Raw genomic sequence first — 121,896 nt, forward strand, 5'->3', positions numbered from 1 at the left:
CTCTGTCGAGGTCCTTTGCAATTCCGTCTCCACAAGGATGTAGGAAGTTGCCTTGCACCGAGTCAAGCTGATGGCTCCATCTTGTTCGGTCCTGTGCCCACACGGACTGGCAGCAGGGTTTTAGACAGAGCCAGTGTGGTGTAGTGGTTGAGAGTGGTGGACTCGTAATCTGGTGAACTGGGTTTGCTTCCCCGTTCCTCCACATGCAGCTGCTGGGTGACCTTGGGCCAGTCACACCTCTCTGAAGTCTCTCAGTCTCACTCACCTCACAGAGTGTTTGTTGTGGGGGAGGAAGGGAAAGTAGATTGTTAGCTGCTTTGAGATTCCTTAAAGGTAAAGGTAAATGGACCCCTGACCATTAGGTCCAGTCGTGGCCGACTCTGGGGTTGCGGTGCTCATCTCGCTTTACTGGCCGAGGGAGCCGGCATACAGCTTCCGGGTCATGTGGCCAGCATGACTAAGCTGCTTCTGGCAAACCAGAGCAGCGCACGGAAACGCCGTTTACCTTCCCGCCAGAGTGGTACCTATTTATCTACTTGCACTTTGACGTGCTTTCGAACTGCTAGGTTGGCAAGAGCAGGGACTGAGCAACGGGAGCTCACCTCATCACAAGGATTTTAACCGTCGACCTTCTGATCGGCAAGTCCTAGGCTCTGTGGTTTAACCCACAGCGCCACCTGCGTCCCTTGAGATTCCTTAGGGTAGTGATAAAGCGGACAGGGGCGTCTTACCCATAGAGGCTAGTGGCACGGGGCACCAGGGCGCCAGACAAGCAAGAGGCATCAGAAATGTTTCTAAGGACATTTTCCAGCCAGGCAAAAGTCCTTGAGGAGGGTGCAGCGCAGGGCCAGTGAGGAGCATGGGTTGAGGAGAGTCCTGAGGAGCAGACAGAGAGACTGGGAGCTCAGTAATGTTGACACAGCCTGGCAGCAGCTCCCTAAGTTTTCAGGTAGGAGTTTTCCCCAGCTATACCCGGAGATGCCAGTGATTGAAACTGGGACCTTCCGTAGGCAAGGCAAATACTCTACCACTGAGCTATTGTTCTTCCCCTCCGATCTCATGGCCCTGATTCACTGGGATTGTGACACAGAGGAGGGGCTGGCCGGCTGGCTTTGGAGGAACATAAGCACCTAACGTGCTGGACTGAGCCTGATCTCTGACACTGATCTGGAGTCCCTTGAGTCTCAAACACAGAGGCAAGACCCCTTGGGCCTGGAGGATGGGCCTTGTGTATCCCAGGGGCCTCACATGCCCCAGTGCCTGCTCACCAACACAGGGAACACACAAGGTGGGAGCTGACTGAGAGTGCTAGGCTCTAGGCCTTGGGTAGTAAACCCTTTGCAACCCAAGAGATACATTCTGTTCTAATAAAAATTATTATTAGAAGGAGATGAAGGAGATGAAGGAGATGGAGGAGAAGAAGAAGAAGGAGAAGAAGAAGACGAAGAAGAAGAAGAAGATACATTCGGTTCTGAGCAACCTTCTGAGGACCAAGTTGCCTGTGTTGGGTGGGACCAGAGGCTAAGGAAGGCCAAGCAACAAATGAAAATATTACCTTTGTTCATCAGGCTAGTTTCTGCACACCCTTGACACACACCTGTCTGTATCCTCCTTCCAGACAAGCAAGAGGCATTAGCTGAGCTCAAGGACACGTCCCAGCAAGGCAGAAACACTTGCAGTTCATAACAGGGCCACTGAAGGGTGTGGCCTTTGGGAGAGTGGGTGTGGCCTAAGAAACATTCTGAGGGCCAGGCAGAGAGGCATGGAGGGCCTGATTTGGTCTTCCAAACTGAGGTTCCCCGCTCCTCCTCTAGACCAAGGTTGAGTAGAAGATACATCAGGTCTACTGCCAGATCTCTGGATGATTTGCAAGTTGACTGGGTTACTGGTTCCTAGTTGTCTTAAGAACATCAATGACTAAAATGTTTTATTCTCCTAAATTAGGTTGCTGAAAAAGAACACTGGCAGGGGGTTGATAAATTTTTGGGAGTGGACTTGCAAAGGGGTAAAAGAGTATTGGGAAATAATTCATAATGAATTGGAAAAAAATGTTTTAAAGTACCTTTCCAAAAAAACCAGAGTCCTTTTTGTTGGGGATAATTCAGATGGAAATTTGCAGGTGTCAAAAAGTTTATTTATGTATGCCAGTACTGCTGCCCCTGTTTTGTTAGCCCAAAAATGGAAAATGAGCGACTAAAGAATGGCAACTTAAGATGACAGAATATGTGCAGACTTAATATATAGAATAAGAGAATAAGAAGAACATACATTTAGAGAAGACTGGAAAACGTTTATTGAATGCAAGGGGGGAAATTGTGTACACTTGAAAACATCGGCAGCATTAAGATAAATTCAACAGTGTAAATTAATTTTGATGGATGTAATAATGGAATACTGAATGGTTTAGTTTGTGTAAAATATGCAGGGATTTATGATATGCAAAATGAACCATGGAAAGAGAAGAACGGAAGTCATTGATATTTTAAGAATGTTTAAATGAGTATTTAAAATTCTAAAACAGAAAATTTAATAAAAATTATATTTATATATATAAAAATTTTGGGAGTGAATTTTTGTGTGGAAAGATTTGCAAGCTTAATAACAACAACATTTTTTATGCTCCACTCACTCTGGGTGGTTTCCAGCAAAATATTTAAAACATTATTAAACATTAAAAGCTTCCCTATGCAGGGTTGCCGTCAGGTGTCTTCAAAAAGTCATATAGTTTGACATCTGATGGGAGTCCTGGTACTAATCAAATATTTCCGGACTGTCACCTTGCCCTTAATTCTTACAACCTATGTCCACATAGCTTAGTTGTTGTATTTTAATCTTGTTTTTAAGTTGTATTCATTCAACTTGTTTTTATTATTGCTTGTTAGCCACCCTGAGCCTGGCCTTGGCTGGGGAGGGCGGCGTATAAATAAAAATTATTATTATTATTATTAGCCACTATTTTGCTCTGGTTGGTGGCCTTCAAGATTCCAGTAAAAAACAAAGAATATCCCACAAGCCTGATGGCTGCCCGTTTCTGTTCTGGGCCAGTGGCCTGCCCCTTTAAGGCTTTACGCTCTTTGGGAAGGGGGCAGGATCCTGGAAGGAATGGTCTGCTCCAAGAGTGAATGGCGCTCCAGACCTTTATTGGAGTAAGTTGTCTGTTTGGAACTATCCAAGGTCCTGGAACTCTAGCCTACCTGATACCTGATCATCTAACAGGGAACTAGTGTGTCTACTCTGAAGGAAGTCTTGTTATAGTCAAAGGGACTTGCTGCAAGGTGTCCATCATGGCTTGTCATCCTGTGGTCAAGTCAGACCAACAAGCACCCATGATTCCGAGCAGCACAGCAGACGTCCTTCTACTGAGCCAAGCCATTGGTTCATTGAGCTCAATATTGTCTACACCGACTGGCAGAAGTTCTCCAGGGTTTGGGGCAGGGAATATTCCCAGCACTACTACCTGGAGATGCTGGGGATTGAATCTGGGACCTTCTGACTGGAAAACGGATGCTCTCGCACTGAGCGATGACTCTTCCCAGCGTGGTGTAGTGGTTAAGAGTGGTGGACTCGTAATCTGGTGAACTGGGTTCGCTTCCCCGCTCCTCCACATGCAGCTGCTGGGTGACCTTGGGCTAGTCACACTTCTCTGATGTCTCTCAGCTTCATTCACCTACCGAGTGTTTGTTGTGGGGGAGGAAGGGAAAGGAGATTGTTAGCGACTTTGAGACTCCCTAAGGGGAGTGAAAGGCAGGATATCAAGTCCAAATTCTTCTTCTTCTTCCCCTGCTGCACTACTTATGATAGGTCTTTCCTGCAGCCACCAACCTTTGAAACCTGGCAAGGCTTCGGAAACACGACCAAAACCCATCAGAAATGCTCTTCTCAGAAACCACACAGTTTGACGTTGCTTTGATGCATCCTTACCTACGATTCCGTCGAAGCTGCAACAGAAATACTAGACTACAAGTGGGATTTGCAACAAAACATTGCATCATAAAGCAATAAAACATTTCAGCCACTAATAATAATAATAATAATAATAATAATAATAATAATAAATTTATACCTCGCCCATCTGGTGGGGTTTCCCCAGCCACTCTGGGCGGCTTCCAACAGAATATTAAAATCACGATAGAACATCAAACATTAAAAACTTCCCTAAACAGGGCTGTCTTCAGATGTCTTCTAGAAGTCAGGTAATTGTTTATTTCCTTGATATCTGATGGGAGGGCATTCTACAGGGCGGGTGCCACCACCAAGAAGGCCCTCTGCCTGGTTCCCTGTAACCTCACTTCTCGCAGTGAGGGAACCACCAGAAGGCCCTCGGAGCTGGACCTCAGTGTCCGGGCTGAACGATGGAGGTGGAGACACTCACTCCTTCAGGTATACCGGACTGAGGTCATTCAGGGCTTTAAAGGTCAGCACCAACACTTTGAATTGTTCTCAGAAACGTACTGGGAGCCAATGTAGGTCTTTCAGGACCAGTCTATTCCTGCCCCTCACTGGTTTTCCCCCAACAGGCAGCATTTAAGAACCTAGGAAGCTGCCTTATACCATGCCAGGTCCATCTAATTCAGTACTGGCAGCAGCTCTCCAGAATTTCAGACCACACCTGAAGATTGAACCTGGGACCTTCTGTGTGCAAAAGCAAGTACTTTTCCCCTGAGCTACAGCCCTTGCCAAAGATAAGAAGAACACAAGGAGCTACCTAATACTCAACCAGACCATTGGTGCACCCAGTTCAGCATTGTTTACACTGACCAGCAAAAGCTTGCCAGCGTTTAAATATAATAATAATAACAACAACAACAACAACAACAACAACAATAACAATAATTTATTATTTATATCCCGCCCATCTGGCTGGGTTTCCCCAGCCACTCTGGTCGGCTTCCAACAAAACACTAAAATACAATAACCTATTAAACATTACAAGCTTCCCTAAACAGGGCTGCCTTTAGATGTCTTCTAAAAGTTTGGTAGTTATTTTTCTCTTTGACATCTGGTGGGAGGGCGTTCCACAGGGCAGGCGCCACTAGCGAGAAGGCCCTCTGCCTGGTTCCCTGTAACTTGGCTTCTCGCAGTGAGGGAACCGCCAGAAGGCCCTCAGTGCTGGACCTCAGTGTCTGGGCAGAACGATGGAGGTGGAGACGCTCCTTCAGGTATACTGGGCTAAGGCTGTTTAGGGATTTAAAGGTCAGCACAACACTTTGAATTGTGCTCGGAAATGTACTGGGAGCCAGTGTAGGTCTTTCAAGACCGGTGTTATATGGTCTCGGCGGCTGCTCCCAGTCACCAGTCTAGCCACCGCATTCTGGATTAGTTGTAGTTTCTGGGTCACCTTCAAAGGTAGCCCCACGTAGAGCGCATTGCAGTAGTCCAAGCAAGAGATAACCAGAGCATGCACCACTCTGGCGAGGCAGTCTGCGAGCAGGTAGGGTCTCAGCCTGCGTACCAGCTGGAGCTGATAAACAGCTGCCCTGTTTATAGGATGCAGGAAACTGCCTTACACCTTCCAAGTCTGACCACTAATCTATCTCACTTAGTACAGTCTACACTGACCAAGGAGTCATTCCCAAGCCTTACCTGGAGATGCTAGGGGTGGAACCTGGGACCTTTTGCATGCAAAGCAGATGCTCTAACACAGAACTATGGTCCTTCCCCATATCATCTGTTCCACGTCCACTGAGCATGCTCAGTCCTCGCTGGGTGGTTTTGGCCCCTCCCCCTGTTTCCCCCTACTTCTGCCAACCTTGGGGTTCTCCTGAGCCTGCCCATCCTCCATCTTGTGTGCTGTTTTGCCTGTGTTAAGTATTCACACCTGGAAAAGGAGTTGGCTGTTACGATATCGGGTCCTTCCAAGGCACTGAAACGTTCTTTGCGTCGTTCTAGAATGGGGATGAAGTTCAATACCAAAAAAAAAAAGATCATGGCCACTGATCCCATCACCTCCTGGCAAATAGAAGGGGAAGAAATGGAGGCAGGGAGAGACTTTACTTTCATGGGCTCCATGATCACTGCAGATGGTGACAGCAGTCACGGAATTAAAAGACGGCTGCTTCTTGGGAGAAAGGCGATGACAAACCTAGACAGCATCTTAAAAAGCAGAGACATCACTTTGCCAACAAAGGTCCGTATAGTTAAAGCTATGGTTTTCCCGGTAGTGATGTATGGAAGTGAGAGCTGGACCATAAAGAAGGCTGATCACCGGAGAATTGATGCTTTTGAATTATGGTGCTGGAGGAGACTCTTGAGAATCCCATGGGATGCAAGAAGATCAAACCTATCCATTCTTAAGGAAATCAGCCCTGAGTGCTCACTGGAAGGACAGATCGTCAAGCTGAGGCTCCAGTACTTTGGCCACCTCATGAGAAGAGAAGACTCCCTGGAAAAGACCCTGATGTTGGGAAAGATGGTGGCACAAGGAGAAGGGGACGACAGAGGACGAGATGGTTGGATAGTGTTCTCGAAGCTACAAACATGAGTCTGACGAAACTGCGGGAGGCAGTGGAAGACAGGAGTGCCTGGTGTGCTCTGGTCCAAGGGGTCACAAAGAGTCGGACACGACTAAACGGCTAAACGACAACAACAACAAGAAGCATGGGGCTGTGTGAAAGTTTTATTGGGGCATCATCAACAGTTGCATAACCAGTGAAACCCAGCGGCATTGCTGGACAAGAAGCTGCTGTCCGTTAAATTACCTGTCCCCTCCAACCCCCCCCCCCATAATGAAATTTTGCAAGATTACAGTAATTGAGCGGACTTCTCAGGAGCACTGAGTTCAAGGCGCAGTTATGTGCATTTGTGCTCAAAGCAGTGAGAGTATTTAGTGAAAATGCTAAGAGAGCAACTTTCACAAATAATTCCATTGTCCTCATTCTCAGTTGGCTTTCTTTGCCCTCAGATGATGTTGTCATGTAGTCAGACCATCATGTTCTCAACAAAATACCTGATTTCCTGATATCACCCCAAGAAAGAAAAAGTAACTCTTAACTTTTTTTAAAAAAAAAAATGGTGCTGGAGTAGGGTAAGTGAGTTAAAAATGAACTTTTTCAATGGACTTGAAGCAAGTGGCTGTTAAGGGGTCTGTGACAGCACCCCCGTTCTCCAGAGTATTGTTGTTTTAGCCTGTAGATTTGAACTCTTGAACATTTTACACAACTTGAGAAAAAATGAAAACTGATGGTTCCCTTGGAATTTAGTTGTGAGATCATGGTTCTGTGCCTTGCAAGCATTTCCATGGTGAAATATACTCGGAGTCGAGTGTGGATTTCATGCTCTTTATTCAGCTCATAGTAGTGAGGAATGAAGGTTCCCCCAAAATATCTGCTTTATATACAATATTTACACAATGGGCTGCACGTGATTGGCTAATTCCGGGATTCTCCTGTAGGCCAATCAGGTTACGGATTCACTTCCACTTGGAGCTGGATTGGGTGGCTCCTGCGGACCAATCATACTGCTGCATTGTTCTAGGACCAATCAGACTGCTACATTCTGAATCCTATTGTTCTAGGACCAATCAGACTGCTACATTCTGAATCCTATTGTTCTAGGACCAATCAGACGGCTGCATTTTGGATCCTATTCAACTCAATACATAACACACGGGGAACCTTCAGCCCTCCATATATGCTGAACTACAACCCCCATCATCTCTGACCATTGGCCATGCTTGCCGGGGCTGATGGGAGTGGTAGTTCGGCAACCTCTGGAGGGCTGTAGGTTCTCCACACCTGCGATAGCTAAAGGCCTTCATTGAAATACTTAATTAAAATATATATTGAAAGAATAAGATTGCATCTGTCAGTGCTCTTAAGTTGAGCAACTCATTTAAAGGACAGAGCATAGAAAAACAATTAATTGGGATTGCACGCGGCGTTCCACCCCATCTAAAACGAAACAAAAGCAACCTTTTATACTGATACCGCTCTTGAAATTGTAGCTCTGTGAGGTCAACAGGGCTCTCCTAACAACTTTTAGCATCTTTAACAAGTTACCATTCCCAGGATTCTTTGAGAGAAATCCCGACTGTTCAAAGTGGTACAATACTGCTTTTAATGTAGGGTCTGTATCTCTCAGCCTAATGTACCTCATAGGGTTGTTGTAAGGATAAAGAGGGATGAAATCTCCTTCGCTTTCTAGATAAAAGTAATCCTTCTTGCAGTTCTTCTCTCAAACCTTCCCCTTCCTGTCAGAAATCTAGCAAGCCACTAGGAACCAGTGCATGGGCCCAGCCAGTCTCTGGTACAGGCTCTGTGTGAGATCTTAGGGAGAAATTCTGAGGTTTGATGGCTCATAACACCTAATTGGCTCTCTAAATACCCATGCGCATTGGCTACATTCAAATGAAGGAAAACTACTGCATATCAGCCTAAGCAAGTTGTGCTTCCTTTTCCTGGTTACAGTGGTACCTCGGGTTAAGAACTTAATTCGTTCCAGAGGTCCGTTCTTAACCTGAAACTGTTCTTAATCTGAGGTACCACTTTAGCTAATGGGGCCTCCCTCTGCTGCCGCGCCGCCGGAGGACGATTTCTGTTCTCATCCTGAAGCAAAGTTCTTAACCCGAGGTACTATTTCTGGGTTAGCGGAGTCTTTAACCTGAAGCGTCTGTAACCTGAAGCGTATGTAACCCGAGGTACCACTGTATTTCCGAGGTTTGGTGGCTCATAAAACCACTTTTTTTTGAGTAATACCATAAAATTAGTTATCAATTGAAAGATAATTTGATGAAGAATGTAATGCAACAAAGTTCAATTATCAGTATTCTATCAAAGTTATAGCCAAATACAGTGGTACCTCGGGTTACATACGCTTCAGGTTACAGACTCTGCTAACACAGAAATAGTACCTCGGGTTAAGAACTTTGCTTCAGGATGAGAACAGAAATCGTCCTCCGGCGGCGCGGCAGCAGAGGGAGGCCCCATTAGGTAAAGTGGTACCTCAGGTTAAGAACAGTTTCAGGTTAAGAACGGACCTCCAGAACGAATTAAGTTCTTAACCCGAAGTACCACTGTACACTTTTTCCAAAAGGTTTCCACAGTTTTGGCCACTAGTGTAGATGCTAAGACCATGCAGACACGGGACTCAGTGTACAGTTTATCACACCCTGTATATGACAGCCTGGTAACTGAACTGACAGTCTCCAGGTTTATAATAGCTAAACTCCTTGGTTTCCTTCACGTAAACATTTCACTGTAATGGAACATTATACTTGAGGCCTCGCTTCTGTGGATGCACACTTATAGGTATTGCATCAAGGCAGAGCAATAGATAAATAGGTATCTGGATTTAATAAACACCGACATTCTGGGCTAATAGGCTAGACAGGAGCAGGAGAAGAAAGACTAAAATGAAATGCAAAAACAAAAGAAAACAAAACCCGGCAAGAGTTTACAGATTGTAGGAATGCAACTGGAAACACTCAGCCGCATCAAAAGGAAGGAGGGGAAAGGCAAAAGATGTAGATGGTGGGGGTTCTCTCATTCTATACTAATAATGTTTCCCAGTCTCTCTGCTATGAGAGTAAACATGCTGATGATCTCATATGCTAGTGATGTCAATTCGGGGAGCTAGGAAGATGGAAGGGGTGCCAGTTCAGAGTCTGTTTTCCAATCCATGAAAGAGAGGAGACGACTTAATCTGCTCTTCAAGGCAAGACCTGGTGCGCCAGAAGAAGGAGTGTGTGTGTGTGTGTGTGTGTGTGTGTGCGTGCGCGCGCGCACGTGCCTGCCTTCTAGATCTATTGGCTGGTTTTCATTTGTCTCTTATATAATAAAAACGTAAGGACGGTCATCACGCAGCTCTCATTGGAGAATTTTTGGTGTCGCGTCACAATCCTGGACTTGCATGAAGTCAGGGTGGAGTCGGGGAGCAAAAGCAAAGGCATGGCATGGGAGCAAGACGGGAGAGAACTAAAAAGGGGTAAGTTCACCCTTGTGCAAATTAATTGAAACAAACAATGTAGTTTATTGTACAAAAGTCACATAGACATGTACAAAACTCACACATACGTACATTAGTAGCGGATATGACCTCCGCTATTTTTAAGCAGCTTTTGAACATGGTTTGGCATGGAGTTTACTAGTTTCGAAGAGTCACTGTTGATTTTTGGATCCCTGTACCACACTTGAATCAGCACCTAAATGAGCTTCTCCATAGTCGTACAGTCTACAGCACAGAGGAAACTTTTGCATATAGCCCACAAATTCTCAATGGGATTTACGTCCGGGGAATTCCCTGGCCAATCAAGTACCTGTATTTGCTGCTCTGTTGTGAATTTCTTCACCACTTTCGATGTGTGACAGGGGGCTAGGTCCTGCTGCAATATCCCAGTACCATCAAGATACCTCTTTTCCAGCTCTGGAATAACTCTATTTCGTAGAACCTCAATATATTGTGGCGAGCGCATCATTCCTTCTATTGGCTGCAGGCTTCCGACACCATAACGATCAACTGACTTTTCGTGTTTGTTTTGAGTACAGGATTACGAGTAAGATAGAAAACTTGCTTTGTTTCAGTTAATTTGCACAAGGGTGTAGTAATTACTCAGAACTCTGAGTAAAACAAGCATGGAGGAAACTGAGAGGAAAATGGTGGCCTGGAATATTTGGAAGGACTATGAATATTTGAGGGCTCCACATCTTTCATCTCTCTCACACAAGGTAGCTGAGGAATAGAAAAGGGAGAAGTTTGAGTACAGCAAGAAGGGTGGGACACTGGAAGGGGGAAAGATGACTGGGAGAAGTTTGTGTAAAGAGAGGTGGATGGACAGAGAGCAAAATGGCAGTTTTAAACAACTGACCCCATCCGTTGGCTAGTGAAGGAGCAGCTGCTCCTGTTTTAGTTCTCTTCTCTCCTTTTCCCTCCTGTGCTATGTCTATTGAATTGTGAGCCTGTAGACAGTGACCCTCTTACCCTTTAATGTATGTACAGTCATACTTCATGTTACGTTTGCCTCAGGTTGCGCATTTTCAGGTTGCGTCCTGCGGCGACCCGGAAGTACCGGAAAGGGTTGCTTCCGGGTTTTGCTGCTGGCACATAAGCAGATGTGCAAAATGACGTCGCGCGCATGCACAGACGCAGGTTGCGTTCTTTTCAGGTTGCAAACAGGCCTCCGGAACGGATCCTGTTCGCAACCAGAGGTACCACTGTACAGTGCTAACGAAACAGATAGTGATGACGATGATAACGACACCGGAAGTGCAATGGAACAACCATTGACAGCTTTGTCGTCCATGAATTTATTCAGCATCCTTCTAAAACCATCAAATGAGTGACCATCACTTACCTATTGTGGCAGCAAATTCCACAGATCGCATCATGTACACTTGAAAACTTCCCATCTTCGTCACCAGTTTCTCAACTCCCAGATCTGGTGGTTCTAGGTCGACTGTTGTTTTTGATTGCCCTTCAGGTATTTGAAGGCGGATATCTTGTCCCCAACCACCACCACCAGCCTTCGATTTCTTCAGCCTTTCCTGCTAGGGACAGGGCCGGCCCACCCATGAGGCAAGCTGAGGGGACCGCCTCGGGTGGCAAGATCCACAGGGGCAGCAGATCAGGCCTGCAAGGAACGCATCGCCCACTGCTGCCGCCATGGTGGCAGCAATGGCTGTGACACATTTTGTGGAGGTTGGATCTGCTGTGTCTTCATCAGCCATGCCCCCTGATGCGGCTTCTACAGTGGCCTCCTGGCCAATAGGAGGCGCTGTTGGTCCCCTCCCAACCTTGTTCCTGATGTAGATCTTTATTCCCCCTTTGTTCTTGATGTAGATCTTAACTCACCCCTTCTCCCTTAGCTGCGGGTGTGTGTGTGCGCGCATCATTTTTGGTTCACCACAGTTGACAAAACATCTTGGGCCAGCCCCGAAGAGGAACCTATCATACAACTTAAGAAGAAAGCAAGTTAGTAAGAACTCAGTGCAGCTATTTTGGGGTTGCATTGTGTGTTTCCTAATGTGAATGGGAATGGTAAGCAAGGTTTTGTGGACAGAAGGCAGAGCGTCAGACTGCACAGGGACCCTCAGAACACGGTGTGCTCAAATTCCCCTGATATAGCAACTGTCATTCTGTCAAGCCCATTTACAAATAACAGGAGGTTTACTTACTTTCAAAATAAGGTTCCCCTCCCACCATATTCCCCTTCCTCTGATGGTTCGACCTTTAATATTCTCCTTCTCCTGCCCCAATACGCCAGCTTCAGCTGACATGGATAGGCAACAAAATATTTTTTTTAAAGGAATAATGATCTTTATGATCAGCCTCAAAGTCAAACATTATTGGAGGTGGCAACATTTTAAAACAGGAGTCTCTAAATGTCTGGTGGGTGGGTTTGTTTGTTTTTTTACAAAAATAGTAACATGAAAATATATCTAGCAGGTGACACAATTACCATGGAACAGGATAAAGAGAGAATTTTATATATATATGCATGCATGCCCACACACACACACTCACACAGTTAGTGAGACAGCATAATGCCGTGATTTGAAGTTCTCTTTTAAAGGCAAACCTACCTAATTCGCACTTCCTGAAAAAATATGCAAACTGAATCACAGTCCCCCTTCAAAATTTGCACCTTTCCAAATTTTTCAGCGAAATTCTGCAGCCAAGTACTGTGTACACACCAAAAGATGTGTCTATTAGGGTAAAATGTGCATAAGAATGCATATTAGTGGAACCAATACTTAAGAAATTGTTACATTAGAGGAAATCGCTTTGCAAAAATGTGCCTGTTAGGCAAAATTGCAGGCCACAAGTGTGTTTATTGGGAGAAGCTTGCAGTACAATGCTGCGAGCTGTTTAAAAGTGTGTTTTAAAATATTGCAACTTGCTGCAGCGATGCGGAGAGCCAAATTTAAGAGAAACAGAGAGGGCCGAAATGGACTGATCCATCCATCCTGAAACAATGTGGCCGAACATGGCTACCAGATTCCACATTTATTGAGTCTGAAGGCTTATAAGTGTTTTCAAGTTGTTCAGTCCACGCATGGTTTAGCCATTTTGAAGCCATAGCCGGCCCAGAGATGAAGGCTTTTCTATAGTCTGTCCATTCCCTTTTTGGTGAATTGAATGCAGTCAAAGGTCACCCTGGCCAGAGGCACTTTGATTGCCATGGCAACCATGACTTAATCAAACAATCCTGAGATTCCAGGTTTGTGGGAAACAGGCAGAGATCTGAAGAGACTGGAATTAATCAATCAAAGGGGGCAGGGAAGAAAATCCTAAGATATATGACTTATCCTTCCAAATCTATTACTCTGTCCTTAAACACACAAGAATTATGCTTGGAACAAAGCCCCATTCAGAAGGAATACCTCTGATTTTTGTTGTCTTGTTCCTTGCATTGAATTTCCTAACATACCTCTGTTCCACAGCAATCAGATGCCCTGCCACAGACCAGGCGGGGTCTCGGAGGGGGAGGGAAAAGGGGGAAACGGCAATTTAGGGGCAAAGGGGTCTGTTTACCATAAAGCAGGCCTCGGAGGTACCACTTAGAATTAAAGGAAACCTATGCACTTTGAAAATCATTCCCTTTTGTGAATGAATGACTGGTCACTGAGCTCTCTTGACAGGCAATGGCTGAACTTGTTAGGGCAACTCTTTTTAAAATAATAATAATAATAATAATTCAGAAGGGTAGCAGGGTTAGTCTCTTGCAGCAAAAGAACAAGCAAATACACTTGCGGCACTTTCAGTATTGTAGCATCAGCTTTCGTGGGATTCAGGGACCATAAGAAATGTGTGAGGGTTGCAGCCAATGCTAGTTCTACTCAAGAGTAAACCCACGGAAGTTAATGGACAGGACTAGCTTAGGTCCATTGATTTAAATGGGTCTGTTCAGGGGAGGACTTACCTGGATACAATCCTTGATCTTTAAGGTGTCAAAAGACTCTTTAAACTTTTATATATTTATTTTAACTGGACTTTTAAAAAAAAGAGGTTTCGTTTTCTGGACAGGCTTCTTTAACCTATTTTTCCAATCCTGGGCACAGCCTGGTGCCTCAGCAAATCTTGCAACCAAAGTACTGGGCCTGAGCTGGAAGAAACTTTTAAAAAGCAGAGCTTTAGAGCACAAATTTGGGTTAGGTGAATGTTTTGTACACAGCCCATGTCGTGGATTTTCAGATTATTTTATATTTCACAGATGAGAACAGAATGACACCCCCCCACACACAAACATAACAACCTCATTTTTATCCTGAAGACCAGCCTGCACCAGCAAACCAAACTGTGTCTACTCAGAAGAAAATTCCACTGAATTCAATGGGACTTCCTCCCAGGTAAATAGGTATTGGCAGTGCTGGATTACCCAATAGGCAGACTAAGCATGTGCCAAGACACCAGCAAAACAGGGGCACAAAAATGAGAAATTTTGTTGGAAAGAATTTGACATTTCAAAAACAGCTTCAAAAAGTAGTAATTGCAGGGGGGGGTAATCAGAATTTGTTAGACTCATTAATATTCCACTACACCTCACCCCCCCCCGCCCAATTTTTCTGTTCTCTTTTTCTTACTTAAAGGTAAAGGGACCCCTGACCATTAGGTCCAGTCATGGCTGACTCTGGGGTTGCAGCGCTCATCTCGCTTTATTGGCTGAGGGAGCCGGCGTACAGCTTCCGGGTCATGTGGCCAGCAGGACTAAGCCGCTTCTGGTGAACCAGAGCAGCGCACGGAAATGCTCTTTGCCTTCCCGCCGGAGCAGTACCTATTTATCTACTTGCACTTTGACGTGCTTTCGAACTGCTAGGTTGGCAGGAGCAGGGACCGAGCAACGGGAGCTCACCCCGTCACGGGGATTCAAACCGCTGACCTTCTGATCGGCAAGTCCTAGGCTCTGTGGTTTAACCCACAGTGCCACCCGCGTCACCTAAACCAGTAGGGTGTCCTACTAACATAGATGAGACAATCAGATCCTGCCATGTGTTGCAAAAAATAATAATGTTTTATTTTTAAATTTTGTTTCCGTATTGTTTTTATTTTGAATTACATATGAGGAGCATCGCAATCTTTATTGTGGTCTTAATCCTGCACTGGGCATTAGGATCACATCCCGAGGCTGCAGCTCTGGACACATTTACCTGAGAGTAAGTCCCACCCAACAGACGGAGATGAACCTGCTTTCCTCATTTGTTCTGGACTGTCTGATCCCTTATGTTCCACCTCAATCACTGAAATCCTCTGATGGGGCACTTCTGGTTGTTCCCCAAACCTCTGAGGTTCAGTGGGCCTTTACTAGGATCCAAGCTTTTAGCGTATCAGGACTTGTGGAACTCCTTGCCACTAGATGTCCAGCACGAATAATTCCTGCCTTCTTTTAGACATCTCCTTAACACAATCTTATTCAAGACATGCCTTCACAACTGGAGTTTCTCTTTACCAGCCAGTATTTATTGCTGTTTCCACTGTTGTTTTTATCCATGTTTTTATTGCTGCATTTTTTTTTAATTATATATAACTCAGTTTGGTATTTTTATGAAAGCATAAAATATAAATAAAGTAGCATACCCTCTAACAATTCTCCAATGAAAATAGGGACATCCTATTCCATCACAATCAAAATGTTATTATTTATACCCCAACACTCTGACTGGGTGACTTTCAACCTATATAAAAACATAATACAGTGGAACCTTGGTTCTCAAACGGCTTAGTTGACGAACAAATCGGCTCTCGAATGCTGAAAACCCGGAAGTAAGTGTTCCAGTTTTCAAACATTTTTTGGAAACCGAACATCCAATGCGGCTTCCGCGGCTTCCGATTGAGTGCAGGAAGCTCCTGCAGCCAATTGGAAGCTGCACCTTGGTTTTCGAACGTTTCGGAAGTCAAACGGACTTCCAGAATGGATTGTGTTCGAGAACCAAGGTATCACTGTAAAACATTAAACATTAAAAAAAAAAATCCCTACACAGAGCTGCCTTCTGATGTCTTCTAAAGGTTGTATCATTACTTGTCTCCTTGGCTCAGGGATTGCATAACTCCATACCTTCCAACATTTCTCTGATGAAAATAGGGACATTCTAAGGAAAAGCGGGACATTCCAGGATCATATCAGAAAGCAGGACAATGCTGGAAATGTAAAAGAAGTTTCTTTTTATCACATGTGGTGGTCTTGTACTAAGGTCAAAACTTACTGGGAAATGATTTGTAAAAAAAACCCCAGAAGCTTTTCTTTTGGGAATTACAGTGGTACCTCGGGTTAAGTACTTAATTCGTTCCGGAGGTCCGTACTTAACCTGAAACTGTTCTTAACCTGAAGCACCACTTTAGCGAATGGGGCCTCCCGCTGCCGCCCCTCCGCTGCTGCGTGATTTCTGTTCTCATCCTAAAGCAAAGTTCTTAACCTGAGGTACTATTTCTGGGTTAGCGGAGTCTGTAACCTGAAGCATATGTAGCCTGAAGCGTATGTAACCCGAGGTACCACTGTATAGGGACAGAACTACCTAAACTGTATAGAAATGTATTTATGTATGCTACTACAGCAGCAATAATGCTCCTTGCCCAAAAGTGGAAAGAAGCAGAAGTCCCAGCAAAGGAATAATAGGTACAAAAACCTATGGAATATGCAGAAATGATAAAACTTACCAGAAGAATAAGAAATCAAGACAACAAATTTTTTATTAAAAAAAGGAAATAGTTTATTGAATATTTACAGATACATGGCAAACAGATAAAGACATTAGCAGGATTATTGCAATAACCTGCAGTTTCATAAGAGTATATATTTAAAGTAGATAATTAAATGAGCAAATTAAATGTGGATATGCAGAAGATATTAAAAAATAAATGTAAGGAACCGCAGAAAGAGGGGGAATGAAGTCAAGCTTTGAAATGTTAGATTGATTGTAAAATTAATGAGATGTATAAACTTGAAAAGTATAAATAAAAATTTGGGGGGGAAAGGGAAAAAAGAGAAACCGGGACGGCTTCTGTAAATCCGGGACTGTTCCTGGAAAACAAGAGACACTTGGAAGGTCTGAAGTAGAAGCGTTCATGTTTGTGTTAAGCACTGTTCTGTGGTGTAAATGCAGGTTTCCTAGGGCACATACAGCATTCAGGCACACCTATCACGCGGGTGGCACTGTGGGTTAAACCACAGAGCCAAGACTTGCCGATCAGAAGGTCGGCGGTTCGAATCCCCGCAATAGGGTGAACTCCCGTTGCTCGGTCCCTGCTCCCGCCAACCTAGCAGTTCGAAAGCACCTCAAAGTGCAAGTAGGTAAATAGATACCACTCCAGCGAGAAGGTAAACGGTGTTTCTGTGTGCTGCTCTGGTTCGCCAGAAGCGGCTTAGACATGCTGGCCACATGACCCGGAAGCTGTACGCCGGCTCCCTCAGCCAATAAAGCGAGATGAGCGCTGCAACCCCAGAGTCGGTCATGACTGGACCTAATGGTCAGGGTTCCCTTTACCTTTTTATCACATCCATAAATGCCATATACCCCCAAACCTTGGAACTCCCTGCCTATTGACACTAGGCAGATGCCTGCTAAAAACATGATTGTTTATGCAACCCATGGCAGACATGTAGAACGACAACATGTGTTTTAATCTCGTTTTTAGCTTAGCGTTGATTTTAATTATTTTTCTTAATGGTTCCAATAGTTAACTGCTTTTCTTTTTAATGGGCAAATGTATTGTTTCCTTCTCGATTTCCTTCTTTGTTTTTATTTCATGAGATTTATATACCCCTTGATTGTTTTCTTCTTGATTTTCTTTCTCTATTTACAGTCAATGGGTATATAAATCTTGTGAAATAAATGGAAATGGAAACTCTCCCTCTCCATGGGGCTCTGCTAATCCGCTTCACCAGTAGGAAGGTGCCAAATGTATGCCTTGTATTTCGCAGCAACCCAGAAGAGGCTGTCAGGTCTGTCCCAAGGACTCCTGATTGTTCTCAGATACCTTAAACATTAGCAAATAAAGCCAGGGCCTCAATTCGCCTCTGGGCTTTCCCTATCATTTCAATGCTTTGAATTTTTAGTTTCAGCATGCAGGAATCATGGTGCTCAGTTGTTAAATCTAATTTGAGGAGTGTGCGCTCTCTCTCTCTCTCTCTCTCTCTCTCTCTCTCGCTCTCTCTCTCTCTCTTTTGCAGGGAGGGGGATGGAAGAGGAGGAGCTAAAACAGCTTTGATTGTTAGAAGAAACGTTTAAATTAGCCACAAGTAGGGATGGGAGAAAAAATTAATTCAGTTCACATTGAAAAGCAAACGTGCATCTTCGCACTTTCCTAAATAAATGACTGAAACACAGCCATCCTTCCAAATTCTCAAGGAATTCTGCAAGGTGATTCTCCCAGACTCTCCAAGTGTCCCTATTTTCCAGGGACAGTCCCGGATTCACAGAAGCTGCCCCGGTTTCTGATTTGATCCCGGAATGTCCCACTATTCCTTAGGATGTCTTCCTTTTTCATCAGAGAAATGGTTTTCCCAGTAGTGATGTATGGAAGTGAGAGCTGGACCACAAAGAAGGCTGATCACCAGAGAATTGATGCTTTTGAATGATGGTGCTGGAGGAGACTCTTGAGAGTCCCATGGACTGCAGGAAGATCAAACCTATCCATTCTGAAGGAAATCAGCCCTGAGTGCTCACTGGAAGGACAGATCCTGAAGTTGAGGCTCCAATACTTTGGCCACCTCATGAGAAGAGAAGACTCCCTGGAAAAAACCTCTGGTGTTGGTTAAGATTGAGGGCACAAGGAGAAGGGGACGGCAGAGGAAGAGATGGTTGGACAGTGTTATAGAAGCAACCAACATGAATTTGATGAAACTGCGGGAGGCAGTGGAAGACAGGAGTGCCTGGCGTGCTCTGGTCCATGGGGTCACGAAGAGTTGGACACGACTAATCTACTAAACAGCAACACATGTTCCCCTGCCAAGTAATGTGAGCAAAAATGCATATACAAGGGTAAAGTATGCATATATTGGTAAAAAAAGAATTATTACTAAGTAAATTTGTATACCACTCACCATCTGTAGATCTCAGGGTGGTTCACAACATAAACAATAAAAACACAAAATACATAATGAAAACAATAACGAAACAATAACACACACACCCCACTCGGCCCTATCCACTCCCACAATACAGTACATTTAAAAGGGCATTGGATGTCAATCAGTCAAAGGCCGGGTGGAAAAGAAACGTTTTTACCTGGTGCCTAAAAGTGTATATTGAAGACACCAAGCAAACATCCCTGGGGAGAGCATTCCTCAAACAGGGAGCCACTGCAGAGAAGGCCCCGTTCTCATGTTGCCTCCCCCTCCAAACTTCTCGTGGAGGAGGCACACGAAGAAGGGCCTCAGAGAATGATTGCGAGGTCTAAGTAGGTTCATATGGTGCAGCCTTTCTCAACCTGTGGGCCCCCAGATGTTGTTGAACTACAACTCCCATCACCCCTAGCTAGCAAGGCCAGAGCTCAGGGATGATGGGAGTTGTAGTCCAACAACATCTGGGGACCCACAGGTTGAGAACCACTGAATGTGGCCCTTGAGATATTGTGATCCTGAGCCATTTAAGGCTTTATAGCTGTACAGTGGTACCTCTAGTTGCGAACTGAATTCGTTCCAGAGGTCCGTTCTTAACCTGAAACTGTCCTTAACCTGAGGAACCACTTTAGCTCATGGGGCCTCCCGCTGCCGCCACACCACCGGCACATGATTTCTGTTCTCATCCTGAGGTAAAGTTCTTAACCCAAGGTTCTACTTCTGGGTTACCGGAGTTTGTAACCCGAAGTGTTTGTAGCCCAAGGTGTTTGTAACCCAAGACACCACTGTACAATGGTACCTTGGTTCTCGAACTTAATCAGTTCCGGGAGTCTGTTTGACTCCCAAAACCATTCGAAAACCAAGGCGCTGCTTCCGATTGGCTGCAGGAGCTTCCTGCACTCAATCGGAAGCCACGTCAGATGTACAACTTCTGAAAAACGTTCGCAAACTGGAAACTTACTTCCAGTTTTTTCAGGAACACTACACACCGATTTTTTCAGGAGCCAAGCCATTTGAGTACCAAGGTACCACTGTAGTTTGCCAAGGCTGCTGAGCTTTGCCAGCCAATCCTAGGGAACTCTGATTTGCATAGCCCACTTCTTGGAGTGGATAAGAGGTACAATCGAGCCAGGGGTATCCTCCTTATCCAGCTTATCACAGGACATGCTTTTCCATGGCAATGATAGCCGGCTGGCTTGCTTCTCTGGGTTGCTACTTGTTGCTAGGGGGCTTAAAGAGAGCAGACTGGTCTCGTTTAATCATTTGGCCCCTGTATTTCAAGATACGCAGGCAAAGGATCACAGAGGAATCCCGCTTGACTCTGAACTGCGGTAATTATAACATAATGTGGAGTCATTAGAATTATTGCTGAAATCCCTTTAAGAACCTCTTGAAGCAGACAAATTTTATGATTATAACAAGGAAGAGCCGTAAGAGCGGGATTAGCTGGAGTATCAATATTTATATTTTGCTAATTGAACGGAGACTTCCTTTCGGTAGGGGCTAACGTGGAGCACATTCTTTCGCCGCCACCACCCACTCAAACCCACGAAAGCTAAAACAGCAAGACAAGCCACTCCGTTATTAGGTAAAGGGACCCCTGACCATTAGGTCCAGTCGTGACCGACTCTGGGGTTGCAGCGCTCATCTTGCTTTATTGGCCAAGAGAGCCAGCGTACAGCTTCCGGGTCATGTGGCCAGCATGACTAAACCGCTTCTGGCAAACCAGAGCAGCGCACGGAAACGCCGTTTACCTTCCCGCCAGAGTGGTACCTATTTATCTACTGGCACTGGTGTGCTTTCGAACTGCTAGGTTGGCAGGAGCTGGGACTGAGCAACGGGAGCTCACCCCATCACGGGGATTCGAACCGCCAACCTTCTGATCGGCAAGTCCTAGGCTCTGTGGTTTAACCCACAGCACCACCCGCGTCCCTACTCTGTTATTACTTGTGCATAAAACCACACTGCAGATTTCCGATGCAGCTATTGGTCAGAGAACTAACAAAGATCATAGGAGACCCCTGGCTTCTATCAGCGGCTGGTACCCATTTTAACTGGTGGGGTAGAAGGCAGGGAGACCCAACAGTAGGTGGAGCCAGAGCCAATGACAAGCAGAAGCTGAGCCAATGACAGGTGGAGTCATTGAATTCTAATTTAGCCCTATGCTCATCCATGCAGAGTTCTAGAATGGCAACACAGAGACCAAAGAGGAGGTAGCTGACAGCCAGCACCACCCGCTGGGCTGTTTGTAAGTAGGAAGTGAGGTGGGTGGGGGGCTGGCTGAGGGCAGACTGGGGTCGGTGGGGCAGTGCCCGTTTGCCCCAATGGAACAGCTTCTTGGCACCCCCCCATCACGGCCATTCTTGGGGTGCTTCTGGACATTGGGCAATTGATCAGCACCTAATTGTTAGTTGCAAGCAGAATAGTAACTCAACCATTCCAGGCTTCTGGAATCGAGCAATGTTCTACCAGCTAGGAAGCCAATCCTGTTTTTCCAGCCCAATTTTTGAGTGGGTGGTGGATCCTGATCATTGGGACCACACTGGGCCGATTTCCAGGAGCTCTCTGGCTCTCTAATGCTGGAGACAAGACTTCCCAAGTGTTTTGCCAATTAACGCTGAAGGTTCTTTCAAGGATCTTTGGTAGTCAGTGTATGAGGGAAAAAGATATTTTTATTTGGACAGAATAGGGAAACCTCCTCAAACAGCAATAAAAAACCCCTCGAACAGTAAACCGTCTTAAACAACAATTTTAAAAATCCTCTTACACTGAGAAATAGCCCCTAAAGAACAATTCCAAAGAAATAATTCCCCCACCAGACCTTCACCTACATACAGCACCGGATCAAGCCGTTAGGGAGTCTCGGCAGTGTTTGGTCCATCACCTTCCTCAACTATGTTGCCCTGAGCCATTTGTACCTGCCTCAGCCATGCAGGGCTGGACGTCTTCATGGCTGCCACCTGTGGCAATTCGGGCTCCTAATCTGGGGAATCCAGCCGCAGCTGGGCCACCCGCAAGGGCAGGAGTGCTCCTGCAAGGACTCACAGGAAGGGTTGGTTGCGCAAGGCCAAACCTACACCTCGATTTTTTCTTGTGCGTTTTCCACTACACCAAGACAAGACTATTCCTGGAGGCAAGACCCAAAGCATACTTCTTTAGACCTACTTCAGGTTTTTCTTAGTTAAGCTGAAGGATCTGCTGAGTCACAGGATGGTCTATGGGCATATTTTTTTACTTGCGGCTGTTGCAAGGTTGAGATATTGTTTATGACTGTGTTTTTCTGTTGCTTTGCCATCTCTCTCTCTCTCATACACACACACACACACACACACACTCTTACTTTTTTGAAAATAGAAATTAATTCAAGATGCAAAGGGTGAGTATTACCATAACAGGCTTAAGACTGCTCAATTACTATACATACAGATAATTTTAATAATGTTCTTCAAAATTTCTTTACAGGGTGTCAAGGGAAAGAAACAGATCAAAACGTCCTTAATCTAGAATACTTTGGGGGGTGGCAGCAGGCACCATCCTTCAACCTTTTGTTGTTGTTTAGTCGTTTAGTTGTGTCCGACTCTTCATGACCCCATGGACCAGAGTACGCCAGGCACTCCTGTCTTCCACTGCCTCCCGCAGTTTCGTCAAATTCATGTTGGTCGCTTCTATAACACTGTCCAACCATCTCGTCCTCTGTCTTCCCCTTCTCCTTGTGCCCTCCATCTTTCCCAGCATCAGGGTCTTTTCCAGGGAGTCTTCTCTTCTCATGAGGTGGCCAAAGTATTGGAGTCTCAGCTTCAGGATCTGTCCTTCCAGTGAGCACTCAGAGCTGATTTCCTTAAGAATGGATAGGCTTGATCTTCTTGCAGTCCATGAGACTCTCAATAGTCTCTTCCAGCACCATAATTCAAAAGCATCAATTCTTTGGCGATCAGCCTTTTTTGTGGTCCAGCTCTCGCTTCCATACATTACTACCGGGAAAACCATGGCTTTAACTATATGGACCTTTGTCGGCAAGGTGATGTCTCTCCTTTTTAAGATGCTGTCTAGGTTTGTCATTACTTTTCTCCCAAAAAGCAGCTGTCTTTTAATTTCATGACTGCTGTCACCATCTGCAGTGATCATGGAACCCAAGAAAGTAAAATCTCTCACTGCCTCCATTCCTTCCCCTTCTATTTGCCAGGAGTTGATGGGACCAGTGGCTATGGTCTTAGTTTTTTTGATGTTGAGCTTCAGACCATATTTTGCGCTCTCCTCTTTCACCTTCGTTAAAAGGTTCTTTAATTCCTCCTCACTTTCTGCCATCAAGGTTGTGTCATCTGCATATCTGAGGTTGTTGATATTTCTTCCGGCAATCTTAATTCCACTTTGGGATTCATCCAGCCCAGCCTTTCGCATGATGAATTCTACATATAAGTTAAATAGGCAGGGAGACAATATACAGCCTTGTCGTACTCCTTTCCCAATTCTGAACCAATCAGTTGTTCCATATCCAGTTCTGACTGTAGCTCCTTGTCCCACATAGAGATTTCTCAGAAGACAGATGAGGTGATCAGGCACTCCCATTTCTTTAAGAACTTGCCATAGTTTGCTGTGGTCGACACAGTCAAATGGAAAGACACAGTCAAAGGAAGGAAATAGATAAAAACGTCCTTAATCTAGAATACTTTTGGGGGCAGCAGGCAGGCACCATCCTTCAACCTTTACACTTGTGTAATCAATAAACACTTTCCATATTTTCCTCGGATGAGTCCTTTATCATTTGCCCCCTGGTTACTCTTAGTTTTGGTGTTAATTTATCTAAAATACCTTCTTGCCAAACTTTGGTATATTTTCTATGGTCCATTGCAGGGTTGGGAAATATTTTTGGCCCAGCAGGCCAGTTCATGCCCATCACCCAATGTCACGACGATATCATATGATTGACAGTTGGGTTGTCCCACCCACCTGCCAAAGTCCATTATGTAGTGTTCTGTAAGTTCCCCATGCAGCCATGCAGCCAATCCAAATGCTTCTCTATCTGCCCCACATCACATATTACGCAGGTGTGGGGCAGGTGGCTGTGGTTTGGGGGAAATGGTTTCATGGGCCCATTTGTGACTGGTGCCAGGGCAAATGTTACCCACACACCAGAGGTTTTTCACCCCTGGTCTATTGTATACAGTGATACCTCGGGTTACATACGCTTCAGGTTATATATGCTTCAGGTTACAGACTCTGTTAACCCAGAAATATTACCTCAGGTTAAGAACTTTGCTTCAGGATAAGAACAGAAATCGTGCGGCAGTGGTGCGGCGGCAGCGGGAGGCCCCATTAGCTAAAGTGGTGCTTCAGGTTAAGAACAGTTTCAGGTTAAGAACGGACCTCCGGAACGAATTAAGTACTTAACCCGAGGTACCACTGTACTTTAAAGCGTCCTGTGATTATTCATTGGCAAGTGCTATAAAAATGGATTACATAAATGTAATGTACATAAAATTAAAAGTGGGGAAACTGGGATTTCACCACCAGACCAGCAGGGAAAGATATCAGTTAGGTGATGAATGTTCACAAACAGAACTATTTTGGAAGGAAGGCTTGGGGAAGCGGTAAGATGCATCCAGCAAGTATTTATCAAAAGCCTCTGAAGACACTGAGAAAGCAAAGGGGAGTTCAAAAGCAAGAAAACATTCAGTCTTCACCCGACTGACAAGGCTGTAATGTTTCAAGAATTCCAGGCATCCATGTGGCTGTTCCATTAAACACCCCTGATTAGTGAGCGGTGCTGATAAACCTCAGGGGCCAGAGGTCAACACTGTGGAACTGAAGGTACCCCAGGTATCCGAGAATGCCTTCAGGATTTGGATTCCACGGGCACAGTTAACCCTTCCTCCACTCGGAAGAAGAAAGAAAGAAAGAAAGAAAGAGAGAGAGAAGGAGGATGTTGGATCTTGCTAATGTTTGCCTTAAAAACTATAGCTAAGACCAATTCATTTCACTGAGTACGTAAGAGCTAAGCAGACCTTGATTTGGGTACTAAAAATATGTATATCCTGCCTTTCAATTTGTAAAATTTTCAATGCAACTTACAACATTTTTAAAATTAAATTTAAAATTAAATTAAATTTTTATCCCACTCTTCCTCCCCAGCACCAAGGTGCTAGACAATACAATTCAAAATAAAACAAAAACATATTTAAAACGATCTAAAAATATTAAGAAGGGGGGGCACAAGCAAAACAGACACATATGCTCGCAGGTAATAATTTCAAGGTTGCGAGAACAGCCTCTTTCAGTCATCAAATAAATGCCTGGGTAAACAAAGGAATGTTTTTAAGTTCCTCCTAAAAGTTAAGAATGAGGGAGACTGACTTACCTCACTGGGGATGGCATTCCACAAATGAGGAGGTGCCACAAAAAGGCCCTGTCATGAGTTAAAAGCAAATTAGTAGGAATAGGAATAAAAATTCAGAGATAGGTTAGGAACAGATTATTCGTTGTTTGTTTGGTTTTGGAAAAACGAATAAAGTGCTTAATCAAAGAGTTCTCTAAGTGGTATACAAATAAAATGGTAGATTAAATATAGTTTACAATATATACTGTACATACAAATAACAACAACAACAACAATAATAATAATTTGTTTATTTGTACGCTGCCCATCTGACAGTGTTGCCCCATTGATGGCTTCCAACATATATAAAAACACAATTAAACATTAAAAAGCATTAAGAAGTACAGTCGTACCTTGGAAGTTGAACGGAATCCGTTCCGGAAGTCCGTTCAACTTCTAAAACATTCGGAAACCAAAGCGTGGTTTCTGATTGGCTGCAGGAAGCTCCTGCAACCAATCAGAAGCCTCAGAAGCCCCGTCGGACGTTCGACTTCCAAAAATAGTTCGCAAACCAGAACAGTCACTTCTGGGTTTGCAGTGTTCCGGAGCCAAAATGTTCAAGAACTAAGCTGTTTGAAAACCAAGGTATGACCATATCATCAAAATGAGCAGAACTTTTAAAAACTAATGGAAGTAGCCTTAATGTATCTTTGAGTGAGCTTCTAGGTACAGTGGTACCTCGGGTTACATATGCTTCAGGTTACATACGCTTCTGGTTACACACTCCTCTAACCCAGAAATAGTGCTTCAGGTTAAGAACTTTGCTTCAGGATAAGAACAGAAATTGTGCTCCGGCAGCGCGGCGGCAGCAGGAGGCCCCATTAGCTAAAGTGGTGCTTCAGGTTAAGAACAGTTTCAGGTTAAGAACGGACCTCTGGAACGAATTAAGTTCTTAACCCGAGGTACCACTGTATGTTGGTAAATTCATTCCAAAGAAATCAATAGAAACAATGTTGATTGGGTAGGTCAAATGCCCGACAGGTAAAGGAATATCTGATCAATATGAAAGAATCTCATTAAGGAGGAAGTTCAAGACCAGCTTGACATAAGAAGACCCCATGCTAGATCAGTTTAGTGACCCATCTAGTCCAGCACCCTGTTCTCACAGTGGCCCACTAGAAATCCATGTGAAACCTGCAAGCAGGACCTGAACGCAACAGTGGTTTTGCCATCCGCAGTTCCCAGCAATTGGTATTCAGAGACATGTTGCTTCTGATAGCAGAGGTAGAACATAGCCATCGTGCCTGGTAGCCACTGGTAGCCTTGAGACCTCCATGAATTTCCCCAGTCTCCTTATGAATCCTGTTATGTACTGAGTTGAATAGGATCCAAAATGCAGCAGTCTGATTGGTCCTAGAACAATAGGATTCAGAATGCAGCAGCCTGATTGGTCCTAGAACAATAGGATCCAGAATGCAGCAGTCTGATTGGTCCACAGGAGCCACCCAATCCAGCTCCAGGTGGAAGTGAATCCGCAACCTGATTGGCCTACAGAAGAATCCCGGAATTAGCTAATCACGTGGGGCCCATTGTGTAAATAATGTATAAAAGGCAGACATTCTGGGGGAACTTCCATTCCTCCTCACCACTATGAGCTGAATAAAGAGAATGAAATCCACTCTCGACTCCGAGGATATTTCAAATACAAAAAGTGAAACACGCCCAAAGGCTCATCCAGTCACCTGGAGTTCAAAAGACCACTCTTCTTCCCAGGCTGAGAAGGAAAATGGTGAAAACAGGTTATTTATTGGGACAGAGTGACTTTAGCAGCTGTTGTTAAAGTGGCAAGACAACGAAGAACGGGGCAGAGGGATGGAGAAATTTCTGAAACAAAAATGGGCTCTCAGCTTCACCCAAGGCATGATGGCGAACAACAACAACAAAGGCCAGTGGGAAGGGGCAGGAGACATAACTTCCTACAAGGAGAGAAAGAAACATCACGGACAGAATAATTGCCACACACAGGAAGAACAAGAATATGGTTTGAGTGCCTCACTTGTAGAGTTATAAATCATTTAATGAGTCAAGACGAATAGAAGTTATTAATACTGCAGTTGTTGTATAAGGGATCATTATTTTGAATGGAATGTAGTTGAAATTACAGTGGTACCTCGGGTTAAGAACTTAATTCGTTCTGGAGGTCCGTTCTTAACCTGAAACTGTTCTTAACCTGAGGTACCACTTTAGCTAATGGGGCCTCCTGCTGTCGCCACACGATTTCTGTTCTCATCCTGAAGCAAAGTTCTTAACCTGAGGTACTATTTCCAGGTTAACGGAGTCTGTAACCTGAAGCGTCTGTAACCCGAAGTACCACTGTAATATGATTTTGGAATGCAGAAATAAAGAAAATCATCAAACCATCAAATTTAGCACGTTGAGGGGGGCCACCAAAATTATATAACTCATATAATAATTATAATTATATTTGAATGATTGGTATTAGTACTTGTATTATATTTTGGTATTGTCATAATGAGGCTATTATTGGATTGTAACTGAAAATTTATTTTAATTTTTTTTTTAAATACCAAAAGTGGATCACGCCCAAAGGCTCATCTAGTCCAGCATTCTATTCTCACAGTGCTCAGCCTGTTGCCTAAGAGAAACCCAAAAGCAGGACAAGAGCACAAGAGCCCCAGGCTGTGGGGTCCATGCTCCCCTCCTTCTCAGCCAGATGTAACTTCAGCCCTCAGCAGGACACAGAGGTGAGCTTCCCCAGTTGATCTCAATAAGGCGTAACTCTTTCTTCCATCAAAATCAATTGAGGCACGAACCTTTGTCATGGCTTAAAGGCCGTGAATAGCTCATTTCCCATATCCTAGGGCCGGACTATCAGCTGCATTAGCTATGCACATGTTCCCCCAGTGTGGGGTGTATGGAGTGGAGTTGCGCAAATGGCCAGCGGAGGCCTCCCCAATTTTGGCTTTTACCACTTCCCCGTTGCTCCAGTCCTAGCACTATCCAGCTAAGTTCTCCTCAAATTGGATCTGCTGAAATTAATGGACCCAAGTTAGACATATATGTCAACATCAACAGGTCAGCACTAGCACTGAATGCAACCCCTGATCTGGACTGGGGGCCACACACATGCAATTTGAGAGTGGGGCTCCTATTTATTGGATTATTTTTTCCCCCTATGCAAATTCCTAGACCCACCAGGATCTAGTATCAGGGACCAAAAGGCTAGAGACCCCTATCCCCTGCCCCCATCCTAGGGTCCCAATCCAGACGGATGCCCCTGTGCTGTAAATCTGCATTTTTTAAAATGTGCAGCTAAAAAGCAGAGCAACTGCAATTAATCCAGAAACTGCAATTAATCCAGAATGCGGCAGCTAGACCGGTGACTGGGAGTGGCCTCCGGGACCACATAACACTGGTTCTGAGAGATCTGCATTGGCTCCCAGCACGTTTCCGAGCACAATTCAAAGTGTTGGTGCTGATCTTTAAAGCCCTAAACGGCCTCGGTCCAGTATATCTGAAGGAGCGTCTCCACCCCCATCGTTCAGCCCGGACACTGAGGTCCAGCGCCGAGGGCCTTCTGGCACTTCCCTCATTGCGAGAAGTGAGGTTACAGGGAACCAGACAGAGGGCCTTCTCGGTATTGGCGCCCGCCCTGTGGAACGCCCTCCCTTCAGATGTGAAGGAAATAAGCAGCTATCTTCTCTTTAAAAGACATCTGAAGGCAGCCCTGTTTAGGGAAGTTTTTAATATTTAATGCTGTATTGTTTTTAACACTTGATTGGAAGCCGCCCAGAGTGGCTGGGAAACCTCAGCCAGATGGGCAGGGTATAAATAAATTATTATTATTATTATTATTATTATTAACCAAGTTAACAGAACACACACAGCAGCAAAGTTAACAGAACAAACATTGCCACTGTGTTAACAGAACAAACATCGCCACAAACATAACACATCATTTGGCTCTTAGTTTTTATCACTTCTGTGCTCGCTTCGGCAGCACATATACTAGTTTTTATCACTTCTGAGGAGACACTGCTAGGAGCTTTCCCTACACAAGTCTCACGGAGATGAATGGAAGCTACCCAAAAGTGCTACCAATTATGCCCTAGGTTTTGCATTTTCTCCGTGTCTCTCCTTCCCCTGAACTTCCTTCCAGATGTGTTCCTCCTGGACTGACCCAGCTGTCAATAGCTGTTAATTTTACTGCCGCCTTTCCAAATGTGCTTGGAAACAAAACAGGAAAAAAGTAAATTGGAGTGGGGAGGAAAGCTATTAATGATGACAAGGAACGATACGTTTGTACTCCTGCAGCTCCCATCCGTCAAAGTTTCAATAGGCGTTACAAATATAAGCCCTCCCGATCTCCCTTTGCTGGAGAGCCGTGCAGGATCCCACAAGAGGGAAGGGGGAAGAGAGATTCCTGGGGCTCTTCTCTTTGCAGGAGAGACAGCCAAATGCTTGGCACAGACTTCTACACAAACCACGCCATTCGTTGTTGTTTTAAATGTCTGTAGCCCTCGTGGTCGGGACGTGGGTGGCACTGTGGGTTAAACCACAGAGCCTAGGACTTGCCGCTCAGAAGGTAGGCGGTTTGAATCCCCATGACGGGGTGAGCTCCCGTTGCTCGGTCCCTGCTCCTGCCAACCTAGCAGTTCAAAAGCACATCAAAGTGCAAGTAGATAAATAGGTACCGCTCTGGCGGGAAGGTAAACAGCGTTTCCGTGCGCTGCTCTGGTTCGCCAGAAGCAGCTTAGTCATGCTGGCCACATGACCCGGAAGCTGTACGCCGGCTCCCTCAGCCAATAAAGCGAGATGAGCGCCGAAACTCCAGAGTCGGCCACGACTGGACCTAATGGTCAGGGGTCCCTTTACCTTTCCTAGCCCTCGTAGTAGTGTACAGCAGCAGCCTTTCACAAACCTGGGTCTCAGTTGTTGTTGGACTACAGTTCCCATCAGCCCTGACCATTGGACCACACTGCCTGGCAGTAATGTAGCGGGAAATTCAGGTTTGCAAGTTCCCTTGTCACAGCCTCTTCCCCAACAGCCACGGCCACTTCTAAGATTATATAATGATCTTATAATTATAGAACAATAATAATTAGGCATGCATTGCAACAATCAGTGCAGATCGCCGTGTGTAGCTTTTCAGATAGATCTTCTGTTTTTCACGCATGTGCATGGGCAAATGATTTTGAGTGCTCCAAGATCTCCTTTTAGAATGACTTGAGTTGCGTTTCCCTTGAACTGCCATTGTACGTAACAGAACTTGCACCCCATTCTCTTGAAACGGAAGCCCCTTGTGTTTTCAGTTATTCCTAGACGCTTAGCTTTGGAGTATACAGAAGAACTCCTCCTTGATGTACCATAGTTTTCTGTGTATAAGATGTTGTTTTTTTATTATAAAAGAATGTGGGGGTCATCTTATACACAGATAGTGTAGAGGGGGGACGCGAGCAGGAGATTATCAGTGGCGATTGGGCGTGTGATTGGTGGCTGTGGCAAGGGCTGCTGTCGATTGGCTTCCACTGCGGTTCTTGGGTGGGTGATTGGCAGCATTTTGCAGCGAGCGGGCAGACGGTTGGTGGTTTTAGCGACGTGTGCGATTGGCAGCGTCGGTCAAGCAGCTGAGTGATTTTCAGCAACGCCCACCCCAAAAAAGCTCAACAACTCTGGGCAATCTCCCCCCATCTTCTTAATTTGGACTCCCCCAAAATAGGGGGTCGTCTTATACACGGGGGCGTGTTATACATGGAAAAATACAGTACTTCCCATACCCTTTCTCCAGAGGAGACAGTCCTCAGTGGCTGACTCGCCTTGTTTTCGCTCTGGCTCCAATCAGCTCATGTGGTCGGGCAAATAATTTGGAGTGCTCCAATATCCAATTTGAAACTCCATTCAGGAGCAGTGCTCTCACGCTCTTCAAGGGAAACAAAACCTGGACACTTTTCTTGTGTTGTGGTGGCCTTTTATTTCATACACAAGCACCAGTGGTATGGCAGATCAATTATCATCAACACTGCCAATAATTTCACAATCATAGATACACATTGTACTTCTCATTTGACTGGTGCCGACTTCCCTCTCTCAACTCTCAGTCTAGTGCTTGATCTTTGACCCGGATCAAAAGCACCGCATCCCAATTAAGGTGGGAAACTCTTTTTAATGTTTGATTGTCCTGGTATTGTTAAAGGTGGGGGTAAGAAAGAACCTACTTATTTTGAAATAGTTTGTTATGTTCTTTACATCCAATAAATTTCTATTATTATTATTATTATTATTCATTAAATTTAGTAGTCACTTTTTGCCATGGCAACTTAACAGTATTTTAAGGGAAAACAAACAGATGCAAGGGCATCCAATATTATAAAGGATCTGGAAACGGTTGAGGGAATTCATCAGTGCGGGATTTACGTATAAGCTAAACAAGCTATAGCTTAGGGCCGCACTCTCTTGGGGGCCCCCAAAACATTTAAAGGGGGAAAAACTGGATGTACATTTCCAAAATATAAGATAAAAAAAGAAATAAAATAAAACCTACGTACAGCAATAGTGTTTGTGTTGTGTAGGCTCCTATGATGTAAGTAATGGCCTGCTGGCCTGCTCCCTGAAATTTCACTGGTTTGCTCATTTCTATATAAAGGGTGCCTACATTCTGCATTTGCAAATGGATTTAGATACCTATTAGGTCTATAAATTACCATATAGCATATATTCAACACAAAAAGCAGCGACACATTTCTGCAGCCTCAAAGAATCCTGGGAACTGTAGTTTGTTAAGGGTGCCAGGAACTGAAGCTGTGTGGGGATAAATTTCAGTTCCCATGACTCTTGGGGGTGTGCTTTAACCATGTGGTGTGTACACAGCCTACAACTCAGCACAGAGAAGGATGAGGACAAAACCAGAATTAAGTTGTGTGCTGCCATACATTTAAAGCACATGACACCACGCGCCCCCCCCCCAAAAAATTCCAGGAACTATAATTTGTTTAGGGTGCCAGGAATTGTAGCTCTGTGAGGTTTAACTACAGTACCCAAGATTCATGAGTGTGTGGCTTCAAATGTATGGTGCATATTCTTCATTATTATTATTATTATTATTATTATCAGGCTTGTGACCCTGTGGATGGGGGACTCTATATGGTGGTTTGTTTTGTATTTTGTTGCCTAGTTTACATGCTTCACTTTGCTTGTTTCACTTTATCATTTGTGGGCAAATGGAGAGAAAAGGGCAGATCACAGGGGATGGGACTTGTTCTTAGAAAATTAAGCTAATGATATAAACAAGGGGCCAAAATTCACCTGACCCTTTAGGAGAAAGTGGCTTCCTTTTTCTATGGCACCCCAGTCAGAGGGTTACTGGGGTTAAGTGCCATTTTTATTGTTTTACAGGCAGCTGCCCTAGACAAAGAGGGAAACTGAAGGGACAGGAGATCCAATGCAAGGGATGTAGGGAAATTAAGCGAGAGCGAGTTTGAAAGGGCACCCAATCAGAGAGGGCAACAGATGGTCGACTTGGGCAATGCAAAACCCCGGAAATAACAAGTTGAAGGAGGATCACCCTGCCCTTCGTAGCTCTATCCCGATTTTGGCTGTGCCTCCCACTTACAGTTTCCATGGCTTCTTTTCCATAACTCTGGAGTTTACTGTAGTGGTGGCTAGGGCCCATTGGGACTCCTAGGGCAGAAAGCAGTGAGCCCAACAGTAGGGGAAGCCAGAGCCAACGGCAGGTGGAGTCAACCAATTCTTGTTTTATTCCCATCCTCCTCTCCGCTGAGTTCTGCAGGGGCAACCCTGAGACTAAGTTAGAGGAAGATGACTGCCAGCGCCACACACTGGGTTGTTTGTAAGTAAAACAGGAGTGCAGAGAGGGGATGTTAAAGGGAGGGGGCCAAGGGAAGAAAAGAAGGATATTAAAAATAATAATAATAAAATGGGCATTGATTATTGATTGATTGATTGATTGATTGATTGATTGATACATACCTCGCCTTTTTCCTTGATGGGACTCAAGGAGGTCTTACAGATAAAATGATAAGTGCTTAAAACATAGAAAAATCTGAAGATGATGTGAAATAGGGAAACCAGTAGAATTAAAATAATATCTCATAACGGGAAAATACAAGAAATTTACTGGATAATAATATCAAAATGAATTAAAAATGTATATTAGGATTATTACTGAACAATATTTGTAAATGAATATAGACAGACGGCAAGAATTTGTATATATAGAAAGATTTATTTGTTTACGGACATTTAATGGAAAAAATGAAGAAGAACAATCTTGTGGAAAATGGACAAAGACAATGCGAAAAATCAAAGAGGACACAAAAAAGCCAGAAGAAGGAAGGAGGGAAGTCAGCTCAGGAGAGCAAGAACAAATGTGAAATATAATGTATGTGTATGTACAGTATGTAACTAAAAATTCAATAAAGATCATCTGAAAAAAAAACCATAGAAAAATCTATCACTGAAATACAGTTAAACATTGACAGAATACACACACACACACACACACACACATACACATACATACATACATACATATACATACAGTGGAACCTCGGTTCTCAAACCGCTTCGTTCCCGAATGTTTCGGCTCCCAAACATAAAAAACCCAGAAGTAAGTGTTACGGGTTTTAAATGCTTTTTGGAACCTCGAATGTCCGACGCGGCTTCTGATATGCAAAAAGCCTAGCTGTCAGCCAGTCGGAAGCCGTGCTTCGGAATTCAAACGCTTCAGAAGTCGAACAGTCTTCCGGAATGGATTACGTTCGATTTTCAAGGTTTCTCTGTGTGTGTGTGTGTGTGTGTTTAAAACATGTCAATAATTATAATTAAAATAGCACAGCATCAGTCCTTTCAGCATCAGTCAATTCCCAAAGACCTGTTGGAACAACAAAGTCTTTGCCTCCCAGTGGAAGCATAGCAAGGAGAGAGCCAGTCTAGTCTCTCGGCAGAGAGGGAGTTTGGGAGCTTGTTCCTAATATAGTGTGCAGACGCACTGTAGGCATCTATTATTATTATTATTATTATTATTATTATTATTAGTCACCTTTTACATATTTGTCAAGGTGATTTACAAACAAATCACATGACTGATGGCTGACTTACAAACATTACAAAATAGACATCTAAGGCACAAACAGTGCCATTTTTCTAGAAAAAGAGGTGTGGGAACTCACCATGAACTTCTCTTAGAATAGTTACGGATAGGTAGCCGTGTTGGTCTGCCATAGTCAAAATTAAAAAAATCCTTCCAGTAGCACCTTTAAGACCAACTAAGTTAGTTCTTGGTATGAGCTTTCGTGTGCAAGCACACTTCTTCAGATACACTGAAACAGAAGTTGCCAGATCCTTCTATATAGTGAGAAGGTGGGGAGGGGTATTACTCAGAAGGGTGGTGGGAATGGGAGATTGGCAGATAGCTGGGATGAGCCTGCTGACGACTCTTAACGACTGTAATGGGTCTTACAGGAAAAGGCAAGGGGTGAGAAGGTGAGAAATGGCTTAGTCATGTATAATGGGATAAGAATCCAATGTCTTTGTTCAAACCAGGTTTCTCCATGGTTTTAAGTTTGGTAATGAGTTGCAATTCAGCAGCTTCTCTTTCCAGTCTATTTCTGAAATTCCTTTGTAGTAAAACAGCTACTTTGAGATCTTGTATACAAGATCTCAAAGTAGCTGTTTTACTACAAAGGAATTTCAGAAATAGACTGGAAAGAGAAGCTGCTGAATTGCAACTCATTACCAAACTTAAAACCATGGAGAAACCTGGTTTGAACAAAGACATTGGATTCTTATCCCATTATACATGACTAAGCTATTTCTCACCTTCTCACCCCTTGCCTTTTCCTGTAAGACCCATTACAGTCGTTAAGAGTCGTCAGCAGGCTCATCCCAGCTATCTGCCAATCTCCCATTCCCACCACCCTTCTGAGTAATACCCCTCCCCACCTTCTCACTATATAGAAGGATCTGGCAACTTCTGTTTCAGTGTATCTGAAGAAGTGTGCTTGCACACGAAAGCTCATACCAAGAACTAACTTAGTTGGTCTTAAAGGTGCTACTGGAAGGATTTTTTTAATTTTCTCTTAGAATAGCAATGGTGCCCACCTGAGAGGTGCCGGAACTGGGTTTCGGTGACTTCTGGCTGGAAAAAAGTCATGGGCACAGACCTTTTTAATCCAATTGTAAATGCTTGTTGAAACAAAAAAAGGGGACCCCTGACCATTAGGTCCAGTCATGACCAACTCTAGGGTTGCGGTGCTCATCTCCCTTTATTGGCCGAGGGAGCCGGCGTACAGCTTCCGGGTCATGTGGCCAGCATGACTAAGCTGCTTCTGGCGAACCAGAGCAGCACACGGAAACGCCGTTTACCTTCCTGCCGGAGCGGTATCTATTTATCTACTTGCAGTTTGATGTGCTTTCGAACTGCTAGGTTGGCAGGAGCTGGGACCGAGCAAAGGGAGCTCACCCCATCACGGGGATTTGAACCGCCGACCTTCTGATCAGCAAGTCCTAGGTCCTGTGGTTTTGCCCACAGCGCCACCCGCGTCCCATTGTTGAAACAAAAAACAAACTTTAATAAGTTTTAACTATTTTGACCAGAGATGGTGAATCTGTGGCTCCACAGTTTTTGTAGAACTCCAACTCCCACCAGTCCCAGTCAGCACGGCCAGTGGTTGGGGGTGACGGGAGTTTTAGAAGAAGAAGAAGAAGAGTTTGGATTTGATATCCCGCCTTTCACTCCTCTTCAGGAGTCTCAAAGCGGCTAACATTCTCCTTTCCCTTCCTCCCCCACAACAAACACTCTGTGAGGTGAGTGGGGCTGAGAGATTTCAAAGAAGTGTGACTGGCCCAAGGTCACCCAGCAGCTGCATGTGGAGGAGCAGATCCGGAGAACCCGGTTCCCCAGATTACGAGACTACCGCTCTTAACCACTACACCACACTGGCTCTCATTTAATTCAGCAACACCTGGGAAGTCACAGGTTCCTCACCCCTGATATAAACCAAGTCCCATATCCTTTAGAAGATGATTGGTTAATCTTTTGTAAACTGTCAATCAAATTTCTGCAGGGTTCAATAAAGGTATAAAAACCAAATGTGATCTTAACAAGAGAATTATGAAACTAATGAGGGTTTGTTTCATTGAGAATGAATGGAAGAATGCCCCTCATGCCCCAATATTTTTTTTAAAAAATGGGACTGGGGCTTTACTAACATTTTACTGTCCTCTGCAACTATGGTCTGGTTTGCGTGTCATGCTGAGCTTAACGTGAACATGCAACTGTGTTTAGCGTTCCTGCACAAACCACAAAATGTAAAGCTTGCCATACCAAAGGATCCAGCAGCACTCAGACACCACAAGATCGAGAGAAGGAAAGGAAGAAGAAAAAACATGGGTTCTTCCCTCTGGATCATGGAGCAAATATGGGGACTGAATAATTGCTGCTGCATGAACCATTTAGGAAGTTATTTGTATAAAAGCACTACTATAATCATGGGATGAAACAGAAATCATACTGATTTCTCAGGCAAATAAGGGCTTATCATTCCTAGGCTCATACAGGCTAATCACCTTCTCAATGTGAACATTAAAAATATAGACTTCAATAATGGCAAATCGATTAAACAATTATTACAGTGAAGTATATCAGTATAGACCGAATGGGCTTTGTAGAAGGAAGGACAATAACAAAAAATCTTAGAAGACTGATAAATATTTTTTTTAATAGCAAAAAATAAACAACCCCATGTGTTATTGTTTTTAGATGCCAAGAAAGCACTGGAATGAGTTGAGTGGTCATACTTGTTTAAAACACTGCATTAATTGGGAGAGGAACTTGGGAGCTGGATAAAATGTTTATATTCCCAACCCATAGCCCAGGTGCTGGCGAATGGCCAATTGTCAGAAAGATTTGTTCTGATTAGAGGGATGAGTCAGTGTTGCCCTCTATCTTGTCTTTTATTTGCTATAGCCATCAAACCATTGGCTATAGCTATAAGATAAAATTTAAATATAATTGGTGTACAATATGGATGTTTGGCTTCAAAAACTGAAGAATGAGCACAGTTCGTACTCTTTTTGAATGGACGGAAAAACTGTGGTCTGCTGTGACAATGATTAAATTAGCTTACTAAATGAGAATACAAGTCAACGAACCTATTAAATTTATGGAGAAATTGAGGTTCTTCTTCATGTTTTGGAATGGTAAGTAGAATGGCAATGCAAAGCCATGTGTTGGTTTTAATTTATTGTAACATTATTATTTGGAGCCTCTGTATATTAATATAGTGTACATTTCTGAAATAATAATAATAAAAAAAATTAAAACTGACTCTCCTCTCTGAGTCATATCTCTGAGTGAAGTTGATATGGAGACCGAGTAATTTGCTGCTGCATGAGATTAGTGTCAGTACAGTGGTACGTCTCAAATCTGGTTTCTCTCTTTCCACCCCACCCCGCTTTTCTTTTTTTTTAAGTACCCAGAAATCATATGTGTGCAGAATAGAACACACATCTTCCAAAGGAAGCAGAGCTGACCTCCCCACTGTGGGTGGTGAATGCAGTTTTATTTAAGTGGACTTTTTCTTAGCTCCCAGTTTTTATTTAACAGGCATACCCCAACTTACATGCGATTGAATTGTGAGCGACTGCATATACATGTAAAGGGACCCCTGACCATTAGGTCCAGTTGTGTCCGACTCTGGGGTTGCGGCGCTCATCTCGTTTTATTGGCAGAGGGAGCTGGCGTATATCTTCCGGGTCATGTGGCCAGCATGACTAAGCCGCTTCTGGCGAACCAGAGCAGCACACGGAAACGCCGTTTACCTTCCCGCCAGAGCGGTACCTATTTATCTACTTGTACTTTGACGTGCTTTCAAACTGCTAGGTTGGCAGGAGCAGGGACCGAGCAACGGGAGCTCACCCCGTTGCGGGGATTCGAACTGCCGACCTTCTGATCGGCAAGTCCTAGGCTCTGTGGTTTAACCCACAGCGCCACCCGCATCCCTTGCGTATACATAAGGTGCTGGGAAATAATTCAGTTCAAATCGGGAATGGTGGGACGGAGCTGCAGAGTCCTTGTGGCTATTATTATTATTATTATTATTATTATTATTATGTTCCACCCAATTTCACTTATATGCATGGGGGCCCGGAACGTAACCCCCGCATATGAGTGGGGGGGACACCTGTATATCTATTGCTGTTTTTAATTGCTGTCTGTTTAAGGCGTTGGTGGTTTTGATACTAAATTGTTTTTCTTCTCTTTTAGACTGTGGGCACCTCCAGGCTGCCACTATTCTGCAGTAGGCTCCAATCACAATACTGGCAAATCGTTCCATTCAAGTTGATCTAGTGCTCTTGCAAATTTGCTCTCCCTGCCCTGCAAAAAAAAAAAGAGGAACTTTCTACAATAATGAAAGTAAAAGAAAATGCACCAAAGTTTGCTTGATGCAATACAGTGGTACCTCGGTTTAAGAACAGCCCTGTTTACGAACTATTCGGTATACGAACGCCACAAAACCGGAAGTAGTGTCCCAGTTAGCGAACTTTACCTCGGTCCACGAATGGAAGCCGAACAGCGGTGGGAGGCCTCATTAGGGAAAGTGCGTCTCAGTTTAAGAATGGCTTTGGTTTAAGAACGAACAGACTTCCGATGTTCAAAATAACATTTATAAAAAAACCGGAGGCATTTTTGTTAGGGATTGTAGGAAAAGACCTGCCAAGGAAAAGAAATAATTTATTTATGTATGCAACAACAGCGGCAAGAGTCTTGATTGCACAAGGATGGAAGAATGAGGAAACCCTGACAAAAGAACAGTGGCAAGAGAAATTAATGAACTATGCAGAACTGGCGAAAGTGACATGCAAACTACGAGACAAGGACAACTGTGATTTTAAAGAAGAATGGGAACCTTCTACAAATTATTTAAAAAGACAACAAAATGAACTGGACTCCTTGGCAGGTTTTGAATAAACAGACACAAATTTATTGAGGGTCAACATAGTAGATAGATAATATAAGGATGTATATAATTTTATAATATGCAGAAGTTAAAATTGGTTGAGAAATCAGAGAGAGGAGCTGAGGGAAGTCGCAGGGGGGAGGGAGGGAGGGTTTGTTGTGGAGGTGGGAGGGGGAAAATGGGGGGGAATAATGAAGATGATTAGTTTGGATAATTTGTTACGTGAAAACTGTTAATTAAAATTTTTTTTTAAAAAAGAATGAACGTACTTCTGGAATGGATTAAGTTTGTAAACCGAGGTACCACTGTACTGTCTAACCTCCCCGCAAAGAAATCAAAATCAACAAATAATTGGTGTTGTTTCTAACCTCCACACAAACTTCATGCAACCAGGGATTTGGACTGGATGATTCTCGGCGTCCTCTCCAACTCTACAATTCTGTGATTTTATGAAATGAGGATGATTGCTCAATAGACAGGTTGATGTAAGTAATTGACTGCATTCCATACCATTTTGATTTGATTTTAGCCACCTTCTTTGCAGCATTAAAAATGTTGAATTTAAAGAAATAAAAGTAACAGCAGCAGCAGGAGCAGCAACAACAACAGAAAATAGTTTTCCTGTTTATTTGTTGTTGGTAGGTAAAGAAATGGCAGAGCGAATGAATCAACAGCAAAGACTCAAATCAACACTAAAGTCCTAGGAAGAGAGAGAGAGAGAGAGAGAGAGAGAGAGAGGGACTGGCATGTAAATAAATGGAGTTAAAACAAAGCAGTGTTGGTCAAAGGTGATCTTTTGAAGATGGATTCCAGCAGATGTCCTCAGGAAAGGAATCCCAAAGATAAGATCCTGAGGTTGAGAGCACCCTGCCTCCAGCCCAATTCCAAGGGGACCACAAGGACAGGGCACAAGCAAATGCCTGTCAGCTCCAATTACTGGATAGAAGCTACATATCCTATTGGCATTAAAGCAGCTCAAATGAATACAAGTTAAAGAAAATCTCTTCCCCCCCTTTTTTTGTTGTTGTTTTGGTCTCCTTGTCAAAGACAGGATTGACTGGGCATCAGACCACAAGGAGGGCAGGATGGGGAGCCAGATTAGAACTCAGATATTATTATTTTTTAATGATATTTTTTTGGGGGGGGGGGAATTTAAGTTACAAAAAAAAAAACAAAGTAGAAAAAGAGAAAAACAAACCACTTCCAACAATACAAATTCAAATTCAAAATAGGGAAAAAAAGAAAAAAACAAAAATACACCACAAACATTTAAAAACATTTAAAAACAAATCCATTATTCTCAAATCCTCAACTGTCATTACCTTCTTTCTTTGACCTCCTCCTCCTCCCTTTTTTTGTATCCTAGTTGTTAATTATCACAGCAAATCCTTTCCATATTTCATAATATTCTGTCATTACATTACCTTAAACTATTTTAATCTTATCTTTCTATAAAAAAAAAACTTGAAATTTAAAACTTAAATCTTATCCTTACCAACTTCTCATACCCATAATATTCTTTCATAATTCTTTAAACATTTTTACTAAAGCCGAGTAATTTCATTCCAACATTTTTCTAACATTCATCAATTTTATAAAACAGTCCTAATAGTAAAAAAAGAAATAAAAACAAATCCAATCTTCATCCAGCGTCCCTTCCTCCTGGTCCCGGGTTTTGTCAGTCCTTATTATCCCATCGATCTAGCGCATTAACCTGGCAACCTTATATCCGAGGCCCTTAAGTCTCTTCCATGTCCCTTCCGCAGCTCTTCTTCATATTTGTAACTGTATTTTCCCTTGTCTCCTGCTCGTGGGAACTCCAGCTTAGCAATATTTTTGACCCTTCTCGACAGATCAGCCCTTTTTCCATATTCGACACTAAATTCCATGTGGTATTTAAAAACATGTTTCAAAAACCCTCCAAAATTAAGAGCCCCCACAATCCCAAACATCTCACGGCCCATTGCCAGATTTGAAAAGTCCAAACATCCCTGCATAGGGGGGGTCAATCCAGCCCCCCATTTCCAAGCCAAACCAAACTTTTTCTTTCCAAATCTGGCTTTTTCCAAGTTCATTTGTCAAATCCGAAAACTCATATTCCTGTTGGGCTTGTTCTGTCAGGACACACTCCTGATTTAATTCCTGGGTGGGCTCCACATATTTTCCCACTGTCCGTTCAAAGTTTCCCACTGCCTGTTCAAAATTTCTAATCAAATTCGCCATCAAATTCGTCTTCTCATGTAACTGTTCCAGTAGGGCATTTGTTTTATAGAAAGCACACAACAGAGCTTCTGAATACATTGTCCTGCAAGGTCAAATGTCTATTCCCACGATTGTAATCTGTAACAGCTGCCGGCTCCCTGGAATTAGTTACAGTTTCACAGTCTCCCTCTAGGGGGAAAACTTCTATTTGTTCTTGCAACAAAGTTTTCCTTTTTAAGATATTTTGTCAATATTTGTTCCTTTAAACTGCGAAAGGAAACAGTGGAATCACTATGTTTCTCTTCTTTTAGCTATCTGTCAAAAACGTTTGTCTCTGGTCAATGAGCTTCAAACGTCAGTCCTGACACCCCGCTCCAGGATCAGGACAGTGGAAAGTTACTTTACTTTAAACTCACTTCTGCAGGTTTAAACAGTCCGAAAAAGATCCCCCTTCTTCTCCTGCTGTCGAAGGGGGGTTCCACAATTTTAAATGATGAAATCCAATCCTTTAGAGGCGATTTTCTGAGCTCTAGTTTACGTTGTCTTTGGTTTATTCTGTCTACAAAAGAACGGAAGGCTGACTTCCTGTTTAGACCTTCCCGTTTCAGTACCAAATTGAAATAAATTTTTAAGTCCAATTCCTTTCTGCTCACAAGTCCTTATTTAAAGTCCAGTTGTTCAAAGTTTAAGTACTCACGGGTGCTTATTTTAGAATCCAAATTGTCCCAGGAAAAAGGCAGCGCTCTCCGGCAACGGCTATGTGGCTTCGCTCCACGGAAATAGCAGTTGACTCACAGCACCGTGCCACTTCTCCCTCTTCACTTCGGAGCCCTTTAGTGGGTTCCTTTGCGGGTTGGGGGGGCGCTAAAGGTGCCCGCCGAGTCCCATGGTCACAGGCTTCATCCGCCTGTGATTTTTAAAAGGGTCCCCGCTTCGCCGTAGCGGAGAAGACCCGTTTCACGCGGAGCTAGTCCCTCCAGTTCAGAGGGAGTCCGCCATTGCCGATGGCGCCACCCCGGAAGTTCCCAGATAAAGAGGGACAACTTTCAGGAGATGGGTTCTTTCAGAGAGCAAACCTGAACATGCCTACTCGGAAGTAAGCTACACTGAGTTTGATGGGGCTTACTCCAAAGTCGGTGTGTAGAGAATCATAAAACTTTGGTTCCTAGCAGCAAGAAGGGAAAGGGTATCATGCTGTTACATGCCTTCCAACATTTCTCTGATGAAAACAGAGACATCCCATTCCATAACGATAATTTTACTATTTATACCCCCACACATCTGACTGGGTTGCGCCAGCCACTCTGGGCAACTTCCAATATATATAAAAACAAAATAAAACATTATTATTATTATTATTTAAAAACCCTTCTCTTTACAGAATTGCCTTCAGACGGTTCAGGGGTCGGATAATTCTATACCCTCCAACATATGAAAATAGGGACATCCTAAGGAAAAGTGGGACATTCCAGGATCAAATTAGAAATTGGGGTGGCTTCTCTAAATCAGGGACGCCCCTGGAAAATACAGACACTTGGAGGGTCTACTATTAATGAGCAGGGATGGATGAATTCATCAGTTTTGGGTTTTCCTCGGTTTTCCAGTCTCACGGTGGGCAGGGGTATTTCTGCATCAGTTTGCAATTTGAAAATTCATCAGCATTTTAGTGCTCTTACTCATTTATTTGCAAGCACTTTCCCCAAATATAACGCACTTTTATATGTGGTTTTTACCAGTGTGTGCCTTTTTATGTTCACTTTGCCCTAATATAATACATTGTTGTTTGCATGATTTGGTCAGAGAACTGCATCACAACATTTGGAGAAGCATTAAGGACAGCTGTGTTTTGGCCCAAGTATCAATTTGGAAAGTGCAAATCACATTTGTTGTTGTTGTTGTATAGTCGTTTAGTCGTGTCCAACTCTTCGTGACCCCATGGACCAGAGCATGCCAGCCACTCCTGTCTTCCACTGCCTCCCGCACTTTGGTCAAACTCATGCTGGTAGCTTTGAAGACACTATCCAACCATCTCGTCCTCTGTCGTCCCCTTCTCCTTGTGCCCTCCATCTTTCCCAACATCAGGGTCTTTTCCAGGGACTCTTCTCTTCTCATGAGGTGGCCAAAGTATTGGAGCCTCAGCTTCAGGATCTGTCCTTCCAGTGAGCACTCAGGGCTGATTTCCTTCAGAATGGATAGGTTTGATCTTATTGCAGTCCATGGGACTCTCAAGAGTCTCCTCCAGCACCATAATTCAAAAGCATCAATTCTTCAGCAATCAGCCTTCGTTATGGTCCAGCTCTCACTTCCATACATCACTACTGGGAAAACCATAGCTTTAACTATATGGACCTTTGTTGGCAAGGTGATGTCTCTGCTTTTTAAGATGCTGCCTAGGTTTGTCATTGCTTTTCTCCCAAGATTTTGATATGGGTATAGAGTTAGGAGACCCCTGAGCCAAAGAGATTAAGTTACTATACAACCTTTAGAAGAAATCTGAAGGCTATAGGGAAGGTTTTTTTTAATGTTTAATGTTTTATTATGTTTTTATATGGGACGGGGGTGGTGCTGTGGTCTAAACCACTGAGCTTTGGGCTTGCTGATCAGAAGGTCGGCAGTTTGAATCCCCGTGACAGGGTGAGCTCCCATTGCTTGGTCCCAGCTCCTGCCAACCTAATGTTCGGAAGCACATCAAAGTGCAAGTAGATAAATAGGTACCGCTCTGGCGGGAGGGTAAATGGCGTTTCTATGCGCTGCTCTGGTTTCACCAGAAGAGGCTTAGTCATGCAGCCCACATGACCCAGAAAAACTGTCTGCGGAAGCGGACAAATGCCGGCTCCCTTGGCCTGTAAAGCGAGATGAGCGCTGCAACCCCAGAGTCATTCGTGACTGGATTTAACTGTCAGGGGCCCCTTTACCTTTACGTTTATGTTTTTATATACGTTGGAAGCTGCCCAGCGTGGCTGGAGCGGTTAACCCAGCCAAATGGGTGGGGTACAAATAATAAAATTGTTGTTGTTGTTGTTGTTGTTGAATAGGATGTCCCCATTTCCACGGGAGAAATGTTGGTCCCTCCTGAAATGGCTTTTTCCTCTAAGAAGCATCCGTCAAGGTTTACATGTTCCTTTGTGTGTAACATGCAGTTTGGGCAACAGGTATCTATGTGTGTGTGACACTTAACACACAGGAAGCAGCAGTGGAGGCTGTTCCTTTAGAGCCAATGGGGCACTGCCCCACAAACCTCAGTCTGCCTGCAGACAGTCTTCACCTGCCTGCCTTCTTACAACCGGTGAGTGCATCACCATTTGCCCAAGGAAGTTTGAGGTGAAATTTCAGCCAGTGGGGGCATGTGCAGAGATGGTCTCCTTTGCAGCCTTCTCTCTCTCTCCCTCCCTCCCTCCCTCCCTCTCTCTCCTGCACAGGTGACCAAAGCTCGTAACACCCATAAACCAGTTAAGACCATAAACCAGTTAAGGCCAATTCACTTGACCTAATTGGCATGCGGAGAATGTGGGCCGCATTGGATGTGCACAAAGCCCGGCACATTCTCAGCATGCCGCTCTGGGAGCACAGATTCGCCCTGGGGCTTTGAGTCTCTGTTATTCCTGGGATTCTGTCCTCCCATGAACAAGCGCTAGACTTACTTCCAAGTAAACAGGCCCAGGATCGAGCTGTTAGCCTCTAAGGCGTGCTGCAGCTCTTATGCTTTTTGTCCTTGTTGTATAGAGTGGGTGAGATGGCCTAACGTGTTCGATGCATTAGTTAACTCAACTCAGTGAAGACCTGTATTCACATTTCACCAGGATTCAGAAGTGCAACAGCAAAATATCTTCCTTGTATACATGCAGCCTTCAATTCAGGGGTGGGGAACCTCAAATGTGGCCCCCCAGCCCTCTCTGCCTGGCCCTTGGGACTCCCCCAGGCCACACCTCTTACCACCTCTGCTTTGCAAAGCTAAAATTTATTTTAATTGCTCCAGCCACTTTGGCCTCTGGACCCACCTACCATTTGCATGAGGCCCCTATTAGGCTGCCCGGAAAAGAATGCGGCCCCTGGACTGCAAAGGTTTCCCCACCCATGCCTTAGCCCCTTGCAAATAGTCTAGGATCCTGAGGATCACAGTTACCTTGGCCTCAAAGAAACTAACAAGCTCTCTGAGAGCCGAGAGCCGATTGCTCACAACAACCAAGACAGCCACTCTTTGTGCCAGTACACTAGTTTTTCTGTATTTATTTCTAAACAGAAAATAAATAGGACCAGCTTGCTTACTTTCTACTTTCATACTGTATTTGTTTATTTGTTGGAGTTGTTTGCTTGGAAGTCAAATAATTTAGGATTAAGGCCGGGGGAAGGGTTGGCTTCCGTGCACGCTCTTTGCCGTTCTGATCCACACTTGTAAAATTGCTAGAAAGGCTTCTGGATTAAAACGTGGGTTTTAAATGCCTACTTCTCTCTTTGGCATTGCTTCTTAACGCTGAAAGTCTGCAAAACAAATGGTTGGCAGTTTCTCCGTAAATACATTTGCAATATTGTACTACTGCCCTCTAATGGAACGGAATGGAATTGTTTCACTTGCTTCGTGCTCCTTTGTGGCAATGAGATGATTTGCTTGAAATAGTTTGCTGGTGTTTCAAGGAACAATACAGTGGTACCTCGGGTTACAGACGCTTCAGGTTACAGACTCCACTAACCCAGAAATAGTACCTCAGGTTAAGAACTTTGCTTCAGGATGAGAACAGAAATCATGCGGTGGCGGCGTGGCAGCAGCAGGAGGCCCCATTAACTAAAGTGGTGCTTCAGGTTAAGAACAGTTTCAGGTTAAGAACGGACCTCTGGAACGAATTAAGTTCTTAACCCGAGGTACCACTGTATTGTGTTCTGATGCCCCACCTTTCCTAATTTCACACTCTTTCTTGAGAGCACAGAAGGAGGTGAATGTTATGGGTTCAGGAATCTGAGGCACCCAACATTTTTAACATTTTTATGTTAATTAGCTTACCAGTGCCAGGATGCCTGTGCTGTTAACAATTGTTTTGGGAATTAACACTATTAATTAGGTACTTTTCACTGACTAAATTTCATTTCCCTCTGGCCTCACTGTTTGAAGTCCCTTTGTCATACCATGTGTACCTGCAAATCAGGATAATACGTCATACATCTGATAAAGAAGAATGTAGTCCGCAAAAGATAATGCCACAAGGTCTCTAAGGTCCCACAAGACTCCTTATTGTTTGTACCTCACAGAGTTGCTGTGAATATAAAATGGTTCAAATCCTACACTTAGCCACGAAGCTCAGAGGGTAACCTTGGGCCAGCCGCAGTGTCTCAGCAGGGTCTACCCTACAGGTCTGTTGTGTGGATAGAAGAGGGGAAGGGAGAACTGTGTACTCCTTGGACCTTGTTCCCCTTGGATATAAATGAAGTAAAACAGTGAATAAAAATTCTTATTTATTATTTGGGATATACTTGGTGGGATATAAATGCAATAAAATAACACAGAATAATAAAAAGAAGATGAGAAAGAATGCTGTAAATCCACTTCAGAGCTCCTTGGGGAAAATGTAAAAAGGTAAAGGTAAAGGGACCCCTGACCATTAGGTCCAGTCGTGACCGACTCTGGGGTTGCGGCGCTCATCTCGCTTTATTGGCCGAGGGAGCCGGCGTACAGTTTCCGGGTCATGTGGCCAGCATGACTAAGCCGCTTCTGGCAAAACCAGAACAGTGCATGGAAACGCCATATACCTTCCCGCTGGAGAGGTACCTATTTATCTACTTGCACTTGGACGTGCTTTCGAACTGCTAGGTTGGCAGGAGCAGGGACCGAGCAATGGGAGCTCACCCTGTCGCGGGGTCGAACCACCGGCCTTCTGATCAGCAAGTCCTAGGATCTGTGGTTTAACCCACAGTGCCACCCACGTCCCTTGGAGAAAATGTAGGCTAATAATAATAATTCTATGATTATTCTAAATTGTAAAAAAATAATAAAAGTAAACAACACAATAATAATACCCTATACTATTGCAAAAACAAAGAAACAGAACTTTGATAGTAATGCATTTTATCGAAATAGAATTTAAAAATAAATAATAAATGATCATTATAACAATACATTACTAATAATAGAACTGAGTATTAATCTTATCATTACAAAATCTAAAAATGAGTAAAAGAAACAAGAAATAATGCATTAATTACTATGGTTAGAAATAATAACAAACAAACAAATGCAACAATGCTTTAATAATAACAATAGCAGTTAGAAGGATGCATTTTTATTATTATGAAAATTTAAAAATAAATAATTTTCCCTGAGTCGGGGGGGGGGCGAGAAACAGGGCATGAATGAATGAATGAATATACATAAAACAATAATTATTAACAACAATGCTAAAAACTTTCTTGCTTAGGCAAGCCGACCAAGCTGCTCAGAGAGCCAAGGTTATAGCATTTTGACTTTGGTACGTTTTCAAGCCGGGCCGTGACTTTTCCCCCGGTTCTCCCGTGTTACCTTTTTACTATTTGTGGGGCACATCACGTTTTTGTAAAGGGGAAAAAATGAAACGAAACCCGTGTCGTGATTTGGAAAGAAACGAGTCAGTCAGTCCCTACACCGGGGTGTGTGTGTGTTGTGCGCTTAAAAACCAACAACACACACAGAGAGACACCTCGAGCCGAGCGGCGGGGCAGAGAAAGGAGAAGGGAAGAGGGAAGTTGGAGGAGGGGGGCGTTTCTATGGCAACGGAGACGCCTGGAGGGATGCAGGGTACCAGGAGCATCTCCGCCTCTCCATCCACGCCTGGGAAGGGGAGGGCCCGAGGGTGACCCGGCAGTGGAAGCCTCGGCAATGGCCGCCGCTGCCGCCGCCTTCTGAGGCCGCCCCGCCGGGTGAGTAGGGCCGCCTGCCTCGCCTGTGTGGGGAGAAGGAGCGGAGAGATGTGGGGTGGGGGACATTTTGAAGGGGGTGCCAGGGGGCGCTTCTCCAAGGCCCCGCCCCGCCATGCGCTTCCACGCTGGGCCGCCTTTTAGCGTGAGCTGAGGGAGGGGGAGAGGCAGGGAAAATGACGTTATTATTATTATTATTATTATTATTATTTTGAAAACCCCAAGCAAAACCCCAAATTCGTTTGGCGTCGCCGTGGAAGCTGCTGATTTCTTTTATTTGGAAACGACGCCTTTTTCAATCCTGGTAACAACTTTAAGAGAGAGGAGAGGCCTTGCAGGCAAGGCGGTGCAGCGACTTACTTCCTCGGTGCAGGGGAGGAGGGTATCGTGTGTATCTGAAACTTGACTACACGCGAAGCGCGACTGTCCACGCGAAGGCCTCGTTTACGTGTTCGCTTGGAAGGAAGTACGGCGGGATTCGGCGGGCGTTTTCTGCCTGCTTGCGTAGCATTGCAATATGAAATGTCGTATACAGGGAGGCAAAATTAACAGGGTTAATATATTGGATGTGTGTGTGTGTGTGTGTGTGTGTGTTTTTGGTCAATGATGCATTTTGACTTATTGTAAGCAATATTATTATTATTATTATTATTATTATTAATTATTTAAAGGCAAGGTATATTGGAACTGACATTTAAAACATTAAGGCCGCAGTCCTGTGCGCAAGCATTGGAGAGCCACCCTTCCGCGGAAATCAATAGATGACTGGAATTATTAACAGCACATTGTGTGTGAGTTCTACAGATATTATTTAAAAAATAGGATTACCTAATTTGGACCTTTGGAGATAGGGAGGCTTAGAAATTAGAATAAATATGGGTGTTAGTTTGAATTATTACTTGCCTGGTGAATATATTCCAGGACAGATAATGATGGTTTTTCAATGTGCATACATAAAATGCTCCTAATAGAGTCTACAGATCTGTTAAAACATGCCTGAAACATGAGCTTGAGGAGAAATGTGATGTTTATACTTACACCAATCTTTGCAGCATCAGGCTATGAATGGTTCTTGGGGTCTCAGTACTTTTGGCTGGGCATGTATCCACTGAGAGTGGAATGCATGGTCTGCTGTTGAATTTTGACAGTTCCTGAAATCATTTCAGAGTTGCAAAATGAAGTCTTCTCCTGTCTATTTTGCTGGTTTTCTCACATATCCAGTCTTAATAAATTTATAGAACAACTCTGAACTAAGTTGCAGTAGACTGAACTCAGCTTTAATATGCATGTTTTTACAGGCATTTAAAAAGCCAGTATCATCGTTCCCATATTTTATTCAAACTGGAGAGTTAGCAAAATGTTTGCTCAACCAATAATCTTTGCTATTTTCCTTTTTAAAAAGAGATTAGTGTTACTTCTCCTTATTTTTGAGTATGGCAGCTCCATAGAATTCCCATCAAGTAAGCTCTACATAAAATGGAATTAACCTTTTTTACATTTATGTGCAACGTACTATACATATTTAAATTCCATGGGGCTTGCTTCTCGGTAGACATGTATAGGGGCTGAACTGTTACTCTCATAATTTAGCTGGAAGAGACCTTTAAAAAGAAATCACTGTACTACACACTGGGATTTGTGAAGATGTGAATACTGGGTGATATATAGTTGCTTTTCAGTGTACCTGTGAAACAAAAAAATTGAGAGGGGAAATACTGAATCTCCAGGTCACCAGTCCAAATAAGTGATAAATAAGATTTGTTTTCTCTCTTTAGGTTGACAAGACAGAATTTTCTTGAGATTTGATTACCCTTTTCACTACCGGCAGAAGATGAAGACGGTTCTTATGGTAGCAGAGAAGCCTTCTCTGGCTCAGTCCATAGCCAAAATCCTTTCAAGAGGTTAGGAGGAATCTGCATCCTTTTTCTTTAAAACTCTTGCTTGTTGTTTTAACAGTATTTTTGTAGTAGCATTTAAATCAATTTGGTCTGGAATCCCATTCACACAACTTGGGAGTAAATCCCCATTGAATTCATAATAGCTAAAGCAGGTTCAAAAGTGGTATTCCTCTGAAAATCAGAAAGGAGGAAAGTGAAGAAAGGCTGTAGACTTTATGTCCTGCTTGTGAGCTTCCTGCTTAGAAACAGGATACAGTAATCCCTCATTTTATTTGGGAGTTCAGTTCCGAGGGTTATGCACATACACAAAAATTGTGTATAGCTCTCTGCCTTGCTTGGGACGCGACCTGCACACTTTCAAGCATGTCACCTTCAACTGTGTATGATTGAAATTGCACGTCAAATGCTTGTAAAATGGGAGGCTATTGTATTAGATCAGGGCCTGGGCAAATGTTGCTGGACTACAACTCCCATCATCCCTAAGCATTGGCCATTCTGATGGGAATTGGAGTCCTACAACATCTGGAGAGCCTCACATTCCCCACTACCAAAGTAAGAAAACTTGTAGTGTTGTCCTCCTCCCATTCCTATTGAAAGTTTCCCAAACTTGGGTCTCCAGCTGCTTTTGGACTACAACTCCCATCATCTCTAACTAGCCGGGCCCAGTGGTCAGGGATGATGGGAATTGTAGTCCAAATACAGCTGGAGACCCACGTTTGGGAAATCCTGGCCTAGATAATCCACCAGGGCCTCCAAGGCAGTTTCTGTTCTGAAGTGTGACAGGAATTGATCCGGGAGATCTGCTTTCTCCAGGAATACTTGGATTTGGTTGCCACCCATCGATCACCCTATTAAAATGGAAAATGAAATACTGGATGACCGTCTAATTTACTACATCCAAATACGTCCTCCCTCCTATAGTGATTAAGTGGTCCAAATGCAACTGTAATTTATTTTTCCTAAACAATGCTTGCCTTCCTTTATTCCCAGGACAAGATTAATCTCTGTCCAAAAAAAAATGTAACATGAGACATTCTTAATATCTATTGTTACCATTAGCTTCTCTTCTTCTTGTAGGAAATATGTCCTCTCGCAAAGGGCTGAATGGGGCATGTTCAGTGCATGAATACACTGGATCATTCATAGGACAAAGTGCCCGTTTCAAGATGACATCTGTCTGCGGCCATGTGATGACACTGGATTTTATAGGTATAGCATCACCTATTGACTACTTCACACTTTTATTTAGTGCTGTTGTTACTTGAGGCCAAAAAAAGTGGGCAAGAATTTCTGCAGAGCTGACTGAAATGTTTAGGAAGCTGAACCCTGACACTTTCCGAAAAAGCCAGCATCCTACTGGCATTTAAGGTGCACATCCAGATCAGAAGCTCAGCTTGCTAAAAACTTCCAGCAATTTCTCAAGGATCAATTAATTACTAAAGCAGTATAAATCATAGTTTGCCTCCAGACCAGAATTAGAAACCACAGTATGAACAAAGTTCTTTCTTTTTAAAAAAAAAAAAAAAAACCTTGTTTGGAGGCAAATAAGGATGGCAGTAACCACTGTTTGCCCAGTTCAGATGTTGCAACACACTATAGTTAGTGTTAACCAAGGTGTGATAGAGGGAATTGAGGATACGCAAGGGAAAGAAGGTGTGTGCGAGATGGAGGCACAACCCCAACAATCAGACCGTGGTTTTGCCTTGATGTTTCACTGGGGCATTGTGTGAGAATCAACCCTTAGATTGGAAGGCAAAAGTAGACAATGTTACCTTAGCCATCACCTTTTATATACCTGCTTCAGAGAATATAACTGGTTGCCAGAGTGATCTTTTGTACTTGTCAGATAAAAAATACACATACCTCTGAGCTACATAAGCGTCATCCTCTAAGACCATTTATTCTTTTGAGGGCCACTTTCCCTTGGGGGTAAGCAGTTGGGGGCCACATACCGATAGTGTGTGGAGCCATTCCTATATTTTTCCTCTTCTCCCTGTCCAGAGAGCTGCCAGGGAGGGATAAAGTTGTGCTCGCCAGAGGTCCAAACCGATCTCTTGCAGAAAATTCTGGAAATTGCCTACTCCTGCTCTAAGGTAGATAGCCACAAAAGGCTTTGAAGATAATGAGACCTGTATTTCATTCTGTTGCCTTTCACAGGAAAGTACAACAACTGGGATAAAGTGGATCCAGCTGAACTTTTCAGTAAGGCCCCTACAGAAAAGAAAGAAGCAAATCCTAAACTCAACATGGTGAAATTCTTACAGGTATTTGCTGTTCTGAGGGTTTTGTTTTCGTTTGTGTTTTAAAAACAAGCATTACATTTGTCTTTGAACCATGCACATTTATTTATCCTGTTGTATGACACCCAGTGACACACCTGCCTTCTTTACAATAACTGGACCATGTGTACTTTAGGTGGAAGGGAGAGGTTGTGACTGTATTGTTCTGTGGTTGGACTGTGACAAGGAAGGTGAAAACATCTGCTTTGAGGTAGGATTCCTGTGCCCAATTTTTATTCATTATTTAACTGCAACATTTGAGTTGGTATCTATGGATTTAAACAGTTTCTTTTACAGTGGTGCCCCGCAAGACGAATGCCTCGCAAGACGAATAACCCGCTAGACGAAAGGGTTTTCCGTTTTTCGATGTGCTTCGCAGGACGAATTTCCCTATGGGCTTGCTTCGCAAGACGAAAATGTCTTGCGAGTCTTGAGATTTTTTTCGCTTCCCCCCCTTTTTTCTAAGCCGCTAAGCCGCTAATAGCCTTTTAGCCGCTAAGCCTTTAATAGCCGCTAAACCGCTAATAGCGCTAATCCGCTAAGCCGCTAATAGGGTTGCTTCGCAAGACGAAAAAACCGCTAGACGAAGAGACTCGCGGAACGGATTAATTTCGTCTTGCGAGGCACCACTGTATAGTTTGTAGAAAAATTCAGGTCTTCTAATCCAGAAAACTGGCAGGTAACCTGTCTGTTGTGAATTCATATAAACAATATTCATTTTGATATTTTACTGATGATGATATGCCCCAGTGTCTCTGCATTGCCAGTAAACCATGGTTTATTATGGCATACAAATTGGTCCATTGTACTCCTTAAATCAGTATTATTATCTCCCTACTGCAGATGGGGAGGCTAAGACTATGTTGGCAAAAGTTGCTTGAGTGAATTCATTGCAGATGAAATTGGATCCAGGGATTCCCTGATTTGTAACTGGGTTTCTTAGCTCATAGAGAAATAAATGGGCAAAGCATTTTTCCAGTCCAGAAATCTGCTAAAACCTATGTTGAAACCGGTAAATGTGAAAGGGTTGTTGTGTGAATTCTGCCAGACTTCCCTCTAGACTTGAAAGTGTAGAAATGGAGGACTAAGATACTCACATTTCTTGTTACGACCTGGCCTCCCTATTTTTCCAAAGACCTTTCTCATGCTACAGCAGCATTTTGAAGAATGGCGCCACAATCCACAAAGTGGATTGGTTTTCTGTGATAAAAGACCTAAATTTCTGGAGGCACCTCTCTCAGGAACTTCTGTTGCGCAAGCTTCATTGAAATCAATGAAAGACTCACAGTCATGATCTTGAACAACTCCCATTTGTTTCCATGGTGCTTGCAGAGGAAATGTTCCTATGGTGTACCTATTGACTTCATAGGCAATTGAGAGTGGATGTGTCTAATTTACAGCGTTTTTACTTTAATTAAGAAGCATTCTCTGGTTTCATCTCGTAGGTCCTGGATGCTACTGTTCCTGTGATGAATAAACCTCGTGGCAGTGAAAGGACTGTATACAGAGCCAAGTTCAGTTCTATTACGGACACAGACATTTGCAATGCCATGAACAACTTAGGGGAGCCCAACCACAATGAGGCTTTGTCAGTAGATGCCCGCCAGGAGCTGGATCTGAGAATTGGCTGTGCATTTACAAGGTATCCACACAGCATCCAGAGCGCTGCAGTTTCCTCATGCCTGATGTACAAGGAAGATTATTTCACACTAAGTTACTCAAAAAGAATCACACAATACCATTCGCACTTAACACTAAGCCAAACTATGACTTAAGGCAGACATGTGAATGTGTGGGTTCCTGGAGAAGGGATCACAGCTGTGTGGTCCTCCCCCAGTCCTCTTGCCATCACCCTACCTAGGGCTAAGCCCTGGTTTGGGTCAGCATGTTATCTGAACTCAGGCTCATAGTCTGGAGTAAGGCATACCACAAACTCGGGTTTGGAGAGCATCCTAAACCAAACCATAGCTTAGTCCTTAGTAGTGTAGCTGGACTGGGGAAGGAATGCAGCAACTATTCTTTCCCTGGGAACTCGTATGTTCATGATAACCTATGGTTTGGCTTAGCATTTATGTGTGAACTGGGTCATTCATTGTGCAGATGATGGCCACTAAAAAAAGAAGAAGCAGTTTTAAAACAACACATTTTAAAATTATAAAATGTAAGAATCACATCCAGTAAATTTTGCATGTGACATTTACGTACAAGATCACTGAAACACATTTTAGATGGTCATGATCTAACAATATTTCCTGAAATGTTAGATATATGTAGATCATTGGCATTAAATAGGTTTCATTATCAGCATTGAAAACTAATAGCTTACCTTAATTTCTTTATCTTTCTCATAGGTTTCAGACAAAATACTTCCAGGGTAAATACGGCAATTTAGACAGCTCACTAATCTCCTTCGGACCCTGTCAAACGCCAACTCTAGGGTTTTGTGTGGAGCGACATGATAAAATCCAGTCTTTCAAGCCTGAAAATTACTGGGTGTTGCAAGCCAAGGTTAGTGATATAGAGATTCCTGTCTCCCTGAAACTAATTGTGGTAATAACTGAATAAGAATTTGCTTCTGTCCACGTTATTAATATTAATTGCAAAAAAGAAAAGCTTAGCCCAGGTTTCAGAATTGTGTTAAAAATTCACAGGATCGAGTTGTATCCAGTGGTAGCTTCTATTATCACAAGGCAGGGCCACCCATTTTTACCAATTGCAGCCTTCTATGCCATCTCTGATCCAGAGGGTCACCCAACCTTGAGGGACTGGTGACAGCCAGGTGTTCCACCCTACAGAAGAACTCCGCTAGCCAAATCCATGATTCAATGCAAGCCTTTAAAGTGGACCATCTTTTCATGGAATATGCTTCAGGTTAGATATAAGATCAACTAAAGTAGCTGTAAGGAACCTTTGGCCATCCAGCGGTTACTGAACAACAGCCCCCATCATCCCTGACCATTGGCCACGCTTGCTGTGGCTGATGGGAGTTGTAGTTGGGCTACATCCGGCGGGCCAAAGGTTCTGCACACCTGAAGTAAAGGGTGTTACAGTGCAGCCACCATAGAAGTGGAAAAGCACCGGAATGCTGAGACTGTACAGAGTACCTACCCATGGACTGGGACTCTTTTAACAGGCAAATTTGACAGGGCTTGAAGCAATGATGCTGGAGGCTGGGATGGAAGCTAAACACGAACAGTTTCAACTCCTTGCCTCAGTTGCAGCAGCAATTCAGTTTCTTATGTCTTCTCAGTTCTTCCCTCTTCGCAGAAAATTTGAATTTTGAAGTATAACAAACAAATCCCTGTGTAACTGAGATAGTTGCAAATGGGTTTGTGACTTAAATACAGGACAGTCTTAGTTCTGTATACCTGAAGGAGCATCTCCAAGGGCCTTCTGGCAGTTCCCTCACTGCAAGAAGTGAGGTTACAGGGAACCAGGCACAGGGTCTTCTTGGTGGTGGCGCCAGTTCTGTGGAACACCCTCCCATCAGATGTCAAGGAAATAAACAACCACCTGACTTTTAGAAGACATTGAAGGCAGCCCTGTTTAGGGAAGTTTTTAATGTTTAATGCTGTATTGTGTTTTTGATATTCTTTTGGGAGCAGCCCAGAGTGGTTGGGGAATAAATTTATTATTATTATTATTATTATTATTATTATTATTAATGAAGGACCAAATTCATTAGTTTCAAAGGGGCTGTATCATGAATCACAAACAAATTGTAGGCCACCTTGGCAGGAAAGCAGTGTACAACTCTAGTGAATGAATTAAATAGAAAACTGGATCTTTGTCTTGGTAGTGTGCCATCACAAACTGGTTTTGTCTGCTGTTAGTCTTGGGAGTTTGGCATTTCACAGCATGCTGCTAAGGGCAGCATCTTAGAATAAGCCACCTCAGTGGTTCACTTTGGCTTCTCCATTATGTCTGCTCCAGAACAGGTTACTGCTGGAGAAGAACAGAAGATACTTTAGCTTTTCTGTTTATTTTCTTCCTGCCAGGTTAGCCATGAAAAAGACTGCTGTCTGACACTCGAGTGGGACAGAGTGAGGGTGTTTGACAGGGAAATTGCTCAGATGTTCCTAAACATAACAAAGGTTGCGAAAGAAGCGAAGGTAAGGCTATGAGAACGTTGTACACGGGCTGAATTCTGGTTTCAGAACTCCTGTTGTTTCACTGTTAAAAGTTCAAATAATGCCTTGCATCTTCTCTCATCTGGAGGCCAGAGATCTCGCTCTCAGAATAGAAAAGAAGGTGGGTGTCTTATCCTGGCATCCAATGAAATGTGGGCATGTTTAAGAGGGTGTGTTAAATGTAGGAGAGGAATTGCTCAGGAAGAGCAAACAGTCTTCTGTGCATTGTGGATTTTGATGGGGACATTTACCAAGACCTTTCACACACACGCTAGGATCCACAGGCACCACTTTGGCAACTCCTGGAAACTGTTTTCAGTTACTGTATGGTACCTAAAGAGTTGGAACTAAAAGTACAGTGGTACCTCGGGTTAAGTACTTAATTCGTTCCGGAGGTCCGTTCTTAACCTGAAACTGTTCTTAACCTGAAGCACCACTTTAGCTAATGGGGCCTCCTGCTGCCGCCGCGCCGCCGGAGCACGATTTCTGTTCTCATCCTGAAGCAAAGTTCTTAACCCGAGGTAATATTTCTGGGTTAGCGGAGTCTTTAACCTGAAGCGTATGTAAACCTGAAGCGTATGTAACCCGAGATACCACTGTATTGTACCTTGGCTCCCAAACACCTTGGGAGTCAAACGTTTTGGCTCCCAAATGATCGAAAACCGGAAGTGAGTGTTCCGGTTTTCAAATGTTCTTTCAGAGCAGAACATCCGACATGGCTTCCACGGCTTCCGATTGGCAGCAGGAGCGCCTTGGAAGTTGAGCGGACTTCTGGAATGGATTCTGTTTGACTTCTGAGGTACAACTGTACAATAGAAACATGTTGTTAGCTTCCTCATCTCCATACTAAATTGGTGAGAGAGAAATTTAGCTCACAATTCTTTACCAATGTGCCTGAAAGTAAGCCCAATTGCACCTAATGAGACTTCCTTTCAAGTAGGCATGTATAGGACTGTGTTATTGGTTGGCCTTCCCTTCTGCTTCCCCCTCATATCTCACCAAGGGACTTATTTCTGTGTTGTAGATCGAGTCTGTGAGTAAGAAGGAGAAGGCTAAGCAGAGACCTCTGGCTCTGAATACTGTAGAGATGTTAAGAGTTGCCAGTTCTGCATTGGGTAAGTATGTGGCCCAGTGGTGTCCATCTTGTTTAGCTCACAGCTCAGAGACTTGGGCCATTGCTGCAGTGCTTTGTCTGCAGAAAATCCTGGGTTCAGTCTCTCACAGCACCTGATGCCTGATGCTAAACGGAGACTTTGGAGAGTGAGTTCTGGTTGAAACAGACAGCTTTTGGCCAACTGGACAAGTAATCTTATCTGGTACGGGGCTGCTCTCTACATTCTGAATTGTGGAAAAGATTAAATCTGGAAAAAAACTTGTGACTCTAAACATTTGGTTATTAAATAAGATCATTGACTTTTTAATTTTTTAAAAAAATGTAAATATTTTGTTTCTAGGAATGGGACCACAGCATGCCATGCAAATAGCTGAACGGCTTTATACACAAGGCTATATCAGTTATCCTCGAACAGAAACTACCCACTATCCAGAGAACTTTGATCTGAAGGGCTCTTTGAGGCAGCAGGCTAATAATCCTTACTGGGCTGAAACAGTAAGTTTTTATTTCTTTTATGTTGTTGTTGTTGTTTAGTCGTTTAGTCATGTCCGACTCTTCGTGACCCCCTGGACCAGAGCACTCCAGGCACTCCTGTCTTCCACGGCCTCCCGCAGTTTGGTCAGACTCATGTTTGTAGCTTCGAGAACACTGTCCAACCATCTCGTCCTCTGTCGTCCCCTTCTCCTTGTGCCCTCCATCTTTCCCAACATCAGGGTCTTTTCCAGGGAGTCTTCTCTTCTCATGAGGTGGCCAAAGTATTGGAGCCTCAGCTTCAGGATCTGTCCTTCCAGTGAGCACTCAGGGCTGATTTCCTTAAGAATGGAGAGGTTTGATCTTCTTGCAGTCCATGGGACTCTCAAGAGTCTCCTCCAGCACCATAATTCAAAAGCATCAATTCTTCGGCGATCAGCCTTCGTTATGGTCCAGCTCTCACTTCCATACATCACTACCGGGAAAACCATAGCTTTAACTATACGGACCTTTGTTGGCAAGGTGATGTCTCTACTTTTTAAGATGCTGTCTAGGTTTGCCATCGCCTTTCTCCCAAGGAGCAGGCGTCTTTTAATAGATCTTTTATAGGTCTGCTATTTATTTGAAAGAGCATTGTGAAGAAAACGGCACCTTTTGCAAACTGCTACGCAAACCGTGAGAAATATAAAGGGCATGATCCGGCCACAGTTGAGCTCTCCTAAAGTACCATTGCTTTCAGTGAGCTTTTTAAAGCACATGCTTAAATGTTTCCCACTGAAACCAGTGGAAGATCACCGAACCTTAGACCGATTGTGGTCATGAAGTAAAATCTGCATTCATAACGTACATATGCTTTCTTTTGGTTTTCCCCCTAGGTAAAAGCATTACTGTCAGAAGGTATTAACAAACCAAGGAAGGGTCATGATGCTGGTGACCATCCCCCAATAACACCGATGAGAACTGCCACGGAAGCAGAACTAGGTGACTGATTATTCGGAAGTCTAAACACCTAAAGGCTGGTTACCATTTTTTAGACCTCATGGAAATTACTGGGCCTGCAAGCAGTTATTTACCCGAGGGGAGGGGAGGGCATGGCCTCGTAATGCAGTAAAGTTGACTTGAAAGTATTTTTCTTTTTCTTTTTTTTTAATATGATATTTATTCCAAGTTTAAAATTACAAAAAGAGAAAAAAACAGTACAAAATACAAAGAAAAATTTAACCATAACAGAGCAAAAAGTAAAAAGAAAAAAGAGAACAATAAAATAGAATATAAAAAAAAGCAAGACAAAAGATATAAAAATGCATTAAATTAAAATAAAACAAAAACAGATTAAACCTTTACATAACTTTTTCCCTTTACTTATTTCCTTGACCTCCTCTCACCTCCCAATTTTGTATTCTAGTTCAGATCATTTTTTCAGCAAATCCTTCCAACCTTATTTTCATTTACGTATTTTAATTTAAAATATTATAATTAAACATCCTCTGTTTCATCAATTTCATCAGCTCATTTTTGCTTAATCCTTTATATCATATCTACCAAAACTGCCTAATTTTCTTTTTCCAACATCTTTCTAACAGTCTTTAATATTACAATATTTTTGAAGATATATTTTAAATTTTTTCCAATCTTCCAAATATTTTTCTTAGCAGTTATGATAACTTCATAAGGCTTAAATTTTCTCTCAAATACTTTTTTTTAGTATGTTTATGAGCGTGAATGACGCCAGTTGTTAGTCTCAATTATTTGGGCTACACATTGAGAGTTAAAGTAAAGGTAAAGGTACCCCTGACCATAAGGTCCAGTCACAGACGACTCTGGGGTTGCGCGCTCGTCTCGCTCTATAAGCCCAGGAAGCCGGCGTTTGTCCACAGACAGCTTCCAGGTCATGTGGCCAGCATGACTAAGCTGCTTCTGGTGAACCAGAGCAGCACACGGAAATGCCATTTACCTTCCTGCTGGAGCGGTACCTATCTATCTACTTGCACTGGCGTGCTTTCGAACTGCTAAGTTGGGAGGAGCAGGGAGTGAGCAACGGGAGCTCACCCTGTCGTGGGGATTCGAACCGCCAACCTTCTGATTGGCAAGCCCTAGGCTCTGTGGTTTAGACCACAGCACTACCCGCGTCCCCAGAGTTAAGATAGTACCCTTTAAAATGGTAAAGCAGTCCTTTTTCTAGAACTTTTTAAAAAATATATATTTATTTGGTTTTCCAAATTAAAATTTTACAGTCACATTATCCAATTTACAACATAAAAAACAAGATTCCAAGGAATCTCTTGGACTTCCCTCCTCCCCTTTGCGGGTCCTATTGTTAATCATTTCCTCTTGCATCTTTTATGATAATCCAAATCTTTTACCTCTCCATTGTGTCCAAAATTCACCATTAGACTACAGGTGATATTCCAATCCCACTAATGATTTTAACTGTTTGCAATGTTTTTTAAGATAAGTTACAATTTTCCTCCATTCCTTATTAAAATGTTCTTCCTGATTTTGGATTCTCCCGGTCATTTTGGCCATTTCGGCAGAATCCATCAATTTGATCTGCCATTCTTCTCTGGTCGGGACTTTATCTTCTCCTTTTTCTAGAACTTAAAGCAGTCATCGTTGGTCTCACTTGTATTCCTTCCTGCTAAAGCAACCTAGCTTGCATGCAGAATATTCTAAATTCAATCCCTAAAGCAACCTAGCTTTGTATGCGGACGATTCCAAGTTCAATCCCGGCTGTGTCCAGATTTGGCTGAGAAAGACTCTTTAAAACCCTTGAGAGCCCCTTCTGTCAGTCAGCGTTGACACTGCTGGGTACATGAACCATTAGTCTGACTCAGTATAAGACAACCCTGTGTTTCTTACATCTCAACTGAGAAGCCATAAAAATGAAAGATTGGTATTGAGAGTAGGCCTTCCCTAGTGAAAGTGGGAAATTAAGTGGCAATCCTAACCCCAGTGACTTGAGAGTATGCCCCACTGAATTCTTTAGGACTTACTTCTGAGTAGACATGGTTGGGATTGTGCTGTTAAGCTTATTTTGGCGCAGAATCATTATGGATTTGGAGGCATAAGGATTTAACGAAATGTACATGAATAAGTTAGCATCTTCCCCCCTTAGAATTTGCCTTTCCTCCTGTTCTTCTAAAGTGGTTTGCAAACTGGAGTGAAAAATATCTGTATTTCTAGGTGGTGATGGATGGAGATTATATGAATACATTACAAGGCATTTCATTGCCACTGTCAGTGCTGACTGCAAATACCTCCAAACTACCATAGCTTGCAGCATTGGTCCTGAACGTTTTACCTGTATAGGAAAGACTGTTATTTCACCAGGTAAGGAAGGAGTAAAGGAATGTGTATGTCTCGTTCTCCATATATTTCTCAATTCAGTCATATTTTTAATCCTTCTGTGCATTTGTGTTTATTGCTCACACAAAGTGGTACAGAAAGTATGTAAGACCAAATCTCACACTAGCCTCCCTATAGGGTTGTTGAGAACCACTGGTTTTACCTTTATAAGTTATGATATCACCTCTGTGTGTAAATTTATATATCACTTAGTATTTCTGCTGCTTGGGTTATTGTTGGGTAGAGTTTCTGAGCTAACGAGCAAGACTTATCTTCAATCTATATCTCAAAATTCTCCCATTGGTACTATTTGCTGAAATCTAACCGCACCAGGACCCAATATTTGGAGACACTTACCTTTGCCTCCCTGAGAACTGCTTTTACAGCTCTCAAACAATGCCTGCGCCCGTCTTAGGTGGAAGATACAGGAAAATTCCAAGGCATTTTAAGATTCTGTATTTGTGGGGTAGGTGAAGTAGAAGATCTTCCCCATTACATACTCCATTGTCAGCTCTATCAAAACCCCAGAAAGAGATTTTTGGAATAGATGTTGGCACCGCTACAGGGACAGAACCCTGAAGTGAAAATATGTTGGCTATTGTCTGACTGCTTGTCACAAATAAAGCAGTCTTATTTGCAAAAGCCACTTTGTGCTAGTCACACTTTGTGCTAGTCTTTGTGCTAGTCACATAAAAGACAACACTGTAGATTGTGCAGGGGACTCATTAATTTGATTTATTGTAAATGGTTGCTTATTTCTGGATCTTTTAAAATAGGTTTTATTGGATTTGCTGGTTTTGTAACTGGATTTGTAATGGCTTTTAGTCCAGTACAATAAAAATAAATGATTGATTGAGTTTCTGTGCCTCTGGAAAATGAAGTCAGTGAGACTTTCTAGTAACTTTGGTATATAATATTTTTTTAAAAAAAAACACATCAACAAACACCACTGGAGTCTTTACAGACACCAGGTACCATCTTTGTATACTTGTCCCCCGTATGATAACATTTAATACTTTCTTACCCAAAACTGGGGTTACAGTCATACCTTGAAAGTCAAACGGAATCCGTTCTGGAAGTCCATTTGACTTCCAAAACGTTCAAAAACCAAATTGCAGCTTATGATTGGCTGCAGGAAGCTCCTGCAGCCAATCAGAATCCGAGGAAGCCCCGTTAGACGTTTGACTTCTAAAAATAGTTCGCAAACCGTAACAGTCACTTCCGGGTTTGCAATGTTTGGGAGCCAAAACGTTTGGGAACTAAGCTGTTTGAAAACCAAGGTACAACTGTATGATCGAATACATCTCACTGGGATTTCAAAACGTACTTAACTGGGGGTCTGACTTGTGTCAGAGCTGGATGGGAACCAACCAGTTAACCTCTAGCCAGAGGCCAGTTGAGATGTGGAATTTTTAGAAAGCAACAATCCTGATTAATCAGAATTTTAACTTTGCTACAGGTTTCACTGAGATTATGCCCTGGCAGAGCATTCCACCCGAAGAGAGTCTCCCCATCTGTGAGAGAGGCACAGTCTTCCCTATCAGTGAAGTTAAGCTGCTGGAGAAACAAACTAATCCTCCTGACTATCTGACTGAAGCAGAGCTCATTACTCTGATGGAAAAACATGGCATTGGTAGGAAACGGAAGGGAACAGATCACTTTCTTTCATCTAATAATGAACTGGCGTTTCTTCAAATATTGCTGTGTGTTGGAAAGAGTGGGAGATGTCTGTATTGGAATATTAATATCATGCTCACATAAAATACTTTTTTCTTTTTGCTAAAATCCTGAAGTTCATCAGCTGGAGTCAGGTGCAAAATGGTGGTTCAAAGCGGCAGACTTAGGGTGGTAGTCACCTCAAGTTTTCAGACCCACTGAAATGAACTTCATGGCAGCAAACTTACCATAAAGCTGTGGGGCATTATCTTGTGGGAGATGACCCCAGGAGGAATTAAACTTGGTACTTTTAACGAGGGACAGCGAATGCAGTACAGTGGTACCTCGTTTATTCATTCTGGAGGTCCGTACTTAACCTGAAACTGTTCTTAACCTGAAGCACCACTTTAGCTAATGGGGCCTCCTGCTGCTGCTGCGCCGCTGGAGCACAATTTCTGTTCTCATTCTGAAGCAAAGTTCTTAACCCGAGGTACTATTTCTGTGTTAGCGGAGTCTGTAACCTGAAGCGTATGTAACCTGAAGCGTATGTAACCCGAGGTACCACTGTATGTTTAAACTAATTTGGTGTTCAGGAACGAGAACTCTGAACTCAAAATCCCCAGCATTGTGTTTGCGACCACTTCATTTCTTAGATTGTCAAGTTTGTGTTACTGTTTCGTAAAAGCTTTTCCTCTTATTTTGGCCACTGCTTTGTGTCTGGACTTTTTATTTTAAGGAGCAGGAGACCTGAACTCGTGAGCCAAAGGAGAGCAAATATTTAGAGAATTGGGGTGTATACACAAAGAAGGGATGAACATGAAGCTTTCCATTTTGGAACTTGGAAAGTCTGAGGGAATAGAACAATAGATAAAAAGTGGATGAAGAGATTGAGGCTACAATCCTTTGCACACTTTACTTGGAAGTTCAGTGGAACTTCCTTTCTATAGGAATGCACTGTGAGCTACAGATCAAGTCCCCAGTTTGAATGTTGCCTCTGCTATGAACTCACTTGGTGGTCTTAGCCAAACCGCTCTCTCTCTGTCTCCTTGCAATATGGGGGATAATAATATTATTGAATATTAACCTTACCAGGTTACAGCTTGATAATGCACATGAGCTACTTTGAACTCTTTTAAAGTGCACTACAAATGCTAAATGGTATTATTATCATCACTGCTATCAGGAACGGATGCCAGCATTCCAGTGCATATCAACAACATCTGCCAGCGCAACTATGTGACAGTAGAGAGCGGCCGCAGACTGAAACCTACAAACCTGGGCATTGTTCTCGTGCACGGCTACTATAAAATAGGTTGGTTTGTGACTGCTTTTCTGTACAATTTTTCACAACTGGAGATAATAGCTTCCATAGAGCTGAGACAGTTTTAGGGCAGTGCCTCCAGTTCTTCCACACATGGGCACTCAGTCAAGGAGGGCACCTTCTCAAAATCTGCAAAACTCTTGTCCACCTTTGAGAAAAAGGCATGAGGGTTCTAGGATCCAGAATATGGCAGCTAGACTGGTGACTGGGAGTGGCTGCCGAGACCATAGAACACCGGTCCTGAAAGACATACATTGACTCCCAGTATGTTTCTGAGCACAATTCAAAGTGTTGGTGCTGACCTTTAAAGCCCTAAATGGCCTCGGCCCAGTATACCTGAAGGAGCCCACCCCCATCGTTCAACCCAGACACTGAGGTCCAGCTCTGAGGTCCTTCTGGTGGTTCCCTCGCTGTGACAAGCCAAGTTACAGGGAACCAGGCAGAAAGCCTTCTCAGTGGTGGTGCCCGCTCTGTGGAACGCCCTTCCATCAGATGTCAAGGAAATAAACAACTATCTGACTTTTAGAAGACATCTGAAGGCAGCCCTGTTTAGGGAAGGTTTTTTTTTTTATAATTAATATTTATTAAAGTTTCAGAAAAAATAGAATCACATTAATAAAAAAGAAAAATTTAAAGATAAAAAAAGAAAATTACACAATACAAAATACAAAATACAGAAAGATAAAAGGGAAAAAAAACAGTTAAAAACAATTCCGTCTTTTCATAACTTCTTTTACATTTACCTGTTTCTCGGACTTCCTCATACCTCCCTCTTTTGTATTCCAATTCAGTTTGTTAGTCCAGCAATTTCTTTTCCTCCTTTTTAATCCCAATCCTTAATCTTAATATATTATAACATTAAGTTTTTACCTATTAAAAACCAATTTTTCCATTCTTTTAACCTTTTTAGTCCTAATCCTTAATTTTGATATGTATAACTTTAAAGCCTGTACAGCTAGAAGCCACTTAACTTCAATCCAACATCACTCTAACATTCTTTAATTTTGCAATATTTCTGTAAATAATGTTTAGGGAAGTTTTTAATGTTTGCTATTTTATCGTGTTTTTAATATTCTGTTGGGAGCCTCCCAGAGTGACTGGGGAGGCCCAGCCAGATGGGCAGGGTGTAAGTAATTAATAATAATAATAATAATAATAATAATAATAATAACTGCCAGTACTAGTAGTACTACTAGTACTACTGCTACTACAATTACTATAGGACCCTCATGCCTCCTTCGCAAAGCCCGGCACTTCTTACCTGGCTTTGGGAAGGCTGGAGAGGGTGTCAAATTTTAGCCTTGCACAGGGTACCATATCACCAAGGTCTGCCCCTGCACAGGAACAAGAGTCTAGCCGAAGGAGAAGTTTATTTTTAAAATGCCGTTTAAAAAAACCTCTCTACATAATAACATTGCTGGAGGATATAGTCCATCAGATGGAAACATGTCTGAACATGGATACAGCTCAGTTGGTTAGACCATGGTGCTGATAACACTCAAGCTTGCAGGTTCAATCCCTGTATGGACCAGCTGCATATTCCTGCATTGCAGGGGGTTGGACTAGATGATCCTCAGGGTCCCTTCCAACTCTACAGTTCTATGATTCTATGATTCTATGAAATGTTAGCAAATGCTTTTAGACGTTAGGTGCAGTCCACCGACATCGCCTGCACAAGAAACGTGAAATAAACGAGAATTGCCCTCAGGGAACAGTATGCTTTTGCACAGATTATTTGAATTGGGCTCATGGCAGGGAAGATCCTGGCAGACTGACCTCTCTGTACACCCAACCTGAATATTTGTTCTACCTCTGGTTTTCCTCTCAGATGCAGAGCTTGTTCTCCCCACAATCCGCAGTGCTGTAGAGAAACAACTCAACCTTATCGCCCAAGGTAAAGCAAATTATCACCAGGTCCTAGAGCACACCCTGGATATCTTCAAAAGGAAGTTTCACTACTTTGTTGATTCAATTGCCGGTAAGGGTTTTTCCACTCTCGAATCTATCTAGCCTTGCGTGTTGAAATCAGGAAGCAAACAAAGCATGCAGTTGACATTTCTGTGACTTGTTTTTTTTTTTTTTTTTTTTTGTTTGGCAGGCATGGATGAATTGATGGAAGTGTCCTTCTCACCGCTTGCTGCCACAGGCAAGCCCCTTTCCCGCTGTGGAAAATGCCATCGTTTTATGAAGTATATTCAGGTAATGTAGAATTTAAGAATTGTTCCACAGTTCTCTGAAGTACTGACCACAACTCTGCATGTTTCATTTTCTTTTTAAATACAGTGGTACCTCGGGTTACAAACAACTCAGGTTACAAACACTTCAGGTTACAGACTCTGCTAACCTCGGGTAGTACCACGGATTGAGAACTTTACCTCAGGATTAGAACAGAAATCGCACCATGATGACGGCGCAGCAGCAAGAGGCCCCATTAGCTAAAGTGGTACCTCAGGTTAAGAACAGTTTCAGGTTAAGAACAGACCTATGGAACAAATTAAGTTTGTAACTCAAGTTACCACTGTACAAATATCAGGCCACTGAAGGAAGAAATGCATCTGGCCTTATACTTATTAAAAAGCACTCATTTGGGTATTCTGCTTTTATAAAGGTTGTAAGAGTGCTGTTTTGCATCTTACATTTCATAAGTGGAATGAAATATATATATTTACCTTAACTCTTCTTTATAAGCTGAGCACTGTTAAGACTAAGATAACTTATCCAGAAAGTTAAAACTTTCTGCCTTTAGGTTTCTGAGTCTTACACTGTTTTGAGTCTCTTAAAATGATAACCGACACTTTGAATTGTACCTGGAAATGGACCAGTATCCAGCGAAAGTACTGTAATGATGGTGCCATATGGTCCAAAAGCTGGCTTCTTTCAACACTCTACCCCCTTCATTCTGGAACAGCTGAACTGCCCAGATACTTTTCAAAAGCAGTCTCAAGACAAAATAACTCGATAACAGGATTTTGTAGGCAGCAGGTGAGACCTGCAAGGTCAATGACATTCAATTTAGGCTTTACCCCTTGCCAAATGAAGAGGTCTTTTGAGTAAGATGACGAGAGGCAAAGCCATCACCTTTCTTAATGTGTTTTCCTTAATTCTTTGTAGGCAAAGCCGAGCCGTCTGCACTGCTCTCACTGTGACGAGACCTACAGCCTTCCTCAGAATGGGGTCATCAAACTCTACAAAGAGTTGCGATGCCCACTGGATGACTTTGAACTGGTGCTGTGGTCCTCTGGGTCGAGAGGGAAGAGCTACCCGCTGTGTCCTTACTGTTACAACCATCCCCCTTTCAGGGACATGAAAAAAGGTTAGATTTTCTACAGTGAAAGATACATCGGCTTGGTCCTTTTTGTGACACATTTTAAAATAATAGTCTCTCACAATTTTTTAAGAAGAAAACTGCTGCAGGTGTCATTCTGACAGCTCTGGAGAACATACTTGAAAAACCATATTTTGAGTCTTAGGATCTCTACTGATGACCAGAATTTCACTAAAGGGAATGTGGCCGCAAGTCACCCCTATGCTTAAAATTGTATCAGAATTGTGTATACATATGTTTACTTGCAAGTCAATCAAGGGCAAATAGATTTCTGACTTGTATTATTACTATCACTACTACTACTACTCCTACTCCTACTACTATTAAATCTCTGGCTATTATTATTATTATTATTATTATTATTATTATTATTATTATAGTTAGTTAGTTAGTTAGTTGCTTTATTTTGCCCAGGGCAACCCAAAGCAACTTACAACCAAATCTATATGTATATATGCTTCTGAGAGTACAGTTTCACTTATAGGAATTAACCGCTTAGGAGCATTCTCATGAGTCAAATCTGTAGGGGTTTTAAAAAGATTTCCCACAGTTAGTAAACGAAAGCTTAGATGGACTCTGCTGTCCATAAAGTGTGATCTGTTTTCTACTTGCTGGGCAGAAGAAAACACTCTTTCCTCCCTGTAGAAGAATCCTAAATCCAGCCATGGTTGATCTTCATCTCATACACAGGGCTTTTAGGAATTTATATGGTCATGAGTGCATCACAAACCACAGAATATATGCTCTAATGCAGGGGTGGGGAACCTTGGACTAGGGGGCCAAATAGTGTCCTCCACGCACATCTACCCAGTCCTCAGAATCCAGTCCACACATTCACTCTGGACAACATCTCTCACCACCCGTCCTCTCAGAGACACTCCATCCCTACTTTTCTCAAACTTCTGCTGTTGTTTAAAACTGTCATATCATCTTCTCGGTGTTACTGTACCCCCACTTTATTCAAACTTCTGAGGCTGTTTAAAACATCCACTTCTTTTCCTTTTAGCATCTCTCCCTTCTTGCTATACTCTCACTTCTCCCTCTTCCATTCTCAGCTGCCTCACATGAAAGATGGAGAATGCAGAGCCCTCAAATATTCCATAGTAGTTTACTCAAACTTCTCCCATTATTTAAAACCACCACTTTTGGCCTCTCAGTGGCCTCCTTCCCATTGCCATGGCCACTTCAGTTGTGCAACCTGCCTTCACTTTTGCTCCTCTACCCCAAAATCCAGGATTACGATGTTGCACTACAAAACCTACTATTGGAGCTGCATGATGACATCCTTAGGTTTTTATTAAAGAGAGAGAAAGTGAGAAATCCAGCTTGCACAATGAGAATAAAGATGCAAAGCATGTGTCAGCTTTCAGAGCTGCCTAACTCGCATAATTTGGAATTTGAAAGGTTAAAGGTAAAGATAAAGGGACCCCAGACCATTAGGTCCACTCGTGACCGACTCTGGGGTTGTGGCGCTCATCTCGCTTTATTGGCCAAGGGAGCTGGCATTTGTCCGCAGACAGCTTCCGGATCATGTGGCCAGCATGACTAAGCCGCTTCTGGCGAACCAGAGCAGCGCACAGAAACGCCGTTTACCTTCCTGCCAGAGCGGTACCTATTTATCTACTTGCACTTTGACGTGCTTTCGAACTGCTAGGTTGGCAGGAGCTGGGACCGAGCAAAGGGAGCCCACCCCGTCGCAGGGATTCGAACCGCCGACCTTGTGATCGGCAAGTCCTAGACTCTGTGGTTTAACCCACAGCGCCACCTGCATCCCCTTTTGAAAGGTTAGGTTACACAAATTATTGGGAAATAGGTTGTTTTGCAGAACTCTGGATGCAGTTATTTCCCCTCTCTCATACAGAAGGGGCCAGGATGTGAGTTGCAAAGGTCCCTCACGGTCTTTGTCGCTCCTTTTCCTCCAGGAATGGGCTGTAATGAGTGCACCCACCCCACGTGCCAGCACTCCCTGAACATGCTTGGAATCGGGCAGTGCGTGGAGTGTGAGAACGGCGTCCTGGTGCTTGACCCAACCTCTGGGCCCAAGTGGAAGATGGCCTGCAACAAATGCAACGTGGTCGTGCACTTCTTTGAAAACGCCCACAAGGTACGGGTGTCGGCCGAGACCTGCGAGTCGTGTGACGCCGCGCTGGTGGACGTGGATTTCAATAAAGCCAAGTCCCCCCTCCCCGGCAATGAGACGCAACACTCTGGCTGCGTGTTCTGCGACCCCGTCTTCCAAGACCTGGTTGAACTGAAGCACGCGGCGATGAAGCACCCCATGCATCGCGGAGGGCAGGGGAAAAGGCAGGGCCGGGGAAGAGGAAAAGGCAGGAGGCCTGGAGGGAGGCCAAATCCGAAGAAACCCAAAGACAAGATGGCCGCTCTGGCTGCTTATTTTGTATAATGACCCATTGAGCAATAAAACGCCATACAATGTCTGTGTCGCAGTTCACTTGGCCAGCGCCTCGTAAGCACCATAGAGCGTGGCTTTGTGTTGCACCTATAACAGGAAAGACTATAATGGCTGGGGACTTTTCATTTAGGGAGAAAGGAGGTGTGAGGGATAAAGCGAGGAGGGAGAGGAGGGGACCGTTGGCTGCCCTCTTCCGCCTAAGTAGGGCTCATCCTGTTGGGAGTCGTTCGCAGCCCAGCTGCTGGCCATGGCCAAGGCCAGAAGGTGCAGAAAGTGATGGTCAGCCCATCAATTTCCTCTTCAGATACCTACAGAATAGGTCCAGAGTTCAGGTGTGGCTGTATGAACAGGTGAGCATGAGGACAGAAGGCTGTATTATTGGATTTGATGAATATGTGAACTTGGTTCTGGGATGATGCTGAGGAGAGTCACAAGACAAAATCAAGGAAACAGCTGGGTCAAATCATGTTAAAAGGAGACAATATTCCTCTTCTACAGAGGAAACTAGAAATGGCTATTGAGTCTGTTTTGCTTATTAGTTTAATCTTTAAACCTATAGAAGAAAATATGCAGTGGTTTAATGGTATCACTCCGAATTCTACCATTGGTGTCTGAAGAGTGAAGAATGAAGCCAGTTACTTAATTTGTGCTTGCATAATTTTCAGTAACTTTGGTGTTGAATTGTAGTTCTTTATAAATAAAACTTTTTGTAAGTAAAAAAAAAATTAGGGAGAAAGGAACATGGTAAGAGGTCTATAAAATTTGTGCAGGATGTTGAGAAAATGGGCAGAGGAGGTTTTATACCTCAATGCAAAGGTAATCAAATGAAACTGATAGATTGGGGATTTCAAGATAGACAAAAGGAAGAACTTCACATGTCGTGCAATGTACAGAACTCGCTGCCACAGAATTCGGCGATGGCCAGTAGCTTGGATGGCTCTTAAAAGGAGGTTAGACAAATTTGCGGAATAGCATGCCAATGGCTGTTAGTCATGATGGGATGTTATCCAGTGTTCTTTGTGGACGGGTGAGTTTTAATGATGCATCGAATGCAACAGTTGCACTAGCGGAAACTTGTTGCGTAGCAAATGGCCGAGTGGGAAATATACCACTAAGTGGCTGTAACTTAGCACTACATTGCATACAGCTGTACAGATTTCCAGGTTCAGAAACAGTAGTCCTTTAAAACCAGAAACCAGGGAGCACAACAAGTTTTAATGTATTTTTAACCTTCTGTTGGAAGCCGCCCAGGGTGTCTGAGGCAACCAAGCCAGATGGGCAGGGTAGAAATTATTATTATTATTATTATTATTATTATTATTATAACAGGGGGAAACTATTCCCTCCATGGCCTGCTTATGAGCTTCAGAGGCAAGAAATGTGATGCAGAATTAGATGGCTTCTTGCTCTGACCCAGCAGAGGTATTCTTAACGTCTGGTTATTCTCACTTTAAATGTTTGTTAACTGCTCTTCATTGCATCGGTAGTTCCAGAGGTTGGGTGCATGAACAATTTTAAAATACAACGTTCAGAGTAAAACACATGCAAATATTCACAATGCCCAGCAAAACAACAATGGACAATAGATTCCAGTGTTAATACCCAACAAACAAATGTATATTCAGCGGGTGCCGAAACTCACCAAGATCAACGCCAGTCGTATATCGGGGAGGGGAGAGACTCCCATGCTGGTGCAGCCAACGAGAAGGCGTAATGTGCTTCAGATAGATCTAACACTACTAGGAGGGGCTTCCCCACAGATCTTAACACTTGGGCAGGTCTGTATGGGAGAAGGCATTCCTTCGCTTATGTTCGTAAAAGGCCTTTCATCCCCCACTTAGTTTGCAGTCTTGCACCCAGGCTTTCTAAAAAATTCCCCATAGGAAGTTCATAGGCTTTGCTTCAGCAGCCTGAGAAACATTTTCTCTTTTTTCATATGATTGCTTTTATTTTCATTTTCTATTACAAAGCCTAAAGCCAAAACCGCATAACGTCAAAACATTGCGTGCAATGGTGGGCGGGATTGCCATAGTTATTTTCCTGGAACTCCCCCTTTCCACCCCCTTTTTAATTTTTTGCCTCAACACATAAAGCTAAATGTGCACAAGTTAAATGCACATACATTGTGGGCTTATACCTACAAAAACCAGTAGCAGCAGGAAAGAGAAGAGATTTTCCCAGAGGTTAAAATCTGTAATATGACCTATATGTCTTGCCCAGTGTGTCATTGAGGCTTCAACAAGCTCATTTTTTGTTTCCCACTCTAATAACAAATTGTACATTTTGGACAAAAGTTTCTTTTTCGAATTGTGAGCTTTGGTCCAGAAAACAATTATTTCTATCTTAATTTAAACATTTCATGTAACTGATGGTATTGTAACCAATCCGTAACATGGCTCCTTACATTTTCATTACTTTAAATTTGAGTTCCCCCCTGTAAAGTACAGCAATTCCCTGTAGATTGCCCACTGTCTATCCATATTAACTTTCTTTATTAGGTGCTCTGTAGAGCAGAGAAAAAGTAACCTGTGACGCTGGACTCCCCACACCCAGCGATTCCAGAAGCTGAAGACAATAGGAGTCAGGAGTCTGTTCCATTTGGAATTTTTAAATTTGTTTTATTATTGTAATGGTTTTGGCTGTTTTTTACGGCGGTGTATTCTGCTGCTGTAACCCACTCTGGGATCATATGGTTGAGGCGCTGATAGAAATCTTCTGAACAAACAAAGCATTTCTGCTGTAAAAGGCGATAAGACAGACTTACAAAGAAGCCACCAGAGGGAGAATTGGTAGTGTTCTTTCTTGTTTTCCTTCAGCTATGCCAGTTGTGGCATGCACTAAATAAATAACCTTGGATATGTAGCAATTGAGGAGAGTGGATTTAGAGCTTGTACTGCATTTTCTAAGTCATTATGCCTGTAAGGGCAAGTTTCCTGTTTACCATCACTATGTCTTTGGCTGGCAACAGCCTGGGGTGATGGAATGCCTGCCACACTGTTGTTACTGTTCATGTGAATTAGTTGGCCGGCTGATAGGGCCAATCCTGATGCCGTTACTAATCCAGAATGCGGCAGCTAGACTGGTGACTGGGAGCGGCTGCCGAGACCACATAACTCTGGTCTTGAAAGACCGACATTGGCTCCCAGTACGTTTCTGAGCACAATTCAAAGTGTTGGTGCTGACCTTTAAAGCCCTAAACTGCCTCGGTCCAGTATATCTGAAGGAGCGTCTCCACCCCCATCGTTCTGCCCGGACACTGAGGTCCAGCACCGAGGGCCTTCTGGCGGTTCCCTCACTGCGAGAAGCCAAGTTACAGGGAACCAGACAGAGGGCTTTCTTGGTAGTGGCGCCCACCCTGTGGAACACCCTCCCACCAGATGTCAAAGAGAACAACAACTACCAAACTTTTAGAAGACATCTGAAGGCAGCCCTGTTTAGGGAAGCTTTTAATGTTTGATGTCTTACTGTATTTTAATATTTGGTTGGTAGCCACCCAGAGTGGCTGGGGAAGCCCAGCCAGATGGGCAGAGTATAAATAAACAAAATTATTATTATTATTATTATTATTATTATTATTATTATTATTACTGTGCCTCCATGCTCTCCAGGAGCAGCTGTGAGCATGCCAGGCATTGCACCTACTTGTTCACTTCAGTTGGCAGATGTCTCTGTGCATGCATTGTGTATATTTGTTTGTGCGTGCACATGCATATGTACACAGAGAACCAAAGCAACAGAAATATCAGTATCGTTTCTGTTTTAGTCACTGCCCCTACACTGTTGATGGTTATTTACCACCTGCCCTTCCAAGAAGGCTGCTGCTTGCAATAAAGACGGTGCTGTGCTCCTATACCTACTTACCTGGGAGTAAGCCCCCTTAAATTTGGTGGGACTCCTTCACAAATGAATGGCACTGGAAATCTGTTAAAACATTTTCAGATAAACATGAGTGGCGTAGGCAGAAGGGACAGATTTTCCAGCCACAACAGGGAACTAAAGGTGCCTAGACCTTCACTGTACTCTCTTCAGCGCCTGCTAAAAACATTCCTGTGTAGGCAAGTCTGCTCAGCGGCTTAGAAAGCTGAGGCAATTCTAATCTGTTTTGGCATTTTAACTTTTGCATGCTGTGATTTTTTTTCTTGATTTTACTGTTTTGTCTCCTGTAAACCGCTTTGAGGTGTGTGTTTTTTTTTAACCAAAGAAAATCAAGTGGTGTTCCAATTTCATGATGATGATAATGATGATGATTACCCACACATCTGACTGGGCGGCTTGCAGCACATATAAAAACATAGTAAAACATCAAACAAAAAAAAACTCCCTGATACAGGGCTGCCTTTCAGATATCTTCTAAAAGTTGTGTCGTTATTTCCTTGACATCTGATGGGAGGGCACCCCACAACAACAACAACAATAATAATAAATGTTATTATGTATACCCCACCCATCTGGCAGGGTTTCCCCAGCCACTCTGGGCGGCTTACAGCATATATAAAAACATAGTAAAACGTCAAACATTAAAAAAACTTCCTGATACAGGGCTGCCTTCAGATGTCTTCTAAAAGTTGTGTAGTTCTTTATTGCCTTGACATCTGATAGGAGGGCGCCCAACAACAATAACAACAACAAATAATGATGATGATGATGATGATAATAATAATAATAATAATAATAATAATTTTATTATTATGTATAATAATAAAGGTTGTGTAGTTCTTTATTTCCTTGACATCTGATAGGAGGGCGCCCAACAACAATAACAACAACAAATAATGATGATAATGATGATGATGATGATGATAATAATAATAATTTTATTATTATGTATAATAATAAAGGTTGTGTAGTTCTTTATTTCCTTGACATCTGATAGGAGGGCGCCCAACAACAATAACAACAACAAATGATGATGATGATGATAATAATAATAATAATAATAATAATAATAATAATAATTTTATTATTATGTATAATAATAAAGGTTGTGTAGTTCTTTATTTCCTTGACATCTGATAGGAGGGCCTTCCATGATGATGATGATGATGATGATGATGACGCCCGCCGCTGTCCCCCCTGCCCCACACCCCTTTCGCCGCCCCCGCCCGGCCCTGACAGGAGCCGTTTCCAGGCGGGGCCGGCGCCGCCACTCCGCTTCCCTTCGGGGGTCAGAAGGCAGGGGAGGCGGGGAGAGGAGGAGGCGGAGGCCGGGCCGCGCGGCGGAGTCCGCCTCCCTCCAGTCAGGCAGCTCGCGGGAAGCGCTCGGGTCTTTGCTCGCTCGCTCGCTCGCGCGTGGAGGCCATGGCGTGGCCGGAGGCGGCGCGGGGCTTCGTGGGGACCCTCCTGAGGGACTTCCCGAGGCCGCTGGGCCCGGACGACGCGCCGCCCTGGAGCCCGGCGCCGGGCCGCCTGGGGTCCCTCAGCCAGGCCGAAGCGCCGGCGGAGCTGGCCGAGTTGGCCCGGACCTTCTTGGGCAGCAGGTAGGGGCCGGAGAGAGAGAGAGAGAGGCCCCGGGGGGAGCCTGAGGAGGGGCCGCGGGTGGCGGAGCGAGAGGCGGCGCGGCGGGAAGTTGCGCCCGGGGCGAAAACTGGGCGCGGAGTTGGGAGAGCGAAGCTAGGGCTGGGTCTTGCAGAGCGGGCAGGGAGCGGGAGGTGCACACGTGTGTGTGTGTGTGGGTGGGTTGTGGGGTCACTAGTGCAAAGGTGAGGCAGCCGCATGAGTACATATGGATTGTGGGCTCACGAGTGCAAGGGTGAAAGTGTCTTGAGTGCACATGGATTGTGGAGTCAGTAGTGCAAGGGTGAAGGTTTCTTGAGTGCACATGGATTGCGGGCTCACAAGTGCAAGGGTGAAAGTGTCTCAAATGCATATGGATTGTGGAGTCAGTAGTGCAAGGGTGAAGGTGTCTTGAGTGCACATGGATTGTGGAGTCAATAGTGCAAGGGTGAAGGTTTCTTGAGTGCACATGGATTGTGGAGTCAGTAGTGCAAGGGTGAAGGTTTCTTGAGTGCATATGGATTGTGGAGTCAGTAGTGCAAGGGTGAAAGTGTCTTGAGTGCACATGGATTGTGGAGTCAGTAGTGCAAGGGTGAAGGTTTCTTGAGTGCACATGGATTGCGGGCTCACAAGTGCAAGGGTGAAAGTGTCTCAAATGCATATGGATTGTGGAGTCAGTAGTGCAAGGGTGAAGGTGTCTTGAGTGCACATGGATTGTGGAGTCAGTAGTGCAACGGTGAAAGTTTCTTGAGTGCACATGGATTGCGGGCTCACAAGTGCAAGGGTGAAAGTGTCTCAAATGCATATGGATTGTGGAGTCAGTAGTGCAAGGGTGAAGGTGTCTTGAGTGCACATGGATTGTGGAGTCAATAGTGCAAGGGTGAAGGTTTCTTGAGTGCACATGGATTGTGGAGTCAGTAGTGCAAGGGTGAAGGTTTCTTGAGTGCATATGGATTGTGGAGTCAGTAGTGCAAGGGTGAAGGTGTCTTGAGTGCACATGGATTGTGGAGTCAGTAGTGCAAGGGTGAAGGTTTCTTGAGTGCATATGGATTGTGGAGTCAGTAGTGCAAGGGTGAAGGTGTCTTGAGTGCACATGGATTGTGGAGTCAGTAGTGCAAGGGTGAAGGTGTCTTGAGTGCACATGGATTGCGGGCTCACAAGTGCAAGGGTGAAAGTGTCTCAAATGCATATGGATTGTGGAGTCAGTAGTGCAAGGGTGAAGGTGTCTTGAGTGCACATGGATTGTGGAGTCAATAGTGCAAGGGTGAAGGTTTATTGAGTGCACATGGATTGCGGGCTCACAAGTGCAAGGGGGAAAGTGTCTCAAATGCATATAGATTGTGCAGTCAGTAGTGCAAGGGTGAAGGTGTCTTGAGTGCACATGGATTGTGAGGTCACGAGTGCAAGGGTGAGGCAGCGTCATGAGTGCATATGGTTTGTGGAGTCAATCGTGTGAGTGAGGTTGTGTTTTGAGTGCAAATGGGCTCCTTGGGGAGGAAGGGGGGGTATAAATTCATTTTATAATAATAATACGTAGCACAGTCCCCGTGCCAGTGCATTTTGTTCCCTAGGCAAGGCTAAGTACTTACACGCACACACAAACCCGATTGATAACCTCAGTTTTCAAAAACAGATGTCTTGTGGAAGTGATAAAATTCTTCAAAATATAACATAAAGGTAAAATAATGTCAGAAATGTATATGATATAATAAAAACTAATGTATATTAAACTTTGCCCCCTGAAGGTCAGTACTGCGCCCCTCTGAAGTCTGCAGCCTAGGCAGTTGGGTAGTTTGCCTAATGATAGCAGCAGCCCTCTAGGTAGGAAGAGTGGACTTACTAAAGTAGGACTAGGGTGCATGTGTGAGCTCACATCGTGAATGCACAGATAGGAAGGGTTGACTTATTCAGGCAAGTGTATAGACTGTGGAGAGCATCATCAATAGTGCATGTGTGTGGAAGGTGTATTTGAATGTATGGATGGGGTCAAAGGGTGCATTCTTGGGGTTCCTGATGCATGCAGGAGGAAAACAGGATTTTTAGGGCATGCATGTGGGGGAATTTTATGAGCGTGTATGACTGGGGTCATAGGTGCACATATGGGGCAGGTGTGCAAGCATATGGATGAAGCCATAGGGTGTGCATGTGGCTGTTATTAGTGCATGCGGGAGAAGGAGGGAATTATTAGTGATTATATGAAAGAGTGGGTGCAAATGACTAGTTCCTGCTGGAAGAAACATGGAAGAGAAGTGAAAGGAGACTGTTTCAAAAAGAATGGGCCACCTTGGGAATTGAACAGTGACTGCTAACGGTACAGGCAAGGCCTACAAATGGACTGCAAATCCTAATGTAATTGTTTTTTATGGAAATAAGCAGTTCTGCCCCAGTGGGAGGTGGCCTGGGTAACTCACAGGTGCTGCTTTGAGCACAAGGAGGGCAAGACATAGTTTTACAACTACCACTTCTGCATTTAATGGATGGCTGTGGGTTAAACCACAGAGCCTAGGGCTTGCCAATCAGAAGGTCGGCGGTTTGAATCCCCTCGACGGGGTGAGCTGCCATTGCTCGGTCCCTGCTCCTGCCAACCTAGCAGTTTGAAAGCACATCAAAGTGCAAGTAGATAAATAGGTACCATTCCGGCGGGAAGGTAAACGGCGTTTCCGTGCGCTGCTCTGGTTTGCCAGAAGCGGCTTAGTCATGCTGGCCACATGACCCAGAAGCTGTACGCCGGCTCCCTCGGCCAATAAAGCGAGATGAGCGCCGCAACCCCAGAGTCGGTCACGACTGGACCTAATGGTCAGGGGTCCCTTTACCTTTACCTTAAGTGAACTAGGCATGAAGTGAACTAGGCATCTAGTTTTTTCGCTTTTCAACTTAATTAGAAACAAGGAATGGATACCAACTGCAAATACAGGACTAGACAAACTTGGCGGTTTTGAAGTTTTTAGCCCATTTTCTAGGGAGTTGGAAAATTATCTGATACAAAGTGAAAATTAGATTACTTCACCTAGGAAATTTATGGGGGGGGGGGGGAGTGAATCAAGAAAACCCACACTGCTGGGTGAACCACAAGCCAAATTCATGAGTGCTGCTTCAAGAGGAATTTGGAGTGGTGTGCCCAACCCAATAATTTTTGGACTGTTGACTTCAAATGTTATTCTGAAAATGGCAAAGCATTTCTTTTCTACTTAACTCTCAAAGGTATGAAATGTATTCTCGCATGTACTAAAATATGTTGAGAGCTTTGTGTGTGTGCAAATACCTGCTGCGGTAGCGGTAGGTGGTTTGAACAGAACCGGGGAAGAATGGGTAGAAAAAGCACCTACCTATATTGCCAGAACTGTGCAAATGTGAAGCAGTGCCCATTATAGAAGAGCCACAAAGCAACATTTATTTGGCTTTTGAGAGGTCCGGCTGGGCCACTGTGGAGCTGTTGTGGTTTTGGAGCTCTGTTGTTCAGATACACAATTATTTGCATTTGATTGCCACACATAATAATAATAATAATAATAATAATAATAATAATAATAATTTTTATTTATACTCCGCCCTCCCCAGCCAAGGCCGGGCTCAGGGCGGCTAACAAGCAATAATAAAAACATGTTGAATGAATGCAACTTAAAAACAAGATTAAAATATTGAAACATTAAAATATTAAAATGCAGCCTCATCACAGGAGGAGAAAGAAAAAAGAAAGAGGGGGAGGGAATCAAATTGGCTCCAAGCCAAAGGCCAGGTGGAACAACTCTTGCCTTACAGGCCCTGCAGAAAGAAATCAGATCCTGCAGGGCCCTGGTCTCATGAGGCAGAGCGTTCCACCAGGCCGGAGCCAGTGTTGAAAAGGCCCTGGCTCTGGTTGAGGCTAATCTGACTTCTTTAGGGCCCAGGACCTCTAGGGTGTGGCTATTTATGGACCTTGAGGCTCTCCGTGGGGCATACTGGGAGAGGCGGTCCCGTAGGTACGAGGGTCTTAGGAGGATGCAGCCATTAGGAATTTTGGGGCAAAGTGCCATCAGTACACTGATGACACACAGCTCTGGTTCTCCATAGCATCTGAGTTAGGTGAGGCTGTGTACAAACTGGACCATTGTCTGGGCACGGAAATGGAGAATGGGTTGGTAGTTCCTGCGTCCTGGAAACTTGGCCTCTTCTGGATGGGGTTGCACTCCCTCTGAAAGAACAGGTTCAGCGTTTAGGGTGCTCCTGGGTCCATCTTTGTCACTGAAGCTCAGTTGGCCTGAGTGGCTAGGAGTGCCTTTTACCAGCTACAGATGGTTTGCCATCTACGGTCGTTCTGGGACAGGAATGGTCTGGCCACAGTGATCCATTCACTGGTATCCTCAAGACTCCATTATTGAAGTGAGCGCACACTATGTGGGGCTACTTTTTGGTTCCAGCAGTTGCAAAACACTGCAGCTAGACTGTTGATGGGGACAGACTCATAGCTGTCAACGTTTTCCTTTTTTTAAGGGAAATTCCCTTATTCCGAATAGGATTCCTCGCAAGAAAAGGGAAAAGTTGACAGCTGTGGACAGACTACTGCCAGCACATAACTCCATTACTCTAAAGTATGCACTGGCAGCCCATATGCGACTGGGCCTGGTTCAAGTTTCTTGCATTTATTTACAAGGCCTTTAACAACTGGGCCCAGAGTACCTCAAGGACTACCTAATCTAGTGGTGTCCAAACTTTTTTCAGAGAGGGCCAGATCTGATGAAGTGAAGGGCCATGAGGGCTGACCAAAGGGCCAACCAAAGTTGTTGACCTTTTTTTAGAATTGAAGTTGTTGAGGTTTTTAGGATTTTACCACAGGAAGTAAATTGCCACAAGGACGGACATGCTTGGCCTAATCCATTATATCCCTGCCCGATCACTGAGGTCTTTGGGGAAGTCACTATTAGTGGTCCCCCATGGCACGGATGCAGAGCTCAGATCTACCAGGAGCCAAATTTTATGGAAATCATTTCCAGTTAAGGTTGGACAGGCCCCCTCCCTGAATTTTAATTTTTATTTTAATTCAAAGCAGGCATTTTAATTGAAGTTTGAGTTTATCGTTTCAATCAATGTTTATATTTGTACAGTGGCACGGTGGTTTAAGAACAGCTTAGTTTATGAACAACTTGGATTAAGAACGCTGCAAACCTGGAAGTAGGTGTTTTGGTTTGTGAACTTTGCCTTGGAAGCAGAACATGTTGAGTGTGTTCCATTTGTAATTTGAGGCCCCCGCTGCTGTGGGAAAGCACGCCTTGGTTTAAGAACGCTTTGGTTTAAGAACGGACTTCCGGAACGGATTAAGTTCATAAACCAAAGTACCACTGTATAGTATCTTTGTAAATCAGGCATAGGCAAACTCGGCCCTCCAGATGTTTTGGGACTACAACTCCCATGATCCCTAGCTAAGAGGACCAGTGGTCAGGGAATTGTAGTCCCAAAACATCTGGAGGGCCGAATTTGCCTATGCGTGTTGTAAATGAATTGGAGACTAGTGTGGTTAAGGAGCAAATAAATGGTTGTTGTTTAAAACACATCCCAGTGCAGAAGAGACAGAGCAATGTCTTGATGTTGGGAAGAGGAGAGTGGGGGTTCTTAACTGTGAATGGAAGAACAAAATCATACTAAACTGTAGTAGAGCACCCTGCAAATTGATTTCACCTACCAAATTGTGATAAATAAAAGCTTGATGGCTTATAAATATTGGTCACAATTTGTTTTTAAAAATCCTTGGTAGGTTGCACAATGGTTCCTCTCCTGAGTCAGAATTAACCAGTTATCCTATGTGTGTGTGCGCACATGTGTGATTAAAGAGGCACTACAAGGTTTTGCTATGACTGACATGGCACTGTGGTCTCACATTGTCCTTTCCTGCTACTGCCCTGATTTATAGCATTTATATTTTTTGTATGAAAGTTTTGGGTGAATTTCTGCTGTTGCTGCGTCTGTTGATCTGTGTTAAGTACCTAACCACCTTGTTAGTTTTGTTAGCTAGCAAAATAAGCTAAAAGACTTCAGATTTTGTACAGTTGCATATATTATTATTATTATTATTATTATTATTATTATTCCCCACTTTTCCCCCTGATGGAACTGAGGGCAGCTTATAGATAAAAAAGAACTGACAAAAACCATAAGAAAAACAATCATTATAAACAATTAAACATTGATAAAATTAAAACGATATACATATATAAAATACATTAAAACCTAAGCATCATTAAATAAGTTTTATGAAATGAGATGAAAGGGATTTAGAGAGGATTGTAAAACAGTCAGCTTCTTGTGCATTAAAAAATTGTCAGTTTGAATTAAAAATTAAACTCTTCTGTTTTCATAGTGGTGTTTATTGTTTTACTGTCCTTTTAATTTAAGAGATGCAAAATGTTCACTCTCATTTCATTTTCTCACATTAGCAATGGCAGTAAAATGGTACAATCAGCTATATAAATAGGGCCAAACTAGACAAGACTAGTTTGGATCCTTGGATCTTTTGTAAATCAAATTTATCCGGTCCTTGATTTTGTTGTGATACTGCTATTTCAGCGTGCTCTTCTGTTTTTGTCTGCTTTTATTTGTTTTAGATGATGGTCTTGTTCCTTTACGGCTCTTTGCTTTTTAATTGGGGTTGTTATCTTGTATTCTGTATCTTCTCCTGGTATCTTTACAGGTGAAGAGTAGGTATAAATATTTTAATAAATATATCGGGGACAAAAAATTTTAAAGCTTGATGTTGGTTGAATCTATTAATGTCTTTCCATCTTTTTTTCTTTTCTTTTTTGCATGGGATATGGTAGAAACTTTGATGCTCTCCTGAGAATAAGCGCTTTGTGGCCAGGGCCGTTTCTCTTCTACAGTTAAATACAACTTATCTACCATGGTCCCTATGCTCTTTAAAAGTAATGTTTGTTGTCTACTATTATGGGTTAAACCAGGCTTCCTCAACCTCGGCCCTCCAGATGTTTTGAGGCTACAATTCCCATCATCCCTGACCACTGGTCCTGCTAGCTAGGGATCATGGGAGTTGTAGTCCCAAAACATCTGGAGGGCCGAGGTTGAGGAAGCCTGGGTTAAACGCAAGCCTTCAAAACTCCCCTAAATGAAAGGCTTACTTTGTGCTGTCAAAGCAGGGAGAGATCAGTGAAGAAAAGAGAGGGAGGAAATAAATTCTGCTTCCACTAAGGAACAGAAGCAGTTCCGTAACAGGCTGTGTACAGCTAATTCATTTCTTTGGGGAATGCAGGGGATAGGAAGTCCAGCATTCTGGTTTCTGTGTGTGGTGGAAAAGGGACCTCAAGACCTTCTGTAAATAGAGATGGAACTATATAATTTGACAGGCTAGATCCTTCCATTATTTTCTTAATCAGTTCAGAGTCTCTTCTGAAACACACATAATTATACAGTTGAAATATCATTGTGTAAACCTAGAGGAGGGGCAGTTATAGGGACAAAGCTGGAAAAATCATAGGTGGCTATTTTTTTGTATGGGTGCATAGGCGCATAACAATCTGAAATATTAGTTCATTCAGCCCTTCCAAGGGTGTAGTACAGGGGTCAGCAAACTTTTTCAGCAGGGGGCTGGTCCACTGTCCCTCAGACCTTGTGGGGACTGGACTATATTTTGCAAAAAACAAATGAACAAATTCCTATGCCCCACAAATAACCCAGAGATGCATTTTAAATAAAAGGACACATTCTACTCATGTGAAAACACGCTGATTCCCGGACCGTCTGTGGGCCGGATTTAGAAGGCAATTGGGCCAGATCTGGCCCCCAGGCCTTAGTTTGCCTACCCATGGTGTAGTCTTTTGCTATACAAAATTTACAGCTTGAGCCTCCTTTTCTGTGTTTCACATTAGTTAGTTCAGTCAGAGCCTTTAATTCAATTGTAACTGCTGAACAATTTAAAAACAATCCTGAAAAGGCCTGGGTCATATTTGCAAATGGTGAACACTGTGTTTTCCTTTTTGTTTCTAAAGTTAATATTAAATCAATAATACCCCCATTCTTTCTGGGGTTAGAAAAAGAACGGTAAAATGTGTGGCTGTGTTTAATGTATTCAAAACTATCTTTGGTCAAAACATGCTTTGATGAAGAATGTTTTTATTTAACATTAAGACTGATTTGTGGCAGTTTGTGATTTGACATGTTTCTTTGAAAATGTTAATTTTTCAACTAAGGGTAAGCTGTTCATTGTTAAATTCTACTAAACACTGGTGTAGTTTGGATTCAAAACTATTTATCTAGCTAAAGCAAATTTAAAGTCAACTTAAAGGTAAAGGTACCCCTGCCCGTACGGGCCAGTCTTGACAGACTCTAGGGTTGTGCGCTCATCTCACTCTAGAGGCCGGGAGCCAGCGCTGTCCACAGACACTTCTGGGTCACGTGGCCAGCGTGACAAGCTGCATCTGGCGAGCCAGCGCAGCACACGGAACGCCGTTTACCTTCCCGCTGGTAAGCGGTCCCTATTTATCTACTTGCACCCGAGGGTGCTTTTGAACTGCTAGGTTGGCAGGCGCTGGGACCGAGCAACGGGAGCGCACCCCGCCGCGAGGATTCGAACCGCCGACCTTTCAATCGGCAAGTCCTAGGCGCTGAGGCTTTAACCCACAGCGCCACCCGCGTCCCCCCAAAGTCAACTTAGCCTCTCTCTATTAAGGAATGCTTCCTGTTTCATATTTATTATTCTCCCCGGTGATGAATTGTTACTTTGCTTAAAATAACAATTTTACCAAGTTTTAACCATGCAAATAGGTGAACGTGTGCAATTTTCTGAATACTATTATTATTACGGTAATAGCTCTTTCAAGTTATGTCTGAAGAACTGTCCTGAATGCAGACATGGTTCCACCTTGGTTATATTTGTTGCAACTAAGCTGTAGCATGACAGCTCGAAAAGTATCTGTTCAGTGATTCTGAATTAGCAATTTTGTGGTTCAGTGTTGGCTGGTATGTCTGCTTCAATAAACTCATTTCTCAATGGTAGACAAAATGTTGCTAGATTGTGCATTAAAAATGTGTTTCCCTTAGGACACGGTCCACACTTTATTTAAAGCATTTTTGACCTGTTCTTCAACTGGAGTGAGGGAGAAGGATTTGGAAATGCTTAAAATACCAACAATGAGACCGTCCTTGCCCTCAGGTTTACAGTCTGAAAGACACAGTATAAAAGGAAAAGAGATTGGGGAGGGAAGAGGAAAAGAGCAAACCCACTGCTATGGCCTGACAGAATGACTGATCCTAGATCACTCATCGGTGCTTAGACAGTCTCTGGCAAGGGATGCCTCCCACTAGGATTAGGGATTGTTTTTGGCCGTGCTTCTCTTCCCAGTCCCCAGCTCTAAGCTATATGGGGAGGTGAACCTCCAGAAGTTGAAGATGGGAGCAGGGGTTTAACTGTGCTTTGGTAGTGCAACATGAGGTTAGGGATAAGACCCTGCTCTGTTGTGATAGAGCAGGGGTCAGCAAACTTACTGCGCCTCAGACCGGTATCTCCAGCGCTGATCGCGCGGCGGGCTGGAGGGTGGGGGAGCATGTGCCCATACACGTGCGCATACGCTATTTCCAGTGCACTTCTGGGTTGGAGGAGCACCGGAAATAGCTTGTGCGCATGTGCACAGGCCTCCTCCGACCCGGATGTGCACCGGAAATAGCGCATGCACAAATAACGCTTGCGCATGCGCACAAGCTATTTCCAGTGCTCCTCCGACCATGCAGCACAGCGCCGGTAAGAGTGGGGGGTGGCAGCGGGCGGCGGGGGTCACCGCGGGTCGGATAAACGAGTCCCTCGGGCCTTATCCGGCCCACAGGCCTTAGTTTGGAGACCTCTGTGATAGAGGCCAGCTACAATTTCTGGACCTTGGGAAAACATCTTGAAATAAATAAATTAAAACCTCTCCCCGCCCGCAAAGTGCAACACATTGTTATAAAGCTTGGGCTGTGTTTCATCTTTCCTGACGCTCTTTATGTTAATGCAAGAAGGAGCTGAACAGTAGCTGCATATTTTGCATTCCTGCCCTGGAGCTAGTGTTTGTTAGAGAGACTCTGTGAGGCTCAAAATTACTTATATCCCCAAGATTCCAAAACTGCCAAGACTTTTCCCAACTTTTTTTTATTCCTTTTCGACCACAAGAATTCTCAGGGAGGGAGTCTCCAACTCTTCCACCCAACAGAACCTGGCTGTCTGAGACTTTGTGCTCTTGCTGTTTCTGTGGGTAAGAAATGTATGTAATTGGAGTAAAATTGCTCCTGAGAGCTGCTGGGTTTGAAAGAACAACTGTTAATGGCTTGACCAGATTTGTTTTGGCATTTTACAAGTATGCTTGAACTGTTGCACTGGGATGTTCTGCAAAAGGGGACTCACCTGTAGAGCTTTCATTGAGAATTTTGGCCAAGAGATTAATCTCATCACACACCCCCCCCCAACAAAACCCACCATCCTTATATTGCCCCCAAACCAACAGACTAACAGACAACTAACCAATTTATGGTAATCTCCTAACCTGTTAGCAACTCCTGCCTCAGTGCTCACCCTGGTGATGGGCAGCCAGTTATATTGGTCTGCAACTCCTTTACCATTAGCCACGCAGGTTTGGGCTGATGGGAGTTGTAGTCTAACAAGACTGGGAAGACCACGACCAAGTTACCCATTCCTGGCTTAGATAGATACTGACTGAGATATTCTAGCTAGCAATGCAGTTTACACGTCCCCCAATAATTCATTGAACTTGGCAGAGCTTACTTCTGAGTAAGCATACACACAATGGTGCAAGCCGTTTACTCATTCCAGGTGTCTGTAGGCTTGGCAAGATTACTAGGTGGTGAAAGAGAGAAGCAGACTGAACACGCTCGTAAATTATTTGCAAGCCAACCCGAATATGATAACGATAGACCCAATATAAAAAAAATCCTTCCAGTAGCACCTTTAAGACCAACTAAGTTAGTTCTTGGTATGAGCTTTCGTGTGCAAGCACACTTCTTCAGATACACTGAAACAGAAGTTGCCAGATCCTTCTATATAGTGAGAAGGTGGGGAGGGGTATTACTCAGAAGGGTGGTGGGAATTGGAGATTGGCAGATAGCTGAGATGAGCCTGCTGACGACTCTTAACGACTGTAATAGGTCTTACAGGAAAAGGCAAGGGGTGAGAAGGTGAGAAATGGCTTAGTCATGTATAATGGGATAAGAATCCAATGTCTTTGTTCAAACCAGGTTTCTCCATGGTTTTAAGTTTGGTAATGAGTTGCAATTCAGCAGCTTCTCTTTCCAGTCTATTTCTGAAATTCCTTTGTAGTAAAACAGTTACTTTGAGATCTTGTATAGAATGTCCTGGGAGATTGAAGTGTTCTCCTACTGGTTTCTCTGTTTTGTGGTTCTTGATGTCAGATTTATGTCCATTTATTCTTTGGCGTAAGGTTTGGCCTGTTTGTCCAATATAGAGAGCTGAAGGACACTGTTGGCATTTGATGCCATACACAATGTTAGATGATGAGCAATTGAATAGTCCCGAGATGGTATGTGTGATGTTGTTGGGGCCAGTAATGGTGTTGTCCGGGTGTATGTGGCAGCAAAGTTGGCATCTGGGTTTATTGCAGGCTCTGGTGCCAGTGTCCGTGTTGAGTCTGGTTGTAGTATTATTGTGGGTTAGGAGTTGTTTAAGATTGGGTGGCTGTCTGTAGGCAATGAAAGGTCTTCCTCCCAGAGCTTGAGAAAGAGAACTGTCATTGTCCAGGAGAGGTTGTAGATCTCTGATGATGCGTTGTACTGTTTTAACTTGGGAGCTGTATGTGATGACTAGAGGTGTTCTGTTATTTTCTTTTTTGGGTCTGTCTTGCAGCAAGTTCTCTCTGGGTATAAGTCTGGCTCTGTTGATCTGTTGTCTAACTTCATCTGCTGGGTATTTTAGTTCTGAAAAGGTTTGCTGTAGATCTCTTAGGTGAGAGTCTCTGTCTGTAGAATTGGAACAGATGCGGCTGTAACGTAGTGCCTGGCTATATACAATGGACTGTTTGGTATGTTTGGGATGGTAGCTAGAGGCATGTAGATATGTTTGTCGGTCAGTTGGTTTACGGTATAAGGTGGTGTCTATGCGCCCATCCTGTATTTTTATAGTAGTGTCCAAAAAATGTATTTCTTGCATAGATTGATTCATTGTAAGGTTGATTGTGGGGTGAAAATCATTAAATTTCTGGTGAAAGGTGTCCAGGGTCTGTTGACCATGTGTCCAGATGATAAAAATATCGTCAATGTATCGTAGGTACAAGAGAGGTTTGAGTGGGTAGGAGTTTAGGAAACGTTGTTCTAAATCTGCCATGAAGATGTTGGCATACTGTGGGGCCATGCGGGTGCCCATTGCTGTGCCGCTGATCTGAAGGAACAGGTCATCACCGAATTTGAAGTTGTTGTGGGTAAGGACAAATTGGCAGAGTTTGGTGGCAAGGTCCGCTGTGGTTTTATCTGAAATGGTGTTCCTTATAGCTTGTAAACCATCGTTGTGTGGGATGTTGGTATACAGAGATTCCACATCCATAGTAGCTAGTATAGTATTGTTGGGAAGATTATTTAAAGATTGTATTTTCCTCAGAAAATCTGTGGTGTCACGTACATAGCTGGGAGCACTGATGGCATATGGTTTCAGAACAGAGTCCATATAACCGGAGACACCCACTGTAATAGTGCCAATACCTGAAATGATGGGGCGTCCTGGATTTCCTGGTTTGTGTATTTTAGGTAGAAGATAGAAAGTTCCTGGTCGAGGTTCTGTTGGTGTGTTGGTGAGGATCTGTTCTTGGATGTGTGGGGGTAGCTCCTTAACAATCTTGTTCAGTTCTTTCTTGTATTCTTGTGTGGGGTCTGAGTCCAATTTTGTGTAAAAGGCGGTATTGGAAAGTTGTCTGTGAGCCTCCTGAGTGTAGTCAGTTTTGTTCATGATGACGACAGCTCCACCTTTGTCTGCTTCTTTAATTATAATGTCTGGGTTGTTTCTGAGATTATCTATGGCTCTCCTTTCAGCATGGTTTAGATTTTGTTGTAAGCGATGGTGTTTTCTGGTCACATCTGTTTGGATTCTGTGGCGGAAGCAGTCAATGTACAAGTCCAGTGTGGTATTGCGTCCATCAGGAGGGGTCCATGTGGAGTCCCTTTTTGTGTAACACTTTTTCGGAGGTAGCTGGTGGTCAGTGTTCTGTTGGGAGGGTGGTTGTTGTTCTCCAGTGGGTTGAGAGGTGTTGTGTTGTGAAGTAGTAATTTGTTCTGATTTGTCTTGTTGTTGTGTGTGTTGAAAATACTCCTTCAGGCGTAAACGGCGGAAAAATGCTTCCAAGTCCCCGTAGAACTGAATCATGTGTGGGGATTTGGACTTCCGGGTTGGCGCCATCGCCGAATGGCGGACTCCCTCCGAGCTCCGGAGGGAGTCTGCTCGGCAGGGGCTGGGTCCTACCGCGCCGGCGACGCGGGGACCCTCAAAAACCACGGGCACGGAGCCCGTGGACATGGGGACTCGGCTGGCACCGCTAGCGCCCTCCCGACTCGTGAAGGAGCCTTTTTAAAGGCTTCGGATCGGGTGCCGGGGAGTGGCGTGGTGCTTTGAGTCCATTGCTTCCCCTGCCGAGCGCAGCCGCATGCCATTCGACGGAGAGCGCTGACTTCTTCCATTGGAAATTCGGACTATCAACAACAACCCGTGAGTAATTGGGAAACCGGGTACAAAAGGAGAAAAAAAGAAATTTTTTTCGGATTCGGCACAAGCGGGGGGGATCTAAAAAGGAAGTCAGTCCCCCCCCTGATTGTAAACATTCTAAAACAAGGACTGGGTAACCAAGATCGAAAGAGAAGTTTATTGCTGACAAAAATCATTATTTCCACGAAGGGAAATTACAAGAATTGTGCTGGAGGAGAAGAGTGGAGGGTGAGAGGGAAAATGCAACCCCCCCTGGGAACCGGGGCGATTCGTAGAACCTGGCGAAGAGAGACGGAGACTTTGACAGCTGTCAAAGTAGCTGTCAAAGCTGGAGAATATAAAGAGGACTTTGTTACAAGGACTTTGCTGGCTAATTCTGTTACAATTTGACACAATATGGATATAAACTGTCGGAAAATAAGGAACAACAATTTGACTTTTGGATTAGAGGATATAAAGTTACTACAATCCCCCTAGAGGGGTTTCGGGACATTACAAGTGGTTGTATGTGGAAAATCACTCTGGGATTCGCACAGGACTTATCTTCTGGGAAAGCTGCAAAACTGACATAGTATTTTGTCTACAGAGGTGTTTACATTAAAAGGAGACAATAGAATTTTCTATTGAAGAAAGGAAGGGACTGGACGTAAGTTTTTGTTCCTGAACAACAAACCTCTGTAGAGATACCAGATTTCGGAATAAGAACGTTTTAGCAGCTGAACAAGACAAGAAACCTGAGAAAGTAAGGAATAAAAAGAACAAAGGACTAACTACGACACGGAAAGAACAATGGGAGGAGCAGCAAAGACCAAGGAAATTAAAGGCATCTATTAGACTGGATTTTTGAAGTTAAACATTATTAAAATAAACAAATTAAAAGAAAACCGGCAAGGTGGAATGGGAAAAATCTGGCCATGGACTTGAGATCTCCAGGCTGACAACATATAGACTGATGGACATGTGGAATTCAAACCGGGGAAGGGAAGGGGGAGTTTTGGAATCCAAAGGCTAATGTAACCATCTTTTTGAAACTTCTTATACTTTTTATCTTCTATTTCTTTATATAACTTTTGTATATTATGGTATTTTGATTTGGCATGTTTAAAAAAAAGGGAATTCGTGGAAGGAAATTGGGGTTGATCTTGGGGAAAAATCTTTTTTCTTTTTCTGTTAATGATGAGGGATGATGATAAAATTGTATAATTTAAATTGGTTAATGGGTTAAACATATTAAGTTTTAAAATGGGAGTGAGAGCTTGTGGAACCAAATTAATGAAAGGGGAATACAGTCGGGGGGGGGGGAGGAGGGAGTCCTAGAAAGAAGATAACGAAAGTAAGGCTCTAAATGTATTCTATCTTTTCTTTTCTGTTATTTTTCTATATTATTGGAAATTCTAATAAATATGATTTAAAAAAAAAAAAAAAAACATGTGTGGGGATTTGGCAGGGCAGAATGACAGTCCACGTGAAAGGACTGATTCCTCGGCTGGGCTGAGTGCTTGCTGTGAGAGATTGACAATATTGTTGATCTTGTTTTGATTAGTAGCCTGTAGGTTGGAAAGGTTAGAGAGTTTCTTGTTTTTCTGTTTTTTCAGTAGCTCCAGTTGAGAGTGGTAAATGTTTTGTTTTTCCTTTTGGAACTCTAGACCCAATGTATGGATGGGTACAAAAGACTTGGAATCAGGGCCCATAGTTTAAGAATTCCAGCTCAAATTAAATCCTGAAAATGATCCTTCTCCTGTTTTGGGAGGTGGGAATCCTACCATGTGAACCTAGCGCAGGCTTGTAAAATAACTTCAATAGCCTTCCTTCCGTCCTCTTTTTTTACTAGCCTTGCTTGGGGCTGGCAGAAAAGGGACAGAGAGCACCATTCTCCTTGAAGCAGCCCCACTGCTTTTTTGCTAGGTGCAGCGGAGGGGTGGAGAACTCCAGCCTTCAGCTGTGTACACACCATATGTTAAAAGTACATTTAAAGCACATGGCTTCCCCCAAAGAATCATAGTCGTTGTAGTTTACCCCTCGCAGAGTTTCAGTTCCCGGCTCCCTTAACAAACTACAGTTCCCAGGATTCTTTGAGAGAGGTCACTTGCTTTAAAAAGCGTGCATATGCAGTCTTTGCCTGCCAGCCTGCTCAGTCGCCTGCATGGAATTGCTTCTCAGCTATGGCTGTCCGTCTACTGCCTTAAATGCACGCCTGCCCAGCTAGAGCTTATTATATTATATGTTACGTTACCTGGGTGAAGGGCAAACCATGAGGTAACAGAATTCTGTTTTATCACTAGGAAATAGCAGTTTGCCTTCTGAAAGCACAGATATATTCATGGCTGCCCCTGCAAATCTTTCCTCTCCCATTAATGGAGCTGCTTCAAAAAAAAGAAAAAACAAAACCCCATCCGTTCAGCATTATTCCTTTTGATGTGCAGTGTGGCAGCCACATTCCCTACGCTCACCACAAGCAACGGTTGACCATTTTGTGACCCTTTCCCCTTCTTATTCCTCCTGCCCCACTATTTTTGTTTGGTTCTTCTAAATCTGCGCATTCTCCCTTTGCAACACTGCTATGCACTCTTTCTCCTTATGTGAAAGAAAATGGCAACCACGAGTCTGTAAGTGGTGACGTACACAACATACATTTAAAGCACCGCTCCCAAAGTGTCTTGGGAACTTTAGTTTGTCAGTGGCACTGGGAATTGTAGCTCTATGAGGAAACTACAGTGATATCTCAGGTTAAGTACTTAATTCATTCCGGAGGTCCGTTCTTAACCTGAAACTGTTCTTAACCTGAAGCACCACTTTAGCTAATGGGGCCTCCTGCTGCCGCTGCGCCACTGGAGCATGATTTCTGTTCTTATCCTGAAGCAAAGTTCTTAACCTGAAGCACTATTTCTGGGTTAGCGGAGTATGTAACCTGAAGCGTATGTAACCCGAGGTACCACTGTACCAGTTCCCAGGATTCTTGAGGGGATGTACTTTAAATATACTGTGCGTATGCAACTGTAGCTTTCTGCAACAATGCTATCCATTTCTCATGTACTATCACTATCACTCTCATGTACACACTAGTACTGCGACTAGCACAATTGCTCCTGAAGAAGTGTGCTTGCACACAAAAGTTCATACCAATAACTAACTTAGTTGGTCTCTAAGGGGCTACTGGAAGGAATTTTTTTCTTTTGTTTTGACTATGGCAGACCAACACGGCTATCTACGTTTAACAATTGCTCCTGTTAAGAATAAAACATGACTTAATGCTAGGCCAGTTTTTTTTGGGGGGGGGAGGGGTGTTTGTTCACCTAGCTCTCCACTTAGCTTTTTCCAAACAGGAAGCAAAGTATTGTTCATGCCAAAAGATGCAGTTTGTATCCTGCAGGAAATTCTGGGAGGGAAGAAGGATGCTATTGTTGACATCAGTTTCCAGCACAGAATCCAGTTGCTTTGAGAAAAAGAGAATAACAGGAAGTGCCTCGGATTAGCTCATAATAACTGAAAACAATCCCCTTGCAAGCATGCATAGAATGGGCAGAAGTCCTTCCAATGTAAACTGGATCTTATATGTGTGAATCCTAAAAATGAAATACATAGATAAGAGTACAGTACAGAATAGGTTGCTATGAGTTGTACTACTCTGGGGTGAACCATGGGTTTGGTTCCCTTTTTTTTTTTTTTTTGCCACAGCCAAAAAAAGTTAAAATGTACCAAAAGATTATTACTCTTCATTATAGAAATCTGGCGGCATTTACTTAATAGGAACAGTGTTGTTACCTTGTATTTGCATCATCCCTTCCTCCAAATGCTGAACAAAAAACCACCACCATAATAATAATTTTATTATTTATACCCCACCCATCTGACTGGGTTGCCCCAGCCAACTGCCCTGCAAATCATGAAGAATAGATGTGTGAGTCGGAATCGTAAACATACTTCATTTTAGACTTTCGTCAACTGCTTTTCCTTGGCTATGCAGTCCATTTCAGTCCCTTTCCTTTCTTTCCATAACAGGAATGCACCGCCACTCCTTGCAGCATCTTTGATTCATGCTGCCATCCACGATATTTTGCAGACGGATCTTAATGAGTTTAAAAAGCAGAATGTGGAAGGGGAGGAAGCTGGAGATCACGAGACGGAGCCCTGTAAGTATATTTGCCTCCCAAAGTAATATGGGAGTCTGAGCTCAAGGTCATTACTATTCAAGTAGATGTAACTCAACCTCTTTTATTTTCATTAATTTAAAACATTTTTATACCACTCTCCATCAAAATTGACTCCAGGATTGTTTACAGTAGTTTATGCGACATCCAGGTAAATTTACAATTCTTACAAGCATCATCATTGGCACATTTTTAGTCCGAAAAAGAACAGTATTGGCACCTTGAGGGCATTCCACTAATGGCATAATCACAGCCAAAAAGGTTAGCTAACACAGTGCAGTAATATAACCAGGAGGTTACCAGAGAATGGATGCAAGCTGGTGTTCTTGATGTTGCTAGATGGCAGAATTAGAAATAGTGCTTTTATTGTTTTCTGTCGTTTGAGAATTTCATTGCACAAGACACGGCACAGCTGCAGAACAAAGATAGCCCTTGATGAAAACCAGCAGGTTGTTGCAACAAAGCAAAGGAGAACAGTAAGACAACATTGATCAGCATGACTAGCGGCATTTGGTCTTTCTGCACCAGCCCAAGGAATTGTTGGCATCCTGCTACAATATTTTGAAAAATGGGGACTATCAAGATCCAATTATCATGTTAGTTTTTGATGATGGCAGTGAAGTTGCTAACCAGGGTAGATTTGATTAGATTTAAATCAAATCAATTTAAATCACTATTTAAATCAAATCGATTTAAATCACGGTTTAAATCACTAATCAGTAAGACTTGATTTAAATCAATTTTTTTTTTTACAGAAAGACTCATTGTTGCTGGTATAATCTTAATATTTACAACCAGATGAAGGTTTCATTTTTGGAATAAAATTTTTTCAGTAGTTTTTACAGTTATATACTGATTTGGTTATACTATAGTATTAGAAATACATAGACAGATAATTATGAAATTATTGTGAGGTTTAATAAGTTAACTGTTTATATTTGGAAAACTTTTCTGCTGTACTTTATTGGAAGGAGAAAAATAATCATTTCCTTAATAACAGTTTAAACAAATTACAGTCATACCTCGGGTTACATACGCTTCAGGTTGTGCGTTTTCGGGTTGCACATGGCGCCGAACCCGTAAGCACCGGAACAGGTTACTTCCGGGTTTTGGCGCGCATGTGCAGAAGTGCTAAATAGCACTATGCACAGAAGCGCCGAATCGTGACCCGCGCACACACAGACGTGGTGCTGCAGGTTGTGAACGTGCCTCCTGCACAGATCACATTCGCAACCCGAGCGTCCACTATATATAGCTAAAGCAGTAATATTATAGCATATGTATCCATGTTTGTTAACTGATGTGGTTAAACTTTTTTTAAAAACAACAACACACACCTTAGAGTTTTAGCACACATGAAAAACTTAAAACAAATCCTTATTTCCTGATGAGTAGCCTTTGGACTATAATTTAACCTAAATAGAATACTATCTTTAGAAAGATTTTTTTCCTCCAAAAGCATTTTATTTTAAAAATCCAATTTAAATTTTAAAAATCTGATTATTTTTATTTTAAAAAAAACATTGATTTTTGTCCACCCTGTTGCTAACAGCGTTTCATGTTCAGTCATGCAAATGGCATGTCTCTGCCATTGAAGAGAATGGGATGGTTACTGTATTTACAGGGAACCCAGTGGAGCCCAGTAGTTCCAATCCTGTGGGTTGTCACAGTTTCTCAGCCTTGTTTTTCTGTCTGCAGAGTGGGATTCAGATGGATGTAGGGATTAGATCCAAACAACCATGAGCAGAAGTGGGGAACGCCACTAGTGTGGTTCTGTGAACGTTTACACATTTGCACAGTGCTGTGATCAGTTGCAGGTATTCGGCTTATGCGAGACATTGCAAAAACTCCTGTATAAACAGATTAACCTCCTTAGGTTTGACCTCTCTTTTCTTGCACAGCGCTTTAGGGTAAAACAGTCCTTGGGGAAAACATAGAAAGCCACATTATACCAAATCAGACCATTGGCCCATCTAGCTCAATAGATTGGGCTCTCCAGAGTTTAAGGCAGGGGAGATGTCAGGGATTTAGCCTGGGACATTTTGCACGCAAAGCACCATTGAACCGCTGACTTCCTGTGAGCAGGGAACACCTCCCACAAGCAGAAGGGGAACCTTTGGATTCAAGCCAGCAGTTTGGGTTTCATACAGTAAAAATTGCAAATCACCTGACAGACTAAAATGCTATACACATGCCTATTAATGATACATTTCCTGTAATGTCGCCCAAGATTTGATCTTCCTAGTTGGCTTTAATATCCTATTTGGGGGCAGTTAAATAGAGTGTTGCTTACTGTTGCGGAAGGATGTGGCTTTATGTCACGCAAGCGTGAATGAAAAAGCAAAAACGCCCTTCCTCCTTTTCTTCGCTAGAATGTGGTGGTGGATGAAATTGACAACGATGCGGCTAAGACTGCCGTGCAGACATAAACCCACATGTACCTAAACTGTCTTGAAGCAATCATAGCCACTTATTATTATTACTCAGCTCTATAATAACCGAGCCTCTCGCTTTCCCTCCTAACCATTCCTCTCTCCAGCTACTCTTTGTATCTGTCACCAACATTACCATCTGTTCTGTAAGCCGAGCACGAAGCCTTTGATCCCTCCCTCTTCCCCCTCCTACTCTTAGACTTCTCTGTTCCTTCGGTTTTCAAGGGGATGCCAGTTCTTGTTTTACATCACTCATGCAAAGTTTATATCCCACCTTTCCTCCTAGGAGCTCGAGACCACGTGTGTGGTTCTCTCTTCTCCTCTCCTCACCCCATTTATAGACAGAACAACCCTGTGAGATAGATCCGGCTGAGAGGAAGCAAATTGCCCAAGGTCACCCACTGAGCTTCCTGACTGAGTAGGGCCCCAGGGACCAGCAAACTTTTTCAGCAGGGGGCTGGTCCACTGTCCCTCAGACCTTGTGGGGGGCCGGACTATATTTTGGAAAAGAAAAAAAAAACCACGAATTCCTATGCCCCACAAATAACCCAGAGATGCATTTTAAATAAAAACACACATTCTACTCATGTAAAAACACGCTGGTTCCCAGGCCGGATTTAGAAGGCGATTGGGCCGGATCCGTTTGCCTATCCATGGAGTAGGGAGTCGAACTGTGGTTTCACAAAACCCCATCTCTCTCTCTTCTCCCTGCTTGGGTGTTCATCCTCCAGTGAAGGATGTTGTTGAGAATGTCTGCAGTTTTTCCAGGGTTGTTGCAAAAAACGTTACAGCAAATTTGGGCTGGGTTGATTTTTTACTGTTTGGCAAGGTGGCCAGAATTATGGCAGACAGCACCCAGAACATGGAGAAGGAGGCTGGGGAGGTTCCCAGAAAGTAGAGGGACATAAATAGCCCCAGGAGCAGTAGGGAGGTGAGTCAAGGCCAAGGTGCAAGAATGCAGCTGAAACTTTAAAAATGCACACTAAATATTTTTAAACTGGTGAAACATGTAACAGAATCATGTGTCTGGATATGCCCACTGAAACAGGAACATTTTCAGCAGAAAAAAGAAAAAAACAGTGGTGGCACCTGCCTAATGTTTAGTTCCAGAATACAGGTGCTGCCACCTTAAAGGAACAACTCTTTGCAAATGCAGAATGGGCATTGCATGGCACTTGCAGTTCTGTAGCTCCAAGTCGGCACACGTGGGGCAAGGCAATCCCTTAAGAAAACTGGTCCCAAGTTGTTGCAGGCTTTGTATACCAATAGGCTCTTTATACTCCATATACCTTGAGTTCAGCCTGGGATTGAACTAGCAGCCAGGGCAAATCTTTGAGCACAGGTGTGATATGCTAGGGGACTCTCACTCCTCCTGGCAACCGTTCTGCAGCATTCTGCACTAACTGCAGTTTCCAGACCAAGATCGAGAGATGCCCCATGTAGAGTGCTTTGGGGAGTACATAATGATGGAGGTGCCCAGCATTTCTGTGTCTTAACGTTCCCCTCCCATAGTGCACATGGCACCTTTCTTGGCTGAAAACTCCAATCTTGCTCTGGTTTTCTCTGTTTGCTACAACTTTATTTTCTCCACTCAAACCTCAGTTGCCTTCACAACAATCCAGTGGTTGTCAGTTTGATTTTATTGTTCCTTGCGTTTTAAATTGTTCTAGACCTTTTTTATTATTTGGTTTGTTTTGCTTTTATCTGTTGAGGGGCAATATATCCAGGTTATATGGTGTTCCCTAATCAGCCATGAAGTTTACTTGCAGATATTGGGTGACTCCCCATCTCTCAAACTAGCCTACATCACTGGCCTGTTGTGAGGATGAAATAAGAAGGTGGGGCAAGCATTCCACCCTGAGCTTTTTGGAGAAGGATGGGATCTAAAAGTAGTATATAATGCGATGATCTTGCCAAATCCTACGTACAATTCAGTTCCTCTCCTCAAGCAATCTGTTGGGTAACTGTTTCATCTGAATCAAAGTGAAGTAATAAGTTGGCTCCATCTGTTGGGGATTATGAAAACTGCATGTCATTTAATGACAGAGAGAGCAACATATTGCATTTACTGTGACTTTAAAGGGTAAAGGGACCCCTGACCATTAGGTCCAGTCGTGACCGACTCTGGGGTTGCGGCGCTCATCTCGCTTCATTGGCCGAGGGAGCCGGTGTACAGCTTCCGGGTCATGTGGCCAGCATGACTAAGCCTCTTCTGGTGAACCAGAGCAGCGCACGGAAATGCCGTTTACCTTCCCGCCAGAGCGGTACCTATTTATCTACTTGCACTTTGACGAGCTTCCTCAGTGCTTTCATTTCTTTTCTGGCCTTGCTCTTTTTCTGAAAAATTTCTGAATGGAAGAGTATAGTCTTATATTTGTTTGATCCCTCAGATTTGCACAAAACTAGAAAACTGTGCTGAGATTTTACAGTGGCCAGACTTGTGTGCTTCTTGCTTACTTCCTGGGCAGGGATTCTTATTTTTTAAAAACAAAGTGCACATACTCTGTTGGTACTTAACCGGCATAGTAGAACCAGCAAATCAGAAGGCAGGAACAAGCTCCCAGCACCACAAAGCCTGGCTCAGTGTCTCGTAGCAATTTGTAAGCAGCCAATATTAAGCTGGTCAGGTTGGATGTAATCGTCCTTTCCCCTGAAATTCAGAAATAACTTGATTACTGGCAAAAAAAAAGGTTCCTCCCAATAATGTTCCATATAGAATGAGTTACCAGCAGAAGTTGGTTAAAAAAACACCTAATTTTTTAAAAAAGGGAGGGGGGCTGAATGAGCCATAAAGATAAAGGTGTCACATCAAGAGAAGCTTGTTTACATTTGGCAAACAGCTGTTGGGGATCCTCAAGCAAGTGATAAGATCACATGGAGAGAAAGTTGGAAATAGTTCTTAACTCCACGCCTCCAAAGCCTGTCACCAAACAGGGCATATTTACAAATCGGCCTGAAACATGGGAGGCTGCCTATTGTGTCAGACCATTGGTCCATCTGGTTCAGTATTGTTGACACTAACTGGTAGCATCTCTCCAGGATTTCAAAACGGGGTAGAATCATAGAAATGTAGAGTCTGAAGGGACCACAAGGGTCATTTGGTCCAACCCCCTGCGGTGCAAGAATCTTTTGTGCAACATGGGGCTTGAACCCACAACTCCAACTGAGGGTAGTTCCCCTCTCTTTCTGGACGTACCAAGGATTGAATCTGGGACTTTATGCATGCATAGAAGATGCTTTCCTTATGAGCTGTGGCAACCAGGGAGTTGAGCTGGATCAATACAGTGGTACCTCGGGTTACATACACTTCAAGTTACATACGCTTCAGGTTACAGACTCTGCTAACCCAGAAATAGTACCTCGGGTTAAGAACTTTGCTTCAGGATTAGAACAGAAATCGTGCTCCAGCGGCGCAGCGGTAGCAGGAGGCCCCATTAGCTAAAGTGGTGCTTCAGGTTAAGAACAGTTTCAGGTTAAGAACAGACCTCCAGAACGAATTAAGTACTTAACCCGAGGTACCACTGTAGATTATGGCATATCATAGCAAGAAAGGGATTTTCCCTGTACCTTTTCTTATCCTAATGTAACTGCATGTGGTGAGATATTTGTATGTGCCCCCAATGAAAATTAAAGCTTTCTTTTTTCAAAGAAAATACTAGTTTTCAAACCGCCCTGTTGACATGTGGGTCCATGGTTTTCAATTTCACACAAATTGTTTCCTGCAGGAAGCTGAATTGGTAAGGTCCCTGCACAAGGACTGAACCTGTTACCATCCCTAAATATGTGCTTATTATTTAAGGTGCGCATTGCTATGTTTCCTGCTTTACAGTGCAAATATAGTGCCAACTAAGCATATTTATTCTCCAAAGTAAACCCCACTGAATTCAATATGGCTTGTTCTCATGTAAATGTGTGTAAAATGGCAGCCTTAATGTATAAATCTTCGGAATAGTCCCTCTTGGTTTAGGAATCAGTGCAAAAAAGCAATAGTTCTCACTTAGATCTGCGGTTCTATAACTAAACAGAAAAGGAAACAGGCTTGCTATGCCGCAGAATACCTTTCCAGAAGCAAAATTTGTTTTACAGCAGGAAACGTGTAATAAATAGAATTCACTTTAATAAAGCCCATCTGTCACTTCTGCAAAACACCTGAAGTGACATACAGTAAAATGGAAATCCAGCCCCTCCAAGTTAAGCACAGTTTTGTTCTCTTCTATTAAAACCAGTGGGAAATACCTGAAATAACTTGACTGTTGGTGGTTTATGCCTGAGTTACCATTGGATACAGTTGTTAGCCACATTGTTATGCAAAGTATTCTTCCATCTAGTCTGGGTCACAGTTGCTGTACAAGCAGTTTAGATTTCGAGATGCTGTGTTGGTACTGAGGATGGGACAGAAACGTGACTCAACTTGCCTTTGAAGCCAAATCTGTCAAATTTGCAATTCTTGAAACAATATTGAGGACCAAAACACAGCCATCCTTCAAAATCCACACTTACTTTAATTTTGCAGTGCAATCCTCCAACAGAACAACGTCTACAAAAATGCATATATTAGGGTGAAATGGTCATAAAAATGAATATATTAGGTGGGAATGCACATAATATATTCATTTTTATATTTTTATGAAAATAGCAAGCCATAATGCAATACGGTAGGACAAATTGCTTGGAAAAATGTGGTCAAAACTGCATTAAAAAAAATGATTCTTAGAAGAAGTTTGTACTACAGTGCTGAAGAATTATCATTTTTTAAAAAAATGCAAATTGCTGCAGAAATGTCGAGAACTGAATTTCAGAGTGGGAGAAACGAGAAGCTACGAGAACTAAAATTGACAGATCCCTCCATCCCTACTAGGGACTGCCTGTGTGCTTTTATCTTTATCATCATGTTGCCTGCTCTACCTGTACTTTTGTATATAAAGATATTATTATTATTGGCATTGGTATTCAAAATCAAAAGTAACCATATCAGTCCGTAAGTTTAAAAAATAATAATCAAAAATCCATCAGATGTCAAGCAAAGCCGGCAGGGAGGAGTAATGTTGGCTGATGCTAAAGCCCTGTCGTCTTTTGTTTAGTCAGACTTCAGATGGAATGTGGGAGGTGGTGGCAGACAATTGGACAAGGCTCTGCTAGCAAGGTGCTAGGCAGGTTTCAAGCTGCGCCTAGGAAGATTGGGTTGTCAGGTAGCAGGGCTGGCCCAAGACATTTTGGCATCTGAGGCGAACCACGAAACGCCAAGCCCCTCCCTGCCAGGAAAGAAGGGGTGAGTGAAGATCTGCATCAGGAATGCAAAGGGAATAAAGATCTACAGCAGGATCTGCTGCTGCCCCTGCGGATCCTGCCGCCTGAGGCCGTCGCCTCACCTTGCCTCATGGGTGGGTCGGCCAGCCCTGCCTTTCAGGGAGCAGGGGACACAAAATAAAACAGTAGTTGGTACTAGGATTAGCTGGCACTCGTGCGATACTTTTTCCTTTCATAATGGAGACAATGGATCAAGCACCGGGGGGGGGGGGGCATACCTTAAAAACTTAACGAAATGCTGAGGAGTTGCTTTAGGGGGCAGCATAGCTTGCTGACATTTTTCCAAGTTCTTCTTTTGAAAAGCATTTATGGAGTGTTCCAATGCTGCAGTATTAACATAAGTGTGCTCAGCATCTGAAAACAAATATGCACATATTTTTTTTAAACAAGCAAGCAAGCAAACAAACGACAAATTGGTACACACTGGTTGGAGGTGGGGAGCGGTTAATGGTTTCTTATTGAATGTGGTGCTATGAGCATTAGCCAAAAGGTGCATAGATCACAGGCAGAGAACCTGTGGCCCTCCAGGTGTTACTGGACTGATGCTCTCATTAGTCCCAGCCAGCATTGTCAATATTGGTAAGGGATGAGGAGGAGTTGCAGTCCGGCAACATGTGGATGGCCACAGGTTCTCTGCCTGTGATCTGAGACAGGATACAATAAGGCAAAACGAATGAGAAGGGAGAAAAGCAAAATAAACAAGTTCTGGCACCAGCACGTTCATATTAATACGTAACGAAGTTATGTCCAGTGAAATGTTTACTTTTAAGGAGGCAGGTCCAGGAGGGGAGAAGGCCAATGGCAGCTAGTCTCATCCTGCAGAGGGAACTTGGTTGTCTGTTTTCTCCCTCTGATACTGTGGTATTGCCCTGTTCTAAACAACCAACACCTTGGGGAAATGAACAGCAAGAAGCAAAGTTTTTGTATCACACAATTATATCATAATTTCTTTGTGAAACATGAGGTTGGAGTGAAATGCCCACCTCAGGCAGCACAGGTGCAAGAGATGGCACTCCACGTACCTCACAGTTTCCGCCGCCACCAGAGTGCCCCCGGGGCAGAGAAGCCAAGCAGCAATACTTTGTGGAATGCCCTGACTCTTGCCCCGACTCTGCCAGTGTGGGTGGGGGCAGAAGGCGGCAATTTCCGTTCTGTCTCAGGTAGCAAAACGGGACGAGCCTTCCCTGTCTCCTACGCTGAGCAACACAACCTTAAAAAGGTAAAGGGTCCCCTGACCATTAGGTCCAGTCGTGGCCAACTCTGGGGTTGCGGCGCTCATCTCGCTTTATTGGCCAAGGGTGCCGGCGTACAGCTTCCGGGTCATGTGGCCAGCAGGACTAAGCCGCTTCTGGTGAATCAGAGCAGCGCACGGAAATGCTGTTTGCCTTCCCGCCGGAGCGGTACCTATTTATCTACTTGCACTTTGACGTGCTTTCGAACTGCTAGGTTGGCAGGAGGGACCGAGCAACGGGAGCTCACCCCATTGCGGGGATTCGAACCGCTGACCTTCTGATCGGCAAGTCCTAGGCTCTGTGGTTTAACCCACAGTGCCACCTGTGACCCTAACACAGCCGTAATCAGTCCTTAATGAGAAGAGTGGAACAGCCTTTAACACCATTATGGTTGTTTTATTAAAATCGTGCAGTATCTTAGGTAAGTACAGTGGTACCTCGGGTTAAGTACTTAATTCATTCTGGAGGCCCGTTCTTAACCTGAAACTGTTCTTAACCTGAAGCACCACTTTAGCTAATGGGGCCTCCCGCTGCCACCGCGCCGCCGGAGCACAATTTCTGTTCTCATCCTGAAGCAAAGTTCTTAACCCGAGGTACTATTTCTGGGTTAGCGGAGTCTGTAACCTGAAGCGTATGTAACCCGAGGTTCCACTGTAAACAGATGAGAAAAACCTCAATCAGTGGCAGGTTGAAGGAGAAAGCCAAATGATTCAATGTAAGCCCCCTAAGATGACTTCTCTCTCATTTTATTTTCAGTGCTGGATGGAGGCCCTTTGCAACGCTGTTTCTTTAACAAACTCTGGGACGTTTGCTGCAAGTGGCAGAAGCAGCCGCCTCCGCCTCCGAAGCCGCTTCATCGCTACCTCCAAGTTTCCATCCATGCAACCCGTAATACCCGCCGGAAAATGGAGGACAGGCATGTTTCCCTCCCAGAATTTAATCAGCTGTTTGGCTTGACGGTACGTTTCTAGGGCTCAGGTGAGAGAACACTGGTGGCGTCAGGACAGAAGTGCAGAGAGCCACTCAGGAGGAATAAGCTAGGGGGAGAGGATACAGCAGGGCTGGCATAGCGCATTTTGAAATAAGTGAATTAATACATGTTACCATCTAAACTTTCATAATAATGCTTCAGATCAGTCTGTTGGAAAAAGTAGCCTTCCACTGTGGCTTCCGTTTCAACCATTGTTTAATGGTCTATTTTTGAAACCTATTCCACGAAAGGTAGACTCTCCTTCCTTGGAGGTTTTGAAGCAGGAGTTAGATGACCAGCTATCATCCTGCATTTCAGGGGGTTGGATCAATGACCATTGGGGTACCTTCCAAAACTACCAATTCTATAGATTCTCTGAAATAGGGCAGTGCCCCCACAACACCATTACCTGCAGGAGTGTCTCCACCCCCATCACTGAGAACCAGCTCCGAGGGTCTTCTCAGTGGTGGCACCCGCCCTGTGGAACGCCCTCCCATCAGATGTCAAGGAAATAAACAACTATACGACTTTTAGAAGACATCTGAAGGCAGTTTTTAATGTTTGATGTTTTATTGGGTTTTTAATATTCTGTTGGGAGCCGCCCAGAGTGGCTGGGGAAACCCAGCTAGATGGGCGGGGTATAATAATAATAATAATAATAATAATAATAATAATAAAGTCCAGGGTTTAAAATGATGTAACTGCACAACTGTGAGAGAGACCAGGTACTCACAGATAGGGAAGGGGCAGAAGTTCAGTTTAATTCACACTTTTGGAAGCACTACAAGAACCAAAGCACAGAAAATTTGAACCTTCTCTGAGTTTTACAGTGCAGTTTCCCATCCAAATAACGTTCACAAAAACATATATGCTGGGGTCAAGTGTCAATGAAGATGCATATATTAGACAAAAACACTCAATTTTAGAGGAAATTGCGAAAATGTGCATATTAGGTAAAGTTGCTGGAAGTTGGATGAAGATCACGACAGAGTTCACACCAAGTTCTTTGAGGAATCTGTTATAGAATAAGCATTGGTTGAGCACACTAATCTCAAAACTAAGTTATTGTTCTGACATAATAAATATATTAATCTGAGTCTTGAAAATCCTTGCTCCACCCCCCACCCCCTGGACTAGTTCTAACTATGGTGATTTGGGGAGTGGGGTTCAGGAAAATTGCTTAAGAGATGAAAAGGCAGCTCTAGGTACATGTCCTGTGCAAGACAGTGGGTTGTAGCCAATGTAGTGCAGCTAAATGAACGTCATTTAGTGGTATACCTGTTCCACTGGCCAAATGTTTTGCACCAGCAGAAGGTTGCTGCGTAAAAAAATCCGAAAGCAGGTCGCTGCTGATTTCATTTCACAATAGATTTGAGCAACCTGTTGCACAGCAAAATAGCACACCTGTTGTATTGGAATTATTTATCCTGGGTCTTGTTACTGTTTATGCTTTGGCTTCTAGGTCCCCCGTATTGGTTATTTTTCTACTTATTATTTTTTTGTTTCATTAAAAAATTATATGCCTCTTGAGTGTAGAAAAACCTCACAAGAGTTTTATGGAGCAGGGGGAGATATAGCAATGAAATTATCACTGAAAAAAATATTCAGCCCAGTAGGGCCATTCCGATACATTCACAGAAGAAGTCACATGTGGTAAAAAATTATCTTTGCCTTCTCTTTGCATGTCCTTGCCTCCGGAAGGATGACGTGGACCGGGCGTACTTCGCTGTGTTTGATGGTCATGGAGGAATAGATGCGGCTAACTATGCAGCTGCTCACTTGCACGTAAATGTGGCACATCACAAAGACCTTCTGAAAAACCCGGTGGAGGCCTTGAGGGAATCTTTCCAGAAAACAGATGAAATGTTCCTTGCTAAAGCCAGGAGAGAGGTGAGTGGAGAGAGGCGAGTACTGCAGTAATTGTAGATTGTTGGCTCGCCAGAGGAGTGAGTACAGCGAAGCTGAGTGCTGAGAAATGTGTCCTCTTGGTAATTGGCTTTTCTGTAGCGTTGCAGAAAATCCCAGGTAAATAATTTATTGGTTCACTTAATAGACTTTTGCCTAAGAATCATTGTCCACAAATCAGAGGAGGTGAAAGGTTTAATTTAGGCCAACGTTGATGGATGTTGGGGTCTTTCCAGAGGGGTAGCCATTTTTTTTTTAAGACCAGTAGGTTCATCCAGGTTACTTTCTGTTCACTGTCACTCATGCAAGGATCCAGGAAATGATGGGCTGCAGTACATATGCCAAGAACTAGGAGAAACTGCATCTGGGACTAGGCTGCTGTAGCCGATTCCTTCTTTCTAATTCAGGTAAATTGGGAACCTGAGCTATAAGCAAGGTAGTTTCTCTTGTTTGAATGGGCGCATAGTGTGAGAGAGATTAAGTAAGGAAACTCGTATAGCATTGTAATGTAGATTACAAGGTGATTTGGTGGGCCAGCCATTCCAAAATAATGCTGAAATGGACAGGTTGCAAATCAAAGTCATTTAAATAGCAAGGGGGGAACTGCTTTTAAAAACCTGTTTTCCAGCTATGCAATTTGTATACTTTCTGAACAAGCATGTATACGAACTGTTTACTTTAAAAAATCAAAACTGCATTGGTTTGCAACTAAATAGAGCACTTTTTAGAACCTTGAAGCATAATCCAGACCTCTAATTGACCTCTTTAGAAACAAGGTGGGCATTTGCGAAGGTTAATCAACTACCATTTGACACTCCCTATGCACATAGAGGGACAATCCCTAAGCACAATCATTGAACCACGAAATGCCCAGAACTTTCCTGAGGCCAGACTGGCAGTTAGTACTAGGGAGCAGGTGGCACTGTGGTCTAAACAACTAAGCCTCTCAGGCTTGCTGATGGGAAGGTCAGTGGTTCGAATCCGTGCAACGGGGTGAGCTCCCGTTGCTCTGTCCCAGCTCCTGCCAACCTAGCACTTCGAAAGCACACCAGTGCAAGTAGATAAATAGGTACTGCTGTGACGGGAAGTTAAATGGCGTTTCCATGTGTTCTGGTTTTCACCACGGTGTTCCGTTGTGCCAGAAGTGGTTTAGTCTTGCTGGCCACATGACCTGGAAAGCTTCTGCAGACAAATGCCAGCTCCCTTGGCCTGAAGCGAGATGAACGCTGCATCTCATAGTCACCTTTGACTGGACTTAACCATCTAGGGGTCGGCTTTACCTTTTACCTTACTAGACAGAATAGTAGCTTTCCTTCCAATATATTTTATTTTGGTTTTTTTGACATGCATCTATTGACCTATATAAAGTGTCCTCTGGGTGGTTCTCACAAAACAGATCTACAAAGTTAAAACACTAGAAATAACACGGTGTGTATGTGTGTGTGTGTGTGTGTGTGTGTGTGTGTGTGTATCCCTGTCCATGATCTTCACTCTTCTCACTATACCAGGATCAGCCACCAAAAATCTCTTCTCATTAATTACTCCAACCATTCTCCTCTACTGTCCCCATGTGGCTAGAATTCCCTCTCTCTTTCTGTGACGACAGTTCTGTCTTTCCCCATCTGTACTATCCATTTAAAGCAGTGTCGTGCCACTTTAAGCAGTCATGGCATCCCCCAAAGAATCTGCGAACAGTAGGTGCTGAGAGTTGTTCGGAGGCCTTTCTTTGCCTTAGGTAAAGTAAAGGTAAAGGGACCCCTGATCATTAGGTCCAGTCGTGGCCGACTCTGGGGTTGCGGCGCTCATCTCACTTTATTGGCCGAGGGAGCCAGCGTACAGCTTCCAGGTCATGTGGCCAGCATGACTAAGCCGCTTCTGGCGAACCAGAGCAGCGCACGGAAACGCCGTTTACCTTTCCGCCAGAGCGGTACCTATTTATCTACTTGCACTTTGACATGCTTTCGAACTGCTAGGTTGGCAGGAGCAGGGACTGAGCAACGGGAGCTCACCCCTTGCGGGGATTCGAACCACCAACCTTCTGAACGGCAAGTCCTAGGCTCTGTGGTTTAACCCACAGCCAGTGGCGTAGCGTGGGTTGTCAGCACCCGGGGCAAGGCAAGTAATTTGCGCCCCCTAACCCGTGGATTTTAGCACTCGAGCACTCGAGTCGCCCCCCCCCCCAGATGTTGCGCCCGGTGCGGCCGGCCCCCCCTGCACCCCCCACGCTACGCCACTGCCCACAGCGCCACCCGTGTCCCTTTCTCTGCCTTACAGACCTACAATTCCAAGAGTTCCCTGGAAGAGGGATTGATTGCTCAACCGCTCTGGGAATTCTGCCTTTACCCTCCTTGATCAGAACACAGGAAAACAGGAACAGCTTTACTGCTTAGTGAGCCGGCACACTTTGTTCCAGCTGAAAAGTGCGACAGACTTTGCTTTTTCAATTAAACCTGATCGTTCAGAGAGAGGGGATTGGTATATTCCTGAGTGGGCCACCCCCACCCCAACCCCCGCTTGATGAATAAAGCCCACAACATTGTTCTGAGAATACACTGCAAACCTCTTGTTTGTTTGTTTTAATATTTAATGCTTATAATTTATGTTAATGCAAGCACTAGATCTCTCTATCTGATTGTACCTTCTCACGTTGACCACTGCGGTGGCTGATGGTAATAGATGTTTGAAAGCACTTATTGAACAGGGTATTACTGCCAGCACTGTATTGAATAGAAACAAACCAAGATCTTTAGGAGCATCTTCTGTTGCAATAGTTTTTGAATACATGAGTGGTGTCGGATGATACAGGTAATTTGGAACCTTTCCAGTCTGGGTTTAGGCTCAAAATTGGGGCAAAAACAGCCTTGGTTGCCCAGATTAGTGCCTTACACTGGGGGAGGACTGGGTGTCCACAAATCAGAGGAGATGAAAGGTTTAATTTAGGCCAGCGTTGATGAATGTTGGGGTCTTTCTGGATCTCTCAACAGCTTTTGATTTCATTGACCATGCTGTCCCTCTGGATCGGTTGTCTGGGATGGGACTCCTCAGAGGAGCAGCGTTAACAGTGGCTGCATTCCTTCTTGGATAACCAATCTCAGAAGATGGTAGCAAAACATTTATCGGCCTACAGCATGTCTCAGAGTTCTGTTCTTCCCTCGTGCCCCCCCCCCCATGCTTGTTGTCATCTACATGAAACTGCTGGGAGAAGTCATCTGGAGTACGCAATAATTCTCCCAGCACTCTGGGAGAAGTCACCTAGAGTCATCCAGGCACACAGTAACTACAGTGGTGCCCCGCAAGACGAATGCCTCGCAAGACGAAAAACTCGCTAGACGAAAGGGTTTTGCGTTTTTTGAGTTGCTTCGCAAGACGAATTTCCCTATGGGCTTGCTTCGCAAGACGAAACGTCTTGCGAGTTCTTGCGAGTTTGTTTCCTTTTTCTTTAAGCCGCTAATAGCCGTGCTTCGCAAGATGAAAAAACCGCAAGACGAAGAGACTCGCGGAACGGATTAATTTCGTCTTGCGAGGCACCACTGTAGTTGCATTTTATTTCTTGACATGTTTTGAACAACCGGATAGAAGTCATCACAACAATAGCAACAAAAGGCTAGTGTGAAATCACTCTAATGCTTTTTACATCGCTAACAGAGTTTCTATGATCTTTGATGCACGGTTAAATAATGAGCACCAATTCTCCCCACACAGTTACATTTCATCCTTTTAAAGGCTCTTTATAACATTCCCTCCCCCTTCTCTCTCTCTCTCTCTCTCTCTCTCTCCAAACTATACAGAAGCTGCGCAACGGTAGCACAGGTGTGGCTGCCTTGATTGTTGGGAACAAGTTACATATAGCTTGGCTTGGCGACTCACAGGTAATGCTAGTCCAGCAAGGGAAAGCTATAACCCTGATGGAACCTCACAAGCCAGAGAGAGAGGTAACTACTGCTTCTTTGAGTTTACCCCACAAAGCTCTTGGCCTCTTGTGTATGTACACCAGTGTGGTGTAGTGGTTATGAGTGGTGGACTCGTAATCTGGTGAACCGGGTTCGCATCTCCGCTCCTCCACATGCAGCTGCTGGGTGACCTTGGGCTAGTCACACTTCTCTGAAGTCTCTCAGCCTCACTCACCTCACAGAGTGTTGGTTGTGGGCGAGGAAGGGAAAGGAGATAGCCCTAAACGGCCTCGGCCCAGTATACCTGAGGGAGCATCCCCACCTCCATCATTCTGCCCAGGCACTGAGGTCCAGCTCCAAGGGCCTTCTGGCGGTTTCCTCACTGCGAGAAGTGAGGCTACAGGGAACCCTCCCATCAGATGTCAAGGAAATAAACAACCACCTGATGTTTAGAAGACATCTGAAGGCAGCCCTGTTTAGGGAAGTTTTTAATGTTTGATGTTTTATCGTGTTTTTAATATTGTGTTGGGAGCCACCCAGAGTAGCTGGGGAGGCCTGGCTAGATGGGCAGGATATAAGTAATAAATTATCATCATCATCATCATTCCCTCTAAATCCAAACATACCAGTTATTTTGTAAGTTAAAAGGGACCACGCCAAAATAAGAGTGAGATTAATAATAGTGAGATTAATAATAATGGATTGGATGAGAGCCAATAATCTGAAGCTCATTCCAGGTAAGACTTAGTGGGCGGTTTCCTAGGCTGGATGGATGGAAGATTGCATGCTCTTGTTAGGGTTACACTCCCTCTGAAAAAGGAGATCTGCAGCCCGGGGTTACTTCTGGATCCATTGCTGTTGCTTGAGGCTCAGGTGGACTCAGTGGCATGGAGTGCCTTCCCTTAACTTTGGTTGGTGACCCAGTTGCAGCCGTATCTGGATAGGGATAGCCTAACTGATGTCATCTATGCTGTGGTAACCTCTAAGTTAGATTACTGCAACATGTTGTATGTGGGGCTGCCCGTGAAGACTGTTCGGAAACTTCAGCTGGTGCAGAATTAAGTGGACAGGGTTATTGTTATAGTACTATGGTATTATATTGCAGCCGGCCTGTGATCCTACGATGAAGGACGGTACAGTGGTACCTCGGGTTAAGTACTTAATTCGTTCTGGAAGTCCGTGCTTAACCTGAAACTGTTCTTAACCTGAAGCACCACTTTAGCTAATGGGGCCTCCTGCTGCCGCCGTGCTGCCGGAGCCCAATTTCTGTTCTTATCCTAAAGCAAAGTTCTTAACCTGAAGCACTATTTCTGGCTTCGTGGAGTGTGTAACCTGAAGCGTATGTAACCCGAGGTACCACTGTATAGAAATTTAATAAGTAATAAAATAGCATACAAATTTAAAAGAAGTTTTTAGCGGAAGCTGATCTGCAGTAGAATGGAAACAGGGCTGATTGCAATGAACACAGGGCAGGATAGAAATTGCTGCCTCCTTACATCCCTAGACTGGTTGGTACTGTGCTTCCTGTGCCTGTCACACCTACACCTATAGATTTAGTGAGCTTTCGTTGTTGTTGTTTATTTAGGATGAGAGAGAACGCATAGAAGCCTTAGGAGGTTGCCTTATCTACATGGACTGCTGGCGTGTCAATGGAACCCTGGCTGTTTCCAGAGCTATCGGTAAGCCATGTCCTTGAAGAACATCAGCCCTAATGTGTTCATTTACCATATTTAGCTCTAATGAAATATTGTCAGCATGTAAGTGTGATGGGGCGGCTGTTGTTTGTTCTACCGCCATTCACAACTTTGCGTTCTGCATCAGTTTGGGAGTTATTTCAAAGCACAGCCTTGACAGCTAGAAACTTCACAAGTAGCACACACACAGGGAATAGTTTGATACTGCAAGGCTTTTGTGGAAATCTGTAACGAACAAGACAAAAGCAGCCATATCCTAACTGCACAAGGCCATTTGGGGTTTTTTTTCTTACCAACAGACACTGCAGCATTTTTCTAACCTTGGACTGAATTGCTGCCGTTATTGCACCTACATTAATAATTGTTCCATGTGGTACATTGCCATAGTAACACACAAACCTGACAGTGCACACTGCTCTTCCAGCTCCTTCCTCGAAGCATCTGTAAAACTATTTTATTATTATAGTTGTGCCTCCTGAAATGGCCCAATCATGCACTGCTATTGAGAAGTCATGGATCGTTTCCCCTCTTCACTCGATAACTTTTGGCAAAATGCTGGGGGGGGGGGGAGCTTTTTTAGGGCCAAATGTAATATAAAAATGTTTTTTTTAAAAAAATAAATAAATATCCTAGGTCAGTTTTTTATAAATGTTGATTATCATGCTGAGTGCTGCCTGTTTCTGCCATGTGAACTGCCTCCTTCCGTGAGTCGTCTGAAAGCCCTGCTCTGTGCTCCTGGGAATAAGACTACAGTGGTAAAGGTAAAGGGACGCCCACCATTAGGTCCAGTCGTGACCGACTCTGGGGTTGCGGCGTTCATCTCGCTATATTGGCCGAGGGAGCCGTCATGTGGCCAGCATGACTAAGCCGCTTCTGGTGAACCACAGCAGTGCACGGAAACGCCGTTTACCTTCCCGCCAGAGCGGTACCTATTTATCTACTTGCACTTTGATGTGCTTTCGAACTGCTAGGTTGGCAGGAGCAGGGACCCAGCAATGGGAGCTCACCCCGTCACGGGGATTTGAACCGCCAACCTTCTGGTCGGCAAGTCCTAGGCTCTGTGGTTTAACCCACAGCGCCACCCGCGTCCCAAGACTACAGTGGTACCTCATGTTAAGTACTTAATTCGTTCTGGAGGTCCGTTCTGGGAATTGTAGCTCTATGAGGAAACTACAGTGATATCTCAGGTTAAGTACTTAATTCATTCCAGAGGTCCGTTCTTAACCTGAAACTGTTCTTAACCTGAAGCACCACTTTAGCTAATGGGGCTTCCTGCTGCTACCGCGCCGCCGGAGCACGATTTCTGTTCTCATCCTGAAGCAAAGTTCTTAACCCGAGGTAATATTTCTGGGTTAGGGGAGTCTGTAACCTGAAGCATATGTAACCTGAAGCATCTATAACCCAAGGTACCACTGTACATGTGAAGCAGCAGGCACCACAGTTTTGGGATGGTCTCCCAAAAGTGACCCGCCATTAGGGCTGGGTGGTATCTGGTTTTCAACATTGTGGTATATATCACCCTACTCAATATCACGATACATCACGATGTCTGAAATCGGGATGGAACTATGTAGAGAGGCATTGGCTGGCTTCACAGTTTTCCCCACATTGTTATTTTTGCATAGCACACACACATTAGGGCTGGGCAATGTAGCGATATAGAATAAAAAAACTGGTTTGAAGTCCATATCATGGTAACAGTTTCATAACATTCAGCATGGCGATGTGTGTGTGTGTGTGTGTGTGTGTGTGTATCAGTATCGATATATATATATATATATATATATATATATATATATATATGATGAGGGGAAAACCGTGAAGCCAATCATCACTTCTCTTGTGATTCCCTATTGCTCTGTCCTATAAAATAACAGTTGCAACAATCTGTTATAGGTACAGTAAAATCGTATCAGTTTTAGATCCCTACGTAGTAGTTTCTGGGACATTAACCCGTTCACTTTCACATGATTATGTCCTTATTTCAGACATCATAGTATATTGGTATATCAGAATGTTTAGCTTGGTGATATGTCACTCTGTTGGAAGCCAACCCTAACACACATCATGATTCACGATATATTGCCAGGTAAAAAATTATGAAACTGATATCACGATATCGACTTCAAACTGCTTTGGGGCGATATATCACCCAGCCCTCCCCACCGTGCTCTAATTATATATTATTATATATGAGAGCCAGTGTGGTGTAGTGGTTAAGAGCGGTAGCCTCGTAATCTGGTGAACCGGGTTCGATTCCCCGCTCCTCCACATGCAGCTGCTGGGTGACCTTGGGCCAGTCACACTTCTCTGAAGTCTCTCAGCCCCACTCACCTCACAGAGTGTTTGTTGTGGGGGAGGAAGGGAAAGGAGAATGTTAGCCGCTTTGAGACTCCTTAAAGGGAGTGAAAGGCAGGGTATCAAATCCAAACTCTTCTTCTTCTTCTTCTATTTTATTTTTACAGTTATATCCCACTTTTTCCTCCATGGAACTGAGAGTGTCATCCATGGTTCTCCCCCTCCCCATTTTACCCTCACAACAACCCTGTGAAGTAGTCAGCTCGTGGTCAGCTTCGTGGCTGAGTGGGGATTTGAACCCCAGCTTCCCAGCTCCTGGTCTGACACTCTAAGCCAGGGCTCAGCAAACTTTTCCAGCAGGGGTCCGGTCCACTGTCCCTCAGACCTTGTGGGGGGCTGGACTATATTGGGGGGGGGGAATGCCCAACAAATAACCCAGAGATGCATTTTAAATAAAACACACATTCTGCTCATGTAAAAACAGCAGGCAGGCCCCACAAATAACCCAGAGGTGCGTTTTAAATAAAACACACATTCTGCTCATGTAAAAACAGCAGGCAGGCCCCACAAATAACCCAGAGGTGCGTTTTAAATAAAACACACATTCTACTCATGTAAAAACAGCAGGCAGGCCCCACAAATAACCCAGAGGTGCGTTTTAAATAAAACACACATTCTACTCATGTAAAAACAGCAGGCAGGCCCCACAAATAACCCAGAGGTGCGTTTTAAATAAAACACACATTCTACTCATGTAAAAACAGCAGGCAGGCCCCACAAATAACCCAGAGATGCATTTTAAATAAAACACACATTCTACTCATGTAAAAACAGCAGGCAGGCCCCACAAATAACCCAGAGATGCATTTTAAATAAAACACACTTTCTACTCATCAAAAATCACCAGGCAGGCCCCACAAATAACCCAGAGATTCATTTTAAATAAAACACACATTCTACTCATCAAAAATCACCAGGCAGGCCCCACAAATAACCCAGAGATGCATTTTAAATAAAACACACATTCTACTCATGTAAAAACAGCAGGCAGGCCCCACAAATAACCCAGAGATGCATTTTAAATAAAACACACATTCTACTCATCAAAAATCACCAGGCAGGCCCCACAAATAACCCAGAGATTCATTTTAAATAAAACACACATTCTACTCATCAAAAATCACCAGGCAGGCCCCACAAATAACCCAGAGGTGCGTTTTAAATAAAAACACACATTCTGCTCATGAAAAATCACCAGGCAGGCCCCACAAATAACCCAGAGGTGCGTTTTAAATAAAACACACATTCTACTCATGTAAAAACAGCAGGCAGGCCCCACAAATAACCCAGAGGTGCGTTTTAAATAAAACACACATTCTACTCATCAAAAATCACCAGGCAGGCCCCACAAATAACCCAGAGATGCATTTTAAATAAAAACACACATTCTACTCATGTAAAAACAGCAGGCAGGCCCCACGAATAACCCAGAGGTGCGTTTTAAATAAAACACACATTCTACTCATGTAAAAACAGCAGGCAGGCCCCACAAATAACCCAGAGATGCATTTTAAATAAAACACACATTCTACTCATGTAAAAACAGCAGGCAGGCCCCACAAATAACCCAGAGGTGCGTTTTAAATAAAACACACATTCTACTCATGTAAAAACAGCAGGCAGGCCCCACAAATAACCCAGAGATGCATTTTAAATAAAACACACATTCTACTCATGTAAAAACAGCAGGCAGGCCCCACAAATAACCCAGAGATGCATTTTAAATAAAACACACATTCTACTCATGTAAAAACAGCAGGCAGGCCCCACAAATAACCCAGAGATGCATTTTAAATAAAACACACATTCTGCTCATGTAAAAACAGCAGGCAGGCCCCACAAATAACCCAGAGGTGCGTTTTAAATAAAACACACATTCTACTCATGTAAAAACAGCAGGCAGGCCCCACAAATAACCCAGAGATGCATTTTAAATAAAACACACATTCTGCTCATGTAAAAACAGCAGGCAGGCCCCACAAATAACCCAGAGGTGCGTTTTAAATAAAACACACATTCTACTCATGTAAAAACAGCAGGCAGGCCCCACAAATAACCCAGAGGTGCGTTTTAAATAAAACACACATTCTACTCATGTAAAAACAGCAGGCAGGCCCCACAAATAACCCAGAGATGCATTTTAAATAAAACACACATTCTACTCATGTAAAAACAGCAGGCAGGCCCCACAAATAACCCAGAGATGCATTTTAAATAAAACACACATTCTACTCATGTAAAAACAGCAGGCAGGCCCCACAAATAACCCAGAGGTGCGTTTTAAATAAAACACACATTCTACTCATGTAAAAACAGCAGGCAGGCCCCACAAATAACCCAGAGGTGCGTTTTAAATAAAACACACATTCTACTCATGTAAAAACAGCAGGCAGGCCCCACAAATAACCCAGAGATGCATTTTAAATAAAACACACATTCTACTCATGTAAAAACAGCAGGCAGGCCCCACAAATAACCCAGAGGTGCGTTTTAAATAAAACACACATTCTACTCATGTAAAAACAGCAGGCAGGCCCCACAAATAACCCAGAGGTGCGTTTTAAATAAAAACACACATTCTGCTCATGAAAAATCACCAGGCAGGCCCCACAAATAACCCAGAGGTGCGTTTTAAATAAAAACACACATTCTACTCATGTAAAAACAGCAGGCAGGCCCCACAAATAACCCAGAGGTGCGTTTTAAATAAAACACACATTCTACTCATGTAAAAACAGCAGGCAGGCCCCACAAATAACCCAGAGATGCATTTTAAATAAAACACACATTCTACTCATGTAAAAACAGCAGGCAGGCCCCACAAATAACCCAGAAATGCATTTTAAATAAAACACACATTCTGCTCATGTAAAAACAGCAGGCAGGCCCCACAAATAACCCAGAGGTGCGTTTTAAATAAAACACACATTCTACTCATGTAAAAACAGCAGGCAGGCCCCACAAATAACCCAGAGATGCATTTTAAATAAAACACACATTCTGCTCATGTAAAAACAGCAGGCAGGCCCCACAAATAACCCAGAGGTGCGTTTTAAATAAAACACACATTCTACTCATGTAAAAACAGCAGGCAGGCCCCACAAATAACCCAGAGATGCATTTTAAATAAAACACACATTCTACTCATGTAAAAACAGCAGGCAGGCCCCACAAATAACCCAGAGATGCATTTTAAATAAAACACACATTCTACTCATGTAAAAACAGCAGGCAGGCCCCACAAATAACCCAGAGATGCATTTTAAATAAAACACACATTCTACTCATGTAAAAACAGCAGGCAGGCCCCACAAATAACCCAGAGATGCATTTTAAATAAAACACACATTCTGCTCATGTAAAAACAGCAGGCAGGCCCCACAAATAACCCAGAGGTGCGTTTTAAATAAAACACACATTCTACTCATGTAAAAACAGCAGGCAGGCCCCACAAATAACCCAGAGGTGCGTTTTAAATAAAACACACATTCTACTCATGTAAAAACAGCAGGCAGGCCCCACAAATAACCCAGAGATGCATTTTAAATAAAACACACATTCTACTCATGTAAAAACAGCAGGCAGGCCCCACAAATAACCCAGAGATGCATTTTAAATAAAACACACATTCTACTCATGTAAAAACAGCAGGCAGGCCCCACAAATAACCCAGAGGTGCGTTTTAAATAAAACACACATTCTACTCATGTAAAAACAGCAGGCAGGCCCCACAAATAACCCAGAGGTGCGTTTTAAATAAAACACACATTCTACTCATGTAAAAACAGCAGGCAGGCCCCACAAATAACCCAGAGATGCATTTTAAATAAAACACACATTCTACTCATGTAAAAACAGCAGGCAGGCCCCACAAATAACCCAGAGGTGCGTTTTAAATAAAACACACATTCTACTCATGTAAAAACAGCAGGCAGGCCCCACAAATAACCCAGAGGTGCGTTTTAAATAAAAACACACATTCTGCTCATGAAAAATCACCAGGCAGGCCCCACAAATAACCCAGAGGTGCGTTTTAAATAAAAACACACATTCTACTCATGTAAAAACACGCTGATTCCTGGACTGTCCACGGGCCAGATTGAGAAGGCGATTGGGCCTGATCCGGCCCCCAGGGCTTAGTTTGCCTACCCATGCCTAACCACTAAACTACACTGCACTGATCTTTCTTTGTCATCCAACTAACACACCTTTCTCTAAACTTTAGGGCAGAAGTCCTTTTTTACTTTTCTCTTCAATTGTAGGATGTGTCTTTACTAAGATTATGATGGGGTGGGACGGGACATGATGGCATTGCTGGGGGTTGGACTAGATGATCCTTGGGGTTACTTTCCAACCCTGCAATTTTATGATTCTAAGCAGCAAAGTACCAAAGCTTCCAAGAAAAACAAAAAAATCCAGAAGGGGAAACAAACCAGAGGCATTTCCAAATTAATTCATAGAAGCGTTCCTTAATTTTGATTAACTGCTTTTACAAGTAGTTGCATATTTTACGTGTTTAACCTTCTTGTGGGGGTTGGGGGACAGAAAGGCAAAATAATGGGTTTTAACATTTAAAATAATTCTATATGCACGTGGGTGTGTTTGTTTCATCAGTAGCTCACTGGTGAAAATCTACTCCCTTGCCAGTATTAGACATTAGACATGACGCTGCCTACAGCAAAGCAAGACTCAGAGTTTTCAGACTCCAACTGTGTGTGAAGAGGAAGAACCATTTGCTGCAACATTCATATCACTGCATTGAGAAGAGCCCTGGAAAACAGAATAATGAGCTGGAGGACTGCAGCCGCATTCTGGGGCTCATTTAAGACACCATGCCAAACCACGGCTAAGGAAGCTTTGCGTGAACTGACAACGCCTGGTTTGCAATACCAAAGTTGGAACCTATGGTTTGACACAGATTTGCAAACCATGGTTAGTGCTAAGTTTGGCTTGGCGCGATTCCTGAATTAAGAATGCATAGTTACTGCTGTTGCTCTGCCTTCGAAGCTGCTGCACCATGGAGACGAGAGAGAGCTTAGGAGCTTATGAAACAGTGTGCCGAGAGGAGGGAAAACAAAACCAGACAAGCAGTTCTAATCCACAGTTTGCATCTTCAGGAGCTTCAACAACGGCTAGGATTCTAAACTGTAGTTATCGCAAATTATGGTTCTCCCATAATTCGGAGATAGGGAGGCATTTGACAGTGAGGTAGGGGAACCAGGAAGGCGGGGCCTAAAGTCTCTTCCTGTTAGACTGGGGGTTGGTCAGAAGTTCCCATCCGTCTTACTGCCTGACACAAGGAAGGCTGTTGGAAGTGGGGAGTCAGAGGCGTCCAGACTCTCTTTTTAAGTAAAGAAAAACAAAGAAAAGGGCACAAAAATATTGGTCCTCATTCTCCCTGCACCATCTTGGCTGACGTTGTTCATTACAGGAACTCCTTCAAGACATGCTGTGTTCCTATGCTTCTCTCCCCCCACCCCAAAAGGAGTTAAATTAAAGCAAATGTAAATCAAGGCAAAATCTGCAAGTTCCTGCTTAGGCAGAACATTTGAGGATTTCAAGGGAAGCTTTTTTTAAAAAAGAAAAAAGAAAATAAAACCCTTTGGGAAGATCAACAAGATTTTTCACTTATCCATTGAAAACCTTCAGTTCTAGCCCTGTAGTCCTGGTTCACCACCTGCCTGCAATGGGATTTTTGAAGACCTTTACAGCAACAATTTCTTCCCCAAGAGGCCTGTGGGTGGATGCCTGTGGCATGACTGGGGTGCATGCAAATGTACGCACGCTCTTTTTTTCATGCACCACATTTGATCACACACAGAGACAGACAACTCTTTCAAAGCAATGACTGCACTTGAGATAGACAGCCAAACCCCTGCTTTCCAGTGCCTTCTCTGCTGGGGAAGAGCAGAGCAGACTTCTTTCCATCCTAGCAAGAATAAATTATGCTTCTTCCAGTCCATTACCTGTTTGGTGTGCTAAGGAGAAGGTTTGAATGGAGAGATAGATGCACAAAGATGACTCTCCCTATCTGACTAAAGGTAAAGGTAGAAGGACCCCTGACTGTTAGGTCCAGTTGCGGATGACTCTGGGGTTGTGGCGCTCATCTCGCTTTATTGGCCGAGGGAACCGGTGTACAGCTTCCGGGTCATGTGGCCAGCATGACCAGGTCATGTGCCAGCATGGTGAACCAGAGCAGTGCACAGAAACGCCATTTACCTTTCTGCCGGAGCGGTACCTATTTATCTACTTGCACTTTGACATGCTTTCAAACTGCTAGGTTGGCAGGAGCAGGGACTGAGCAACGGGAGCTCACCCTGTCGCGGGGATTCGAACCACCGCCTTATCTGACTACCTTCCCATTAAAATAGAGAAGTGCAGAGAAGTGCCCTTCATTGGATCAGAAGTGCTAGCAGACCTGGGGTGGGGCGGGGTGGGAAGATTAACACACACACACCCCGCCAGCTTCTTATTTGTTTGAATGATTTTTAATTCTGCTTCATCTTCGTGTGGTTTTTAACTTTATGAGTACACCACTCAGCAATTCTGAATATTAAGTAGTATACAGATACCTGGAATGAAATAAATATACACAAGATCACTGTCCCTGCACTGCAGTTTGCAATGTTTTCTCCTCAGCTGTGGGAAGGCCTTGTCAGGTTGCAAAGGTTGGCTTGGCATGCAGATCACCCACCCTTGGTTTAAAGCAGGCATGTATAAAAGTCTGTCTTGGGGGCCAACAACATTGGTCGGCCCTCACGCCTGTTCATTTCATCAAATCTGGCCCTCTTTGAAAAAAGTTTGGGCACCCCTGGTTTAGAGCAATGTTTCCCAAACTTGTGTCTCCAGCCGTTTTTGGACTGCATTTCCCATAATCCTTGACCACTGGCCCTGCTAGTTAGGGTTGATGGGAGTTGTAGTCCAACAGCAGTTGGAAACCCAAGTTTGGGAAACCCTGATTTAGAGCTTCGCCTTAAACAGAGGCAAAGGTTGACGGCTCAGAAAAGGGAATGGGGCAGTTGGGATTTTGTACCTCGTATGGTAATTTACTTCCTTCTCTCCTGCTTGCTTTTTCAGGCGACCCACTCCAAAAGCCTTATATCTCTGGCTGTGCAGATAGTGCATCGTTTGAGCTAACTGGTGCCGATGATTATGTGCTTCTCGCTTGCGACGGATTCTTTGACACCATCCAGCCATTTGAGGTGGTGGACCATGTTCTAGAGCACTTAATGCAAAACAAAGGGGACGGCCTCAAGACTGCGGAGAGGCTGGTGGCGGCCGCAAAGGAAAGTGGATCCAGTGACAACATCACTGTCCTGGTGGTGTTTCTAAGGGAGCCCAAAGACATCATGTCTGACTGCCTCAGAGACCCTAGAAGCTGCTCTGCTGACGACTGCACAGGGAACCAGCTCCTTAACTTTTTCAGCTCCGAGAAGAACCATTGAAATGGAAGATGAAAGGGTGACTATCAAATCCATTTAAAGCACAACATCCAAACGTAAGCAAATTCAAATAGGGATGGGAATCCTTTTACCACTGGAAAATGAAAGCTATTGTGTGGCAGACAAGATTCAAGAACTTAAGTATTTCAAAACCCAGGGTTGTCTTCAACTAAGCTGCTCAAGAGTAGGCCCTTTAGAAATCAGTGGACCTAAACTAGTCATGCCTATGGATTTCAATGGGTCTGGTCTATGGTTCTTCCATAACTCCGGCCAGTGTCTGGATAGTACCATTTTAGACTGCAGGTTCAGGGAATGCATAACTGAATGTCCCTTTGTGCAAAAAAGAAAAAAATATTTTAAAAATCCAACAGCCCTCTTAGGTGCAGCCAAACTATACCCGAGTGAAGGCTTCTAACCTTGCTTCTCTCTGGCTGCATTTGATCACAATGGTAAACCACAGTTTGAAATAAGACATGGATTCACATCCATGAGTTCTTTCTGGACTGCGCTTTGCAGAGGAGAAAACGAAGCCAGAGTTTGACTTGATGTGACCTGGTTTGTCTCCTCCAAACAAACCATGAGCAGTAAGTCGGAACCAACATTGGCTAATGGTTTGTGTAGAGGAAATGAACTGTAAGGCTCGGTTCATGTGACTTGCTTCCTCTTGTGCATGACGCAGGAGCAGGGAAATTTAAAAAGGCTTGTATACCACAAAGAAATGATAGTTCATTTTAAATGTTTTTATTTTAATGTTGAGTGCGGATTAGGTCTCTGACACAACAGTATTCTGTGTGGAGGGTTTTGTTTTGTTTTGTTTTGTTTTGTTTTTAAATGGAGGAGCATTCAGTCATGCAAATCCCCATCTAAAGCCTGCCATAAAACAACTCAGACACAAGGCCTCAAAAAGTCTGGTGGTTTTGCATTTACTTCTTTGAAGTAGTTTTAAGCCTGCCCATTCATATCCCTGTATCTTGGGGAGATGGTAAAATAACATACTGTATGTTAAAGATCAATATTCGGAA

The 121,896-nt window shown here is 43.6% G+C and overlaps 2 protein-coding genes across 3 annotated transcripts; both read left to right on the plus strand.

The window, feature by feature from the left end:
* Positions 1-50,163: 50,163 nt before the first annotated feature.
* TOP3B (DNA topoisomerase III beta) lies at positions 50,164-70,359 on the plus strand. Of its 2 annotated transcripts, none has more exons than XM_080985114.1 (17): positions 50,164-50,283; positions 51,358-51,489; positions 52,438-52,544; positions 52,696-52,770; positions 54,005-54,201; positions 54,911-55,109; positions 56,558-56,671; positions 57,714-57,804; positions 58,144-58,298; positions 59,150-59,255; positions 61,458-61,604; positions 63,079-63,252; positions 64,459-64,587; positions 66,425-66,574; positions 66,695-66,795; positions 67,708-67,909; positions 69,844-70,359. In XM_080985114.1, exons 1-17 carry the CDS (start codon positions 50,214-50,216, stop codon positions 70,323-70,325), a joined length of 2,631 nt encoding a protein of 876 aa, XP_080841240.1. In that variant the 5' UTR covers positions 50,164-50,213; the 3' UTR covers positions 70,326-70,359. The 2 variants fall into 2 exon arrangements, with proteins under 2 accessions (XP_080841240.1, XP_080841241.1); XM_080985115.1 differs by having other exon boundaries at positions 54,911-55,067.
* A 5,174-nt stretch (positions 70,360-75,533) lies between these two features.
* Positions 75,534-121,105, plus strand: PPM1F (protein phosphatase, Mg2+/Mn2+ dependent 1F). Its single transcript, XM_080985202.1, has 7 exons — positions 75,534-75,811; positions 93,496-93,626; positions 103,372-103,574; positions 105,287-105,475; positions 109,279-109,422; positions 110,966-111,059; positions 120,510-121,105. The coding sequence occupies exons 1-7, from the start codon at positions 75,633-75,635 to the stop codon at positions 120,875-120,877; spliced, it is 1,308 nt and encodes a 435-aa protein (XP_080841328.1). The 5' UTR covers positions 75,534-75,632; the 3' UTR covers positions 120,878-121,105.
* Positions 121,106-121,896: the final 791 nt, after the last annotated feature.

This window comes from Podarcis pityusensis (genome assembly GCF_964106645.2).
Source record: "Podarcis pityusensis genome assembly, chromosome: 16".
Lineage (NCBI taxonomy): Eukaryota > Metazoa > Chordata > Lepidosauria > Squamata > Lacertidae > Podarcis > Podarcis pityusensis.

Bases quoted from the DNA above. Each gene is read 5' to 3' on its own strand.
- TOP3B (XM_080985114.1), top strand. From the start codon at position 50,214: ATGAAGACGGTTCTTATGGTAGCAGAGAAGCCTTCTCTGGCTCAGTCC. The intron at 61,605-63,078 runs GTAAGGAAGGAG...ACTTTGCTACAG, and splicing joins AAAGACTGTTATTTCACCAG to GTTTCACTGAGATTATGCCC. The intron at 66,796-67,707 runs GTAATGTAGAAT...AATTCTTTGTAG, and splicing joins GTTTTATGAAGTATATTCAG to GCAAAGCCGAGCCGTCTGCA.
- PPM1F (XM_080985202.1), top strand. From the start codon at position 75,633: ATGGCGTGGCCGGAGGCGGCGCGGGGCTTCGTGGGGACCCTCCTGAGG. The intron at 103,575-105,286 runs GTACGTTTCTAG...TGCCTCCGGAAG, and splicing joins ATCAGCTGTTTGGCTTGACG to GATGACGTGGACCGGGCGTA. The intron at 105,476-109,278 runs GTGAGTGGAGAG...CAAACTATACAG, and splicing joins TTGCTAAAGCCAGGAGAGAG to AAGCTGCGCAACGGTAGCAC.